The sequence below is a fragment of the Dendrobates tinctorius genome, unplaced genomic scaffold (genome assembly GCF_039654945.1).
Source record: "Dendrobates tinctorius isolate UK_male_01 unplaced genomic scaffold, ASM3965494v1 ptg000200l, whole genome shotgun sequence".
In the NCBI taxonomy this organism is placed as follows: domain Eukaryota; kingdom Metazoa; phylum Chordata; class Amphibia; order Anura; family Dendrobatidae; genus Dendrobates; species Dendrobates tinctorius.
In genome coordinates, this window is record NW_027361867.1 from 1,099,450 (window position 1) to 1,219,290 (window position 119,841).

Here is a 119,841-nt window from a genome sequence, read left to right on the forward strand (position 1 = left end):
ATATCTGACGTGTGTCACTTTATGTTGTGGTAAGTTTGGAATTCTTCACAAAGGATAATAGGAAACAAATGGATCTTACAAATTATTTTCCAGCTTTGCACTATACCCTACATATGATTGTACACTACTGTCTGGGCACATGGCAGTGTTCAGAAGGGAAGGAGCGCCATTTAGCTATTTGAATGCAGGTCTAGCTGGAATATTTTGCAGACACAATGTATTGGGAGCACTGTTCATGGTCACCTGGCAGCTCAAAAGATGTCCACCATGAACATGCTTGGCTCTATCTTCTCTGCTTTCCATATCCCAAGGATTGCCTTGCTCATCGCCCTTTAACACCCTCACATGGAATCTGGACTTACACAGGGACCCCTAGGCTTGGCCCATGGTGTTACCTGCTATTCTGTGGTGTTAGATGGCAAGAAGAATAGTCAGGTAGCTGGGTCAGAACCAGAAGGACAGAATACAGAATCAGAAGACACAAAGAGTAGTCAGTAAACGGGCCACGGTCACAACAGGAAACAAATACACAAGCCACAAGGTGAGCACAGAGGACTGAACCAGAGGAGAACAGCGCTGTATCTGGCAGATTCTGGCCATGTGCTTTGCGCTTTAGTAGGGTGTGGTACTTTCCAATTGGCTTAAGTAGGGAGAAGATTACTCCAGCTGGACAGCAGGAACAGATCCCAGATGAGATTGGACACACCATATGCAGAAGCCCTAATATGACTAAATGACACAAAACCAGAATAGTTGAAATCCCCATAAAGTGATTCCATTTTATAAATTATTTCACTGAGGGTTATAATCTATACACACATGGTCAAAATTGTTGTTACCCCTTCTACAGAATTTTTTTTTTTTTAAATAAAACTCATGAAATAGGCCTGGACAGAAATGATGGAACCCCTGAAAATAATGTGATAAAAGGGACATGTGAAATCGCGGTGTGTCCACTAATTAGCATCACAGGTGTTTACAATCTTGGAATCAGCTGGATCAGGGGTGGTGGGATAGATAGAGTAGATGTGTGTTTTATATATAGTGTTAAAAAAAAAAAAAATAAATAAATAAATAAATAAAAGGAAAAATATATAAATATTGTTAATTTTCTATACTATGTTTGTAATTAGGTTTGTCGTAAGTGTGAATGTGGCGGTGTAAGGGGGAGGCTGTGAGGTAAGGCAGTGGGACCAGAGGGTATTAGGTGTGTCTTGTACAATATTCGGACTGGTGTCATATGTTTATATTGTATATAGTGTATATAGTATTGTATATAGGACGGTGTAAATGTAGTTCAGGGTTATATATAATAGTGTGAATGGAGCTGGGTCGGGGGTTTTACATGATTTTATTTATTTATTATTTTAAGGGGGTGCTGGTGTAATTATTGTAATTTTGTTCCTTTTTCGTTTTTTTTAGTTTTTAATTTCTTGTTTATTTAATTTAATTTTCTTTTCCCGTTTTGTAGGTCGAGAATTTCCCTTATTGTTTCCATTTCTGGTTTATGTCTTTGTGTTTGTGTCTGATTTTGTCATATTGTTTGTGATTGGAGTTTTTGTTCTATGTTTGTTCTGTTGTGTTTTATTTGTAACGTCGTGAAGGATTTTATAATAATAAAAAAGACCTACAATCTTGGAATCAGTGAGTGGCCTGTATAGAGGCTACAGATACTCACTGTGCTGTTTGGTGACATGGTGTGTATCACACTCAACATGGACCAGAGGAAGTGAAGGAAAGAGTTGTCTCAGGAGATGAGAGAGAAAATTATAGACACCTGTTAAAGGTAAAAGTTATAAGACCATCTCCAAGCAGCTCGATGTTCTTTTGAGTACAGTTGCACATATTATTCAGGAATGTAAGCTCCATGGGACTGTAGCCAACCTCCCTGGATGTGGCCGCAGGAGGAAAACTGATGACAAATCCAAGAGACGGATAATACGAATGGTAACAAAAGAGCCCAGAAAACTTCTAAACAGATTATAGGTGAACTTCAAGCTCCAGAAAGATCAGTGTCAGATCGCACCATCCATCGTTGTATGAGCCAAAGTAAACTTTATGGGAGACGACCAAGGAGGACACCATTATTGAAAATAATCATAAAAAAACAGACTGGAATTTGACAAACTATATGTTGACAAGCCACAAAGCTTCTGGGAGAATGTCCCATGGACAGATGAGACAAAAATGGAACTTTTTGGCAAAGCACATCAGCTCTATGTTCTCAGATGGAAAAATGAAGCATATCACGAAAAGAACACTGTCCCTAATGTGAAACATGGAGGAGGTTCTGTTATGTTCCGTGAATACTTTGCTGCATCTGGCACAGGGTGTCTAGAATGTGTGCAGGGAACAATGAAATCTCAAGACTATCAAGGGATTCTAGAGAGAAATGTGCTGCCCAGTATCAGAAAGCTTGGTCTCAGTCGCAGGTCATGGGTCTTGCAACAGGATAACAACACAAAATACACAGCTAAAAACATGCAAGAATGGCCTTGAGGAAATCATTGGACTATTCTGAAGTGGTCTTCTGTGAGCCCAGACCTAAATCCTATTGAGCATCTTTGGAAAGAGATGAAACATGCCGTCTGGAAAAGGCAACCTTCAAACACGAGACAACTGGAGCAGTTGCTCTTGAGGAGTGGGCCAAAATACCTGTCGAGAGGTGCAGAAGTCTCCTTGACAGTTGCAGAAATCATTTGATTGCAGTGATTGCCTCAAAAGGTTGTGCAGCAAAATATTTCAGTTAAGGAACCATCATTTCTGCCCAGGCCTATTTCATGAGTTTTATTTTTTTTAAATTCTGTGGAAGCATGGCCGAAAAGCAAAGCAATGTCTGACTTTCATTTGTTAATTTTCATAGATTTTTTATTTATTACTTTTGTCAGATTCAAGCTATTTCTGTGAACATTGTAGGTTTTTTTGTCATCAAACGACAAGTACCAACAACTTTGACCACATGTGTAGGAGGAGTGAATATTTTGACTCCACAGTCTCTTTCCGGAAATTAACACGCAGTGGATGTTGGAGAGTGAAAATTACACATTTGCCATTTTATTACCCAGCACATAGTGCCCAGATTGTGCTCCAGGAGACACACACCGCAAATTAAGTGGATTCTTCTCACTATAATATTGCTAAATACAGGGATCCTAAATGTTGTTTGCGCACACTGCAAGACTCCGAAGTGAGAGCGGATTTTGCTGGATTGGTTTATGGAAACCTTGTTGCTTTTCAACAGCCTTTGAGCCACTAATAGTGCGGGAACCTCTGTTTTTCCATTGACAGATGATGGACCTGAGTGGGGACTTGGTTTTTTGTAAGATGAGAATTGGTATGATTTTCGCCTGCATAACACTGATTGTTCATTCTGCCTTCCAAATATTGAATAAAAAGAAACTAAACAGTTAAACACCGCACACTACTGGTTCATCCAACAAGGTTTTCTATTAGATGGTGAACTGTCATTGTCTTGATAAATAAAGTTTTTTACATAGCTTGCCATTTTTATGGACAGTTTAAGTAGAAATGTTCAAAAATATAAAATTTGGATATTTTATTAAAAATAATTGTTTTTTATCTTTTTTTTTCTTCAATCAGATAAATTTTTATTAAATGATAACAAGTATGTCATATGACATCAAGCAGATGTTCACATATAATCATAAATTTTTATTAACAAAACTCCCACCCCCTATGCCCCCCCTCCGAGACCCCTTCAGTGTCTTCCTCATTTCTATTCCGATACTCTTTCCCACCTCCATATATACTTGTTTATTATGAACATCATCTATATCATAATACATCCTCCCCACAAATCTAACTCCATTCTACCCATGGCTGCCATATCTTATGAAATACATCGAGTTTATTTCTCTTAGTATAAATACTTTTTTCCAATGAAATTATATGCTCCACTTGCGTAAGAAAGTCTCGTCTAGTCGGAGGCTCTTCTCTGATCCAGAACCGAGCGATCAACTTCCTTGCTATGAACAACAGTCTAGCAATCGCCAGTTTGACCATGGATACTGCTACTAATTCCTCTACATACCCTAATATGCAGACCAAAGGGTCTCTGGGGACTGCACAACTATATATCAATTCAATCCGACTCAATACGACTGTCCAGTACGTAGACAATCTAGGGCAATGCCACAGCATGTGCAGCATGTCTGCCCGTTCCTGCGAACATTGTGGACACTCGGAATCGGACCTCAAACCCATCTTGAATAGTCTATCAGGAGTTCTGTAAGCTCTATGAATTACGTATAACTGAGACATCCTCCCAGGTTCGCTCATAGAAATCTTAGGCACATATTCTAAAATAGATTCCCATCTATCGTCATTTATCTCTCCCAATTCAACCTCCCATTTCACTCTAGACTTGATGGGATGTTTGACTAGAAAAGTGAACAATAAATCTCTATACACTTCTGAGATTGCCCCCCTTGTCACGCTGTTCTCCAAAATGGAGGCCAGCGTGATATCAAACTGGATCTCAATAAGTTTTCTCCGACATTGCGACCGATACGCATGCTGAATTCTTTTATAATGAAACAAATTTGAATGCGGTAACTGGAATTCTGTCTGCAGCTCCATAAATGACTTGTCTTCCCTGACCCATTAGCTGTCCCATCCTTCTGATTCCTGCCTCTCTCCAGGGCCCAAATCCTTCCATTTGCCCGAATTCTGGCAAATTTATATTATCCCATACAGGAAAGTATTTGGTAAGGCCCGTGACACCCCTTATCTGTTTAACTTTTTCCCATACCTTATGAATTAGGAGAACAGTAGGAAACCGAGAGCCTAATTTTAAAAAACTGCCCCCCTTCTAAACTCTCTCCCAGAGGCCATTTTCCAAACAAATATCTCAAACTACTGGGCGATTGTCCCTGTCCCGTCTCCACCCCCCATCCTCCGATATGCTGGCATTGTGCTGATAAAAAATATACCCAGGGGTTGGGAAGCGCCAAACCTCCTTCCTCCTTCGGCCTCTGTAAAGTTTCTTGTTTAAACCGTGGGCTTCCCCCCCCATATTAGTTCACCAAACAGCGATTTAATTTTATGGAACCTACTCTGAGAGATCCAAATTGGAGAATTATGCAGTACATATAACAGCTGTGGCATCACAATCATTTTTAAAAGGTTCACCCTTCCAATTACCGAAAGATGTAATTTATTCCATGCTGATATTTTGGAACGAATTTTTTGCAGCAAAGGGCTTAGATTAAGTTCTTCAAACCTAGTCAAAGGAAGGGCGATTTGTATCCCCAAATATTTAAATTTCGAAACTACCTTCAATTTTGCAGACCTTCCCACCTCCCCCATATCCCCATCTACCTCATCAATGGGCATTATGCACGATTTGTCCCAATTGATTTTGAGCCCGGAAAATTCCCCGAATTCCTCAGTTAATGCCACCGCATTATCCAATTTCTCCCCTGAGTCCTCCAAAAATAGCAAAATATCGTCGGCATACAAAGACACCCTCTCCTCCTTCACTCCATAGACAAATCCTTTTATCTCTTGTGCATCCCTTATTTTAGTGGCCAGAGGTTCCACGGCGAGGGCAAACAGCAACGGAGACAACGGGCATCCCTGCCTCGTACCCCTCTGTAATGAGAAACTATCAGATAATTCATTATTCACTCTAATTTTTGCCGTTGGAGAGGAGTATAGCAACCCCCACCCACGATATAAACTTGGGCCCAAACCCAAGGCCCATCAAAACTGACCATAAGTACTTCCATTCTACACAATCAAAGGCCTTATGGGCATCCAAAGACACTACTACTCTCTTTCCAAATTGTTTTTTATCTTAGCAGATGACAGTATCACGAGATCAGAGGGACAGCTGACATCTTCAATTTTAAAATCAGATGATCTTGAGATCCTACAAGATACAACTGAAGTGAATGCCATTACTCCAGATATATCATCATCCATTCACAGCAAAGTTCTGTCATCTGATCCTATGAAACAGGTCCCATCTTCTGATTCATTACCGACTACTAAGGAAAATCAAAGTCACAAAAGAGGCATTAAAAAACAAACTGCTCCTAAAGGAAAGAAGCCATTTTCATGTTCAGAATGTGGGAAATATTTTACATGGAAATCACATTTTGTTACTCACCAGAGAACTCACACAGGGGAGAAGCCTTTTTCCTGTTCAGAATGTGGGAAATGTTTTGCACGTAAATCACATTTTGTTACTCACCATAAAACTCACACAGGGGAGAAGCCTTTTTCCTGTTCAGAATGTGGGAAATATTTTGCACGTAAATCAAATTTTGTTACTCACCAGAGAACTCACACAGGAGAGAAGCCTTTTTCATGTTCAGAATGTGGGAAATGTTTTAACCAGAGATCACATTTTGTTACTCATCAGAGAACTCACACAGGGGAGAAGCCTTTTTCCTGTTCAGAATGTGGGAAATGTTTTGCACGTAAATCAAATTTTGATACTCACCAGAGAACTCACACAGGGGAGAAGCCTTTTTCATGTTCAGAATGTGGGAAATGTTTTAATCAGAAATCAGAGCTTGTTACTCACCAGAGAACTCACACAGGGGAGAAGCCTTTTTCTTGTTCAGAATGTGGAAAATGTTTTGCACAGAAAACAAGTTTTGTTTCCCACTGGAGAACTCATACAGGGGAGAAGCCTTTTTCCTGTTCAGAATGTGGGAAATGTTTTGCACATAAATCACATTGTGTTAAGCACCAGAGAATTCACACAGGAGTGAAACTTTTTTCCTGCTCAGAATGTGGGAAACGTTTTGCAAGTAAATCACATTTTGTTACTCACCATAGAACTCACACAGGGGAGAAGCCTTTTTCCTGTTCATAATGTGGGAAATGTTTTAACCAGAAATGGAATCTTAATAATAATAATCTTTCTTTTTATATAGCGATAACATATTCCGCAGCCGTTTACAGTTTGCACACATTATCATCGCTGTTCCCAATGAGGCTCACAATGTAAATTCCCTGTCAGTATGTCTTTGCAATGTGGGAGGAAACCCACGTAAACACAAGGAGAACATACAAACTCCTTGCAGATGTTTTCCTTGGTGGGAATTAAACTCAGAACTACAGTGCTGCAAGGCTGCAGTGCTAACCATTGAGCCACCTCACCAGAGAACTCACACAAGAGAGAAGCCTTTTTCCTGTTCAAAAGGTGGGAAATATTTTAACCAGAAAGTGCTTCTTGTTAGACATCAGAGCAGTCACACAGGGGAGAAGCCTTTTTCATTTTTTTTATGTGGGAAATGTTTTACTTGGAAATCAACTGTTAATAAACATCATAGATGTCACATAGGGGAGAAGCCCTTTTTTTGTTCATAATGTTGGCATAGTTTTAACCAAAATTGAATCTTCTTAAATGGGTTGTCTCTTGTCATTCCTCATGTTTGCTGACAAAAGGATAAAACTAAACTTTATCAATTCCAAATATACACTATACCCATAATTCACCCCCTGAAGGTTAGTCAGAAGGTGACTAATAGAAAAAACATATACCCCACATCTCAGTATATAGGGTGAGGTGACATATACACACTCACTCTCCAAGCTTCTCATTTCTACGGGTTTCTTTGTCCTCACCAAAGGTGACTTATCAGGAGACATTTAATATTGATCTATATTCAAGCGAGACTAGACAAAAAAACTTAAATCATGTATCATGTTATCCAAATCAGAAAACTAGCTACATATAGGCAGATCCCAGACATCAAACTATATACTTCGTATAGTTTTTACATTATGAGGGACACAGATCTATCATTCTACAGGAAACAACCTAGGGGTTTTCAGCCTTGGAAGAATAGAGATCTGCTCCATTCACCATCGCTGAACCATGGATATGTTTGGAGATGCCAGGTTGTGATCTTCGGATCAACTGGCCTTTTACCTTGTATGGATTGTCATCTTCCTACACTTGTCGTTACCTCCTCTCTGTGCGTGCCACAGGTAGGGTAGCGACAATGGGAGTGAATCATCGGAAGGATGAGACTCTGTAATGTGCACTCTGTTGGGTATTTTGCTGTGACTGTTCTATGTGTTATCTGACCTATCATGTGCGAGAAAAGATGTGGGCTCAGCGCCGGGGCTCACATCAAAAGGAGGGTGTCCAACATCAGCGTACATTTACACCCGATGTCAGAAAGGGGTTAAAGGGGATTGTTTTTACAGAGACAGAAGTGGTAATTAATCATGTATACGTACAAATAATTACAAAAATACACAGCTTCTAATGTTAAATAGTAAAGAGTTAAGACAAGAAAATATAATTTGTATAAATCATGTGTAGATATAAAAATTCAGTCAAATGTTCAAAAACACAGCAAAGAGGCAGAGATGCTTACCTGCCCAGGCCTCCAAACAAATGCACTATCGGGGAGAGTGGGCCCATATAGTTAAGATGGCGGCAACACAGGTGCAAGAATACCGATGAGACAACTGCTCACAACCTACCAGTGTATGGAGGGGCGGTTGCTTGGTATATTAATGCACAATGAAGACTTGTATGCGGCGCTGCTCATACAATGGGAATGCACAGCATCCAGGCTAACAGCCTATTAGTTACGCCCATACTATTAGATCAGGCGGGCTGCCTAGCGCCATCCAAATGCATCCAATGTGAACAGACACCACAGTTTATAAGACTGAATGGGCCCAACTGCACCCTGAAAAATAAAGTGCAAGAAACACATAAAAAATATGAGAGGTATAGTTAATATTTTGGGTAAAATACGTAAGCAAGTAACCCACGTCATGCGTTGGCCTAAAAAAGTGTCAAAGGACTCACAGAAATTGCTTCTTCTACTTCCACCGCTGCTGCTAATGTTTTGGCGTTGAAGAATTGACGGTCCGGAGGTTGGAAGTCTACAGCTGCGATGTGAATAGTGTGATTCACTGCTGTCTTGGGGAAAAGCTCTCCTAAGGTTGTGTAAAAGCGTGTTTCGATACTCCAGCATTCACTGTTCCCTTTCTAGGGCAGGAATCATCTGGCAAAATTTGTTTTTGTAATGTGAATCTAATAAAGTGGCAACCCAGTAGTCAGCATTATTCCTAATCATAACTATACGGGGATCATGTTGCAGATAGTGCAGCAAGAAGGCACTCATGTCGGGCTCTACCATGAGGTCCAAGCCCATGCTGTGTTGGTGGCTGGGTAACAATGAGGCTCGTTTCCTCCATCCCATCCCGCCAACCACGAATAACAGAGAGGGGAGGATTATCCTCTTCATCTGACAGTTGCTCGCCCATCACCTCTTTCTCCTCCATTTGTTCCTTGGATCTTGCCCCTTCAATAACAGCTTGTCTGTTATCACCAGCCTTCGTCGATCACAGTACTCCACCCTCCCTTGGCACCCACCTGTGTGGCGACAGTCTTGAACTTAAAGACAATATTATCCCTTCTGCATCCTCCACTGCTTCCTCCTCTTCTTCTGGGACCACCATCTCTTCCCACAGGCTATTCATAGTCTTCTCCAGCATATAGATGACCAGAATAGTGATGCTGATGATGGTGGCATCAGTGATAACCATCTCAGTAGCCATTTCAAAACTGTGCGGAAGGGTGCAGAGGTCCTTAATCTGTGTGCACCCTGTAAATGTGACATGCGCCATGTCCATACTGTGTTGGCCCAGGCTATACGACATGACATACTGCATCAGGGCTTGTTGCTGCTGCCACAGTCGCCGCAACATGTGCAGGGTGGAATTCCACCGTGTATCAATGCAAGTCGATGAGGAGAGGGGTGCGAATGGCGGAAATGAGCACACAACTTGCGTGCTTTCTGGAGCAGCTCACCCAGGCCAGGATAGTGGCTGAGAAAACACTGTACCACCAGGTTGAGGACATGAGCCATGCAAGGCACATGTGTGGACTTGCCTTGCCGTAGGGCCGCCACCAGGTTTGCACCGTTATCACCTTCCCAGCATGCAGGGTCAGCGGAGGCAGCAATTGATCAAACAGCCTGGAGAACTGTCCACAGCTCTTCAGCTGTATGACTGCAAACTCCAAGACATCAATTTTAAGACTGCCTGATTGCAGAGAGCCCTGACTGAGCTGTACAGAGGTGGTGGGGGTTTTCTCCACATTTGGAATGCATGTCTCGTTAAGGCAGAGGTTGAGGGCACAGGTGGAGGCCCTAGAGGAGATAGAGGAGGCAGAAGCAGTGGAGGAAGTGTTAAATGTAGAGGTTTGTCCTGCAAGCCTTGGGGATTCCAAGACTTGTGGAGCAGCACCTGTCCCCACAGCCACCAGAGTCACCCAGTGCCCAGTCAGCGAGATGTAACCCCCTTGGCCATGCTTACTCGTCCAAGTGTCTGTGGTGAAATGCATTCTGGCAGGCAGCGATTTTGTCATGGAATGGGTGATGTCTGACAAATGCTGGTGTAGCACAGGCACAGCTTTCTTAGAAAAGTAATAGCAACTGGGTAATTGGTACTGGGGGACTGCAACGGCTATCAGCTTTCAGAAAATGTCTATCAATCAGGCAGAAAGGTAGCATTTCCGTGGCCAACAAATTGGAGATAGTGGAGTTCATCCTCTTTGTTTCCTCCTATGCATGACAAAGCAATCTTTTACGTGACCACAACTGCGGAACCATGGGCTGGCTGCAGTGCTGAGAGAGGGTGAAGTACGTTGAACCGGACAAACTGCTGGACCGTGAGAGAGTTGCAGGTGGAGATGTTACTGTGGATTGAGAAACTTGTGGTGTGATCGTTCTCTCTGATCAGTCAAAAAAAGCAGGCTTGTCCGGTTCCTTTACAGCTGAAGACAGCATCTCGGTCACCTTGACTGGAGCAGGCAAAGTATACAAAGAAAGGTTGCACTCTATCATGCTAAAGCATGTCAATGTGGAATATGTCAATTTTCACATATTCCACATTGACATGTTATAGCATGCTAGAGTGCAACCTTTCTTTGTATATTGTATATGAGGGTAGCTCCTCTTGGTGTGCACCTATTCACATTGGTCTGGATGTGCCAGTCAGTTTTTTTGTCTTTTGTATGTTGGCTTACTGACCGAGCACTCCGCCCTCCACCAGGTGGTGTTTTTAATTACAGCAGGTCACTACTTACCCATAAATGCAGGCATTTCTGACAGAGGTGTCCACAATCACCCAGGAATTCAGACATCAGCCTTAGAGAGGTATTCACACAGGTCAGGGATAGGGATTAGTGAGTAGCTCCTAATACTCAGGTACTCGTAGCGAGTCCAATGTAAGTCTGATGGGCAGAGAATGTGTGTGATGGAGGTGGTCTGTGGGGCTGTATCTGTGTGCAGTGGTCTGTGGGGCTGTATCTGTGTGCAGTGGTCTGTGGGGCTGTATCTGTGTGCAGTGGTCTGTGGGGCTGTATCTGTGTGCGGCGGTCTGTGGGGCTGTATCTGTGTGCAGTGGTCTGTGGGGCTGTATCTGTGTGCAGTGGTCTGTGGGGCTGTATCTGTGTGCAGTGGTCTGTGGGGCTGTATCTGTGTGCAGTGGTCTGTGGGGCTGTATCTGTGTGCAGTGGTCTGTGGGGCTGTATCTGTGTGCAGCGGTCTGTGGGGCTGTATCTGTGTGCGGCGGTCTGTGGGGCTGTATCTGTGTGCAGTGGTCTGTGGGGCTGTATCTGTGTGCAGTGGTCTGTGGGGCTGTATCTGTGTGCAGTGGTCTGTGGGGCTGTATCTGTGTGCGGCGGTCTGTGGGGCTGTATCTGTGTGCAGTGGTCTGTGGGACTGTGTGTATGTGTGCGGGGCTGTCAAACTTTGCAATTAAAAATCTTTTTTTATATGTGCCGTAGGTTTTTTATCACCACAGCACTGAATGACAAGGTGGGATACCGCAGGCTGTTTAATATTTTGTCACTAGCTACATGTGAATTAGAATACAATACTCGTGCATGGAGCACAATAGAAGCCGTGAATGGCTGGTTTTGTCTGTGGACCTCAGTAATGTCCAAAAAAGAAATGCGGGAAGGTAAATGTAACAGCCGCACTGGACAGTAGCTACCTGCAGTATCTGACTGATATACAACCACCTCGCTACCTAGCTACAATGTGGATACAGCAGGCTTTGTCACATTTAGCTACTGATATAATCTTATTTAGAATGCTATAGTTGTGCATGGAGCACTATAGAAGCAGTGCACAACACACTTGTAGGACATGTGCCTGCTGGCTTTGTCTGTGGACCTTAGTAATGGCCCCCAAAAAATAAAATATTCCGTAGTGTAAATTTTACAGCCGCACTGGACACTAGCTACACGATCTGACTGATATACAGAGGCCTAACTAAATAGCTGAAATCTTGCTGTAAACAGTGGCAGCGTCAGGAGCAGCCTCTCTGCGCTGTTACAATGCACAAATGGCGCTAAAACAAGATGTCTGCTATTTATATAGAGAGCGACATGTGATTTCAGCAGCCAATGACACAAGCCGTAGTGTCAGGACGTTGTGTTTCCTGCACCCTGATTGGCTGACTGTTGTGCTTACAAGAACGCCGCGCCTCTGAGCTCTGCAGACCCCTCCCCTCATCAAACATGTGCCAAACGCTCATGATACACAACCATTATCGTTACTAAAGTGCTCAAAATATTTTTTTGGCAACGCAAATATTTTCCTGCACTTTGTACCGAATGTTACCGATTTTTCTTGATTTTTTTTTTTAATTTTTCTTGGGTTTCCGATCACAAATCCGAATGCACCATATTTGTGCCGAATTTCTGTTTGGCAATCATTTTTCAAACAAATTTACTCATCACTAGTTGTTACCCACAGATTTTTAGACCGGCTTCACATCTATGTTGCATAGAGTAAGCCAACTTCTGGCCCCTGTCAGCTGTTATTCCAGCCCAGGATGCTCGGACTACATCCCACACAATTTTTTGGCATTTGCTGGCTTTGCCTCAGAAACAGCATTTTTGATGTCGCCCCACAAGTGTTCTATCGGATTGAGGTCCGGGGATCGGACTGGCCTCTCCATAACCTCAATTTTGTTGGACGTGATCCGAGATTTTGCTTGTTTACTGGTGTGTTTAGGGTCGTTGTCTTGGTGAAACCCTCATTTCAAGGACATATCCTCTTCAGCGTTAGGCAACGTGACCTCTTCAAGTATTGTAATATATACAAACTGGTGCATGATCCCTGGTGAGCGGTAAATAGGCCCGGCACCATAGTAAGAGACACATGCCCATATCATGATGCCGGCACCACCTTGCGTCACTGTCTTCAGAGTGTACCGAGGCTAGAATGCAGAGTTTGGAGATGTCTGATGAACTGTCTGCGGCCCTTGGATCCAAAAAGAACAATTCCACTTTCATCAGCCCATGAAATGTTTCTCCATTTCTCTTTAGGCCAGTTGATGTTTTCTTTCGCAAATTGTGTCCGCTTCCGTACATGTGTTTTATTAACAGTGGAATTTTGAGGGGACTTCTTGGTAAGAGATTAGCTTCACACAGGCGTCTTCTGTCACAGTCCTCAAAGGTAGCGTGAGACTGTCTGTGATCATCCTGGAGCTGATCATTGGCTGAGCCTTTGCCATTCTGGCTATTCTTCCATCCATTTGAATGGTCATCTTCTGTTTTCTTCCATGTCGCTCTATTTTGGCTTTCCATGGTAAAGCATTGGAGATCATTTTAGCTGAACAGCCGATCATTGTCTGCACTTCTTCATAAGTTTTACCATCTCCAATCAACTTTTTAATCAAAGTACTCTGTTCTTCTGAACAATGTCTCGAACGACCCATATTTCTCAGGCTTTCAAGGAGAAATGCATGTACAACATGTCCTGGCCTCACCCTTAGATAAGGGTCATCGGATTCCCACCTGTCTCTTCACAGAATGATTGCCCTCACTGATTGACCTCCACACAGCTATTATTGTGATCACCGCCTTTCAATTATTCTAATACACAGACTCAAAAACCTGCAGATCATGAATGCGGAGTCTGGTGGTTTTCTTAGAATCTACTGCACCAACTGGTAAATTGTGTGACATGTGATAATATAGTTTATGCCAAAAAGAGGGATTAATCGGGTTAGTCATACTGGACTGCTGTTATACTGAACCCTACTGTAGCTAGTGTAACACAAGAGAAGGTCGCCAGCGTCTGAGCAAACTGAACATTGGCAAATCCCCCGGCCCAGATGGCATTCACCCATGGATATTGAGGGAATTGAGCTCAGTAACTGACAGACCTACTGTATCTCATCTTCTTACACTCACTTGTACTTTTCACTTTTTACTTTATTCTTATTTTTTATTCATTTTCGTTTTTTCACATATTTTATTTTTTTCTGCTCATTATTTCTCCCTTTGTCCTGACACCCTTTCACACAGTGTCAGTATTCGTTCATTTACATATTATTTGCTAATATTTCCACAAGTCGTTACCATAATGTATGTGCACATTAATAACTTTTATTCACTGACTCTGGCACTCAGCACTTTGTACAATTTTATTTACATATAATCCTTTTGATTGGCGCCTGGTAACAGCTTTCATTCTGTTCCCTCCCCATTCCTTCAAGTCTGTTTTTTTCTTACAATGCGATTCCATGCCTTTTATGCCAGAACAATGTCCTTATACATGGCTGTTTCCAGCTGAATTCTTAAATATGGCCGCCTATGTGCGCATGCACGCTGTGCTCCTATGCCTTTCTGCACTGTCAGGTCATCTGTTATGTGATTCATGCGTGTCTATGGTGTCACTGGGTTTGATTTACCCGACATGCATGCCGCTATGATGTTGGTGGGTAGAAGCAAATCATAATGACGTGGGCAACAGTAACCATGCTCCACTGTAATTGGCAGATGAGATTAAATAGCTAATGGGACAGGACTCCAATGGCAATTCCTCTTGAGAAAGCTGATACGCTAAACGTGCGTCGGGGGAGCGTGGTAGGTTCATCTTATCCTCCCTTACTATGGGTAAGCATTGCAACAGTATTGAACTGGACATGTCCACATTGGTTATGGCTAGTGATGGGCGAGCACTAAAATGCTCGGGTGCTCATTGCTCGGGTCGAGCAAATTGGAATACTCGGGTACTCGGACAGAACAATGAGCCCAATGTAAGTCTATAGGAGACCCGAGCATTTTTACCGCGATCCCCCGGGGGTCCTTTTAAGGTCTAAAAACATCTGAAAATGATAGAAACACTGCTCAAATGACACGGGAACATCATGGGGAAGACCCCTGGAAGCATTTGTCACTCCTAGGTCACAGTTGTAAACAATGTTGTCAGAGTTTCTTGCCATTTTTACCGGTGCAACAAAAAACATACAAAAACGAATTCAAAGTGGATTTTGCTGGGAAATGTTAAGGTGCATCCTTTCCAGGTTAATGACTTTTATATAAGGCAAAATAATTAACCCCAGACCAAAATCTTCCTCCGCCACTTGGGCTATGTTCAGACGCAGCGTTTTTGATGCGTTTTTCAACTTTAACATTGCTTTCAACCAATACAAATGCATTCACTGGGAAATATCATTGTAACATTTACCAACCCTAGCTGGCCATGGGGGGGTAGTACCGGATGTATTATTAGGAATGTTACTGGCCCGGCCCATCTCCCTACAATGGCATACAGTAGATTCCAACGCCATGGAGACGTCACAGTGGGATGATGTATGAAACCTGCTCTATATGTTATTTCTCACTCTAGGAGGACTGTTGTTTCTGTTGTAGAGTGTTCTCTTTGGTGGTGGCACGGCTCTCCTGGTATATTCCCGGCGAGCTCCCACCACCGATTTGCAAAGTTAACTATGTTTATTTTTTTATTGTTCTCTGTTACCTCCTTTAATACCTGTTCATGCCTGCGGCTTCCTGGGACCGAAAGGGATGGACACACCGTACTACTACACACCGTGCTGACCTCACCCTAGGACCCAGGATAAGTATACCCCACACATCAGATTCTGACACCATTTACACCTCACCACACTTATGATTCTTGCCATGGAACGTGGCGGGCCTTAACACCACCCTTAAATGCAGTTCTAATACATATAAAATGATTCTGACCAGATGTGATTTTTCTTCAGGAGACGCACTATTGCCACAATCTTATCGCCAACTCTCACTCCTCAACCACGACTATAAACTCTTGGTGAGGATCCTGGTGAACTGACTGCAGATGCTGCTACCTGGCCTCCTATGTGAGGCTCAAACAGGATTTAGCCAGGGACAGAGCAGTGTGGCAAATATTCGCATGGCGGTCGCAGCCACGGTCCTGGCTCAAGATGGATTGAGGCCACCTGCAATGCTGATGAGTCTCGATGCCAAAAAGGCCTTTGACAAAGTGTCATGGCCTCTTCTATACAGAGTCCTGGATAGGGAAAATCTCAGCCCGATGTTCTTACAATATAATCTTTAATAAATAATCTTTATTTTTATATAGCGCTAACATATTCCGCAGCACTTTACAGTATGCACACATTTTCATCACTGTCCCCGATGAGGCTCACAATCTAAATTCCCTATCAGTATGTCTTTAGAGTGTGGGAGGAAACCGGAGTACCCGGAGGAAACCCACGCAAACACGGGGAGAACATACAAACTCCTTGCAGATGTTGTCCTTGGTGGGATTCGAACCCAGGACCCCAGCTAACCACTGAGCCACCGTGCTGCCCTATGCCACAATATGTTCACTACCTCCATGCAAACCTTATACTCAGGTGTCAGTCAATGGATACGATGCGCCATCAATTGATCTTTTTTGGGGAGTTAAATAAGGATAAAATTTTGGAAAATTGATGTCATATCTTGGAATATTTTGAAGTACTTGCTCGTTAGACCGTCGGGGCCAGGGGACTTATTATTTTTCATTCCTCTAATTGTTTGCTGTATTTCTGTTTGGAATATTGGTTGATTCAACATGTGTAATTAGTCTTCCGGTATTTTAGTAAGTTTTACGCTCTTTAAGAACTCATTTATTAGTTGGGGGGTGGGTTGTGGTATTGCGGTATTTTCCTGCAGATTACAGAGGGAGGAATAGTATTCTGAGAAGATTTTAGCAATTTAGGGTTATATATTTTTTTGGTCGCCCTGTACGTGGGACAATCTTTGGTCATTTTGGCTGTGATTTTGTTGGCTAAAATTTTGCCCGTTTGTTTCCCTGCCAGTAATATTTGGCTTTACTTTTCCGTAGATTGTGCTCGTATTTGGGTTGGAGCAGTTGGTATAGTTCATACCTTAGTTTCTGTAATGTTTGGAGGATTGTTTGTGGGGCTACGTTTGTGTGCCTCTTCTAGTGCGCTATGTTTTGATTAATTTCCTCTATTTGGCGTAGTGTTGCTTTTTTATTCTGGGACGCTATTTTACCCCGGATGTCGGCCTTGTGGGCGCACCATACTGTAGATACGGACACATCAGGTGTGTTATTAATTGTGAACTATTCTGATAATGCTTCCTGAAATTGGGGCCTAATTTTATGGGATGTGATTCTGTAGTTATTTACTCTCCATGGGGAATATGTCGGATAGTTGTGTCCCTCTGTAATTTGACCGGAGACCGGGGCATGGTCCGACCAGGTTATGTTCCCTATCGTGGCCTTTTGGACGTCCTGTAATAACCATTTATCTGTCACCATTAGGTCAATTCTGGAGTCGCCTCTATGGGAGTGTGAGTAGATGGTGTAATCCCGCTCGGAGGCGTGTAGAACCCACGAGACATCATAGCGTTCTTCAGCTAGGAGGGTCTGAGAGAGTGATTGGGTATTTTCTTTCTTTTGAGGGGGCTCCGATTTATCAATGTTAGGACAGGGGTGATGGTAAAGTCCCCGCAGACTAACAAGGCGCTTTTTTTAACCTTTGCTACTACCGCCAGGGTGTCTTTAAGAAATGAAATCTGCTTGGAGTTAGGGGCGTAAATAGAGACAATTGTGTAGGTCTTGTTATTTATGGTGCAGACTAGGATGACGTATCTGCCCTCGTCGTCCACTACGCTGGTGATTAGCAGGAAGGTGACGGTGTTCTTTATCGCGATTACTACTCCTCTTTTTAGTCAATTGCATGGGAATGAAAGACATTTGGGAAATTTCTATTCTGCAGTCTTGGGGCGTCAGTGCTATATAGGTGGGTGTCCTGAACGCACAATACATCTGCTTTTAGGGATTGGGCCTCTTTCCATAGAAGGGATCTTCTCAATGGACTATTCATTCCTTTACATTAATGCTGGAAATGTGAAGAACCATGTACAGATTACAGATACAATCTATGTGTCACCACTAGACAATTAGGAAAAATGGGGGAATAACAAACATATTTTTTTAATTTTGTGAAGAAACTGTAACAGTTTCAAAAATAGAGTTTGGTTCTAAGTGAACCTCCTGGATATGCTCCTCTATCCAGTATATAGTGGGGGTATTGGGGGCTGATATGCTCCTCTATCCAGTATATAGTGGGGGCATTGGGGGCTGATATGCTCCTCTATCCAGTATATAGTGGGGGCATTGGGGGCTGATATGCTCCTCTATCCAGTATATAGTGGGGGTATTGGGGGCTGATATGTTCCTCTATCCAGTATATAGTGGGGGCATTGGGGGCTGATATGCTCCTCTATCCAGTATATAGTGGGGGTATTGGGGGCTGATATGCTCCTCTATCCAGTATATAGTGGGGGCATTGGGGGCTGATATGCTCCTCTATCCAGTATATAGTGGGGGCATTGGGGGCTGATATGCTCCTCTATCCAGTATATAGTGGGGGTATTGGGGGCTGATATGCTCCTCTATCCAGTATATAGTGGGGGCATTGGGGGCTGATATGCTCCTCTATCCAGTATATAGTGGGGGTATTGGGGGCTGATATGCTCCTCTATCCAGTATATAGTGGGGGCATTGGGGGCTGCTATGCTCCTCTATCCAGTATATAGTGGGGGTATTGGGGGCTGATATGCTCCTCTATCCAGTATATAGTGGGGGCATTGGGGGCTGATATGCTCCTCTATCCAGTATATAGTGGGGGCATTGGGGGCTGATATGCTCCTCTATCCAGTATATAGTGGGGGCATTGGGGGCTGATATGCTCCGCTATCCAGTATATAGAGGGGGTATTGGGGGCTGATATGCTCCTCTATCCAGTATATAGTGGGGGTATTGGGGTCTGCTATGCTCCTCTATCCAGTATATAGTGGGGGCATTGGGGGCTGATATGCTCCTCTATCCAGTATATAGTGGGGGTATTGGGGACTGATATTCTCCTCTATCCAGTATATAGTGGGGGTATTGGGGGCTGATATGCTCCTCTATCCAGTATATAGTGGGGGCATTGGGGGCTGATATGCTCCTCTATCCAGTATATAGTGGGGGCATTGGGGGCTGATATGCTCCTCTATCCAGTATATAGTGGGGGCATTGGGGGCTGATATGCTCCTCTATCCAGTATATAGTGGGGGCATTGGGGGCTGATATGCTCCTCTATCCAGTATATAGTGGGGGTATTGGGGGCTGATATGCTCCTCTATCCAGTATATAGAGGGGGTATTGGGGGCTGATATGCTCCTCTATCCAGTATATAGTGGGGGTATTGGGGGCTGATATGCTCCTCTATCCAGTATATAGTGGGGGTATTGGGGTCTGCTATGCTCCTCTATCCAGTATATAGTGGGGGCATTGGGGGCTGATATGCTCCTCTATCCAGTATATAGTGGGGGCATTGGGGGCTGATATGCTTGCTCCTCTGTCCAGTATATAGTGGGGGCATTGGGGGCTGATATGTTCCTCTATCCGGTATATAGTGGGGGGTATTGGGGGCTGATATGCTCCTCTATCCAGTATATACTGGGGGCATTGGGGGCTGATATGCTCCTCTATCCAGTATATAGTGGGGGCATTGGGGGCTGATATGCTCCTCTATCCAGTATATAGTGGGGGCATTGGGGGCTGATATGCTCCTCTGTCCAGTATATAGTGGGGGGTATTGGGGGCTGATATGCTCCGCTATCCAGTATATAGTGGGGGGTATTGGGGCTGATATTCTCCTCTATCCAGTATATAGAGGGGGCATTGGGGGCTGATATACTCCTCTATCCAGTATATAGTGGGGGTATTGGGGGCTGATATGCTCCGCTATCCAGTATATAGTGGTGGGTATTGGGGGCTGATATTCTCCTCTATCCAGTATATAGTGGGGGGTATTGGGGCTGATATGCTCCTCTATCCAGTATATAGTGGGGGGTATTGGGGGCTGATATGCTCCGCTATCCAGTATATAGTGGGGGGTATTGGGGCTGATATTCTCTATCCAGTATATAGAGGGGGCATTGGGGGCTGATATACTCCTCTATCCAGTATATAGTGGGGGTATTGGGGGCTGATATGCTCCGCTATCCAGTATATAGTGGGGGGTATTGGGGCTGATATTCTCCTCTATCCAGTATATAGTGGGGGCATTGGGGGCTGATATGCTCCTCTATCCAGTATATAGTGGGGGGTATTGGGGGCTGATATGCTCCTCTATCCAGTATATAGTGGGGGGTATTGGGGGCTGATATGCTCCGCTATCCAGTATATAGTGGGGGCATTGGGGGCTGATATGCTCCTCTGTCCAGTATATAGTGGGGGGTATTGGGGGCCGATATGCTCTGCTATCCAGTATATAGTGGGGGCATTGGGGGCTGATATGCTCCTCTGTCCAGTATATAGTGGGGGGGGGGGTGAAGAGAAACAAAAAAACCTCTCCTCTCGTGCCTCCACAGACCATGGTGAAAAATAGTCTTGTATTCTTTTCTCTTGTTCATGTCCACTCCTTCATCAGGATGGGCGGCATCTTCTTCAGCGGGGAGCTGGTATCCTCGTCCACTGTCGCCAGCGACCACTTCTGCAGCAGAGACATGGCCTCTCAGGGGGAAGTCAGGACCTGTGTGACCCCATTCTTGGTGACGATCACCGGGTAGCCCCACTTGTACGTGATCCTGTTGTCCCGTAGGATCTTCGTGGCTGTGGAGAACACCCGCCTTCTGTTCAGGATGACGGCGGATAGGTCGGTGAACACCATGATGCTCTTGAACCTCTGGGAGCTCCGGTCCGCCCGCTGCAGCTTTTATAATGGTTTCTTTAAAATGATAAAAATGAAGCCTGGCAATTACATCCCTGAGCACAGAACGGGGGCATTTTTGGGTTTGGGGAACCTGTACGCTCGGTCTATTATGAGGTCTCGCTCTTCCGCCTCGGAGACTAGTGTGGTAAAGAAATATTAGGAACTTCTTCAACGCGTCTGCAGTAATGCTTTCTGGTATCCATCTGAAGCGCAGATTGTTGCACCTGGAGTGGCCCTCCAAATCCGCCAGCTTTAGTTTTAGGGCGGTGATCTCCTCATCTGCCTCATAATCAGAGTCCAATAAGTGGTTGTGGGCTGTGGTGACTCCTCCAGCTTCTCCTCAATATGGGCTGTTCTGTCCCCTATGTGCCCAATGTCTTTCTGTAGTGCAGTGAGGGCTGAGGTAATGTCACTATGTACAGCCTGCTTTATATCTCCCAGCAGGGACTTCAGTGTGGCCTCAGTGATGGGGTGGAGGGGTGCCCTGTGTCAGGTGCATATGCTTGTGTTTTGTGCTTCTCTGGGCTCCTGGGTGAAGATCTGCCCGATCTCTCCTTTGCCTGCTCCGCTGCACTCATGCCCCTCTCCTGTGAGGTCTGACCCGGTGTCAGGAGATCAGACCCCCCCAGAGCGCTACACACCACCGCTGGCCGCATGGTGAGTGCTGCGGCGGCCATCTTGGATTTTCCCAGGCTCCGGCAAAATGACCGGTATCCTGCCCAGCGCTGCTCCAATGCTCCTCGTGACGCGCCCCATCAGTGCCCGGACCCCGTCTGAGGTCGTGGTGAGTGGAATTGCGGGTTTCCCCCACCGTTAGTTGCTGCTGGGGCCCGGAGCTAGCGTTCCCTGCGCCCGCTCAGCTCCTCATCCAGACACGCCCCCCGTGTCATCATTATATAAGCTATTCATCTATAAGTGCACAGGATCTATTCCCCTTATACACTGATATCCAGTGATAGATCTACAATCCGGTTACATATATCTATGTATGGATTTATCTTACACTCAATAAATACGGTGCACTTATCTCATCCCCACCTTGATAGTGACGCTCTCTTAGGATACATGTTACTCTATGATGGCACTTTTGCACATGGCCACTAGATGGCGCTACAACATTTGACATTTGCCTGAATTTTTATATCTACACATGGTTTACACAAATTATATTTTCTTGTGGTAACTCTATACTATTTACCATTAGAAGCTGTGTATTTTTGTAATTATCTGTATGTATACATGATTGATTACCACTTCTGTCTCTGTAAAAACAATCCCCTTTAACCCCTTTCTGACATTGGGTGTAAATGTACTTCCTCCCTTTGATGTGGGCTCCGGCAGTGAGCCCACATCTTTTCCAGCACATGTCAGCTGTTTTGAACAGCTGCCATTGGCCCCTAACAGCCTCTGACAGTGGCATTTAATGCACACTTCCAGCAAGCACTGGAAATCCCACCCATCGGTGACCTCATCATGTGATCATGGGTGACCGATGGGTTGACATGACAACCAGAGGTCTCCAGCAGACCTCTATGCTTGTCACTGCCGGAATTGATCCACCGGGATAATAGCTGCTGTGACTTCAGATCTTTCAGGGTCGCTACTCCACCTGTGGCCCGCACACAGAGAGGAGGTAACAAGTGTAGGAAGATGACAGTTCATGGAGTCCGTACAAGGTACAAGGCCAGTTGGTCCAAAGATCACAATCTGGCTCCTCCGAATGTATCCATGGTTCAGTGATGGTCAATGGAGCAGATCTGTATTCTTCCAACCAAGGCTGAAAACCCCTAGGTTGTTTCCTATAGAATGATAGATCCGTGTCCCTTGTGATGATGTTGTGTCTTCTGTCCTGTCTCTGGTCCTTTTGGGATGTATGGATGTCTTGGCAGAATCTCTCTGGCTGTTTCTCTCTCAGTCTCTTTATACAGAGGCATGTAACCTATTTTTAGACTTAACAACTGTCCCTCACTGAGTATTTACATAAAGGGTAAGAATGGAGATGAGATTATTATAGCATTACTTGATTATTTAAACTATTTGCATAGTTTTTCCCTCTCTGCTTTAGAAGTCAACAAACTGGCTCCATAATACAATATATAATTAGCATATCAGCAATCATCACTAGTGATCAAGGATAAGCGCACAATAAAAGTCAATATTACCGGCTTACACAAACAAAAGTCTGTTTTCCTGACCAACTAGAAATCAACACTTAAATTTAAAGCCAACATACAGATAACCAGGGCTGTGGAGTCGGAGTCGTGGAGTCGGAGTCGGTGCTCATTTTGGTGGAGTCGGAGTTGGAGTCGGTATAAAATGGAGCGACTCCGACTCCTAAAATATATAATAAATTGGGTACAGTAATTCAATGCAGGATGTGCTGAATATTTTTTCATAGGAGTTTGGGAAAGTTATGAAATGTCCTATAAATGGCTGTTATATTCCTGATCTAAGGCTACATTCACACACAGCGTTTTTCCTGTGTTTTTTGAGGATACGTTTTTCAGCTGCAAAAGCTGATCATCTTTTTAAAAAACTGCATCACCTGAAAGGTTTTTGAGCTCATAGATAATGTTTTCAATAGCAAAAGCAGATTAGAAATCTGCTCTATCTATCCATTTATCCATATCTGTCTATCCATATCGTATCTGTACCAAAAAGAATGAAAACCGGGTAGTACACCAATATATATTCTGTTCTATATAAATATCTTGATTATTGGATCATAAAAATGATTAAATGTCTGAGGTTCACATTGTACTACAATAAATTTTTCACTTAAATATAAGCAATATGTGTGGGAGTCGGAGTCGTGGAGTCGGAGTTGGAGTCGGAGTCAGTGTAAGGGAAATTGAGGAGTCGGAGTCGGAGTCACAGGTTTGGCTTACCGACTCCACAGCCCTGCAGATAACATTCTATTATTCTTCGTTTGCTAAAAAATAGTTGTCTTGTTAATTAAGATACAATGCTGTATGTCTTCACAATGCCAAAAGTAAAAAAAAAAAGTTTTTAAAAATATTTTAAAAAATATAAAAGTTCAAATCACCCCCCTTTCAAAATAAAACAATAAAAAATCAAACATACACATATTTGTTGTAGCCGCATTCAGAATCGCCCGATCTATCACTATAAAAAAGAATTAACCCGATCGGTAAATGGCGTAATGAGGAAAATGTCAAAACGCCAGAATTACTTTTTTTTTGGTCGCCGCAGCGTTGTATTAAAATGCAAAAAAGGAAAGATCAAAAGATCGTATCTGCACCAAAATGATCTCCATTAATAACGTCATCTCGGCACACAAAAAATAAGCCCTCACCCAACCCGAGATCATGAAAAATGGAGACGCGACGGGTATCGAAAAATGGCGCAATTCTTTTATACTTTACCTAATAAAGAGGAGTTATTTTTACTGATACAGTGGGTATGGAAAGTATTCAGACCCCTTTAAATGTTTAAATTGTTTTATTGCAGCCATTTGGTAAATTTAAATTCATACTATCTATTCCTGACACTGGAGTGGCTTATAAACTTCCGAAGTATATTTTTTAAGTTTGGGATCTGCTAATATGTGGCTAGATTTCTGACTGTTTAGAATAACATGATTCATGATTTTAGTTTTTTTTTATCGTTTAGTCTCGCTTGAGTATATGCCAATATTAAATAGTCTCTTAATGAGTCGTCTTTGGTGAGGACGATGAAACTCATAGTAATAAGAGGCTTGGAGAGTGAGTGTGTATACGTCACCTCACCCTATATACTGAACTGTGGGGTATATGTTTTTTCTATTAGTCACTTTCCGACTAACCTTCAGGGGGTGAATTATGGGTATAGATTTACATTTGGAAGTAATAAGGTTTAGTTTTATCCTTCTGTCAGCAAACATGAGGAATGACAAGAGACAAACCATTTAAAAAGATTTAATTTTGGTTAAAACTATTCCAACATTATGAACATAAAAAAGGCTTCTCACCTATGTGACATCTCTGATGTTTATTAACAGTTGATTTCCAAGTAAAATTTGTCCCACATTAAGAAAATGAAAATGGCTTCTCCTCTGTGTGACTGCTCTGATGGCGATCAAGAAGCACTTTCTGGTTAAAATATTTCCCACATTCTGAACATAAAAAAGGCTTCTCCCCTGTGTGAGTTCTCTGGTGCTTAACACAATCTGATTTATGCCTAAAACATTTCCCACATTCTGAACATGAAAAAGGCTTCTCCCCTGTGTGAGTTCTCTGATGGGTAACAAAATTTGATTTCTGCGTAAAACATTTCCCACATTCTAAACATGAAAAAGGCTTCTCTCCTGTGTGGATTCTCTGGTGCTTAACACAATCTGATTTATTGTTAAAACATTTCCCACATTCTGAACAGTAAAAAGGCTTCTCCCCTGTGTGAGTTCTCTGGTGCTTAACCAAATCTGATTTTTGGCTAAAACATTTCCCACATTCTGAACATGAAAAAGGCTTTTCCCCTGTGTGCGTTCTATGGTGAGTAACAAAATTTGATTTACGTACAAAACATTTCCCACATTATGAACATGAAAAAGGTTTCTCCCCTGTGTGAACTCTATGGTGTTCATCAAGACTCACTTTCTGGTTAAAACATTTCCCACATTTTGAACATGAAAAAGGCTTCTCCCCTGTGTGAGTTCTCTGGTGCTTAACACAATCTGATTTATGCCTAAAACAATTCCCACATTCTGAACATGAAAAAGGCTTCTCCCCTGTGTGAGTTCTCTGATGGGTAACAAAATTTGATTTCTGTGTAAAACATTTCCCACATTCTAAACATGAAAAAGGCTTCTCCCCTGTGTGGATTCTCTGGTGCTTAACACAATCTGATTTATTGTTAAAACATTTCCCACATTCTGAACAGTAAAAAGGCTTCTCCCCTGTGTGAGTTCTCTGGTGCTTAACCAAATCTGATTTTTGGCTAAAACATTTCCCACATTCTGAACATGAAAAAGGCTTCTCCCCTTTGTGAGTTCTATGGTGAGTAACAAGCTGTGTTTTACGTGCAAAACATTTCCCACATTTGGAACAGGAAAAAGGCTTCTCTCCTGTGTGAACTCTATGCTGTTCATCAAGACTCACTTTCTGGTTAAAACAATTCCCACATTTTGAACATGAAAAAGGCTTCTCCCCTGTGTGCATTCTATGGTGAGTAACAAGCAGTGATTTATGTGCAAAACATTTCCCACATTCTGAACATGAAAATGGCTTCTTTGCTAAATGAGCAGTTTGTTTGTTAATGCCTCTTTTGTGACTTTGATTTTCCTTAGTAGTCTGTGATGAATCAGAAGATGGGACCTGTTTCATAGGATCAGATGACAGATTTTTGCTGTGAATGGATGATGATATATCAGGAGTAACAGCAATCACTTCAGTTGTATCTTGTAGGACCTCAAGATCATCAGATTTAAAAGTTGAAGATGTCAGCTGTCCCTCTGATCTCCTGGTACAGTCATCTGCTAAGATAAAAATAATTTTTATTAATAAAATATCCTTGAGTTTTATATTTTTGAACACTTCTACTTAAACTGTCCATAAAAATGGCAAGCTATGTAAAAAACTTTAATTATTTCCCAAGACAATGACAGTTCACAGTCTAATAAAAAACCTTGTTGGATGAACCAGTAGTGTGTGGTGTTCAACTGTTGGTTCATTCTGCCTCCCAAATATTGAATATAAAGAAACCAATCAATGTTATGTAGTCGAAAATAATACCAATTCTCATCTCACAAAAGACAAGTCCCCACTCAGGTCCATCATCTGTCAATGGAAAAACAGATAAGTCAGGTTAGAGTTAATGCTATAGTTAGGGTTTATTCTAAAGTTAGGGAAGAATTAGGCTTTTCTCAATTGTCTCCCCAATAATTTGGTCACATCAGAGTTTTCTATTTCCAGGGAAAAAAAATAAAAACGAATAAAATGGCCGGTCAGTATTATGGTGCAGAGGAGGCTTATGCACTTTTATGGTCTGACAGTGAAGAAAGTGCAGTGTCAGATGATGATGTGGATTTCGAGGGCTTTAGTAGCAGCGACAGTGATAGCTCAGAAATGAGCAGTGATTCTGGTCCATCCTCACACACAAGGACCAGTACAACAAGAAGGACAAATAGCGCTTCTGGAGAAATGTCTCCAACTCAGGGAACAATGCCCAGTACTAGTGCTGTCCCTAGTGCTTGTGAATTGGCGCACACCAGTGTCCAAGGGGCTTTGCCTCTTGATGTAGCATTTCCCAGATGGGAGGCTTCGGATTCGGCTACTCCATTCATCCATAATTTTAATGCCATTCCTGGTATAAACGTGGAGGTGGAAAAATTTGGACCAATTAATTTTTTTAATTTGTTTCTGACAGATAGCTTTCTAGAGCATATTGTCCTACAAATTTATATGCGTCCCAATTCATCAGCCAGAATCCACGATCCTATTATGCTAGGTCAAATTTATGGACACCAACTAATGTCCTAAAAATGAAAAAAATTTTAGGACTTACATTCAATATGGAACTTGTTAAAAAAAAATGACCATTCTGTCCTATTGGTCCAACTGCCCTGATCAAGCCACCCCTATGTTTTCTGCCGTTCTTCCTAGGACCCGTTATGAAAGGCTCATGAGATTTTGGCATTTTAATGACAATAGTCAATGCCTGCCCAGAAATGCCCCAGAACATGACAGACTATTCAAAATCAGACACATCATCAAAGACTTGACAGAAAAGTTCTTAAAGCTCTACACCCCAACAGAAAACATTTCCATTGATGAGTCCCTTGTAAAATTCTAAGGAAGACTGCACCTCAAGCAATTTATTCCTTCTAAGAGGGCAAGGTTCGGAATAAAGCTCTATAAAATGTGCGAGAGATAAACCGGATACACATCGGCTTTTCACATTTATGAGGGGAAAGACAGCGAACTAAACCCACCAGGAGGCCCTACTTATCTGGGGACATCGGGAAAAATGGTTTTGAGCCTTTTTTTTACAAAAAGGCTACAATCTGTATGTTGACAACAACTACACCAGCATACCTCTATTTAAAAGTCTGGTTGAACATAACATAGGGGCTTGTGGGACTATTCGCAAAAACCATCAGGGGTTTCCACAATCATTGGTCAAAGAAAATTTCCGAAAGGGGCAGTCAGGGGCTTTACACAATGGAGAGCTGCTTGCCCTTAAGTATAAGGATAAAAAAGATATTTTTATCCTGAGCTCGATCCACACAGATGCCACAAGGGCCACTGCAGACCAACAGGGATCCACTACTCCAAAACCTGTGTCTGTCATTGACTACAACAAATATATGGGGTGTGGACCTTGCAGATCAGGTTCCACAGCCATACCAGGTATCAAGAAAATCATATATCTGGTATAAAAAGTTAGTCATGTATTTGTTTCAGGTGGCCACATGTAATTCTTTTGTGTTATACAAAAAAGCCGGAAATGCAGATACTTTCCTTGATTATCAGGAAAAGGTCACTGAAAATCTTGTTTTTGAAAATGTTGTCCCCGCCAATCCTTTAGAATGTGAAGATGTCAGAAGACTCACTGAGCGACATTTTATTACACTCATTCCAGTAACTGAAACAAGAAAGAACCCCCAGAGAAGATGTCGTGTATGTTCCTAGAGAGGAATGAGGCATGATCCCCGCTATTATTACCCACAATGCCCATCACTGCCAGCCTTATGCCTCCATGACGGCTTTACAATCTTACACACAGAACCACGTTTTTGAACTGTTTTGACATTCAAGCATTTGGATTATTTAGTGACAGACACATTTGAGTAGAGCTGACTTAACAATTTCCGGGGGTAGGTGGGGGGAGGTCTCCAGAGACACAAGCTGGGCACAATATATTGGGCACTACAATGACATTTTTGCAATTTTTGCTCTAAAACTTCCACTACGAGTTTCTGGAAATCATCCATGTAGTGAAAATGGTCACTATATCCATAGATGAATTCCCAGAGGGGTGTCATTTCCAAAATGGGGTCACTTCAGGGGGGATTCTGTTGTTCTGGCACTTAGCGGCTCTCCAAAGTGCCATAAAAGCAGAATCCCCCCGAAGTGACCCCATTTTAGAAATGACACCCCTCTGGGAATTAGAAATGACCCCCCTCTGTGAATTCATCTCTGGGTGTAGTGACCATTTACCTATCTACCTAATTTCCAATGTAAAATCTGGGGTTAAAACAACATTTAGGGATAAAAATGTACCATATTTTTAGGACTATAAGACGCACTTTTTGCCAAAAAATTTAGTGGGGAAATGGGGATGTGTCTTATAGTAGGAATTTACTTACAAATGCTGTGGCGGCTGCGCTCTGTGCTGCGTGTCGGGCTCCACTGGAATTTTGTCAAAGTCCAGAGACCCCTGCAGTTTCATTGCTACGATGCGGTGGTCTCCAGAAAAATGGCCGCTGTGAACGGCGCATGCTCAGATTCAGATCTCGCCCCGAGATCTCGTTGCCGAGATCTAAATCTGAGCATGCACCGCCCCCAGCTGCCATTCTCCCGGAGGCCATCACAGCAATGGAGCTGCAGGGGCCTAAGGCTTTGACAAAATGGCGGCAAAGCCCCCCACGCAGCACAGAGTGCCGCTGCCCCAGCACAGAGTGCTGCCGCCGCCACAGGTGGAGCGCTGCCGACCCAGCGCAGAGCACTTCCACCCAAGCACAGAACGCTGCCACTGCCACTGCCCCAGCACAGAGCACCGCTGCCACACCAGCCTGGAATGGGAGTTTCCGGAGGCCACCGCACCAGCCTGGACCACCGAACAACGTCTGTGACCACTCTTGCACCTGTGCTGATTCCACCCCCCCGGTAAGCTGAATTCGGATGTAAGATGGACCCCCCATTTTGCACATTTTTCTCCCCTATTTTCCTTTGAAAATTTGGGGTGCGTCTTATAGTCCGAAAAATACAGCAATTATTTTTTCTTCACTGCCCAATGGTATAATTTTCTATGGAACAGCAGTGGTGTCAGTATACTCACTGCACCACGAGAAGAATTCATTCAGGGAGGTATTTGGTAAAATGCGGTCACTTTTGGGGGCTTATGCTATTTTGGCACCTCAGGGGCTCTGACAATGTGACATATCACCCACAAACACTTCCAGCAAAATCTGCTCTCCAATACGGCGCTCCTTCCCTTCCAAGCTCTGCCATGCGCCCAAACAGTAGTATTTTCCCACATATGGGGTATCGGCGTGCTCAGGAGAAATTGCTCAACAAATTTTATGGAGCAATTTCTCCTGTTACCCTTATGAAAATGCAAAATATGGAGCTAAAAAGATTTATTTGTGAAAAATCGTATTTTTTTTTATTTGCATGGCGCCATGTTATAAACTTCTGTGAAGCACCTGTGGGTTCAAGGTGCTCAATACACATCTGGATAAGTTCCCTAAGGGGTCTAGTTTCCAAAATGGTGTCACTTGTTGGGGGTTTCCACTGTTTAGGCACATCAGGGGCTCTCGAAACGCGACATGGCAACCACTAATTATTCCAGCATATTTTACATTCAAAAAATCAAATGGCGCTCCTTCCCTTCCGAGCCCTGCCGTGCGCCCAAACAGTAGATTTCCCCCACATATGGGGTATCGGCATGCTCAGGAGAAATTGCACAACAAAACGTATAGCCCATTTTGACCTGTTACCCTGGCGAAAGTAAAAAAAAAAATAGGGCTAAAGGAAAATTTTTGTGAAAGAAAATTAAAGTAAATGTTTATTTTTTCCTTCCACATTCCATTCATTCCAGTGAAGCACCGGAAGGGTTAAGTAACTTCTTGAATGTAGTTTTGAGCACCTTGAGGGGTGCAGTTTTCAGAATGGTGTCACTAAGGGGTATTTTCTGTCATATTGACCCCCCAAACTCACTTCAAATGTGAGGTGGTCCCTAAAAAAATGGTTTTGTAAATTTTGTTGTAAAAATGATAAATCGCTGTTTAACTTTTAACTCTTATAACTTCCTAACAAAAAAATTTGATATAGTTGATATAGATGTTACTGCGCAGGCGCCGCCATCACCGGTGACATTGTGCTGGATGTAATTTCTTTCTAAGCCTCACAATAGCCACAATATTATAGGCATTATCACCAATAATATCAATGCTATTATATGCATTATGTAATAATGGGGGCAGGTCAGTGAGGGGTCAGCGACCTGTCATAAGCCAATATAGATGAATATGTAATCAGAGCACCACATAAAGCCCCGCCCACAGCCCCGCCCCAGAGCACGAGAATCTCATTAACTGAAAACTACAAATACAGATTACACAACAGTAAACCAGAGTTGCCCTCATTTATGGTGGACCATTGGAGCTACTATGAATCCTGAGCAGAAGATTAGAGGAAATAATATTGCTCCCCATTTCAGGAGAGATTGTGCAGGAATCTGAATTCAAAAACAATGTAATGTATGACGAGGATTGAATCCATGACACCAGGGCTGGAGCCAACACATCTCCTGCAGGCGGGAATAAATGTATATTACAGGTAGGTTGATCCTCCAGGTTGTAAGTTCTATAGAAAAGGGCTTTCAATGCCCAAAGTCATTTGAACAGTTTTGGGTGGAGGAGAATGTTGTGGTCTAGAGGCAAAATGGTGATCATGGTAATACGGCCGGACTACACCACCGATAAAGCAGCCACAGCCGGTGACTGAGAGGAATCTGTGACTTCTCTGCATTCAGTGGTCACTACTCACCTGGGTAGTCATATGTGGGAATCTCCTCTTTACACCACTCATCTTCTCTCACATATGTCTCTGTAGTATTAATATGGGTCAGATCTTCACCCTGAAACAAATATTGTAAAAGTCACCGACAGATGGAGAAGTCCCATCTATGATCAGCTCTAATCCTGCCATCTCCTCCGTTCTCATTACACAAGTATAAAACATATAATACTGGTGGATAAAACAAGACTGAGCACAAGACCTTCACAGCCGTCTACACATCATAGGGGAGATCTCCTGACACCTTCTCTCCATCTACCTGATGATCCTGAGAAACATTGGGATCTTCTTGGTTACAGTCCTGTGGAAGAAGAGGACGGGGACATCTCTCTGGTGTTGTCCTCTTACTGGATAGATCTGGAGGAAACACATACAGGGACTGAATTCATTCTCTACATACAGATAATTATAGGCCGTGTGTATTTAGTCCTGTCTATTACCTGGAGATGTGAGGGGCTGGGGAACCTCCATTATGACGTTCTTGTAGAGGTCTCTGTGTCCTTCTAAATACTCCCACTCCTCCATGGAGAAATAGACAGCGACATCCTGACACCTTATAGGAACCTGACACATACAATGATACCGTCATCCCCCGATCCCTTCATAATGTTACTGTATAATGTCCCAGCATTCCCAGCAGTGTCACCTCTCCAGTCAGCAGCTCAATCATCTTGTAGATGAGTTCTAGAATCTTCTGGTCATTGATGTCCTCATGGATCAGAGGGTGAGGTGGAGGCCCTGTGATTGGGCTCAGGGGTCTTCCCCATCCCTCAGACACAGGGTCCTGACAGCGATCACTAGAGGTCTTCTTCACCACTGTGTAATCCTGGTTATGGAGAGACACATTAATAAATCTCACTCCAGACATTTTTAGAGTCCTCACCTCTCCAGTTCTGTCCATCTGTTATTCCCATAGATAAGAATGATGTAATGTGACGTCATCAGAATCTCTCACCTCTCCAGTGAGACGGAAGAGGATCTCTAGGGTGAGGTGTAACATCCTCTCCGCCATCTTGTCTCTGTCCATATCCATCCTTGATGGGTAAATCAGGAAAATTCTCTTCTGTAGAAGATCTTCACTGAGAGGATCCGATATTGTAGAGACCTGAATGAGAAGAAGATGATCTGATGTAACATCATAAGAATCCTGTGTAATAATACAATTACTGGAGATAATAAGGGAAACATATGAGGAGATTTATTATCTTACAGTGTTTAGTTTTCTTCCCTGACATCTACTAATAAAACCTATATATTTAGGCCACAGACAACAAGCAGTTTCCTCCTCGGAGTCGGCAGCTGAACACGTTCCTCATAGACTCATCTTCCATAACGCTAATTCTCGTCTCATTACCGACACTGGAATCGGCATTAGTAATACTGCAGGAGATATTCATTACACGCGACATGAGAAATAACTCCTTCATGATGAGGACGACATCTTCATCTTCTACTGCGGCTCTAGAGACAGATTTGGCCAGAGTCGGTCACTGCCTCCATCCCCACCGGCCGTCTATATGAAGGTTTCCCATCTTCCCCGCACTGGAATCTTCTATCTATATGTAATATATGGGTACTACTTTCCATACAGACCTACGCATTGGAAGCGCCCTGTCTCCCCCTTTTCTTTTTACAACCCCAAGAACACAGTCCCAACCGTGAAGCCTAGTGGGGGAAACATCACACTTTGGGGGGGCTTTTCTGTAAAGGGGACAGGACAACTGCAACGTATTGAAGAAAGGATGGATGGGGTCATGTATCGGGAGATTTTGGCTAACAACCTCCTTCTCTCAGTAACAGCATTGAAGATGGGTGGAGGCTGGGTCTTCGAACAGAACAACGACCCGAAACACAGAGACAGGGAAACTAAGGAAAGAATAACACAGGGACCGAAAGGGTTAATACGACTCACAGGAGGAACCGGCCCAGAAAGCAGAAGGTCCAGGAGCGTCTGCCACATATATGGCTGCCCTGTGCACACAGGACCTGTGATGAGGTCACAGGAGGGGAGGAGTCAGGAGTCACATGATCAGGGGCCTCAGTGTGGGCAGGACTCTGCTGTGCTGGTTGTCATGGTGCTGGATGAGGGGAAGTTTCTGTGTGGAGTCAGGAGGGGTTTACAGGGTGGATGTAGCAGAGCCGTGTGTGTACGAGGTGTACGGAGCGGAGCCGTGTGTACGAGGTGTACAGAGCGGAGCCGTGTGTGTACGCGGTGTACGGAGCGGAGCCGCGTGTGTACGAGGTGTACGGAGCGGAGCCGAGTGTGTACGAGGTGTACGGAGCGGAGCCATGTGTGTACGAGGTGTACGGAGCGAAGCCGCGTGTGCACAAGGTGTACGGAGTGGAGCTGCGTGTGCACAAGGTGTACGGAGTGGAGCTGCGTGTGTACAAGGTGTACGGAGTGGAGCCGCGTCTGTATGAGGTGTACGGAGCGGAGCCGTGTGTGTACGAGGTGTACGGAGCGAAGCCGCGTGTGCACAAGTGTACGGAGTGGAGCTCCGTGTGTACAAGGTGTACGGAGTGGAGCCGCGTCTGTATGAGGTGTACGGAGCGGAGCCGTGTGTGTACGAGGTGTACGGAGTGGAGCCGTGTGTGTACGAGATGTACCGAGCAGAGCTGTGTGTGTACGAGGTGTACGGAGCGGAGCCGCGTGTGTACGAGGTGTACGGAGCGGAGCCGCGTGTGTACGAGGTGTACGGAGCGGAGCCGCGTGTGTACGAGGTGTACGGAGCGGAGCCGTGTGTGTACGAGGTGTACGGAGCGGAGCCGTGTGTGTACGCGGTGTACGGAGCGGAGCCGCGTGTGTACGAGGTGTACGGAGCGGAGCCGAGTGTGTACGAGGTGTACGGAGCGGAGCCGTGTATGTACGAGGTGTACGGAGCGAAGCCGCGTGTGCACAAGGTGTACGGAGCGGAGCTGCGTGTGCACAAGGTGTACGGAGTGGAGCTGCGTGTGTACAAGGTGTACGGAGTGGAGCCGCGTCTGTATGAGGTGTACGGAGCGGAGCCGTGTAAGTACGAGGTGTACGGAGTGGAGCCGTGTGTGTACGAGATGTACCGAGCAGAGCTGTGTGTGTACGAGGTGTACTCCCAGCTTCGGTCGCAGACGTCTCTGTGTATGCTGTATACACCCGTATACCCCAGCTTCGGTCTCAGACCCTTGTGTACACTGTATTAACCCATATACCCCCAGCTCCAGTCGGAGACGCCTCTGTGTATGCTGTATACACCCGTATACCCCAGCTTCGGTCTCAGACCCGTGTGTACACTGTATACACCCATATACCCCCAGCTTCGGTCACAGACCCCTCTGTGTATGCTGTATACACCCGTATAACCCCAGCTTCGGTCGCAGACCACTCTGTGTATGCTGTATACCCACAGCTTCAGTCTCAGACCCCTATTTGTATGCTGTATACACCCGTATACCCCCAGCTTCGGTCACAGACCCCTCTGTGTACGCTGTATACCCCCAGCTTCAGTCGCAGACGTCTCAGTGTACCCTTTATACACCCGTATACCCCCAGCTTCAGTGTCAGACCTCTCAGTGTACGCTGTATACACCTGTATACCCCCAGCTTCAGTTGCAGACCCCTCTGTATGCTGTATACACCTGTATTCACCCAGCTTCGGTCGCAGACCCCTCAGTGTGCTCTTTATACACCCGTATACCCCCAGCTTCGGTCGCAGACGCCTCTGTGTACACTGTATACACCCGTATACCCCCAGCTTCCGTCACAGACCCCGCGTCTCTCACACTGTGTACACCCGTATACCCCCAGCTTCAGTCTCAGACCCCTGTGTGTATGCTGTATACAACTGTATACCCCCAGCTTCTGTCACAGACCCCTCTGCGAACTCTGTATACACCCGTATACCACCAACTTCGGTCGCAGACCACTCTGTACGCATACACCTGTATACCCCCAGCTTCGGTCACAGACCCCTGTGTTCACTGTATACACCTGTAAATCCCCAGCTTGGGTCGCAGACTCCTGTATACACTGTATACACCCGTATACCCCCAGGTTCGGTCGCATACCCCTGTATACGCTGTATACACCTGTATACCCCCAGCTTCGGTCACAGACCCGTGTTCACTGTATACACCTGTAAATCCCCAGCTTGGGTCGCAGACTCCTGTGTACACTGTATACACCCGTATACCCCCAGGTTCGATCGCATACCCCTGTGTACGCTGTATACACCTGTATACCCCCAGCTTTGGTCACAGACCCCCCTGTGTGTGCTGTATACACCCGTATACCCCCAGCTTCAGTCGCAGACCCCTCTGTGTACGCTGTATACACCCGTATACCCCCAGCTTCAGTCGCAGACCCCTCTGTGTACGCTGTATGCACCCGTATACCCCCAGCTTCGGTCATAGACCCCTCCGTGTATGCTGTATACACCCGTATATCCCCAGCTTCGGTCGCAGACACCTCTGTGTACGCTGTATGTACCTGTATACTCCTAGCTTCGGTTGCAGACTCGGTCACAGACCCCTGTGTACGCTGTATACACCTGTATACCCCCAGCTTTGGTCACAGACCCCCTGTGTACGCTGTATACACCCGTATACCCCCAACTTCGGTCGCAGACCCCTGTGTACGCTGTATACACTCGTATACCCCCAGCTTCGGTCGCAGACCCCTGTGTACTCTGTATACACCCGTATACCCCCAGCTTCGGTCGCAGTCCCCTGTGTATGCTGTATACATCCGTATACCCCCAGCTTTGGTCGCAGATCCCTGTGTACTCTGTATACACCCGTATACCCCCAGCTTCAGTCGCAAACCCCTGTGTATGCTGTATACACCCGTATAACCCCAGCTTTGGTCACAGACCCCTCTGTGTATGCTGTATACACCCGTATACCCCCAGCTTCGGTCACAGACCCCTCTGTGTACTCTGTATACACCCGTATACCCCCAGCTTCGGTCGCAGTCCCCTGTGTATGCTGTATACATCCGTATACCCCCAGCTTTGGTCGCAGATCCCTGTGTACTCTGTATACACCCGTATACCCCCAGCTTCAGTCGCAAACCCCTGTGTATGCTGTATACACCCGTATAACCCCAGCTTTGGTCACAGACCCCTCTGTGTATGCTGTATACACCCGTATACCCCCAGCTTCGGTCACAGACCCCTCTGTGTATGCTGTATACACCCGTATACCCCCAGCTTCGGTCACAGACCCCTCTGTGTATGCTGTATACACCCGTATACCCCCAGCTTCGGTCACAGACCCTGCATCTCTCACACTGTAGAACTGACGTCGGACACACACGGTAAAACTGCGGTCGTCGGTCTCTCATCTCTCGCACTTATACTGATAACATAAGATGGAGTCAGACGAACCCTCCTACAAAACGTGAGAACAAAGTCATTACTACAGGACTGTGTGAGAAAGGGATTTATTCTACAAGAAACGCTGGGGCCACAAATGAGAATAACATAATGTTGTTCATCTTCTCTTTCACCATAGATATTGACAGTGAGGGCGACTTCCACTTTGCCACAATGTGGATTTTAGTGGCCATACATAAGTAGTTTAGTAGCTTCTGAAAGCTTTCTGGAAGCCGGGAAGGCCTGGTTCCCAGTAAAAGGGTAGAAGGTTCCAGAACAACCGGTCCACCATACATCTGTGCTATCAGATGCTTCACCTTCTCCCAAAGCCCAGAAACCACAATACAAGACCACCAAATATGTCTCATGTCACCAGATATTCCACAGCCCCTAAAACAGTCTCCCGAGATTTTAGGAAAAATGCTGTGAGTTTTTTCCAGTACATAATAGACTCTGTGCAATAGTTTTAAGGAGGTCTCCACAAGGGAAGTCTGGTGACTACCTCTTGATAGGGTGTCACAGCTACGATACCATTCATCAATTGACTGTTCAAACCCCAGATCCTCCTCCCACTGCAACATATACTTCAATTTTTTATCATCTTGTGGAGAATTTATAGCATAGTAGATCAATGAGATCGTTCCCCTGCCCAAAGGGTCATTTAGACATTTATTTTCAAAACTCCTTGCCCTGAGAGTAGTACCGCTCGGGAGGATCTGCTTTGCAAAGTAGAAAGATCTGGTTCAGTCGCATTACCTCCCTAACTGGAGGGTCAAATTTTTGAACAAATTCCTGTCTATCAAGTAAGATATTAAATGGGGAACACAAATGTTTAAGTATATGAATACCTTTCAGCTTCCACCAAGAAAAAATTTGTGGCTCAAGGCCTGGCGGGAACATGGGGTTTTGTAATATAGCTGTCAGGGGAGAAGGGCTTGATTGTAAGTTATATTTAAACTGGACTTTCCTCCAAAGAAGAAACGAGTGGACTGTAAAAGGAGCCACATTCATTAACCCCCCGTGGAAGTTGGTCTGTGGTCCACATTAGGCCTGATAAAGAGAATGGTCTGGAGAGAAATGATTCCAGAATAACCCATCTCGGACTATTGGGATATGAACACGCACTTATTAATGGAGCAATCTGTGCCGACTTGTAATAAAGTGTAAAATTAGGGAGGGATAAACCCCCTTCTTTTCTATGACGGAACATAAGTTTTTGCACAATTCTGAGTTGTTTTCCGAGCCAAAGAAACTTAGACATCATGGAGTGTAAATGAGTGAACGTTCTGGCTGGTACCATAATTGGGAGGGACCTAAATAGATGTAAGAAGCGAGGCAGTGACACCATTTTTAATGCCTGTGTTCTGCCGGGCCAGGATAACTTTGAGGAAGCCCATCTATCCAGGTCCCTCTGGAAGTTTTGGATCAGTGGAGTGTAATTCCACCTAAACAGAGGTGACCTGTTGGCTGTTAAGTTGATACCCAGATATGTTAGATAATGTTCTTTGTGTATAAACCCAAAATGGGAGGCTATATTAGTTTGCTCTGTCTTAGGAAAATTTACAAATAATGCTTCGGGTTTATCAATGTTAATCTTTAACCCTGAGATCTTCTCAATTTCGTGAAGGAGGGAAGCAAGTGAGGGAGTGTAGTGTGGGGACTTATTAATGTTAGCAGGAGATCATCCGCAAAGAGGCTGACTTTATATTGGTCTCCCATATTCTCAGGGCCCAGGATATTCTGATCTCTCCTTATTGCTTCCGCAATGGGTTCCATTGTAAGTGCAGAAAGATCCGGAGATAGAGGACAGCCCTGCCTGGTACCCTCTGAATATTAATTGGAGGGTGATGTGGTGACGGGAGTTTTACATAACCGATAGGGCTATCATATAACAATTGGAGGAACTTTATAAGTTTAGGGGAGAATCCGACTTCCGATAGAACCGTAAAGAGATATGTCCAGGGCGCCGAATCGAAAGCCCTCTCAATATCTAATGCAAGCAGGAGAAGTCACTTTCGCTGTAGGTTGTATGAATAATATTTAACGCTCTCCTAATATTATCTGGGGCCTGTCACGCTGGTATAAAACCAACCTGATCCCGATGGATGAGGTGAGGGAGGATTTTATTGGTCCTGTTAGTCACAATGGATGTAAAGATTTTGAAGTCAATGTATAAGAGGGATATAGGTCTATAATTTGTTGTGAGATGATCTTTCTTAGGATTAGGGATTATGGTTACATGCGCCATGTAGAACTCAGGGGGCAGCTGTGAGCCATTTAGTAGTGAATTACAGAGGTTTTTATATGTGGTGTCAGCACATCGCTGCATTTTTTATAATATATTGCTGTAAGACCATCCGGCCCCGGGGCCTTTCCTCTTTTTAGTTTTTTGAATGTTGAAACTATTTCCTCCTCAGAGATGTGTAAATGGAGTTGTTGTGCCGCGGACTCAGTCAGGTTAGGTAGATGTAGTGTGTGAAGGAATGACTCCAGTAGTGAGGGGGGTGATTGTGGGGGCGAATACAAACTCTGGGGGTATTCATTATAAGTGCTATACATGACATCGGGGTGGGCTGAGGTCTGACCCTTAGGGTCTTTTATAGAGGAGATTACATGCAGTGACTCTCTCATTCTGAGCTTACGAGCGGCATCTTATTAGGCTTATTGGCATGGTGATAAAACGCGGCTTTACTCCAAGTTAGCGCCTCTCCGTTCTGGTGGTGAGAATGGCGTCTAATTGTCATTTCCTATCTTGTATTTGTGTAGATAAGTATAGGGGTGAAGAGCGCTGATTGGCCAATTCTCACTCCTGCAGTTTCTCCTCCAGTCTGGGCTGTAATTCAGACCTTTCTTCTTCCTGTTGGCCGATAACTTATCACAGAACCGGGAATAGATTTTCTGTGCGCGAGTCACATTGCTCCAAGTGAGGCCTCCTCCGCTGTGTGAGTTTAGGAGAAATTTGTTATATCTTCTCTTATAGCAGTTACATTAGAGATTTGGGCATTTTAGCTCCTGGTGTGGAGTCGATAGCACAATCATATGCCGCCATATAGTAGACGGCCGGTAACTGGTGAGAATTCCCTCCTGTGTGGGGTCTATTTCCCTCCAGAGAAATCACACGTTACATTCCACACATAACACTGTGTAGAGAAGGCGGCGCGGGGTAATTGTGCCAGTAGTGAGGGGCGAAAAATGGCGGGAATGTCACTGACTGAGGAGAAGGCTCCATGGAGCGTCTTCACTCCGGAGATCATGTGACCCCTGACTCCTCCCCTCCTGTGACCTCATCACAGGTCCTGTGCACAGAGCAGCCATATATGTGGAGTGCGGCTCTGCAGGTTAGTGATGGGCAGTCCGGCTCTTCTGGCTCCTTTCCCCACTTTTCTCCCTCCTGTCCCTTCACTATAAAGCCTGGGCCTCATTATACAGCTGTACAGGGGTCTAGTGAAGGCTTTTTAGCCCTTTCCTCAGACTGTAGCTCCTGGGCACAGGCCCTCACTCCTGTCCCTTTACTATAAAGCCTGGGCCTCATTATACAGCTGTACAGGGGTCTAGTGAAGGCTTTTTAGCCCTTTCCTCAGACTGTAGCTCCTGGGAACAGACCCTCAATCCTGTCCCTTCACTATAAAGCCTGAGTCTCATTATACAGCTGTACAGGGGTCTAGTGAAGGCTTTTTAGCCCTTTCCTCAGACTGTAGCTCCTGGGCACAGGCCCTCACTCCTGTCCCTTTACTATAAAACCTGGGCCTCATTATACAGCTGTACAGGGGTCTAGTGAAGGCTTTTTAGCCCTTTCCTCAGACTGTAGCTCCTGGGAACAGGCCCTCACTCCTGTCCCTTCACTATAAAGCCTGGGCCTCATTATACAGCTGTACAGGGGTCTAGTGAAGGCTTTTTAGCCCTTTCCTCAGACTGTAGCTCCTGGGAACAGACCCTCAATCCTGTCCCTTCACTATAAAGCCTGAGTCTCATTATACAGCTGTACAGGGGTCTAGTGAAGGCTTTTTAGCCCTTTCCTCAGACTGTAGCTCCTGGGCACAGGCCCTCACTCCTGTCCCTTTACTATAAAACCTGGGCCTCATTATACAGCTGTACAGGGGTCTAGTGAAGGCTTTTTAGCCCTTTCCTCAGACTGTAGCTCCTGGGCACAGGCCCTCACTCCTGTCCCTTCACTATAAAGCCTGAGTCTCATTATACAGCTGTACAGGGGACTAGTGAAGGCTTTTTAGCCCTTTCCTCAGACTGTAGCTCCTGGGCACAGGTCCTCACTTCTGTCCCTTCACTATAAAGCCTGGGCCTCATTATACAGCTGTACAGGGGTCTAGTGAAGGCTTTTTAGCCCTTTCCTCAGACTGTAGCTCCTGGGCACAGGTCCTCACTCCTGTCCCTTCAATATAAAGCCTGAATCTCATTATACAGCTGTACAGGGGTCTAGTGAAGGCTTTTTAGCTCTTTCCTCAGACTGTAGCTCCTGGGAACAGGCCCTCACTCCTGTCCCTTCACTATAAAGCCTGGGCCTCATTATACAGCTGTACAGGGGTCTAGTGAAGGCTTTTTAGCCCTTTCCTCAGACTGTAGCTCCTGGGCACAGGTCCTCACGCCTGTCCCTTCACTATAAAGCCTGAGTCTCATTATACAGCTGTACAGGGGTCTAGTGAAGGCTTTTTAGCCCTTTCCTCAGACTGTAGCTCCTGGGAACAGGCCCTCACTCCTGTCCCTTCACTATAAAGCCTGGGCCTCATTATACAGCTGTACAGGGGTCTAGTGAAGGCTTTTTAGCCCTTTCCTCAGACTGTAGCTCCTGGGAACAGGCCCTCACTCCTGTCCCTTCACTATAAAGCCTGAGTCTCATTATACAGCTGTACAGGGGACTAGTGAAGGCTTTTTAGCCCTTTCCTCAGACTGTAGCTCCTGGGCACAGGTCATCACTCCTGTCCCTTCACTATAAAGCCTGGGCCTCATTATACAGCTGTACAGGGGTCTAGTGAAGGCTTTTTAGCCCTTTCCTCAGACTGTAGCTCCTGGGCACAGGTCCTCACTCCTGTCCCTTCACTATAAAGCCTGGGCCTCATTATACAGCTGTACAGGGATCTAGTGAAGGCTTTTTAGCCCTTTCCTCAGACTGTAGCTCCTGGGAACAGGCCCTCACTCCTGTCCCTTCACTATAAAGCCTGGGCCTCATTATACAGCTGTACAGGGGTCTAGTGAAGGCTTTTTAGCCCTTTCCTCAGACTGTAGCTCCTGGGCACAGGTCCTCACTCCTGTCCCTTCACTATAAAGCCTGGGCCTCATTATACAGCTGTACAGGGATCTAGTGAAGGCTTTTTAGCCCTTTCATCAGACTGTAGCTCCTGGGCACAGGTCCTCACTCCTGTCCCTTCACTATAAAGCCTGAGCCTCATTATACAGCTGTACAGGGGTCTAGTGAAGGCTTTTTAGCCCTTTCCTCAGACTGTAGCTCCTGGGATCAGGCCCTCACTCCTGTCCCTTCACTATAAAGCCTGGGCCTCATTATACAGCTGTACAGGGGTCTAGTGAAGGCTTTTTAGCCCTTTCCTCAGACTGTAGCTCCTGGGAACAGACCCTCACTCCTGTCCCTTCACTATAAAGCCTGAGTCTCATTATACAGCTGTACAGGGGACTAGTGAAGGCTTTTTAGCCCTTTCCTCAGACTGTAGCTCCTGGGCACAGGTCCTCACTCCTGTCCCTTCACTATAAAGCCTGAGTCTCATTATACAGCTGTACAGGGGTCTAGTGAAGGCTTTTTAGCCCTTTCCTCAGACTGTAGCTCCTGGGAACAGGCCCTCACTCCTGTCCCTTCACTATAAAGCCTGGGCCTCATTATACAGCTGTACAGGGGTCTAGTGAAGGCTTTTTAGCCCTTTCCTCAGACTGTATCTCCTGGGAACAGGCCCTCACTCCTGTCCCTTCACTATAAAGCCTGAGTCTCATTATACAGCTGTACAGGGGACTAGTGAAGGCTTTTTAGCCCTTTCCTCAGACTGTAGCTCCTGGGCACAGGTCCTCACTCCTGTCCCTTCACTATAAAGCCTGGGCCTCATTATACAGCTGTACAGGGATCTAGTGAAGGCTTTTTAGCCCTTTCCTCAGACTGTAGCTCCTGGGCACATGTCCTCACTCCTGTCCCTTCATTATAAAGCCTGGGCCTCATTATACAGCTGTACAGGGGTGTAGTGAAGGCTTTTTAGCCCTTTCCTCAGACTGTATCTCCTGGGAACAGGCCCTCACTCCTGTCCCTTCACTATAAAGCCTGGCCTCATTATACAGCTGTACAGGGGTCTAGTGAAGGCTTTTTAGTCCTTTCCTCAGACTGTAGTTCCGGGGAACAGGCCCTCACTCCTGTCTCTTCACTATAAAGCCTTGGCCTCGTTATACAGCTGTACAGGGGTCTAGTGAAGGCTTTTTAGCCCTTTCCTCAGACTGTCGCTCCTGGGAACAGGCCCTCACTCCTGTCCCTTCACTATAAAGCCTGGGCCTCATTATACAGCTGTACAGGGGTCTAGTGAAGGCTTTTTAGCCCTTTCCTCAGACTGAAGCTCCTGGGATCAGGCCCTCACTCCTGTCCCTTCACTATAAAGCCTGAGCCTCATTATACAGCTGTACAGGGGACTAGTGAAGGCTTTTTAGCCCTTTCCTCAGACTGTAGCTCCTGGGAACAGGCCCTCCTGTCCCTTCACTACAAAGCCTGGGCCTCATTATACAGCTGTACAGGGGTCTAGTGAAGGCTTTTTATCCCTTTCCTCAGACTGTAGCTCCTGGGATCAGGCCCTCACTCCTGTCCCTTCACTGTAAAGCCTGGGCCTCATTATACAGCTGTACAGGGGTCTAGTGAAGGCTTTTTAGCCCTTTCCTCAGACTGTAGCTCCTGGGAACAGGCCCTCACTCCTGTCCCTTCACCAAAAGCCTGAGTCTAATTATACAGCTGTACAGGGGACTAGTGAAGGCTTTTTAGCCCTTTCCTCAGACTGTAGCTCCTGGGCACAGGCCCTCTCTCCTGTCCCTTCACTATAAAGCCTGGGCCTCATTATACAGCTGTACAGGGGTCTAGTGAAGGCTTTTTAGCCCTTTCCTCAGACTGTAGCTCCTGGGCACAGGTCCTCACTCCTGTCCCTTCACTATAAAGCCTGGGCCTCATTATACAGCTGTACAGGGGTCTAGTGAAGGCTTTTTAGCCCTTTCCTCAGACTGTAGCTCCTGGGAACAGGCTCTCACACCTGACCCTTCACTATAAAGCCTGGGCCTCATTATACAGCTGTACAGGGGTCTAATGAAGGCTTTTTAGCCCTTTCCTCAGACTGTAGCTCCTGGGAACAGGCCCTCACTCCTGTCCCTTCACTATAAAGCCTGGCCTCATTATACAGCTGTACAGGGGTCTAGTAAAGGCTTTTTAGTACTTTCCTCAGACTGTAGTTCCGGGGAACAGGCCCTCACTCCTGTCTCTTCACTATAAAGCCTTGGCCTCGTTATACAGCTGTACAGGGGTCTAGTGAAGGCTTTTTAGCCCTTCCCTCAGACTGTAGCTCCTGGGAACAGGCCCTCACTCCTGTCCCTTCACTATAAAGCCTGGGCCTCATTACACAGCTGTACAGGGGTCTAGTGAAGGCTTTTTATCCCTTTCCTCAGTCTGTAGCTCCTGGGAACAGGCCCTCACTCCTGTCACTTCACTTTAAAGCCTGTGCCTCATTATACAGCTGTACAGTGGTCTAGTGAAGGCTTTTTAGCACTTTCCTCAGACTGTAGCTCCTGGGAACAGGCCCTCACTCCTGTCCCTTCACTATAAAGCCTGGGCCTCATTATACAGCTGTACAGGGGTCTTGTGAAGGCTTTTTAGCCCTTTCCTCAGACTGAAGCTCCTGGGATCAGGCCCTCACTCCTGACCCTTCACTATAAAGCCTGGGCCTCATTATACAGCTGTACAGGGGTCTAGTGAAGGCTCTTTACTCTTTTCCTCAGACTGTAGCTCCTGGGAACAGGCCCTCACTCCTGTCCCTTCACTATAAAGCCTGGGCCTCATTATACAGCTGTACAGGGGTCTAGTGAAGGCTTTTTAGCCCTTTCCTCAGACTGAAGCACCTGGGATCAGGCCCTCACTCCTGTCCCTTCACTATAAAGCCTGAGCCTCATTATACAGCTGTACAGGGGACTAGTGAAGGCATTTTAGCCCTTTCCTCAGATTGTAGCTCCTGGGAACAGGCCCTCACTCCTGTCCCTTCACTATAAAGCCTGGGCCTCATTATACAGCTGTACAGGGGTCTAGTGAAGGCTCTTTACTCCTTTCCTCAGACTGTAGCTCCTGGGATCAGGCCCTCACTCCTGTCCCTTCACTAAAAAGCCTGGGCCTCATTATACAGCTGTACAGGGGTCTAGTGAGGGCTTTTTAGCCCTTTCCTCAGACTGAAGCTCCTGGGATCAGGCCCTCACTCCTGTCCCTTCACAATAAAGCCTGGGCCTCATTATACAGCTGTACAGGGCTCTAGTGAAGGCTTTTTAGCCCTTTCCTCAGACTGTAGCTCCTGGGATCAGGCCCTCACTCCTGTCCCTTCACTATAAAGCCTGGGCCTCATTATACAGCTGTACAGGGGTCTAGTGAAGGCTTTTTAGCCCTTTCCTCAGACTGTAGCTCCTGGGCACAGGCCCTCACTCCTGACCCTTCACTATAAAGCCTGGGCCTCATTATACAGCTGTACAGGGGTCTAGTGAAGGCTTTTTAGCCCTTTCCTCAGACTGTAGCTCCTGGGCACAGGCCCTCACTCCTGTCCCTTCTCTATAAAGCCTGGGCCTCATTATACAGCTGTACAGGGGTCTAGTGAAGGCTTTTTAGCCCTTTCCTCAGACTGTAGCTCCTGTGAACAGGCCCTCACTCCTGTCCCTTCACTATAAAGCCTGAGTCTAATTATACAGCTGTACAGGGGACTAGTGAAGGCTTTTTAGCCCTTTCCTCAGACTGTAGCTCCTGGGCACAGGCCCTCACTCCTGTCCCTTCACTATAAAGCCTGGGCCTCATTATACAGCTGTACAGGGGTCTAGTGAAGGCTTTTTAGCCCTTTCCTCAGACTGTAGCTCCTGGGCACAGGTCCTCACTCCTGTCCCTTCACTATAAAGCCTGGGCCTCATTATACAGCTGTACAGGGGTCTAGTGAAGGCTTTTTAGCCCTTTCCTCAGACTGTAGCTCCTGGGAACAGGCTCTCACTCCTGACCCTTCACTATAAAGCCTGGGCCTCATTATACAGCTGTACAGGGGTCTAATGAAGGCTTTTTAGCCCTTTCCTCAGACTGTAGCTCCTGGGAACAGGCCCTCACTCCTGTCCCTTCACTATAAAGCCTGGCCTCATTATACAGCTGTACAGGGGTCTAGTGAAGGCTTTTTAGTACTTTCCTCAGACTGTAGTTCCGGGGAACAGGCCCTCACTCCTGTCTCTTCACTATAAAGCCTTGGCCTCGTTATACAGCTGTACAGGGGTCTAGTGAAGGCTTTTTAGCCCTTTCCTCAGACTGAAGCTCCTGGGATCAGGCCCTCACTCCTGACCCTTCACTATAAAGCCTGGGCCTCATTATACAGCTGTACAGGGGTCTAGTGAAGGCTCTTTACTCCTTTCCTCAGACTGTAGCTCCTGGGATCAGTTCCTCACTCCTGTCCCTTCACTATAAAGCCTGGGCCTCATTATACAGCTGTACAGGGGTCTAGTGAAGGCTTTTTAGCCCTTTCCTCAGACTGTAGCTCCTGGGAACAGGCCCTCACTCATGTCCCTTCACTATAAAGCCTGGGCCTCATTATACAGCTGTACAGGGGTCTAGTGAAGGCTTTTTAGCCCTTTCCTCAGACTGAAGCTCCTGGGATCAGGCCCTCACTCCTGTCCCTTCACTATAAAGCCTGGGCCTCATTATTCAGCTGTACAGGGGACTAGTGAAGGCTTTTTAGCCCTTTCCTCAGATTGTAGCTCCTGGGAACAGGCCCTCACTCCTGTCCCTTCACTATAAAGCCTGGGCCTCATTATACAGCTGTACAGGGGTCTAGTGAAGGCTCTTTACTCCTTTCCTCAGACTGTAGCTCCTGGGATCAGGCCCTCACTCCTGTCCCTTCACTATAAAGCCCGAGCCTCATTATACAGCTGTACAGGGCTCTAGTGAAGGCTTTTTAGCCCTTTCCTCAGACTGTAGCTCCTGGGATCAGGCCCTCACTCCTGTCCCTTCACTATAAAGCCTGGGCCTCATTATACAGCTGTACAGGGGTCTAGTGAAGGCTTTTTAGCCCTTTCCTCAGACTGTAGCTCCTGGGCACAGGCCCTCACTCCTGACCCTTCACTATAAAGCCTGGGCCTCATTATACAGCTGTACAGGGGTCTAGTGAAGGCTTTTTAGCCCTTTCCTCAGACTGTAGCTCCTGGGAACAGGCCCTCATTCCTGTCCCTTCACTATAAAGCCTGGCCTCATTATACAGCTGTACAGGGGTCTAGTGAAGGCTTTTTAGTCCTTTCCTCAGACTGTAGCTCCTGGGAACAGGCCCTCACTCCTGTCCCTTCACTATAAAGCCTGGGCCTCATTATACAGCTGTGCAGGGGTCTAGTGAAGGCTTTTTAGCCCTTTCCTCAGACTGTAGCTCCTGGGAACAGGCCCTCACTCCTGTTCCTTCACTATAAAGCCTGGGCCTCATTATACAGCTGTACAGGGGTCTAGTGAGGGCTTTATAGCCCTTTCCTCAGACTGAAGCTCCTGGGATCAGGCCCTCACTCCTGTCCCTTCACTATAAAGCCTGAGCCTCATTATACAGCTGTACAGGGGTCTAGTGAAGGCTTTTTAGCCCTTTCCTCAGACTGTAGCTCCTGGGATCAGGCCCTCACTCCTGTCCCTTCACTATAAAGCCTGGGCCTCATTATACAGCTGTACAGGGGTCAAGTGAAGGCTTTTTAGCCCTTTCCTCAGACTGTAGCTCCTGGGAACAGGCCCTCACTCCTGACCCTTCACTATAAAGCCTGGGCCTCATTATACAGCTGTACAGGGGTCTAGTGAAGGCTTTTTAGCCCTTTCCTCAGACTGTAGCTCCTGGGAACAGGCCCTCACTCCCGTCCCTTCACTATAAAGCCTGGCCTCATTATACAGCTGTACAGGGGTCTAGTGAAGGCTTTTTAGTCCTTTCTTCAGACTGTAGCTCCTGGGAACAGGCCCTCACTCCTGTCCCTTCACTATAAAGCCTGGCCTCATTATACAGCTGTACAGGGGTCTAGTGAAGGCTTTTTAGTCCTTTCCTCAGACTGTAGCTCCTGGGAACAGGCCCTCACTCCTGTCCCTTCACTATAAAGCCTGGGCCTCATTATACAGCTGTACAGGGGTGTAGTGAAGGCTTTTTAGCCCTTTCCTCAGACTGTAGCTCCTGGGAACAGGCCCTCACTCCTGTCCCTTCACTATAAAGCCTGGGCCTCATTATACAGCTGTACAGGGGTCTAGTGAAGGCTTTTTAGCCCTTTCCTCAGACTGTAGCTCCTGGTCACCATGTGATCTCACCATAACCCTAACAAGCTAATTAAGGTGTGAAACTTTGATCAAAATTATCTCAGTACACAAATCTCCAAGGGTGCCCAAAGTTTTGCATCGCCCCTTTTTCCTTTTTGCAATTATGAAATTTTAAAAAGTCCATATATATATATATATATATATTTTTTTTTTTATTATTATTTTTGCCTAAAATACAAAGGCCATGTGTCATCTTAGAGGTTCGGCCTTTTAGAGATCATTTCATCTTCGTCTTACTGCTGCTCACAATAACGGTCATTTTGACCCGGGGCGCCCACACTTTTACATGCCGCTGTCAATGCTTCGTCCCGCTGGTGCTCAATATTTAATAGGGTCTTACTATTAAACTTAATGAAAAGTTTGGTGAGTTTCTTTGAGCTGTTATTACTAGAGATGAGCGAATATCGTCGGAGAAGTTGTTATTGGCTAATATCACTTACCGAATAGCTGCATCGGGACCCCGGATCCCTGGAGCGCTCCCGATAATCAGCTGCATGTGTCGCCCTCCATGCAGGTGCTGTGACTATCACACAGCGCGACACATGCAGCTGATTATCGGGAGCGCTCCAGCACACTGAGTCCTTGACACACTGAGGGCCCTGATCATGTGACCCCTGACTCCTCCCCTCCTGTGACCTCATCACAGGTCCTGTGCACAGAGCAGCCATATATGTGGCAGACACTCCTGGATCTTCTGCTTTCTCAGCCGCTTCCTCCTGTGAGTCCTATTAACCCTTTCGCTCCCTGTATTCTCCTTTCTGACAGGATAATATCTGAATTTGGATAGTGTGACAGGAATTTAAGCAATGTGGAAGGAAAAAATGACAATTTTACTTTTTTCCTCATGAAAATGTGACTTTTGCCCCAAAATTGTCTGCGTAACAAATCCTTATTTCCCCACTGTAGTCTGTAGACTCCATATACAGATCCCTTAAGTGTGAAAAGAGCTGAATTCCCCACTTAAGTTATTGCATTTTGGAAATTGCCCCCCACTGGGAATTTATCTCCAGGTAAAGGCACAATTGTGTCTCCATGGGGGTTGTGCTCACAGCCCAACATCGTGTGGCCTCCAAAGAAATGCCACCCCACACCATTACTGACCACTGCCAAACCGGTCATGCTGAAGGATGTTGCAGGCAGCAGATCGCTCTCCACGGCGTCTCCAGACTCTGTCATGGCTGTCACATGTGCTCAGTGTGAACCTGCTTCCATCTGTGAAGAGCACAGGGCGCCAGTGATGAATTTGCCAATCCTGGTGTTCTGTGGCAAATGCCAAGTGTCCTGTACGGTGTTGGGCTGTGAGCACAACCCCCATCTGTGAACGTCGGGCCCTCAGACCATCCTCATGGAGTCAGTTTCTAACCGTTTGTGCAGACATGCACATTTGTGGCCTGCTGAAGATCATTTTGCAGGGCTCTGGCAGTGCTCCTCCTGTTCCTCCTTGAACAAAGGTGGAGGTAGCGGTCCTGCTGCTGGGTTGTTGCCCTCATACGGCCCCCTCCACATCTCCTGGTGTACTGGCCTGTATCCTGGTAGCACCTCCAGCCTCTGGACACTACGCTGACAGACACAGTAAACCTTCTTGCCACAGCTCACATTGATGTGCCATCCTGGATGAGCTGCACTACCTGAGCCACTTGTGTGGGTTGTAGAGTCCGTCTCATGCTACCACAACTGTGAAAGCACAACCAACATTCAAAAGTGACCAAAACATCAGCCAGAAGCATTGGTACTGAGATGTGGTCTGTGGTCCCCACCTGCTGAACCACTCCTTTATTGAGGGTGTCTTGATAATTGCCAATAATTTCCATCTGTTGTCTATTCCATTTCCACAACAGCATGTGAAATTGATTGTCAATCAGTGTTGCTTCCTAAGTGGACAGTTTGATTTCACAGAAGTTTGATTTACTTGGAGTTATATTCTGTTGTTTAAGTGTTCCCTTTATTTTTTTGAGCAGTGTATATACACTCACTGGCCACTTTATTAGGTACACCATGCTAGTAAGGGGTTGGACCCCCTTTTGCCTTCAGAACTGCCTCAATTCTTCGTGGCAGAGATTCAACAAGGTGCTGGAAGCATTCCTCAGAGATTTTGGACCATATTGACATGATGGCATCACACAGTTGGCGCAGATTTGTCGGCTGCACATCCCTGATGCGAATCTCCCGTTCCACCACATCCCAAAGATGCTCTATTGGATTGAGATCTGGTGACTGAGGAGGCCATTTGAGTACAGTAAACTCATTGTCATGTTCAAGAAACCAATCTGAGATGATTCGAGCTTTATGACATGGCGCATTATCCTGCTGAAAGTAGCCATCAGATGTTGGGTACATTGTGGTCATAAAGGGATGGACATGGTCAGCAACAATACTCAGGTAGGCTGTGGCGTTGCAACGATGCTCAATTGGTACCAAGGGGCCCAAAGAGTGCCCAGAAAAAATTCCCCACACCATGACACCACCACCACCAGCCTGAACCGTTGATACAAGGCAGGATGGATCCATGCTTTCATGTTGTTTACGCCAAATTCTGACCCTACCATCCGAATGTCGCAGCAGAAATCGAGACTCATCAGACCAGGCAACGTTTTTCCAATCTTCTACTGTCCAATTTCGATGAGCTTGTGCAAATTGTAGCCTCAGTTTCCTGTTCTTAGCTGAGAGGAGTGGTACCCAGTGTGGTCTTCTGCTGCTGTAGCCCATCTGCCTCAAAGTTCGACGCACTGTGCGTTCAGAGATGCTCTTCTGCCTACCTTGGTTGTAACGGGTGGCAATTTGAGTCACTGTTGCCTTTCTATCAGCTCGAACCAGTCTGCCCATTCTCCTCTGACCTCTGGCATCAACATGGCATTTCCGGCCACAGAACTGCCGCTCACTGGATTTTTTTTCTTTTTCGGACCATTCTCTGTAAACCCTAGAGATGGTTGTGCGTGAAAATCCCAGTAGATCAGCAGTTTCTGAAATTCTCAGACCAGCCCTTCTGGCACCAACAATCATGCCATGTTCAAAGGCACTCAAATCACCTTTCTTCCCCATACTGATGCTCGGTTTGAACTGCAGGAGATTGTCTTGACCATGTCTACATGCCTAAATGCACTGAGTTGCCGCCATGTGATTGGCTGATTAGAAATTAAGTCTTAACACACAGTTGGACAGGTGTACCTAATAAAGTGGCCAGTGAGTGTAGATAGAGAGATTTTTTTTCTTTGCGTTGGAGGGTCCAATTCCAGCTATTGCTGTGGGATCTGTGATTTCTATCTACTCCACAGTGTACAGGATAATAGAGTATAATAAAGTAGTTATGGACGTGACGTAACTAACATTGTGCAGTGACTCTGCTTTCCATATAGTGATGGATATTTCTTGTTGCTGAAACTGTGATTTTTTTCCACTTTAAACCTTTTTTAAACCCCTCTGATCAGTGCGATCATACAACATACAAGCCTCTGATGGCTCCGGTGATGCCCTGTACTACTGTAGTGCCGTGTATCATCACTGCCTGTCAGTGTAATACTAACGGCCCCATACACATGAGATCAGAGTTGGCTGAACGGTCATTTGGCAGACGGCGATCTCTCCCGACTCCCCCATACACACAAATATTCCAGCTTTCCTGTGGTCTGTATGAGAGAGTCGCCTCCAGACTCCTCTAGAGGAGGATTATCTACAGGAAGAACAAACGGATTATCCTCTGAAATTCAGGATGCCAGATCCTTCTCTGCCCTGACATCATCTGTCGGGAGGCCCCCAAATACATTATATGGTCGGCCAAACCCCCCGAAATCAGTGCTTTCATGGAGCTTTAGTCTAATGTGTATGGGGGCGTTATAAGGTAACTTATTGGACGCTGCCTCTGGCCCGGCCTAATAGACCTTCATACATTGCAGCCCAGACCCCATTATTAGGCATGTAAGTATCGGAGTAACTAGGCCGCCCCATACTATCGAGTACTTGGAGGCGGGGGTCATTCAGCCAAACTCAGTCACACCTTCTTAGATGCCATGTTTGCTTTTCAGGGTTTTTGTTGAAGCCTCATCTGTGCCGTCCCTGCGGTGTACATCTATGTTCTGGGGCCCAAAAAGATTCATTTCTTTTTAATAAATGTTTAACATGTTAACAATTATAAAATGTGTCTTCTGCTTTTTGCTTATTTTTTTCTTCTTACAAGAATTGTTGGAGACAATTTTTCTTTAGAAACTTTTTAACCCCTTAACCCCCAAGGGTGGTTTGCACATTCATGACCGGGCTAATTTTTACAATTCTGACCACTGTCCCTTTATGAGGTAATAACTCTGGAATGCTTCCATGGATCCCGGTGATTCTGACACTGTTTTCTCGTGACATATTGTACTTCATGTTTGTGGTAAAATTTCATTCATATAACTTGTGTTTATTTGTGAAAAAAATGGAAATTTGGCGAAAATTTTGAAAATTTTGCAATTTTCCAACTTTGAATTTTTATGCCCTTAAATCACAGAAATACGGCACACAAAATACTTAATGAGTAACATTTCCCACATGTTTACTTTACATCAGCACTATTTGGGAATCAAAATTTTTTTTTGTTAGGAAGTTATAAGGGTTAAAAGCTGACCAGCCATTTCTCATTTTTACAACACCATTTTATTTTTACGGGCCACATCACATTTGAAGTCACTTTGATGGGTCTATATGATAGAAAATACCCAAAAGTGACACCATTCTAAAAACTGCACCCCTCAAGGTGCTCAAAACCACATTCAAGATGTTTATTAACCCTTCAGATGCTTCACAGGAATTTATTGAATATTTAAAAAAAATGAACATTTAACTTTTTTTCACAAAAAAACTACTTCAGGTCCAATTTTTTTATTTTACCAATGGTAACAGGAGAAATTGGACTGCAAAAGTTATTGTGCAATTTGTCCTGAGCACACTGATACCTGATATGTGGGGAGGAATCACTGTTTCGGCGCATGGCAGACCTCAGAAAGGAAGGACCGCCGTTTGACTTTTTCAATGCAAAATTGGCTGGAATTCAGATCGGACGCCATGTCACGTTTGGAGAGCCCCTGATGTACCTAAACAGTGGAAACCTCCCACAAGTGACCCCATTTTGGAAACTAGACCCCCCAAGGAACTTATCTAGATATGTGGTGAGCACTTTGAACCCCCAAGGGCTTCACAGATGTTTATAAAGTACAGCCGTACAATTAAAAAATCATTTTTCTCGTTCGCCTTATTGGGGGACACAGAGACCATGGGTGTATGCTGCTGCCACTAGGAGGCTGACACTATGCAAAAAAAGGTTAGCTCCTCCTCCGCAGTGTACACCCCACCGACCGGCAGGAATTTCCTCAGTTTAGCTTAGTGTCAGTAGGAGGTGGACACGGGTCCTTCATTGGACCCATATCTACCTCGATGTGCGTTGTTTCAGGTCTTAGGTGGAATACAGTGTAAACGGTCACAACTGTACTCCCACAAGAGACTATGAGTACGGCGTGTACTGTCACCCCGTATCCTCATAGTTCTCCGGGCGGACCATGGGCTCAGCACAGGACGTGCCAGCGAAGATGGATGGTCCTTGCCCCCTGCCTCCCACCCACTCGCCCACCAGAGCCTGTCGGTTGGACAAGGCGCAAAGACGGAATGGACAGACAGCGTGGGATATGGAAGGTACTTTTATTGGACCGGAAGAAGACACCACCACTCCCAGAGTCTCCACAAGGACGCCAAAGTAGCGCCGCAGGTTATCAGCGGCCGGCGCTTCCCAGTCGCCGCATCCCTTTTGGCCCCAGCTGCGGTGCCGGCTTTCTTCACCCCACCGCCGGTATTTTTGCGTAGGGTGGCGTCTGGGAGCAGGGCTAGGGCGGTATTCTTCTTAGGGGCGGGCGCGGCTGCGCCGCAGTTCTTCCGCGCCGCCCCGTGCTGACAGGCGGCCGCCGTCTCTAATTTAGCCTCCGGCTTCAATTTGGGCCTTCGCTCCCGTCGCTGCCACGCCCCCATCCGCTCTCCTAGGCCGTTGCCTTCCTAAGCCCTCCCACCACCTCTTCAGGCTTGTGCCTGGGAAGGGGGGGCGGGTTTTCCCTCTGGTGGAGGCGACTAGCTCCGCCCTTCTTCTTGCACAGAAACCGCGCTTTTACTTCCTCATGTCGGGCTGTCGCCATCTTTGCAGCCTGACAGCCGGAGACCAAAGCAGAGACCAGCGCTTCCTGTCGGTCCCTGGCCAGTTGCAGAAGCCTAATTCATCTCTTTCGGGGTCACCAGACCGTGAGTACTTCTGCATCTGCAGACTGACACCCTACTCTGCCTTTCTGTCCCCCAACCTTCTGGCAGTTCCGCAGGTTTTCATCTTCTCTTCCTTCACCATGTCTACTTCTAAGCCTGATCGTGGCCGTCCGCCAGTCCCCACGGGCACCCTAGTCCAGTTCTTCGCATGCTCCTCTTGCAATCGCAAACTTCCCTCAGGTCAGCCTACTCCCATCTGCCTGGACTGCAGCAATCCCGTTCAGCATGACCCCGTCCAGGAACCACCTATTGCGCCACGGGAAAGCGAACCACCCATTCCTGGCTGGGCCTCATCTCTTTCACAATCTGTGGCCGACCTCACCAGGGTCTCAGTCCCTAGTGGCCGTTCTTGACAAGTTGCCCCTGGACACTTTTGCAGGGTCCAGCAGGTCACAAGACGCTTCATCTGAGCCAGCTAGCAGAAGCCGCAAAAGGCCCAGGCAGGATCTCCGGCCGGAATCCTCTCCTGGCCCATCATCTGCACCTAGTCCTTCACAGCAGTCGCCCTCCCGTGCCTCCTCACCCGAGTCAGGTGAAGCGTTCTCGGATATGTCTTCTGAAGGGATTGTAGAGCTGGAATCTGGCTAGGACGCGGACATGAAAGTTACAGTACAGAACCTCATCGCGGCAATTAACCACACCTTCAAAATCTCTGACTCCCCTGCGAAATCTTCAGATCAGGAGGTTTCGTTCAGACGGGAGGAAACACCCTCCAGGGTATTTCCTTTTCATTCCGAGTTTGGAAAGATTTTTACAAGAGAAAGGGAAGATCCGACCAGACGCTTTCAAAGAGGAAAGCGTCTCGGCGTACTGTACCCGTTTGCTAAAGAGCTCATGGATAAACTTATTACCCTCACCCACAAAGCCCTCCATGGCTCAGCACCACCCTACATCTCCTCCCTTGTTTCAGTATACCACCCTACCCGCGCCCTCCGTTCTGCTGATGACCTGAGGTTAGTATCCTCAATAGTCAGAACCTCCCACTCCCGTCTCCAAGACTTTACACGTGCCGCGCCAATTCTTTGGAATGCACTTCCCAGGTCAATACGATTAGTCCCCAATCCCCACAATTTTAAGCGTGTCCTGAAAACGCATTTATTCAGACTGGCCTATCGCCTCAACACATTAACCTAACCTATCCCTGTGTGGCAGAGCCAAAAATTTTACCATAACCAGGTTCCCAGCATCATGTTCCCACATGCTTTATGCATCCATTAGCCCTCTGTGTCTGTACTGTTACACACTTAACATTATGGCTGGTCCATACAATCAGGGCAACTGTTACCACCCACCTTTCGTGTCTACCTCTTTCCTCATAGACTGTAAGCTTGCGAGCAGGGCCCTCACTCCTCTTGGTATTTGTTATAATCTACTGTATGTGATTATTGTTATGCTGTAATGTCTATTGTCTGTACAAATCCCCTCTGAAATGTAAAGTGCTGCGGAATATGTCGGCGCTATAAAAATAAAATTTATTATTATTATTATTATAACTGGTCTGCCTCTCCCTCGGTGGACCCGCCCGTGTCCAGACTGTCTAATAGCACGGTTCTCCCGCTTTCAGGTGTGGCGTCTTTAAAGGATTCTAATGATAGAATTATAGAATCCCTGGCGAAGTCTGCCTTCGAAGCGGCTTCGACGGCGGTATGCCCAATCTTTGCTTCATCTTGGGCAGCAAAGGCCATAGCTACTTGGGCAGAGGATCTTCGTCAGGGCATCCTAGAGAAAGCACAACCAGATCGATTGGCCGATCCCGCCAATCAGATTTCCCATGCGGGGGATTATCTGCTTTCTGCTTCTTTGGATGCCGCATCCTGCACAGTTCAGGCGTCAAGCAACGTCGTGGCAATCCGACGTACAATTTGGCTCAAAGCTTGGCAGGCGGACTTGTCATCTAAAAAGTCTCTTACTAATCTGCCTTTTCAGGGAGTACGCCTCTTTGGATCCCAATTGGACCAGATTATTAAGGACGCCACCGGAGGCACGAGTTCCCTCCTCCCTCAGTCCAAGCCTCGCAGACCTCCACTAAGGCGTCAGTTTCGACCCTTTCGGGCTTTCCGCCGTTTCAATACGGCGGAGACATCCTCCAACCAACAAAGGCCGCAGGCACGCCAAGATAGGAAGAAAGTTTCATTCAGACCCACTCCCTCCTGGCGATCCCACTCTTCACAGGGCAGACCATCCAGATCCAGATCTGGACGGTCCACTTCAGCATGACTATCCTCTGACTCCCGAGGGTCCCTTCCAATTGGGAGGTCGACTCTTGTTCTTCAAGGACGTCTGGCTGGCCTCAGTAGAGGACACCTCGGTCAGGGAGGTCGTATCGTCAGGATACAAGATAGAGTTCGTCTCTCTTCCACGGGATCGTGTTTTCAAATCCCGTCCTCCAAAAGATCCAGCCTTGATCCCGGGGTTCTTTACGGCCATCGCCTCTCTCCTCAGTTCCGGGGTGATTGTGCCCGTTCCCGAATCGGAGCGGTTCACAGGGTTTTATTCAAACCTATTCGTGGTGCCGAAAAAAGACGGGACGGTTCGACCCATCTTGGATCTCAAGCGGCTCAACAAGAGAGTCCGTCTTCGCCGCTTCTGGATGGAGTCGGTTCGTTCGGTAATCGCTTCCATGGAGGAGCAGGAATTCATGTGTTCAATAGACATCCAAGATGCCTATCTACATGTTTCCATATTCTCCGGACATCAGAAGTTCCTGCGTTTTGCGGTTCGCCAGGAACATTACCAGTTCGTTGCGCTGCCCTTCGGTCTCGCCACCGCTCCCAGAGTCTTCACGAAGATCATGGCTGCATTGATGGCCTTGTTGAGGATCAGAGGTCTCGTTCTTTTTCCGTACCTCAACGATATTCTGATCAAAGCTCCCTCTTTTCACCAGGCGCGCCTAAGTTTGAAGATCGTCCAAGACACTCTTTCCAATTTCGGGTGGATCGTCAACAGGAAAAAGTCCTGTCTGGTTCCTTCTCAACGCCTTGTGTTTCTGGGCCTACTGTTCGACACTCGTCGGTCAAGGGTCTTTCTCCCACGAGAGAAGATTCTCTCCCTGCAGCAGGATGTACGATCGCTGCAGACCACACGATATCCGTCCCTCCGAACAACCATGAGGGTCCTGGGAAAGATGGTGGCGGCGATAGAGGCAGTTCCCTTTGCCCAATTTCATGCCAGACCTCTCCAACACGCCATTCTGTCAAGGAGGAACAGGTCTGCTCTGTCCCTGGATCACCCTGTTCGTCTTTCATGCCGGATCAAGCGGTCTCTCAACTGGTGGTTGACGTCATCTCTCATCCTCTTGGGGCGGTCTTTTCTTCCCATTCACTGGCAGATTGTAACAACGGATGCCAGCCTCCTCAGATGGGGGGCAGTGTTCCGCAATCACACTGTTCAGGGTCGTTGGTCGACTCAGGAATCAGCCCTGCCGATCAACGTCCCAGAGATACAAGCAATTTATCTGGCTCTCGTCCACTGGGAGAGGCTCCTCAGGGGCCTGCCTATCCGCATTCAGACAGACAATGCCACAGCGGTGGCATATGTCAACCGCCAAGGAGGAACACGGAGTGCCTCAGCCCTGGCAGAAGTGTCCAAGATCCTTCAGTGGGCAGAGATTTCGGTACCGACAATCTCCGCGGTACACATTCCCGGCGTGGACAACTGGGCCGCCGATTTTCTCAGCCGCGAGGGTCTCGCGGCAGGAGAGTGGTCCCTACATCCGGAGGTGTTTCTTCAGCTTTGCCGTCGTTGGGGGACCCCGGATGTAGATCTGCTAGCCTCTCACCTCAACAGGAAAGTCCCACAGTTTGTATCCAGGGCTCGAGATCCTCTCGCAGTGGGCGCCGACGCTCTGGCCATTCCTTGGTCGCAGTTCGAGCTCCCCTACCTGTTCCCTCCCCTGCCCCTATTTCCCAAGCTGTTGAAGAAGATCAAAGCAGAAGGAATTCCAGTCATTCTCATCGCCCCGAATTGGCCCAGAAGGTCTTGGTTCGCGGACATTGTCAACCTTCTCGCGGACGCCCCCTGGAAGCTTCCAGACAGGGCAGATCTGCTGTCTCAAGGCCCGTTTTGCCACCCCAATTCTCGGCCGCTCAATTTAACGGCGTGGCTGTTGAGACCGAGGTTTTGAAACGAGCAGGATTCTCCGGTCGAGTAATTCATACCATGATCCGAGCCAGGAAGCCATCGTCTTCCAAGATTTACTACCGTACTTGGGAGGCCTATTTCACTTGGTGTGAGGCCAATAACATCGCGCCCATGTGCTTTTCGCTCCCTTCCGTTCTGGCGTTTCTTCAGGCAGGGCTGGATGCGGGGCTTGCTCTCAGTTCCTTGAAGGGTCAAGTTTCGGCGCTGTCCATTTTATTTCAGAAGACGTTGGCCTCCCGCCCTCAGGTCAAAACCTTTCTTCAGGGCGTGGCTCACACGGCTCCTCCGTACCAAGCGCCCGTGGATCCATGGGATCTTAATTTGGTTCTTGAGGTTCTGCAAGGTTCTCCTTTTGAACCTCTCAGGGATGTTTCCCTTTCTCTCTTTTCTTGGAAGGTAGCTTTCCGGGTGGCCATCACTTCCATCCGGCGCGTGTCGGAATTAGCGGCTCTTTCTTGCCGCTCTCCTTTCTTGGTACTTCACCAGGACAAGGTAGTTCTACGGCCTCCGCCCTCTTTTCTTCCGAAGGTGGTGTCCTCCTTTCACCTCAATGAGGATATTGTTCTGCCGTCCTTCTGTCCAAGTCCTACTCACCCTCGGGAGCGGTCCCTGAACAAGCTGGATCTGGTCAGGGCGATGAGAATCTATCTGTCTAGGACGACTTCCTTGCGGAAGACAGACTCTCTTTTCATCATTCCAGATGGGGCGCAGAAAGGTCACCCGGCCTCCAAGGCTACTATTGCTCGCTGGATCAGATCGGCAATTTTGGAGGCCTACCGGGTTAAGCATCGAGTGGCCCCTCCGGGGATCAGAGCGCACTCTACCCGGGCAGTTGGTGCTTCCTGGGCAGTACGACACAGAGCCTCCACGCTGCAGCTTTGCAAAGCTGCAACCTGGTCATCGGTTCCCACGTTTGTGAAATTCTACAAGGTCCACACCTACGCTTCGGTGGATGCCAGCCTAGGTAGGAGGATTCTGCAGGCAGCGGTGGTGAGTCCACTGGCCTGATGGAAGTTTGTTTCCCACCCCAGGGACTGCTTTGGGACGTCCCATGGTCTCTGTGTCCCCCAATAAGGCGAACGAGAAAACAGGATTTTTGGGTTGCTTACCGTAAAATCTGTTTCTCGGAGCCTTTATTGGGGGACACAGCACCCTCCCATGTTCTACAACTCCTGTTCTTACTTTGGTTGATTGGTTACAGTTGAGTTGTTTGTTCTGTTCTCAATCTGTTCTGTTACTTCTCCTACTGCTTTCTCACTAACTGAGGAAATTCCCTGCCGGTCGGTGGGGTGTACACTGCGGAGGAGGAGCTAACCTTTTTTTGCATAGTGTCAGCCTCCTAGTGGCAGCAGCATACACCCATGGTCTCTGTGTCCCCCAATGAAGGCTCCAAGAAACAGATTTTACGGTAAGCAACCCAAAAATCCTGTTTTTTTTCGACAAAAATGATCTTTTTACCCCCAATTGTTATTTTCCCAAGAGCAACAGGACCCCAATAGTTATTGTGCAATTCGTCTTGAGTACAATACGTGGGGGTAAACCACTATTTGGGCGCATGGCAGAGCTCGGAAGGGAAGCAGCGCCATTTGACCTTTTTGGCTGGAATTGAGATCGGACGCCATGTCGCGTTTGGAAAGCCCCTGATGTGCCAAAACAGTGGAAACCCCCCATTTCTAACTCTAACCCTAGCCCTAATGGGAAAATGGAAATATTTTTATTTTTTATTTTATTATTTTTCCCTAACTAAGGGGGTGATAACGGGGGGTTTGATTTACTATTTATGGCAGGTTTTTATGTTTGGCGACTGTCGCATGCTAAAAGATGCTTTTTATTGTAAAAATAGTTTTTGCATCACCACATATTGAGAGCTATAATTTTTCCATATTTTGACCCACAGAGTCATGTGAGATCTTATTTTTTGCGAGACGAGTTGACGTTTTTATTGGTACCATTTTCGGGCTTGTGACATTTTTTGATCGCTTTTTATTCCGATTTGTGGGACGCAGAATGAACAAAAACCAGCGTTTCATGAATTTCTTTTGGGGGGTGCGTTTACACTGTTCTGCGTGCGGTAAAATTGATAAAGCAGTTTTATTCTTCGTGTCAGTACGGTTACAGTGATACCTCATTTATGTCTTTTTTTATGTTTTGGCGCTTTTATGCACTGAAAACAATTTTATATAAAAAATAATTATTCTGTGAGCTATAACTTTTTTATTTTTTCGCTGATGATGCTGTATGGTGGCTCGTTTTTTGCGGGACAAGATGACGTTTTCAGCGGTACCATGGTTATTTATATCCGTCTTTTTGATCGCGCGTTATTTCACTTTTTGTTCGGCAGTATGATGATAAAGCATTATTTTTTGCTTCGTTTTTTATTTTTTAAGAGGTTCAATAAAGGGGTTAATTAGTGGGACAGTTTTATAGGGCGGATCGTTACGGATGCAGCGATACCAAATATGTGTACTTTTATTTATTTATTTTTTAAAAAAAATGAATTTATTAGGGAATATATATATATATATTTTTTAAATTTATTTAGCGATTTTTTTTTTTTTTTATAAATTATTTTTACACTTTTTTTTTAAACTTTATTACATTGTCCCAGGGAGGACATAACTGTCATGTGACAGATCGCAGATCTGTCACATCACAGATCGCTGTGAAAGATCAGCGATCTGTCACAGGCAGTGCTGCAGGCTTCCTCATGCTGGCGCTTTGCAGCCATGAGGAAGCCGCCTCCCTGCAGGCCCCCGAAGGTCCCCGCCACCAATTTGGATTCGGGGACCTGCAGGGAAGGAGACCCCCGCAGCAGTGCTGCACATCGCGCTGCTGTGGGGGTCTCAGGGAAGCACGGAGGGAGCCTCCTTGCCGATGCTTCCCTAAACCCCCGGTACACTGCGAACGTGTTTGATCGCAGTGTGCCAGGAGTTAACGTGTCGGGGGCGGTCCGTGACCGCCCCTGACACATAGTGTCGGGTGTCAGCTGTGATAATCAGCTGACACCCGGCCACGATCAGCTGCATTCCCCCCATGAGCGCAGCTGATCGTGCTAGACGTACTATTCCGTCCTTGGGACTTAGGTCCCAGGTCACATGGACGGAATAGTACGTCTAATGTAGGAAAGGTGTTAATATCGGCTTTTTCTGGAGTTTTTCCTGTAATATGGGAAAGCCTAAGGCCAGAAATAAACCCCATAAATCACTGTAAATGGAGACTTTGGGATCAGATCATTTCTGTCCGCGCTGATTGTGGAAACTAAAAATCTTCTCTAAAAGCCTCAAACTTCTGTGTGTGACTCAGAGCTAAGATCTAACGTGATAGAAGATTCCAGTGCGGGGAAGACGGGAAACCTTCATATAGACGGCCGGCGGGGATGGAGGCAGTGACCGACTCTGGCCAAATCTATTTCTAGAGCCGCAGTAGAAGATGAAGATGTCGTCCTCATCATGAAGGAGTTATTTCTCATGTCGCGTGTAATGAATATCTCCTGCAGTATTGCTGATGCCGATTCCAGTGTCGGTAATGAGACGAGAATTAGCGTTATGGAAGATGAGTCTATGAGGAACGTGTTCAGCTGCCGACTCCGAGGAGGAAACTGCTTGTTGTCTGTGGCCTAAATATATAGGTTTTATTAGTAGATGTCAGGGAAGAAAACTAAACCCTGTAAAATAATAAATCTCCTCATATGTTTCCCTTATTATCTCCAGTAATTGTATTATTACACAGGATTCTTATGATGTTACATTGGATCATCTTCTTCTCATTCAGGTCTCTACAATATTGGATCCTCTCAGTGAAGATCTTCTACAAAAGAGAGTTTTCCTGATTTACCCATAAAGGATGGATATGGACAGAGACAAGATGATGGAGAGGATGTTACACCTCACCCTAGAGATGCTCTTCCGTCTCACTGGAGAGGTGAGAGATTCTGATGACGTCACATTACATCATTCTTATCTATGGGAATAACAGATGGACAGAACTGGAGAGGTGAGGACTCTGGAAATGTCTGTAGTGAGATTTATTAATGTGTCTCTCCATAACCAGGATTACACAGTGGTGAGGAAGACCTCTAGTGATCGCTGTCAGGACCCTGTGTCTGAGGGACGGGGACGACCACTGAGCCCAATCACGGGGCCTCCATCTCACCCCCTGACCCATGAGGACATCAATGACCAGAAGATCCTAGAACTCCTCTACAAGATGATTGAGCTGCTGACTGGAGAGGTGACACTGCTGGGAATGCTGGGACATTACACAGTAACACTATGAAGGGATCGGGGGGATGACGGTATCATTGTATGTGTCAGGTTCCTATAAGGTGTCAGGATGTCGCTGTCTATTTCTCCTTGGAGGAGTGGGAGTATTTAGAAGGACACAGAGATCTGTACAAGAATGTCATAATGGAGGTTCGCCAGCCCCTCACATCTCCAGGTAATAGACAGGACTAAATACACATGGCCTATAATTATCTGTATGTAGAGAATGAATTCAGTCCCTGTATGTGTTTCCTCCAGATCTATCCAGTAAGAGGACAACACCAGAGAGATGTCCCCGTCCTCTTTTTCCACAGGACTGTAAGCAAGAAGATCCCAGTGCTCCTCAGGAACATCAGGTAGATGGAGAGAAGGTGTCAGGAGATCTCCCCTATGATGTGTAGACGGCTGTGAAGGTCTTGTGCTCAGTCTTGTTTTATCCACCAGTATTATATGTTTTATACTTGTGTAATGAGAACGGTGGAGATGGCAGGATTAGAGCTGATCATAGATGGGACTTCTCCATCTGTCGGTGACTTTTACAATATTTGTTTCAGGGTGAAGATCTGACCCATATTAATACTACAGAGACCTATGTGAGAGATGATGAGTGGTGTAAAGAGGAAATTCCCACATATGACTACCCAGGTGAGTAGTAACCACTGAATGCAGAGAAGTCACAGATTCCTCTCAGTCACCGGCTGTGGCTGCTTTATCGGTGGTGTAGTCCGGCCGTATTACCATGATCACCATTTTGCCTCTAGACCACAAAATTCTCCGCCATCCAAAACTGTTCAAATGAAATAAACTGGGAAACTGAAACCTGCGTATCTCAGAAAGGAAACCAATTTCTGTCAGTGTCCAAGGATAATTATCTGTCACCACTTGTGCAGGGCCCAACTAGAGGGACGGCCCTTCTGGACTTAATTTTAAGCAACAGGCCAGATAGAATAACAGAAGTACGAGTCGATGGATGTGATGAACAGCGGTAGTTATCCCAACGCTGCCACCAATATGTGACGAACAGCCCACCGTTGGGCAGAGATGCAGGAACTGGTCTTTGATCATCAGGTCCCGTAGCTGCTCAAAGGATTCAAACCGACAATCCGTGGATCCACTGGTCAAAGTGGGTCCTGAGTCCTTGCACTACATCACTGTAGCTATCATGTGGGCCACGTTGGAGGTGTCGGAACTTCTTTCGGTATACCTCAGGTGTCAGCCGATATTTGGCGATCAGCGCCTCCTTTATGGCGCGATAGTCATCATCATGCGCTTGCGGAAGAGAAGCAAATGCCTCCAGAGCTTTGCCTTTTAGCCCTGGGGTCAAGTACCTGGCCCATTGGTCTTCGGGCAGTCGGTACTGTCTGCAGGCTTTCTCAAAGGCTCGCAGAAACGTGTCCAAGTCCCCGTCCTTTTCCATCACGGGAAAATGCTCTGGCTGGGGTTTAGGAGTCTGGACGCTGCTGGGCTCACCGCTTCGGGCTGTGGGGGTATGCCCCCCTTGTCGGAGCATCTCCAGCTCATGGGCTCTCTGAGCCTCAGCTTGGCGCTCAGCTCTCTCCGCCTCTCGCTCGGCTCTCTCAGCCTGGGCCTGGCGCTCGGCTTGGGCCTCCTGCCGATATTGCTGGATCAGCCTCCCCCGTGCCTCACTGTCTTCGGCAGGGAGTGCGTCCAAGGCCTCTTGCAGGTAGGGTTCCAGCGTGCTCTGATTGAATGTGGGGCCAGCGCTCATGAGTGGAGCCTCTGCTGCAGCCCCATTGCCACTTGGGCCAACGTCTGCGCCCGCTGGATTCTGGTCGTTGTCCAGCTGCACTAGACCCGCGATCATTTGATCTTTGGTTCCGCCTGCGGCGTCTATGCCTCAGTACGTGCATAACCCAGTAAGGGTGTCCTTTTTCTGCTGCTGATACCACTCCACTCTCATCTGCGCCATGGTTGCCAAATAAAAGATAGAAAAGAAAAACAAAGAAACGGGAGGGGATACTTGCAAGTACACACTAATGTCTCAGGACTAGTAACCACTGAGTCTGTTCTCCAAAACCTATGATGCAGGATTCCCGCAGGAACCGTGTAGGTTTTTAGTGAGAGGAATGATTGCTCAAACCAAATCACTAATGCTCTAGGATTATCCCACCGCTCTGCCACCAATATGTGATGAACAGCGGTAGTTATCCCACCGCTGCCACCAATATGTGACAAACAGCCCACCGCTGCTCGTCCGATACGGCGACTGACGGGGGTCCCGCTGCCACCAAAACGCGACGGACAGCGGACCCTGTGTCACCACTATGTCACAGTCCCACCACTGACACGGGTGTATCAGCGGACGGAGGGACGAGACACACTGCCGGCACACGGCTATCACAGGCACAGTGGGGGCTTATCTTAGTTATCCCACCACTGGCACCATGTGACCAAAAATATCCAGCAAGCTAATCTCTCTCTACAATTTGCCGCAGGGGAGTATTTTGGGTGTACATCCCACTTCCTCAGTTCCACTTCGGAACTCGCAGCTCTCCGGCGCCCCCCTTACCCTCAGGTCAGTCAGGGAACTGCACCTAGGATAATTGGTTGCCGGACGGGCTGCCTGTTGTGAACCGGCAATTAGGCTTCTGCAGTAAGGGAATTATCAATGCTGTGGCAGCAGCCCCTCATTCAGCAATATAAGACCCTTCTGTACTGCCAGCAAGCCGCAATAGCCATACACAACGTGCTGCCACCAGACACAGTTACTTAATTCACAGTGTTAAATTAAGAGGGTCCGTGGCAAACCCCTTGAATTAGTAGCGATTATCTATCAAAGGCGTATAGTTCGATTCTTAGAGCATGGAGGCAGACTAAATATCAAATCATTTATTTTCCGAAAGAGGACAGTGATTACAGATAAGTTGCTATAAAGTTGAGACATTAATTATGTACAGTTACAAATATAAAATAAAAGATGGATGAACATAGAAAGTACACTCACGGTTGTTCATGGCTCTTTAGGCAAAACCATGCGGCGGAGAAAGAAGGCGGAGCCACACATCTCCACTCATCTGGAGTTCTTGTCAGCACGAGGATTGGAGCCCTCCTCTGCTGGTTTTGCCAAGGGAATGCCTTATAGACTCTGCGATGTGACATCACGGAGAGGTGCATTCTGGGTTAATCCCACCTCTCTCATCCAAGTTATAATTTGGCTACAAAACTTAGATTAGCTATAACTTTATGGGAGAAGCTGGTATGGACTCATCAGTGGTATCATGTTTCCCAGCATAATGAGCCCATCAAGAAAACATCAAACATCTATGCGATATGACCGTCCATTTGGGAGCAAATCATATCTCAGGGTCTGGACATGTTAGAACTGCGGAAGTGACACTGTAGCGGAGCTGGGACCGCTCAGATTACCAAAAGATGATTTTCATATCTCTACTTTGTACGGTTTTCGCAGGGCAGGCTCTTAAAGGTTTACTTCTAACCTTGATTTCAGACAAAGACCCTTTTCCCGAACTTTTTTTTTTTCTTTCAGTTGAGGCTGAGAGAAGCCAAATGGTGTGACAGGAAGTGTCCTGGTTTATAGCACTTGGGGGGAAGGGAAACTACTACAGTGTACCATGTAACTCAGAAGGGGAAGAGAGGGGGCTGCAGCCCCACTGCCAGGCTGGCAGTTTTCAATGTCATAGAATGCCGGATTTTTCTGGAAAGTTCCAACCGAAAACATCATATCTTGTAGACATTGTACATCACAATGGGCACCTAGGGAACAGTGAGCACAAATTAATACAATTCCACTTGTCCTTCAGTAAGGTGCCCTGGAAGGGGGTTACAAAAACGCTGGATTTCAGGAAAGCAAAGTTTGATGAGCTTAGATAGGACCTTCGCCAAATTGATTGGGACAATGTCCTCAAAAATAGGAGCACAGAAAATAAATGGGAAATATTTAAATCAGTTTTACACACCCACTGCGAGCTAGCCATACCGTACAGAAATAAAAGGGCTAGGAACAGGAGAACACCAATGTGGCTAAATAAGGATGTAAAAAGGGCAATAAATAACAAGAACAAGGCATTTAGGAAGCTAAAACAAGAAGGCCATGAAGAAGCATTAAAAAGTTATAGAGAAAAAAATAAAATGTGTAAAAAACAAATACATTTAGCAAAAGTGGAAACTGAGAGACTCATTGCTAAGGAAAGTAAAACAAACCCCAAACTATTCTTTAATTATATAGACAGTAAAATGATTAAAATTGATGGTGTCGGCCCTTTAAAGAACAATGAGGGTGAAATCATAGAGAGCGGTATGGGAAAAGCAAATGTTTTAAATACTTTTTTCTCAACAGTGTTCACACAGGAAAGGATTTGCCAGAGGAAATGCAGAGTGATAATGTAAACTCCCCATTAAGTATTACCTGCCTAACCCAGGAAGAAGTGCAGAACCGCCTTAGTAAGATTAAAATTGTCAAATCACCAGGCCCTGATGGCATTCACCCTCGGGGATTAAGGGAGCTAAGTAATGTGATAGACAGGCCTCTATTCCTTATATTTAAAGACTCTATAGAAACAGGGTCTGTTCCTTTTGATTGGCGGCAAGCAAATGTGGTACCAATATTCAAAAAGGGGTGTAAAAGGGAACCTGAAAACTATAGGCCGGTAAGCTTAACATCTGTTGTGGGTAAAATTTTTGAAGGGTTTCTAAGGGATACCATTATGGAATATCTCAATGTTAATAAATGTTTAACTCCATATCAGCATGGATTTATGAAGGATCGCTCCTGTCAGACTAACCTGATCAGCTTCTATGAGGATGTAAGCTCTCAAATGGACCAAGCAGAATCATTGGATGTCATTTATCTTGACTTCTCTAAAGCATTTGACACTGTCCCACATAAAAGATTGGTAAGTAAGATGAGAAATCTTGGGCTAGGGGAAAATGTGTGTAGATGGGTAGGTTGCTGGCTTAGTGATAGAAAACAAAGAGTGGTTATTAATGGGGCACACTCAGATTGGGCCAGGGTTACTAGTGGGGTACCATAGGGGTCTGTATTGGGCCCCCTACTATTTAATATATTTATTAATGATCTAGTGGATGGCTTACACAGTAAAATATCAGTATTTGCAGATGATGCAAAACTATGTAAGGTAGTTAACACAAAGGAGGACAGTTTGCAACTACAGACAGATTTGAGTAAATTGGAGAATCGGGCTGAAAAATGGCAAATGAGGTTTAACACAGATAAGTGTAAGGTTATGCACATGGGAAGGAGAAACAGATGCTACAATTACTTACTAAATGGGAAACTGCTGGGGAAATCAGACATGGAAAAAATAGGGTCATGGGATGCATTAGAAGAGGTCTGGGGGGGGCGTGGCCTGAGCGGCATGTGAGGAAGACGTGTGCCCGCTGAGCTCCCGCATATACCTGCTTAATTCAGCCGTTCTGTCCCCACAGCACGGCTAGTTTAACCCCTGGAGGCTGCACCGGAGACGGTAGACACCGCGGGGCACCGGAGATCGCTGCTTCACCCCAGGATATGGGGAAAAGAGGTCAGAGAAGGGTGGCAGGAGAGGCCGGAGCGGGGAGCCAAGATGGCGCCGCTGCCGCAGCGCGTGCCTTAGAGGAGGCCGCAGAAGACAGCGCAGCTAGGAACAGGGCAGTGGCGGTCAGGCTGCAGCGCTTTGCCCGCACGGCCGAGGCAGAGCAGGAGTCTCTCCAGGATTCTGATATGGACCAGGAGACTGTGGCAGAGGACATGAGCCCGGGAATGGGGGAGGAGGAGGAGGCTGCCCATGCCAGAGTGCAGGGGGGGAAGGGAGCTGAGCCTAGCTGGAGTGATCTGGTGGAAAGAAATAAACAGCACCTCACAGCCTTGCAACTACAAGTTCCAGACGAGCCCACCAACAAAGATGTAATTCTGGCAGTGGTGCACTGTGGGACTGTGATCTCACATGTCCTGACACAACTGGGCTTTCTGCAGGAGTCCATGCAGACTGTGCGACATGAACTGCACAGTGTTAGAGACAGAACAAGCCAGCTGGAAAAACGTATGGGTGCTGTGGAGAATTCGGCCTCTGACTCAGGACAGCATTGTACAGAGCTCAAGAAGGACATGGCAGCTGTCTGGGCTAAAACTGACAACCTTGAAAATAGATCCAGAAGGAATAATGTTCGTATTGTGGGCATGCCAGAGCGCTGTGAGGGAAAGAATCCTACTGCCTTCATTGAAACATGGCTTAAGGAATAAGTAGGTGAGGACAATCTAACACACCTATATGCAGTGGAAAGAGCACACAGAGTCCCGACTCGGGCCCCCCCCGGTCATCCACCAAGACCTGTGCTGGCTAAAATCCTCCATTATAGAGATAGAGACGTTATCCTTAGATACTCAAGAGAACACCCTGACCTTACAATAGAAGGATCCAGAGTCTCCTTTTACCCGGACTTTTCGCCGGAAGTTCAGAAGATGAGAGCGAAGTTCACAGACATCAAGAAGCGTCTGAGAGCCTGTGGCGTCAAGTACTCCATGTTTTTCCCGGCTAAACTGCGTGTTGAGGCCTGGAATAAAACCCACTTTTTTCTGGACCCCAGGGAAGCCGTGGACTGGTTGGACCTTAACGAGTGACAGTTGAGGAAGGAGGGGAAGGAGCAGGAATGTGGCTGATGGTATCTTGGCTCGCTCAGTTATTATGGAGCCTTGCGGTTGAAGTCTGCGGTCCTGAGGCAATGGACTGCCTAAGAAGTTATATTTTTGTTTATTCTTATATTACTCTGTTATATGCTGTTTTTTAAGAATTTGTGGTCCTTATGGGGCCTTGGTCTGAATACGGATAAGGAAAAATGCAAAGTGCTGTGGGGTTATATCCTGTCAAATGCGGGTAGTGAAAAGGAACTGAAGCGCCTGCTGAATGGGGTGGAAGGGTTCGACAGCACCCTTACTTGTTGCACCCTTGGTTCAGCCCAAGGAATTGTTGGAGGGTGTTCTTTGGGGGGAGGGGGGAGGGATTAGGTTCAAAATGTCCTTTGGCATACTTGTACATTTCAATATTGGCTATGGTACGGCCGGGGGGGAGATGGTAGGCAATATGCTATGGTACGATAATGGCTGACTTTAAGATACTTAGTTGGAATATCAGGGGGTTAAAGTCGCCGGTAAAACGACAGGCCATATTCTCCTTCTTAACGGACCAGAAGCCGGTGGTTGTTTGTTTGCAGGAGACGCATCTCACACAGGAGACGCTGGGAATCCTGGATAAGAGATGGGTACAGGCGGGCTTTCACTCTACTCATTCCCAATACTCTAGGGGGGTTAGTATATTGATTCACTCCAGGACTCAATTTAAGTGTCACCGGGTGGTGGTGGACACAGAGGGGCAATTTGTTCTTCTATCTTGTACAATCTTTTCTACCTCACTGGTGTTGATATCTATATATATATACCTCCGCCATATAGCAGTAGAGTTATCTATGAAGTTCTTGCCATTCTGAGAGATTTTCCGGGGGTTCCGCATATGGTGGTGGGAGATTTTAATAATATTCTGGATTCACACTGGGACAGGGGTAGCCATGAACCTTTGAGGCTGGGAGGTAATCTTACGCCATTTGGGGTGCTTGTGCGGGAGATAGCTTTGACCGACTTGTGGAGATGCCGTAACCCTGGTGTCCGTCAATTCTTGTGCTTCTCCTCTACTCACTCCTCCCTGTCTCGCATCGATCTGGCCCTGGGTGATGATCTTATGCTGGGAAAAACTTTAGAGGTTAAATATCTGGCGCGAACGGTATCTGATCATTCGCCTGTTTCAGTCATGCTTGGGGGGGCGGGAACAGGAGGAGTGATAGACCTCTCTGGCGCCTCAACCCGTTTTGGCTACAGCTAATCGATAAGAATAACGGCTTTATCCCTGAGTTGCAGGAATATCTTAGTTTTAATAGAGGCTCGACTTCTAGTGGGATCGTCTGGGAGGCCTTAAAGGCGTACTTAAGGGGAATGTACATACGAGAGATTTCTAAAATAAAGACCGCCTCCAGGGCAAAATCACAACTTGTATTCAAGGAACTGGAAGATGCGGAAAGGGCCCTTGCAACACAGAGCACACCTGCCACTCAGAAGCGGTTGGGGGAGGCGCAGTCAAAGGTGACCAAACAGACATTAGAGGCGGCGGCGCAAAAACGGCTGTTTCAGTCTACTCAATATTTTGAGAGTGGGGAAAGTGTGGGGCATTTGCTTTCTGTCGTGACATCGGCACAGAGAGGGTCTGCGACTATAGCGGGTCTTCAGGATGTGAATGGGCGACTACTCACTGACGCACCGGGGATTTTAAAAATTCTGGAGACTTTTTATGCTGACTTATATTCCTCACATGCTAGAGCCCCGACAGAGGATGTTGTTGCCTTTTTGGAGGCTGCCAATCTCCCAAGGCTGACTCCTGAGGACAGACACTTTCTAGATAGACCTCTAAGTCTGGACGAGTTGGAGGAGGCTCTGGGAACCATGTCCAATGGTAAGGCACCTGGGGTAGATGGGTTGCCAGCTGAGGTGTACAAACGGTATAGAACGGTGTTGCTCCCTGCTCTATTGACAGTGTTTAATGATAGTTTGGAACGGGGTGTTCTCCCACCGTCTATGCGAGAAGCTGTCATTGCCGTGCTGTTGAAGAAGGATAAGGATCCAACTCTGCCCGCGTCGTATAGGCCCATCTCCCTCTTGACGCTAGACATTAAACTTTTAGGGAAGGTCCTGGCCATTCGACTCTCAAAAGTAGTAGCTGTGTTGATACACCCCGATCAGATGGGGTTTATGCCCAACAAATCGACGGCTATGAATATTAGGAGATTATACCTGAATATGCAGGTGAGGGCTGATAATGCCGGGAAGAGGGTGGTTCTGTCCCTAGACGCCGCTAAGGCATTTGATAGTGTGGAGTGGGACTATTTATGGGCGACGCTTCACTGTATGGGCTTTGGCCCGGGCTTTATTGGCTGGGTCAAGCTCTTGTACTCGGAGCCGAGTGCACGGCTGAGGGCTAATGGTCAGTTGTCTGACCCTTTTTCACTTCATAGAGGAACAAGGCAGGGATGCCCTTTATCCCCGCTGCTGTTTGCTTTCGCGGTGGAGCCATTGGCCTCGAGGATAAGATCGGATGCTGGCATAGAGGGATTCCGGTATGGGAACATGAGGAGAAGGTAGCATTATATGCGGATGACCTGTTGTTATTTTTAGCGGACGCGGACAGATCATTACAAAACACGATGACACTTCTTGGGGCGTTTGGGGAGGTCTCGGGTCTGGTTATTAACTGGGAGAAGTCTGCGCTCCTCCCACTGGACTCATGCTCCTGCAGTGTGGTAGGTGTGCCGGTTGCAACGTCCCTCCAATATTTGGGCATAAGAATATCCAATAAGCTGACAGACTATGAGAGCCTAAATCTTGTTCCGCTGTTGGACAGGATCAAACAGAAGGTTAAGGCCTGGGCAAAGTTACACCTCTCTGTTGTGGGAAGAGTGAATCTGTTGAAGATGGTAGTTATGCCGCAACTATTATATGTCCTTCATAACTCCCCTGTCTGGCTTCCCCAGAACAGGTTTCATAAAATTAATATGATTTTTAGAGAGCTCATCTGGCTGAAACAAGGCGCGAGAATTAAACTTGAACACTTGCAAAAACCTAAAGAAGAGGGGGACTTGCGTTGCCCAACCCATGGCTTTATTTTCTGTCTTCCCAATGCCAGCATGTAGCGGGAGGAATGGAGGGCGAGTTGGTGGATCTGGTGGGAGGTCAGAAGATCCTTCAATTTCTAGTGGGGCGGGGATCACTGGTGTCGAGTCTGGAGTCGGGTAGATTTCGATCCCTTGCACTCAGGTTCCCTACGGTGCTTCTAATGGTTAGGGTATGGGATAAGCTGAGGCAGCTGAGAGGAATACGCGGTCTTACAAAGTACTCCCCCATATGGGACAATCAGCATTTGCCATGCATGAAAACGCTCAGAGGCTTTGCTCACTGGAGGCGGATTGGCATATGGTGGGTGTCGCAGCTGGTGGAGGGAGTGGTCTTTAAAACTTTTGAGCAATTGGGACGGGAATTTCCCCTCCAACGCTCTATGTTTTATCAATATTTGCAGCTGCGTCACGCGTATATGGTGCAGAGCAAAAAAGTTGACCTAACCGTACACTGTGACGTCATTGTCCATAGGCTTGGTATGCAGGGGTCCACCAGGGGACTGATTTCGATGGTGTATGGTGGCTTACTTGGACAGGTCCTGTCAAGGCATCCTATTGGTGCACTGACAAAGTGGGAACAACAGCTGGGTACGATATCAGCGGAACAGTGGGACTCGATTCTACAGATGATTCCCAGATTATCTCTTAATGAGCCTGGCCGCCTGTCTCAGCTATATATCCTCTATAGGACATACAGGTCTCCCGAATGGTTGTTCAGTAGAGGGTTATGGTTGGATTCGAGGTGCCCCAGGTGCACGATGGATAATGCGGACATTTTACATACGATGTGGACATGCTCTTGCCTGCAAATATTCTGGATCGTGGTCCTTAGCCTTATACACTTGGTCACGGGACAGGATATTCCCAGGGACCCCACGGTTTGTGTTTTGGGCTATGTTGATGAGGTGGGAGGGGATCAATACCTTAAAATTGCTGTGGCCAGAATGCTATTTGTGGCCCGAAAGCTGATAGCTTATCACTGGATTTCTGCCAAAATCCCCTCAAGAAAAGAATACATTAATAGGTTGAACCAAATATTATATAGGGAAAAATTTGTGTACCTCAGGAGGGGTGTGCCGCATATTTTTGGGAAAATTTGAGAGGGATGGTTGAAGGTTCCCGGCCTGGCTGCCTCAAATCTCCTAGATTAATGGGTGGGCCCTGGAGGTGGTCTCCTGTCAGTTGCTAATCGTCATCTCTCCTATGATATTGTTGTATGATGGAATTGGGTTTATTCGCTATGCACCAGTATATATGCCATCGGACAAAGGGAGGGGGGTGTTATGGGGGAAGGGAATGTTTGACAACATGTTGTAAGTTGTACATGCCTGTCATTTCTAAAACTTTTAATAAAAACTATCTGATTAAAAAAAAAAAAGAAGAGGTCTGGGGACACGAGATGAAAACGTAATTCTCCCTCTGTACAAATCACTCGTCAGACCACACTTGGAGTATTGTGTGCAATTTTGGATGCCGGTGCTCAAGAAAGACATTACTGAACTTGAAAGGGTTCAAAGGCGGGCTACTAAAATGATAAATGGAGTTGGTTCATTACAATACCCAGAAAGGTTATCAAAATTAGGTCTGTTTGGATCGCCCCCTGTTGTTGGCAGGGCAGGGCCGTAGGGTACTCGGTACCGGGCCCGTTGATCTCAATGGGAGTTGTCACGGCAGCTGTGACCCGGTCCATGGCCCTGGGCGTCCATTGTAAAAGGAAGATTGCAAGTGCGTTCGGATAATGTTTAAAGTTTATGAGTGGATGATTCGTGACGCCACCTGTGGTGCTCAGCAATGGAGATGTTAAGCCGACGCTGCAGACAGATCCTCTGGGACAGATGGTGTGGTGCAGCAATGATGTTGTGGCCCTCCACAGGTAGGGCTGTAGTCCCAGGGCACAGTAGATGAAGAGATAGGGAAGAGACGTAGATGGTGCAGTGTTAAGCACAGAGATGTAGCAGTGCTGAGTGTGTTGGCGCAGGAATAAGCGGAGGACACCAGGGCATGTAGTTCCAAAGCTTTACTCACAGTCTGTTGTGCGTACAGGTGCCCGCATCCGTGCCGTTTCCTCCAGGTCAGGAGCTCAGCCAACTTCCAGGCAAGATGAAGCACTCCGTTCCAACACTCCGCCAACATATGCCTTTCCTGAACGTCTCCCTTCTAGCACCTATTTGAAGTACTCACAGTACTGAGTTACACTGGAGTTCCTCCTTTTAGATGTTCTTTGAACTCAACTTGTACGGCAGACAGCTGTAGCCTGCTTCGGGGACTCCTTGCTACTAAGTCCCAGCTCACTCAAGTTGCTGTTGTGCCCCCAAGTCTTGTGTGGGAATAAAGTGGTGACAACTTCTATTCTTCCGGTGTCTGCTGCAGGACCATTAGTATTCATACAACCTCGGGGACCTTACCCCGGCCTTGCGCTTAGAACTTGAGGAAGGGCTCTGCTCTAACCCTAGTCCTTAGTTCTCTTCTCCTTACGCTCCATACAAAACAATCTTTCTTATGGAGAATTAGGCTTTCTGAATATCTCTTTCCTGTGCCAGCAGACCCAGGTCACTGAGGTCTGCTGCAGCACTTCCTTCAATCCATGCCACTCAGGGGATCTCCTCTCACCAACTGCTCCTGAATCCTATCTTCCCCGCTCTTTGGTGCAGACTAAACTCCACCCACCTCCCAGCACTCTTCGTGTTCCAAGCAGGGAGCCACCAAAGGTGCTTTGCTACACTACTATGTTGTGTGGGATGCAGGTGTTGGAGTGTGGTCAGGTGTCTCCACCTTACCTGGATGGTGGGGTACCACACCTCAGGAGGAGGTGCAGTACCTCTGTGGCGACTGAACCCTCAGGGGCGCCACATATTTACTCTAGAAAAGAGAAGACTTAGGCGAGACCTAATACATATGTACAAGTATATCAGAGGGCAATACAGAGATCTCTCCAATGAACTGTTTGTACCAAGGACTGTGACAAGAGCAAGGGGGCATTCTGTTCGTTTGGAGGAAAGACAATTTCTGCACCAGCACAGAAGAGGGTTCTTCACGGTAAGAGCAGTGAGGCTCTGGAATTCTCTTCCTGAGGAAGTGGTGATGGCCAACTCACTGAATGAATGTAAGAAAGGAATGGAGGCTTTTCTTGTGAGTAACAGTATAGAAGGTTACGAATAACAGAATATTATAGGTAGATGGTTGACCCAGCTTAGGGGAAGGAATTTTTTTCCCTATGGAGAAAATTGGCTTCTACTCTGTGGGGTTTTTGCCTTCCCCAGGATCAACAATGCAGAACAGCTGCACTAAAAATAGGCTGAACTAGATGGACATAAGGTCTTCCTTCAGCCTTCAAAACTATGTTACTAGCTTACTTTGGGCATTGAAAGCCCTTTTCTATTGAACTTACAACGTGGAGGTTCCACTTGGTATTAGAAGATGCTGACCGTTACCTGCCCAGATCTGTAACTATAAAGCCAAATGACAGCGTACGTGGAATGTGCTGAGAATATAGAAAATCACTTGAAGAAAGGTATTATGCTGGGCCTGTAAGAGAAAGCAGAGGGTAATGATGCTGTTGGCTTCCTAGAATCCTGAGATCTTATCGGATGAATCTTCTTCTCCCTCTGTTTCTCCATTGACAGATGATGGACCTGAGTGGGGACATGTTTTTTGTGAGATGAGAATTGGTATTATTTTCGCCTACATAACATTGATTGGTTTCTTTATATTTGATATTTGGGAGGCAGAATGAACAAACAGTTGAACACCGCACACTACTGGTTCATCCAACAAGGTTTTCTATTAGACTGTGAACTGTCATTGTCTTGGTAAATAATTAAAGATTTTTACATAGCTTGCCATTTTTATGGACAGTTTAAGTAGAAATGTTCAAAAATATAAAACTCAAGGCTGGGAAATAATTATAATTTTGCGCTGGTTGCAGATATGCTCTAAGCGTCTTGTCTCTATAATATGATCAAGTAATATTAACAATATAAGCAAGAGGGGTTAAATTACCTTCTTCCCACATTGTAGGGTGTCGATCGTATAGAGGTGCTGCAATACTCAAATTCTTGAGTGGAAAATATCCATAGACGAGATATGGCACACGATCTAGAAAAGCGGTGCCTTGAAAAATGTCTATACAGTTATGGCCAAAAGTATTGACACCCCTGCAATTCTGTCAGATAATACTCAGTTTCTTCCTGAAAATGATTGCAAATGCAAATTCTTTGGTATTATTATCTTCATTTAATTTGTCTTAAATGAAAAAACACAAAAAGAATTGTCCTAAAGCCAAATTGGATATAATTCCACACCAAGCATAAAAAAGAGGGTGGACAAAAGTATTGGCACTGTTCGAAAAATCATGTGATGCTTCTCTAATTTGTGTAATTAACAGCACCTGTAACTTACCTGTGGCACCTAACAGGTGTTGGCAATAACTAAATCACACTTGCAGCCAGTTGACATGGATTAAAGTTGACTCAACCTCTGTCCTGTGTCCTTGTGTGTACCACATTGAGCATGGAGAAAAGAAAGAAGACCAAAGAACTGTCTGAGGACTTGAGAAACCAAATTGTGAGGAAGCATGAGCAATCTCAAAGCTACAAGTCCATCTCCAAAGACCTGAATGTTCCTGTGTCTACCATGAGCAGTGTCATCAAGAAGTTTAAAGCCCATGGCACTGTGGCTAACCTCCCTAGATGTGGACGGAAAAGAAAAATTGACAAGAGATTTCAAAGCAAGATTGTGCGGATGTTGGATAAAGAACCTCAACTAACATCCAAACAAGTTCAAGCTGCCCTGCAGTCCGAGGGTACAACAGTGTCAACCTGTACTATCCGTTGGCGTCTGAATGAAAAGGGACTGTATGGTAGGAGACCCAGGAAGACCCCACTTCTTACCCCGAGACATAAAAAAGCCAGGCTGGAGTTTGCCAAAACTTACCTGAAAAAGCCTAAAACGTTTTGGAATAATGTTCTTTGGTCAGATAAGACAAAAGTAGAGCTTTTTGGGCAAAGGCATCAACATAGAGTTTACAGGAGAAAAAAAGAGGCATTCAAAGAAAAGAACACAGTCCCTACAGTCAAACATGGCGAAGGTTCCCTGATGTTTTGGGGTTGCTATGCTGCCTCTGGCACTGGACTGCTTGACCGTGTGCATGGCATATGAAGTCTGAAGACTACCAACAAATTTTGCAGCATAATGTAGGGCCCAGTGTGAGAAAGCTGGGTCTCACTCAGAGGTCATCGGTCTTCCAGCAGGACAATGACGCAAAACACACTTCAAAAAGCACTAGAAAATGGTTTGAGAAAAAGCACTGGAGACTTCTAAGGTGGCCAGCAATGAGTCCAGACCTGAATCCCATAGAACACCTGTGGAGAGATCTCAAAATGGCAGTTTGGAGAAGGCACCCTTCAAATATCAGGGACCTGGAGCAGTTTGCTAAAGAAGAATGGTCTAAAATTCCAGCAGAGCATTGTAAGAAACTCATTGATGGTTACCGGAAGCGGTTGGTCGCAGAAATTTGGCTGCAGGTTGTGCAACCAAGTATTAGGCTGAGGGTGCCAATACTTTTGTCTGGCCCATTTTTGGAGTTTTGTGTGAAATGATCAATCTTTTGCTTTTTGCTTCATTCTCTTTTGTGTTTTTTTCATTTAAGACAAATTAAATGAAGATAATAATACCAAAGAATTTGTGTTTGCAATAATTTTCAGGAAGAAACTGAGTATTATCTGACAGAATTGCAGGGGTGTCAATACTTTTGGCCATAACTGTATGTATGAGTATGACTGCAGCACTATCCTAGCAATATATCGTAGCAATAGAACCAATATTCCGTTTGTGGATCATCATATTTCTTGATGTTACGCAGGTGCTCATTAATTCTCACGTTCATGGGTCTCTTTCTTCTGCCCACATAAAATTTGTTTCAAGGACATCTAATAGAATACAGGCCCCCTTTGATGAGCATGTAATGAAATCTTTAATTTGGTAACATTCATCCCCTTTCTTTATCTCCGTTTTTTTCTTCAATTCTAAAGTTTTACCGACGGAGATAAAGAAAGGGGATAAATGTTACCAAATTAAAGATTTCTTTACATCAAGAAAAAATATGATGATCACCCTCTCTGAAAACATTTTGCTAAAGTACATGAAGGCTCCAAAAGTGGAATAGATGTAATAGGGATCCAAGTAATTAAACAACACTGGTGAAATGGAGATTTTATTAAAAAAATGTCACAAGCAGAGAGTAGGTGGATCTTCGAGTTAGATACATTAAAACCCAGGGGATTAAATAATTAAATTGAGTTATTTGCATTTGAATAAATCATCACTGCTATATAAACACTCCTCCATGATATTAGGACCACCCCTGATGAAGGAAAGCGGTAATGTTTACCAAACGCGTAGGAAATGATCCTAAACGCACATCGTTGTGGAAGAGTGTGCATCACATGATTGCAAAAGAGTCACGTGACTGAAGACGTCACGCAGGTCCTGCAGGTCCTGTGGCTGAACACACGCGTGCATACGCGCCTTCTACAGCACCACAGGACGCCAATCCCCAGCGTCTGTCACCGGCCGGGACAGCGCTGCAACTATACTGACATTTGGCTCACAGCACCGGCTTTTTTTTCCCTTTAGCCTGTGCATCAGTTTATCTAGGATATTCATGATTTAAGGACTCGAGCGCTGCAGCATCGGTATATGGACAGCATCTAAACTGTGGCATTAAGGTAATTCCATCCTCAACGCTCACAGGTTGCAATGGAATATACCACTCAGTCTTTAGATATTTCATCGGAACAGTGCTGCAATTGTGCCTAATTATATGCTTTTATGATAGTAGTTCCCTCCTTTATCCTGTGATATATTTTATATTTCTATTTAAGGACATGAGCACTGCAGCATCTTCATATGATTAGTGATCCACATTGTGGAAACAAGGTAATTTACCTCTACTGCTCCTAATGACCTAAATCAGTCCCTGCTTATATTGCTACGATATATTGCTAGGATAGTGCTGCAATCATACTCAATCATATATACATTTTTCAAGGCACCGCTTTTCTAGATCGTGTGCCATATCTCGTTTATGGATATTTTCCACTCAAAAATTTGAGTATTGCAGCGCCTCTATACGATCGACACCCTATACTGTGGAAATAAGGTAATTTAACCCCTCTTGCTTACATTGTTTTAATAATATTTGAACATATTATAGAGACAAGTCGCTTAGAGCATATCTGGAACCAGCGCAAAATTATAATTATTTCCCATTATTCCAATTTTGGTCTTGTTGGTATAGACCCTAATTTTTGCTGCGGTTTTCAGTAAGGTAAAAACGCGCCACTAATTAAAATTAGTTTTAAAACTCAAGGATATTTTATTAATAAATAATAATTTTTTTTATCTTAGCAGATGACCGTACCAGGAGATCAGAGGGACAGCTGACATCTTCAATTTTTAAATCTGATGATCTTGAGATCCTACAAGATACAACTGAAGTGATTGCTGTTACTCCAGATATATCATCATCCATTCACAGCAAAGATCTGTCATCTGATCCTATGAAACAGGTCCCATCTTCTGATTCATTACTGACTACTAAGGGAAATCAAAGTCACAAAAGAGGCAATAAAAAACAAACTGCTCCTAAAGCAAAGAAGTCATTCTCATGTTCAGAATGTAGGAAATGTTTTAACAAGAAATCTCATTTTGTTACACACCAGAGAACTCACACAGGGGAGAAGCCTTTTTCCTGTTCAGAATGTGGGAATTGTTTTAAACAGAAATCAGATTTGGTTAATCACCATAGAACTCACACAGGGGAGAAGCCTTTTTCCTGTTCAGAATGTGGGAAATGTTTTACACAGAAATCACATTGTGTTACTCACCAGAGAACTCACACAGGGGAGAAGCCTTTTTCCTGTTCAGAATGTGGGAAATGTTTTAAACGGAAATCGTTTCTTGTTAGGCACCAGAGAACTCACACAGGGGAGAAGCGTTTTTCATGTTCAGAATGTGGGAAATGTTTTAATGAGAAATCACATTTTGTTACTCACCAGAGAACTCACACAGGGGAGAAGCCTTTTTCCTGTTCAGAATGTGGGAAATGTTTTAAACAGAAATCAGATTTGGTTAATCACCATAGAACTCACACAGGGGAGAAGCCTTTTTCCTGTTCAGAATGTGGGAAATGTTTTACACAGAAATCACATTGTGTTACTCACCAGAGAACTCACACAGGGGAGAAGCCTTTTTCATGTTCAGAATGTGGGAAATGTTTTGCACTGAAATCAGATTGTGTTATCCACCAAATAACTCACACAGGGCAGAAGCCTTTTTCCTGTTCAGAATGTGGGAAATGTTTTAACAACAAATCAAATTGTGTTAAGCACCAGAGAATTCACCAGGGGAGAAGCCTTTTTCATGTTCAGAATGTGGGAAATGTTTTAACCAGAAAGGGAGTCTTGTTCCACACCAAATAACTCACACGGGGAGAAGCCTCTTTCATGTTAAATGGAAAATAAATCTTGATCACCATCTGAGATCCCACACAGGGGGAAGCCTTTTTCCTGTTCAGAATGTGGGAATTGTTTTAAACAGAAATCAGATTTGGTTAATCACCATAGAACTCACACAGGGGAGAAGCCTTTTTCCTGTTCAGAATGTGGGAAATGTTTTACACAGAAATCACATTGTGTTACTCACCAGAGAACTCACACAGGGGAGAAGCCTTTTTCCTGTTCAGAATGTGGGAAATGTTTTAAACGGAAATCGTTTCTTGTTAGGCACCAGAGAACTCACACAGGGGAGAAGCCTTTTTCCTGTTCAGAATGTGGGAATTGTTTTAAACAGAAATCAGATTTGGTTAATCACCATAGAACTCACACAGGGGAGAAGCCTTTTTCCTGTTCAGAATGTGGGAAATGTTTTACACAGAAATCACATTGTGTTACTCACCAGAGAACTCACACAGGGGAGAAGCCTTTTTCCTGTTCAGAATGTGGGAAATGTTTTAAACGGAAATCGTTTCTTGTTAGGCACCAGAGAACTCACACAGGGGAGAAGCGTTTTTCATGTTCAGAATGTGGGAAATGTTTTAACGAGAAATCACATTTTGTTACTCACCAGAGAACTCACACAGGGGAGAAGCCTTTTTCCTGTTCAGAATGTGGGAAATGTTTTAAACAGAAATCAGATTTGGTTAATCACCATAGAACTCACACAGGGGAGAAGCCTTTTTCCTGTTCAGAATGTGGGAAATGTTTTACACAGAAATCACATTGTGTTACTCACCAGAGAACTCACACAGGGGAGAAGCCTTTTTCATGTTCAGAATGTGGGAAATGTTTTGCACTGAAATCAGATTGTGTTATCCACCAAATAACTCACACAGGGCAGAAGCCTTTTTCCTGTTCAGAATGTGGGAAATGTTTTAACAACAAATCAAATTGTGTTAAGCACCAGAGAATTCACCAGGGGAGAAGCCTTTTTCATGTTCAGAATGTGGGAAATGTTTTAACCAGAAAGGGAGTCTTGTTCCACACCAAATAACTCACACGGGGAGAAGCCTCTTTCATGTTAAATGGAAAATAAATCTTGATCACCATCTGAGATCCCACACAGGGGGGAAGCCTTTTTCCTGTACATAATATGGGAAATGTTTTAACTAGAAATGGAATCTTACTACTACTAATCTTTCTTTTTATATAGCTCTAACATATTCCGCAGCACTTTACAGTTTGCACACATTATCATCGCTGTCCCCAATGGGGATAACAATGTAAATTCCCTATCAGTATGTCTTTGGAATGTATGAGGAAACCCACGCAAACACGGGGAGAACATACAAACTCCTTGCAGATGTTGTCCTTGGTGGGAGTTGAACCCAGGACTACAGCACTGCAAGGCTGCAGTGCTATCCACTGAGCCACCTCACCAGGGAACTCACACAGGGGAGAAGCCTTTTTCCTGTTCAGAATGTGGGAAATATTTTAACCGGAAAGCGCTTCTTGTTAGACATCAGAGCAGTTACACAGGGGAGAAGTCTTTTTCATTTTCTTAATGTGGGAAATATTTTACTTGGAAATCAGCTGTTAATAAACATCATAGACATCACATAGGGGAGAAGCCTTTTTTATGTTCATAATGTTGGAATAGTTTTAACCAAAATTAAATCTTCTTAAATGGGTTGTCTCTTTTCATTCCTCATGTTTGCTGACAAAAGGATAAAACTAAACTTTATTAATTCCAAATATAAAACTATACCCATAATTCACCCCCTGAAGGTTAGTCAGTAGGTGACTAATAGAAAAAACATATACCCCACATCTCAGTATATAGGGTGAGATGATGTATGCACACTCTCCAAGCCTCTCATTTCTAAGGGTTTCATCGTCCTCACCAAAGGCGACTCATCAGGAGACTATTTAATATTGATCTACACTCACTGGCCACTTTATTAGGTACACCTGTCCAACTGTGTGTTAAGACTTAATTTCTAATCAGCCAATCACATGGCGGCAACTCAGTGCATTTAGGCATGTAGACATGGTCAAGACAATCTCCTGCAGTTCAAACCGAACATCAGTATGGGGAAGAAAGGTGATTTGAGTGCCTTTGAACGTGGCATGATTGTTGGTGCCAGAAGGGCTGGTCTGAGAATTTCAGAAACTGCTGATCTACTGGGATTTTCACGCACAACCATCTCTAGTGTTTACAGAGAATGGTCCGAAAAAGAAAAAAAATCCAGTGAGCGGCAGTTCTGTGGCCGGAAATGCCATGTTGATGCCAGAGGTCAGAGGAGAATGGGCAGACTGGTTCAAGCTGATAGAAAGGCAACAGTGACTCAAATTGCCACCCGTTACAACCAAGGTAGGCAGAAGAGCATCTCTGAACGCACAGTGCGTCGAACTTTGAGGCAGATGGGCTACAGCAGCAGAAGACCACACTGGGTACCACTCCTCTCAGCTAAGAACAGGAAACTGAGGCTACAATTTGCACAAGCTCATCGAAATTGGACAGTAGAAGATTGGAAAAACGTTGCCTGGTCTGATGAGTCTCGATTTCTGCTGCGACATTCGGATGGTAGGGTCAGAATTTGGCGTAAACAACATGAAAGCATGGATCCATCCTGCCTTGTATCAACGGTTCAGGCTGGTGGTGGTGGTGTCATGGTGTGGGGAATTTTTTCTGGGCACTCTTTGGGCCCCTTGGTACCAATTGAGCATCGTTGCAACGCCACAGCCTACCTGAGTATTGTTGCTGACCATGTCCATCCCTTTATGACCACAATGTACCCAACATTTGATGGCTACTTTCAGCAGGATAATGCGCCATGTCATAAAGCTCGAATCATCTCAGATTGGTTTCTTGAACATGACAATGAGTTTACTGTACTCAAATGGCCTCCTCAGTCACCAGATCTCAATCCAATAGAGCATCTTTGGGATGTGGTGGAACGGGAGATTCGCATCAGGGATGTGCAGCCGACAAATCTGCGCCAACTGTGTGATGCCATCATGTCAATATGGTCCAAAATCTCTGAGGAATGCTTCCAGCACCTTGTTGAATCTCTGCCACGAAGAATTGAGGCAGTTCTGAAGGCAAAAGGGGGTCCAACCCCTTACTAGCATGGTGTACCTAATAAAGTGGCCAGTGAGTGTATATTCAAGCGAGACTAGACAAAAAACAAACTAAAATCATGTATCATGTTATCCGAAACAGAAAACTAGTCACATATTGGCAGATCCCAGACTTCAAACTATATACTTCATATAGTTTTTACATCACGAGGGACATGGATCTATTATTCTATAGGAAACAACCTAGGGGTTTTCAGCCTCAGTTGGAGGAATACAGATCTGCTCCATTGACCATCACTGAACCATGGATACGTTTGGAGAAGCCAGGTTGTGATCCTCGAATCAACTGGCCTTTTACCTTGTATGGACTGAATGGATTGTCATCTTCCTACACTTGTCGTTACCTCCTCTCTGTGCGTGCCACAGGTGGGTTAGCGATCCTGTGAGCGAATCAGCGGAAGGGTGAGACTCTGTAATGTGCACTCTGTTGGGTGTTTTGCTGGGACTGTTCTATGTGTTATCTGCCTATTTTGTGGTTCAATAAAGCATTGCCCACACTGTTTTACCCTCACTGTGTGTTGTCTGAGTAGTGTTATGCCCATGTTAAAGGGAGAGCGAGCATTCAGTGGGATGATCCCTCATCCATGTGGTTTCGGCCAGCGGATCGGGGTGCCGGCTGACCACCCCATGTCTTCACAGGCATGCTTCAATAGTCTCAATGGGAGGCTAGAAGCTGCTATAATCCGATCGGCTCTGCTACATACAGGCAATGATCAGATCACCTGCGTGTAGCAGAGTTGCTCACTTGCTATGAGCGCTGACCACTGGACAGCGCTTATAGGATCCAGCAGTGACAACCATAGAGGTCTTCTGGAGACCTCTGGTTGTCATGCAAGCCCATCGGTGACCCGCGATCACGTGACAGGGTCACTGATGTGCGGGATTTCTGGCCCATCATGTGCCAGAAAAGATGTAGGCTCAGCGCCGGGGCCCACATCAAAAGGAGGGAGTCCGACATCCTCATACAGTTACACCCAAGTCAGAAAGGGGTTAAAGGGGATTGTTTTTACAGAGACAGAAGTGGTAATCAATCATGTGTACATACAAATAATTACAAAAATACACAGATTCTAATGTTAAATAGTATAGAGTTAAGACAAGAAAATATAATTTGCGTAAATCAAGTGTAGATGTAAACATTCAGGCAAATGTCAAATGTTCAAAAACACAGCAAAAAGGCAGAGATGCTTACCTGCCCAGACCTCCAAACAAACGCACTATCAGGGTGAGTGGGCCCATATAGTTAGGATGGCGGCAACACAGGTGCAAGAATACAGATGAGACAACCGCTCACAACCTACCAGTGTATGGAGGGGCGGTTGCTTGGTATATTAATGCACAATGAAGACTTGTATGCTCCGCTGTTCACACAATGGGAATGCACAGCATCCAGGCCAACAGCCTATTAGTTACACCCATACTATTAGATCAGGCAGGCTGCCCAGTGCTATCCAAATGCATCCCATGTGAACAGACACCACAGTTTACAAGACCGAATGGGCCCAACTGCACCCTGAAAAATAAAATGCAAAAAACACATATAAAAATATGAGAGGTCTTAGTAAATATTTTGGCCAAAATACGTAAGCAAGTAACTCACGTCATGCGTTGGCCTAAAAAAGTGTCTAAGGACTCAGAGAAATTGCTTCTTCTACTTCCACCACTGCTGCTGCTGCTAATGTTTTGGCGTTGAAGAATTGATGGTCCGGAGGTTGGAAGTCTACAGCTGCGATGCGAACGATGTGCTTCAGTGATGTCTTGGGGAAAAGCTCTCGTAAGGTTGTATAAAAGCGTGTTTCAATACTCCAGCATTCACAGTTCCCTTTCTAGGGCGGGAATCATCTGGCAAAATTTGGTTTTATAACGTGGATCTAATAAAGTGGCAACCCAGTAGTCAGCGTTATTCCTAATCATGACTATACGGGGATCATGTTGCAGATAGTGCAGCAAGAAGGCGCTCATATGTCGGGCTCTACCATGAGGTCCAAGCCCATGCTGTGTTGGTGGCTGGGTAACAATGAGGCTCGTTTCCTCCATCCCATCCCGCCAACCACAAATTACAGAGAGGGGAGTATTATCCTCTTCATCTGACAGTTGCTCGCCCATCACCTCTTTCTCTTCCATTTGTTCCTCAGATCTTGTACTTTAGATAGCAGCTTGTCTATCACCACCCCCCTCGATCACAGTAATCCACCCTCCCTTGACACCCACCTGTGTGGCGACAGTCTTGAACTTAGAGACAATATTATCCCTTCTACATCCCTTCTACATCCTCTGCTTCCTCCTTTCCTCCTCTTCTTCTAGGACCACCATCTCTTCCCGCAGGCTATTCAAAGTCTTCTCCAGCATATAGATGACCGGAAAAGTGATGCTGATGATGGCACCATCAGTGATAACCATCTCAGTAGATATTTCAAAACAGTGCAGAAGGGTGCAGAGGTCCTTAATCTGTGTGCACCCTGTAAATGTGACATGCGTACTGCGTTGGCCCAGGCTATACGACATGACATACTGCGTCAGGGCTTGTTGCTGCTGCCACAGTCACTGCAACATGTGCAGAGTGGAATTCCACCGTGTATCAATGCAAGTCGATGAGGAGAGGGATGCGAATGGCAGAAATGAGCACACAGCTTACGTGCTTTCTGGAGCAGCTCACCCAGGACAAAATAGTGGCTGAGAAAACACTGTACCACCCGGATGAGGACATGAGCCATGAAAGGCACGTGTGTGAGCTTGCCTTGCCGTAGGGCCGCCACCAGGTTTGCACTGTTATCGGACTTGGCCTTCCCTGCATGCAGGTTCAGCGGAGACAGCCATTGATCAAACTGAGCCTGGAGAACTGTCCACAACTCTTCAGCTGTATGACTGCGATCTCCAAGACATATGGAAAGGAATACATGGCTAGAAGGATATAACTTATTTGTTAGAAACACACTTGAGGAGGAGGTGTCGCATTGTATGTTAGAAACGCGTATATCTGCACAGAGATCCAAGCTTCAGAGACTGGGAGTTCTGTGGAAATTGTTTGGGTAAGAATACAAGGACAGAACAATGGAAAGGACACCATTGTAGGCATTTGCTACAGGCCACCTGTGCAAGCTGAAGATATGGATGAACTCTTTATGCATCAAATGGTCAAGTTCTCCAAAAAATATGACATAGTTGTCATGGGAGATTTCAACTATCCAGACATTTGTTGGGAATCTCTCTCAGGCAAAACTAACAGGTCAAGGAAATTCTTATCCTCTCTTGATGACAACTTTATCTTCCAAAAGGTAGGGGAGAAAACAAGGGGAACTGCTACCTTGGATCTAATCCTCATAAACAGGGAGGAAATGGTTGAGGAGGTAAAAGTGGCTGGGACCCTAGGAGGTAGCGACCACGCTATATTAGAATTTTGGATAACTAGAGGAGGAAGACCTGTGAAGTCTCAGATGTCAAGGTTAGATTTCAGAAAGGCAGATTTTAAGGGATTCCGAAAGAGAATTGGAGGAATCCAATGGCTGTGTCACATCGCCGTCAGACACAGGGACTGCTGTTCCTGCCTCGGCCACTGGGAGGCGCCGGACTGTCACGTCGGCATCAGACACAGGGACTGCTGTTCCTGCTTCGGCCACTGGGTGGCACCGGACTGTCACGTCGCCGTCAAACTCGAGGACTGCTGTTCCGGTCTCGGCCACAGGGAGGCGCCGGACTGTCATGTCGCCGTCAGACTCGGGGATGGCTGTTCCTGCCTCGACCACTAGGAGGCGCCGTGGTTCGCCCGTGGGTGGTGGTGACAGAGAAGGGGCTCCTGCGCAGGCATCTGGTGGGCACAGGCTCCGCTCCTGTCAGTCATGAAGGGGTTTGTGCATCACCATCTGGCCTGGTCCTGGGGGCGGTCCAAGTGACGTCATGAGACTGTGAGCCTGTGAGGGATAGCCTGATCCTTCAAATACCTTGGGGCCTGTCTTGCAGACCACCAGATATAGTCTTGGTTTCCCCAGTGTACTAGTGTGTTATTTGCTATTGCTGACTCTGACCTTAGCCTGGATTTTGACTCTGATACTGCCTGCTGATTTTGTACCTCTGCCGCCCGCCTGGTTTAGACCTGGACTCCTGACTACTACTTCGGTTCCATTAATTTATCCCTTTCTGGTGACCGTCCTGCTCTGGTCTGCTGCTCTTATACAGACAGCTACCTCCTGGGCTCTGCTGTAATTCCAGATCCCTGTATAGGGGTAAAGGGTCTCTGGGTTGCTCGGGGTGCTGTCTCAATTGCAGTCCAGACTCGCACCAGACGGTCGTCACATTATATCTGGCCCAAAATCGTTTTTATATATCCAGCGTATATATAAAAGCATTATCTCTGAACTTTTTTTTTCCCTCTCCTGCCTCGCTGGCTGAGCTGATTTTTTGGGTAAAAGCACCTGTTACCTGCTTCTTTCCACAGCCTGGAGGAACACTCCCATTCTCCTACACAAGCATGCTGCAGTCTGGAGACTTCAGGGAAAACGCTTGATGTCAGAAGTCTTCACTCCCGGGACGTCAGCCCCTGGGCAGCTCTGGTCATGCCTGCCCAGGGGCCCAAGTACTGCTGGCAGATGCTGCTAAAGTTTTTTTTACCCATCTCTCTGTCATACCTTAAAAAGTCTCTGTGTTTGGAGGCTTATGTGGATAGTGGTTCTGAGGGAAACTTCATGGATTTCTTGGTGGCAAAGAAGCTTGGTGTACCACTGCTAAGGCTTAATGCCCCTATTAAAACCACTGCGATTAATGGCACATCTATTGTCCAGGGTGGAGTATAGTTTGTTGCTGCAGAAATTGCAATGTCAGTGGAGACACTACATACTGAACATGTGTCATTTTTTGTGATTGATAACTTATCACCGCAGTTATTTTGGGTATGCCATGGTTGCGTACACATAATCCGGTCATAGACTGGCACCTGGGTGATATTGTGCGCTGGAGCCCACAGTGTCAGGACAACTGTATATCGCTATCGGTGAACCAAGTTGAAATCAAACCTCTCTTTGTACCGTATGCATTTAGAGATTATGGGGATGTTTTTTCCATAGTGGAATCAGAGAAATTACCCCCTCACAGAGAGTATGATTGCCCCATAGACTTGATACCAGATTCTCGTCTCCCAAAGGGGAGAATATTTAATCTCTCTGGTCCAGAGCATCAGGCCATGAAAGACTACATAGCAGACAGTTTACATAAGGGGTTTATTAGACCGTCCACCTCACCTGTTGGAGCTGAGTTCTTTTTTGTGGAAAAGAAAGATGGTGGCCTCAGACCTTGCATTGATTACCGTGAGTTAAACGCAATCACTGTAAAAAAACAGTATCCGCTTCCACTCATCCCTGATCTTTTTAATCAGCTGTTGGGAGCCCATTGGTTTACTAAGCTTGACCTCCGTGGAGCATATAATCTTGTCCGTATAAGAAAGGGAGATGAGTGGAAGACCGCATTTAACACACCCCTTGGCCACTTTGAGTACCACAAAATGCCGTTCGGGCTCAGTAACGCACCTGCTGTGTTTCAGAATTTTGTGAACGATATCTTCAGAGACATCTGTGGAGTATATGTAGTCATTTGTTTGGATGACATCCTGATCTACTCTGCTGACCTTATAATGCACGTCCAGCATGTTTGTTCTGTTCTCCAGAGACTTAGAGAACATTCTCTATTCGCCAAACTAGAGAAATGCGTTTTTATGGCTGAGGAGGTACAGTTTCTGGGGTATATTGTCTCAGCTAAAGGGTTCGCATGGATCCTGCCAAGATCCAACTCATTAAGGAATGGGTACAACCCACGTCTCTTAAAGTGCTGCAGTGATTCTTAGTGTTCACCAACTATTATCACAAATTTATTAAAGGTTTTTCGGAGATCACTAAACAACTCACGGATTTGACCCGGAAAGGGGCGGATGTGGTTAATTGGAAGCCTGAGGCACTTCAGGCATTTTCTGTTTTAAAAGAATGTTTTGCTTCTAACCCGCTATTGATTCAGCCTGATCTAGACTGCCCCTTTGTTGTAGAGATTGATGCCTCTGAGGTTGGAGTAGGAGCAGTGCTATCGCAGGACTTGTCTTACCTCTATACTATTTAACATCAGAAGCTGTATTTTTGTAATTATTTGTACATATACATGATTGATTACTAATTCTGTCTCTGTAAAAACAATCCCCTTTCCGACATCGGGCGTAAATGTACTTCCTCCCTTTGATGTGGGCTACGGCGGTAAGCCCACATATTTTCCAGCACGTCAGCTGTTTTGAACAGCTGCCATTTGCCCCTAACAGCCTCTGACAGCGGCAGTTAATGCACACTTCCAGCAAGATTGCCGGAAATCCCGCCCATCGGTGACTCCATCACATGATCATGGGTCACCGATGGGTTGGCATGACAACCAGAGGTCTCTAGCAGACCTCTATGTTTGTCACTGCCGGAATGCTATAAGCACCGCCCGCTAGACAAAACCACATGGACCAGGGATCGTCCAGCCAAACTGCCCCTCTCCTTTTAACATGTTCAAAACACTACTCAGACAACACAGGGTGAGGGTTAAACAGTGTGGTCAATGCTTTATTGAACTACAAACCAGGCAGATAACACATAGAACAGTCCCAGCACAGTACACAAGATGGGGCACAATACAAACTCTCACGCTTCTACTGACCCGCCGGGATAATAGCTGCTGTGACATCAGACCTTCCAGGGTCACTACCCCAGCTGTGGAACACATACAGAGAGGAGGTAATGACAAGTGTTGGAAGATGACAGTCCATACAAGGTCAGTTGATCTGAGGATCACAACCTGGCTTCATCTTCCAGGGTCGACTACTCCACCTGTGGCACACACACAGAGAGGAGGTAATCCCAACCTGACTTCTCCAAACATGTCCATGGCTCAGCGATGGTCAATGGAGCATATCTGTATTCTTCCAACCAAGGCTGAAAACCCCTAGGTTGTTTCCTATAGAATGATAGATCCGTGTCCCTTGTGATGATGTTGTGGCTGCTGTCCTGTCTCTTTTACTTTGGATGTATAGATGTCTTGGCAGAATCTCTCTGGTTGTATCTCTCTCTCAGTCTGTCATGTCCGCCATGTTTGTCATGTCTGCCATGTCTGTTTTGTCTTAAGAACTCCTGGAGCGATGTGCATGTGCATATCTTGTCTGCTGTCCTGCATGTTCACTAGAGCAGTGTGCACACTCACCTCATGTCTGAGCTGCAGGATGCCTGCGTTTCTGCTCTGCCTTCTGTGATCTTCTCGTCTTGTCTAGGATTCCTGATCATGTGTTCCTGCCTGGATCCTGCACTGTCTGGTTCGGCAATCATCTCGTCATGTCTGGAACTCTGATCATGTGACCTGTCTAGGTTTCAGCACTGGATCTGCAGTCGTCTTGTCATGTCTGGAACTCTGATCATGTGACTGTGCTCTGTTATCCGTGGATCTGAACCCGGAAGTGCTCCCCTGGTCCTGACCTGGAAGAGGAGGTGCTATGCCCTATATCAGGCCGCCCCTTCCTATGCTCAGGGCCTGAGTATTGTGTGGTGTCCCTGCATGGCTGCTTGGTCTGTGGGGCGCTCCCTCTATTCTGTGCACTTGCACTCTGCCCTGTCTTGCGTCTCTGCACACGCTCTGTGCTCGTACTCCATCTCTTGTCCCGTGCCTTGTCTTATGTTTGTCTGTTGTGCCATGTTCATCTTTGTCCTGCTTGGACTTGTAGTCCTTCTGTTTCTCTGCCTTGCTTGTTTTCGCTATGCCTTCTTTTGTACCTTGCCTTGCTCTGCCTTGTTCCTCCCTATGGTCTTTGCTTGCTCTGCCTCGCTCTCTCCTATGGTGCTCTGTTGTGCTCCCTGGCACACGCACCCTTCCTCCTCTCTTTTCCATGTCTAGTCCCAAGGTTCTCCCTTGGCCCGGCTCTGGGCTTCGCCTACACTCCGCTGCTAGACTCTTTCCTATTATGCTCTCTTGCACATTTGTAGGCTAGTCCCAAGGTTCTCCCTTGGCCCGGCTCTGGGCTTCGGCTTACGCTCCGCTGCTAGCTCTGTTCTTGCTCTGATCTGCTTCCATTCCTGGTTCTGTACTCTGCCTAAGCCCTGCCTTGTTTCTCGTCTTGTCTTCCCTTGCTCTTTTTCTTCGTATGCTCTTTGCATGCACCTGGCCTTCCTAGCCTCCTGTTTGTGCCTCAGCCGTGCCCGCCCTAGCCGTGCCCGCCTGCTTGTGCCTCAGCCGTGCTTGTCGGTCAGTGACAGCTGTGTCACCTGCCATGCCTCAGCCGGGTTCGCTGGAGTCTTGCCCGTCTGTCAGTGCCGCAGCCCGATCAGCTAGCCAGTGCCCCAGCCGTGCCCTCTGTGCTCCCTTGCACTTCACGCTGTTTCCGCACTGTGCTCTGCGTGCTCTCTAAAGCACGCGCAGGCTCTCGCCTGCCCATGGCATACCTCCCCGTGCTTCTATAATAGTACGCACAGGTTTGGCCATGTACCCTGTCGTGCCCTCTTGCACGCACAGGTCCTAACCTGGTCCTTGAACCCTGTCCCTGGCGTGCCTCTCTGCACGCGCAGGCCTCTGCCTAGCCTGGACCCTGGCGTGCCCCTTTGCATGCTCAGGACTCTGTCTTGTACCTCGTGCCTTGGCGTGTCTCTACACACGCACTCTGTCTCGTACCTTGTGCCTTGGCGTGTCTCTACACACGCACTCTGTCTCGTGCCTTGGCGTGTCTCCACACACGCACCCTGTCTGGTTTTGTGAACCCTGGCGTGTCCCCTACACACGCACCTAGTCTTGAACCCTGGCGTGTCCCCTACACACGCACCTAGCCTTGAACCCTGGCGTGTCCCCTACACACGCATCTAGCCTCAGACCTCGGCGTGTTCCCTAACACGCATCATGCCTGGATATCTGTCGTGCCTCCTTGCCTGAAACCTGGTTTGCCTGCCAGATGCCGGGAACCTGCCGATCGCTGCCAGAGATCATGAGCTGGATGACTGCGGCCTGACGTCCGGAGCTGATGTCCGCAGCCTGATGCCTTGATGATGTCGATCGTTGCCAGCAGTCCGGAGTCCGATGCCATCGTGCCGTTACCTATGCCTAGGCATGCCACCTGGCACGTACCATGCTATGGACCTTGGCGTGCCCACGCACGCACCTTTCCGTGTTTGCTTTCTCACGTTTTTGCACTGTATGTGATCCTGAGTTATCCTAATGAAGATACCTTGCACCTACATCTTGTCTTGTCTTGCTTCCTGCTCATCTTTGTAGTCAGACACTTGCACTTAGTGTCCCCTGAGCCGGCCGTCTGGTTCCAGCAGTCGTGGTGGCTCACCCCCTTGGTCTTGCCCCTGACACTCCCTGTATAGGGGGTGGATTCGCACAAGGTAAGCTCGTCCTTGGTGGGTGGGTGCCATGACCCAGAGGGTCCACTCAAAAAATGGGCTCAGAAGGAGCTGAGTCCGTCACACAGTCTCTTTATACAGAGGCATTTAACCTATTTTTAGACTTAACAAGTGTCTCTCATTCAGTATTTACATAAATGGTAAGAATGGAGATGAGATTATTATAGCATTATTGATTATTTAAACTATTTGCATAGTTTATCCCTTTCTGCTGTAAGCCCCCGTCACACACAGTGAGATCGCTAGTGAGATCGCTGTTGAGTCACAAGTTTTGTGACGCAACAACAATCTCATCAGCGATCTCGCTGTGTGTGACATGTATCAGCGACCGCCCCCCCCCGCCGGGTATCGCTGATCATGCTTGAATGCCCTGGACTTTTTTTGATCGTTGGTCTCCGGCTGGCAAGCATGCATCGCTGTGTGTGGCAGCGGGAGACCATCGATCAGTGAGCTGGAGCTGGTATCCAAGGTAGACAGCGGGTAACTAAGTGACGCGCGCGCTTGTTACCCGCATCGTCACTGGTCCTGATCGCTGGTGAGATCTGCCTGTTTGGTGTTTGGCAGTTCACCAGCGATCATGTAGCGACACAACAGCGATCCTGACAAGGTCATATCATTGTCGGGATTGCTGGTGCGTCACTAAGTGTGACAGGGGCTTTAGAATTCAACAAACTGGCTCAGTAACACAAGGCATAATTAGCATATCAGCAAACATCACCAGTGATCAAGGATAAGCGCACAATAAAAGTCACTATTACCGGCTTACACAAACAAAAGTCTGTGTTATTGACCAACTAGAAATCAAGACTTAAATTTAAAGCCAACATACAGATAACATTCTATTATTCTTCATTTTCTAAAAAATAGTCATCTGGTTAATTAAGATACAATGCTGTATGTTTTCACAATGCCAAAAGTAAAAAAAAAAAAAGTTTTTAAAAATATTAAAAAAAATAAAAGTTCTAATCACCCCCCTTTCACAATAAAACAATAAAAAAACAAACATACACATATTTATTATAGACGCATTCAGAAATGCCCAATCAATATAAAAAATAATTAACCCGATCGCTAAATGGCGTAACGAGAAAAAATGTCAAAACACCAGAATTTACTTTTTTTGGTCGCCGCAACATTGCATTAAAATACAATAACGGATGGCCAAAAGATCGTATCTGTACCAAAATGGTCTCCATTAAAAACGTCAGCTCGGCACACAAAAATAAGCCTTCACCCAACCCAAGATCCTGAAAAATGGAGACGCGACGGGTATCGGAAAATGGCGCAATTCTTTTATACTTTACCTTATAAGGATGAGTTATTTTTACTGATACAGCGGGTATGGAAAGTATTCAGACCCCTTTAAAATTTTTAAATTGTTTCATTGCAGCCATTTGGTAAATTCAAATTCATACTATCTATTCCTGACACTGGAGTGGCTTATAAACTTCAGAAGCATATAGTTTGAGGTCTGGGATCTGCCAATATGTGGCTAGTTTTCTGACTGTTTCTGATAACAATACATGATTTTAGTTTTTTTTTGTTTAGTGTCACTTGAGTATATGCCAATATTAAATAGTCTCTTGATGAGTCGTCTTTGGTGAGAACGATGAAACCCGTAGAAATGAGAGGCTTGGAGAGTGAATGTGTATACGTCACCTCACCCTATATACTGAGACGTGGGGTATATGTTTTTTTCTATAATAATAATAATAATAATAATAATTTTTATTTATATAGCGCCAACATATTCCGCAGCACTTTACAATTAAGCGGGGACATGTACAGACAATAAATTCAATACAAGTTAAGACAATTCAAACAATGACATTAGGAGTGAGGTCCCTGCTCGCAAGCTTACAATCTACAAGGAAATGGGGGGACACAGTAGGTGAGAAATGCTTGTTAATTCAGGTCTGGCAATTATAATAGGGATTTTCATATAAAGCTGCATGATCCGGTCATCAGCCCGTGTGTTTAAGTGCAATAGACAAGTATCAAGTGCAGTTATGTGCATGAAGGGTGTGGAGACAGATGAATAGTAGGGTGCAGATTCAGAATAATATTTGGAAGTAGGGAACAGGGCAAAGTTAGCTTGCTGAGTAGTTGATGTGGTAGGCTTGTTTGAAGAGATGGGTTTTCAAAGCGCGCTTGAATAGGTCAGGGCTAGGTATCAGTCTGATCGTCTGGGGAAGTGCATTCCAGAGAGCTGGAGCAGCACGAGAGAAGTCTTGGAGACGGAGGTGCGAGGTTCGGATTACGGGGGATGTTAGTCTTAGGTCATTTGTAGAACGGAGGGCACGTGTAGGGCGATAGACAGAGATGAGAGAGGAGATATAAGGCGGTGCAGAACAGTGGAGAGCTTTATGGGTGAGAGAGATGAGTTTATACTGGACCCTGTAGCGAATAGGTAGCCAGTGTAATGACTGGCATAAGATGGAGGCATCGGTGAAGCGGCTGGACAGAAATATGACCCTGGCTGCCGCATTCAAGATGGATTGGAGAGGAGAAAGTTTGGTAAGAGGGAGACCGATCAGAAGAGAGTTGCAGTAGTCCAGACGAGAATGAATAAGAGCGACAGTAAGAGTCTTAGCAGTTTCAAAGGTGAGAAAAGGTCGGATTCTGGAGATGTTTTTAAGATGCAGGTGACAAGAGCGACTGAGTGATCGGATGTACGGAGTAAAGGAAAGTTCAGTGTCGAATATGACCCCAAGACAGCGGGCATGCTGCTTGGGAGTTATGGTTGAACCCTCCAGGGTTATTTCGATGTTAGGTAGAGTGAGGTTAGTAGAGGGGAGAAACACAAGAAGTTCAGTTTTAGAGAGATTTAGTTTCAGATAGAGGGAGGACATGATGCTAGAGACAGCAGACAGACAATCCTTGGTATTTTGAATTAGGGTAGGGGTGATGTCAGGGGAAGAAGTGTATAATTGGGTGTCATCAGCATAGAGATGATACTGGAACCCAAATCTGCTGATTGTCTGTCCAATAGGGGCAGTGTATAAAGAGAAGAGGAGGGGGCCTAGGACTGAGCCCTGCGGGACCCCGATAGTAAGGGGACGAGAAGAGGAAGAGGAGCCGGAAAAAGATACAGTGAAGGAGCGGTCAGAGAGGTAGGAGGAGAACCAGGAGAGGGCTGTGTCCTTGAGGCCTATAGAGCGGAGCATAGTGAGGAGGAGCTGGTGATCCACAGTGTCAAATGCGGCAGAGAGATCCAGGAGAATCAGCAGGGAGCAATGACCTTTCGATTTAGCTGTTATTAAATCATTAGAGACTTTAGTGAGGGCAGTTTCAGTAGAGTGTAACGAGCGGAAACCAGATTGTAAGGGGTCAAGAAGAGAGTTATCTGAGAGATAGCGGATTAGACGGGAGTGGACCAGGCGTTCCAGGAGTTTAGAGATGAAGGGAAGGTTAGAGACAGGTCTGTAGTTAGCAGTGCAGTTCTGGTCCAGGGATGGCTTTTTAAGTAAAGGGGTTATGATGGCATGTTTAAATGAGGAGGGAAATATACCTGAAGAAAGAGAGAGGTTAAATATTTTAGTCAGGTGAGTGGTGACCACTGGTGAGAGAGACTGCAGGAGCTGTGAAGGAATAGGGTCACTGTTGCAGGTTGTAGGCCGAGCAGAAGCGAGGAGCTTGGAAACTTCTTCTTCTGAAACAGGCTCAAAGATGTCTAGTGAGCTTGAGGTGCGGCAGGGAAGGGGATCCAGGCACTGAGGAGATTGGGCTGAGATATCCTGATGGATGTGGTTGATTTTTTCTAGGAAATAAGTGGCCAGATCCTCACCGCTGAGGTTGGTGATGGGGGCCTGTACTTTAGGTTTCAGGAGGGAGTTTAAGGTTTCAAAAAGTCGTCTTGGGTTGTTGGATAGTGAGGTGATGAGGGTGGTGAAGTAGGATTGTTTGGCCAGATGAAGGGCAGAGTTATAGGTTTTGAGCATGAACTTATAGTGGATGAAGTCTTCTGCTAAGAGAGATTTTCTCCACTGCCGCTCTGCACACCTCGAGCATCGCTGAAGAGAGCGTGTTTGCGTTGTGTGCCAGGGCTGCCTTTGTCTGTGTCGGGTTTTTCTGCGTATAGAAGGTGCTGCTTCATCTAGGGCATTCTTCAGTGTATTATTGAAGTGTGACAATGCTATGTCTGGACAGGAGAGGGTGGAGATGGGGGCTAAAGATGTGTGGAGATTGTCCCTAAGCTGTTGGGTATTAATGGTACGTGTATTCCGATAAGTGTGGTAAGTGGGGGTGTCCCGGGTGAGGAGACAATTCTTGACAGAGAAGGAAAGAAGGTTGTGGTCCGAGAGCGGGAGAGGTGAATTAGTAAAGTCGTGCAGCGAGCCGGGACGGGAGAAAACCAGGTCCAGAGTATTCCCGTCCTCATGTGTAGGAGAATTAGTAAACTGTGAGAGGCCGAATGAAGAAGTTAGAGAAAGAAGATGAGAGGCAGACTGGGAGAGCGGATCATTGATGGGGATGTTAAAGTCTCCCATGATGAGGGTGGGGATGTCACAGGACAGAAAGTGAGTAAGCCAGGTGGTGAAGTGGTCTAGAAACTGGCGGGAGGAGCCTGGAGGGCGATAAACGACCGCCACTCGTAAGGAGAAGGGCTTAAAGAGTCTGACGGCGTGGACTTCAAAGGAAGGAAATGTAAGTGATGGAACCGGGGGGATGACCTGGAAAGCACATTGTGATGAAAGCAGCAAACCAACACCTCCACCCTGTCTGTTCTCAGGTCTGGGGGTATGTGAAAATTTCAGCCCACCAAACGAGAGAGAGGCAGCAGCGGTGGTGTCTGAATGCTGGATCCAGGTTTCTGTAATAGCCAGAAGGTTAAGGGAATTAGAGAGAAAAAGATCGTGAATGTAAGTCAGTTTGTTACACACAGACCGTGCATTCCAGAGAGCACTTTGGAAAGTGAGAGGAGAAGGCATGCACTGAATGTTAATAAGATTAGCAGGGTTTCTATATGCAGCTGGAGGAGAGTAATGTATGCTGGTGGAGGGAGGCCCAGGGTTGGGGGAGATGTCACCTGCAACTATTAAAAGGAGAAAAAACAGAAAAAGCAGGTGGTGGGATGATTTGTATGAACGTTTTGAGTGCTGCATGGAGGCTTTGGATGGTTTGGTGTGGGTAAGAAATGTCAATAGAGCCTCAGAGTTAAACATGGGAGAGGGGAAAAGGGAGGGGTGGATATGCAGAGAGTGCACAGAATGTGTAAAAGGGCAGGCGAGTTGTTAAAAAGCAGAAGTGAAGACAAATAAGCAGCAGGTTAATATGATCAATGCATATTTAGTACGACTGACCAAGAAGCAAGCATGCATGAAAAACTTATGCACCTTACCTGTCTCCTGCCCAACTGCATTGTCTAACTGCAAAACACTTTATCCTGTTGCACTTAATCTGTTGCACGCGTAAGCCCGCACGCGTGCTATCCCAGCCAGAGCTAAATATATATGAAATGAAATGTCTGCTAGCTTGAGCCACCAAAAGGCCACAATCAGTAATTAACCAATTAGCACAAGGCCAGAGCAGGCATTACTATGCAGGGTAAATAACTAACGCTGGACAAGGCCATCAAACTGAGAAAGGGAGAAAAAAAAAACACCTTTCTACACTTCAAAGCAGAAACCAAATAGATAAAAAATAAAGACCCACCACAGGAGTGATGGAATGAAATACCATAAAAATATATCTGGCACTATATGATGCAGTTCACACTTGTCAGACAGCATACATGGATGATGGAATGAAATACCATAAAAATATATCTGGCACTATATGATGCAGTTCACACTTGTCAGACAGCATACATGGATGATGGAATGAAATACCACAGGAGTGATGGAATGAAATACCATAAAAATATATCTGGCACTATATGATGCAGTTCACACTTGTCAGACAGCATACATGGATGATGGAATGAAATACCATAAAAATATATCTGGCACTATATGATGCAGTTCACACTTGTCAGACAGCATACATGGATGATGGAATGAAATACCACAGGAGTGATGGAATGAAATACCATAAAAATATATCTGGCACTATATGATGCAGTTCACACTTGTCAGACAGCATACATGGATGATGGAATGAAATACCATAAAAATATATCTGGCACTATATGATGCAGTTCACACTTGTCAGACAGCATACATGGATGATGGAATGAAATACCATAAAAATATATCTGGCACTATATGATGCAGTTCACACTTGTCAGACAGCATACATGGATGATGGAATGAAATACCATAAAAATATATCTGGCACTATATGATGCAGTTCACACTTGTCAGACAGCATACATGGATGATGGAATGAAATACCTGTGTGAAGAAGAGAAGAGAGGAACATCAGCTTCAATGCATTGTCTATTAGTCACTTGTTGACTAACCTTCAGGGGGTGAATTATGGGTATAGATTTACATTTGCAATTAATAAGGTTTAGTTTTATCCTTTCGTCAGCAAACATGAGGAATGACAAGAGACAACCCATTTAAGAAGGTTCAATTTTGGTTAAAACTATTCCAACATTATGAACATATAAAAGGCTTCTCCCCTATGTGACATCTCTGATGTTTATTAACAGTTGATTTCCAAGTAAAAAATGTCCCACTTTAAGAAAATGAAAAAGTGTGTGACAGCTCTGATGGAGATCAAGAAGCGCTTTCTGGTTAAAATATTTCCCACATTAACAGGAAAAAGGCTTCTCCCCTGTGTGAGTTCTCTGGTGTTGAACACAATTTGATTTCCTTCTAAAACATTTCCCACATTCTAAACATGAAAAAGGCTTCTCTCCTGTGTGGTTTCTCTGGTGCTTAACACAATCTGATTTATTGTTAAAACATTTCCCACATTCTGAACAGGAAAAAGGTTTCTCCCCTGTGTGGATTCTCTGGTGCTTAACACAATCTGATTTATTGTTAAAACATTTCCCACATTATGAGCAGGAAAAAGATTTCTCCCCTGTGTGGATTCTCTGGTGCTTAACACAAACTGATTTATTGTTAAAACATTTCCCACATTCTGAACATGAAAAAGGCTTCTCTCCTGTGTGGGTTCTTTGGTGGATAACAAACTGTGATTTATGTGTGGTGCCCCTGAGGCTCAGTCGCCACAGAGGTACTGCACGTTCTCCTAAGCTGTGGTGCCCCACCATCCTGGTAAGTTGGGAGCTCCTGACCACGCTCCACACTCACATCCCACACAATAGAGTAGTTCAGCATAACCACATTGCGGCTCTTTGCTTAGAGAGTAGCAGAGCACCTTTGGTGGTTCCCTGCTTGGAACACTAGATGTGCTGGGAGGTGGGTGGAATTTAGACTAGATATAAAAGAACGGAACAGTTCCAGGATTGAGGTTCAGTCGGGGTTCAGTCTGACAGGAGGTTGAGAGGCCACTCGTAGAGGAGTGGGGATCCCTGGAAGAAGGGATGGAGGAAGGAGTGCTGCAGCTGCCTCAGTGACCTGAGCCAGCTGGCACGGGAAAGGAAAGGAAAGAAGAAGGACATTGAACCGGACATTGAACCGAAGCCTGAGCTTCCATAGAAGGGAAAGACAAGTACGGAACGTAGGAGTAAAAGGGAACACAGAAGACGTGGGTTAGAGGAAGGACCCTGCCTAGACGTTCTAAGCGCAAGGCCGGGGCCCGGTCCCCGAGGTTGTATGAATGCTAATGGTTCTGCAGCAGACACCGGTGGAGTAGTGGGCTGTAAATGCACTCCCATCTAAGACTTGGGGGCACAACAGCAACACGGATAGAGAGCCGGGACTCAGGAGTAGAGAGTCCCCAAAGCAGGCTACAGCTGTCTGCCGTACAAGTAGAGTTCTTGGGAACATCTGTCAGGAGGAACTCCAGTGTAACTCAGTACAAGGAGATCTTCACACTTAAAGGCGCTATAGAGGAGACGTTCAGAAAAGGCACATAAGTTGGCAGAGTGTGGAAGGGAGCTTTCCATCTTGCCTGGAGGTTGACTGAGTCCCTGACCCGGAGGACACAGCACAGAAGCGGGCACTACAGACTGTGAGTAAAGCTTTGGAACTACATGCCCTGGTGTCCTCCATTCCTTCCTGCGTCCGTCCGCCTGGCACTGCTACATCCCCTGCGCCAAACACTACACCATCTAAGTGTCTCCACATCTACACTGCCCTGGGACAACAGCCCTGCCTGTGGAGGACTATACCATCACTGCTGCACCACACCATCTGTCTCAGAGGATCTGTCTGCAGCATCGGCTTAACACCTCCCTTGCCGAACACCACAGGTGGCGTCACGAACTATTCATCTAACTACATTCCACCATTCACAACATCTTCCGCCATTGCTTGGGCGCCCAGGTCCACGGTCTGGGTCACCGCTGCTGTGACACGTCCCCCTGATACCGGCCCGGTACCGAGTACCCCACAGCCCTGGGAGGGCGACCCATATGTGCAAAACATTTTCCACATTCTGAACAGGAAAAAGGCTTCTCCCCTGTGTGGATTCTCTGGTGACTAACACATTCTGATTTATTGATAAAACATTTCCCACATTCTGAACAGGAAAAAGGTTTCTCCCATGTGTGAGTTCTCTGGTGCTTAACACAAACTGATTTATTGTTAAAATATTTCCCACATTCTGAACATGAAAAAGGCTTGTCCCCTGTGTGAATTCTCTGGTGGGTAACAAAATTTGATTTCTGTGTAAAACATTTCCCACATTCTAAACATGAAAAAGGCTTCTCTCCTGTGTGAGTTCTATGGTGCCTAACACTATCTGATTTTTTTTAAAAGCATTTCCCACATTCTGAACATGAAAAAGGCTTCTCCCCTGTGAGAGTTCTTTGGTGATAAACAAAATGTGATTTCCATGTAAAATACTTGCCACATTCTGAACATGAGAATGACTTCTTTGCTTTAGGAGCAGTTTGTTTTTTTATTGCCTCTTTTGTGACTTTGATTTTACTTAGTAGTCGGTAATGAATCAGAAGATGGGACCTGATTCATAGGATTAGATGACAGATCTTTGCTGTGAATGGATGATATATCTGGAGTAATGGCAATCACTTCAGTTGTATCTTGTAGGATCTCAAGATCATCAGATTTAAAAATTGAAGATATCAGCTGTCCCTGTGATCTCCTGTTACAGTCATCTGCTAAGATAATAAAAACAATTATTTTTTAATAAAATATCTTTGAGTTTTATATTTTTGAACATTTCTACTTAAACTGTCCATAAAAATGGCAAGCTATGTAAAAAACTAATTATTTACCAAGACAATGACAGTTCACAGTCTAATAGAAAACCTTGTTGGATGAACCAGTAGTGTGCGGTGTTCAACTGTTTGTTCATTCTACCTCCCAAATATTGAATTAAAAGAAACCAATCAATGCTATGTTGTAACATATCAGTATTTCTATAATAAAAAATACAGATTAATTCACATATGCAGAGTCTAACTAGCTAGCAGAAACTCTGGTCAGTGGATGAGAGAGCTATTCTGAGGATTTTGGCTGATACATCTGTTCCCTGCTTGTCAAACCTATAGGTCACTTGTCAGAACTGTCAGTATGTGACTATTTATAATGAATGGTTCTCCATAGGTTTAAGTTTCTTAGGCTAAGGTAATAACTATATGCAAAGTGTTAAAATAACTAAAGTTCTTCTAATATGGAAAAGGCTACGAATATAGCGGCAAATCACCATATGTGGTTATAGGACAGACACTAATGCAAGTCTATGGGTCAAAATAGTATAAAAGCCAGCCTAACTCTTGTTCAGGAGATCTCCCATAAGCTGGAGACTCTCGAACACACGGACCACAGCTGCTCAACTCAAGGCCATATGTAAGAACAGTTGAATGCTTGTTTTTTCCTTCAATATTTATTACGTCATGTACTCACTTTTCCTCATTTTTGTAATCACTTGTTGAATGAACAATTAAACAAGATTTATTTTATCCACAATTCAACATCGCTTTTCCTTTTTATCCTCACCGTGCTCTTACTTGAAAAGCAAGAAAGAGATATTTTTCTTCATTTTGGCGAGCTCAGGCCAGGTTGACCTTTTGTGCTAATTTATGCTGGCATTCCATCATTATTTGTACACGAAAACACACCTGTTGTACAAAGCCTCCTCAGGAATTCCACCATTTCACGTCACAAAGATCAGACTGAATCTACAGACTACGTGTAAGGATCTCCAACCATAAAGAGCTGCATGCGTCCCATCCAGATGGAGGTCTAAGGATTTCAGTAAAGACAAAGGACCATCCAGGATCAACCCAGGAGACAAAGGATCAACCCAGGAGAGGAAAAGACGCTCCATAGGTGAGAAAATGGATTTTATACATAATTATTCTAAGAAAAGTAACATAGAGTTTAAGTATGTTCATAGTCATACAGATGCACAATTATGGTCTAGTTTGTATAATCAATGTGAAGCAGAAAATGTTAAAATTGATAAGAGGTTTTTCTCAGTAAAAAGTTACAAAGAAAGCTTCAAAATGTCATGCACATGGTCCGAGTGTACAATAATTTAGTCTTTAAGAAAACTGAAACATAAAACTTATACTGTCACACAGGAAATTAATCACACTGACACACCAGGTGACACACAGGAGTCTGGCGGAGATTACTTCGATTGTTCAAATTGTTTGATATTGTCAGAACATATTGAACAATTGGAAGATCAGATTGATACTCGGACAGAGTTATTGTCCAAATTGCGACAAGATATAAAAAAGGTTTCTGCTAATACAAGATCAACAGGTAAACAGGAGGACAGTGCTGCTGCCTCATCATTTGTACCAAACACACAAGATCCAGATGTCACAGTAGAGGATTTACAGGCAGATGACATACAACGGAAAAAATTACATGACAGAGCAGCACGCATTAATCTGAAAATACACGATCAGTTAATGAAAATTGTAAAAGACATTCCAAATTACAACGATAAGATGGACGCCTTTTATAATGCGGACATTTTTGAATCAAACACAGAAAAAATCAATCTTAATGATGAACAAAAAAATAAGATATTCAAAGTATGGCTACCTTCACATATGGGAAAAAGATTACCGACTGCACCCAGATTAAATGATGATCATGAAATGACACATAGTACAAAAGAAGACAGACTTAGACAATTGGTATTGTTTACAACCGGAGATGTGGCGCCCGTGAGGCTTCAGTCGCCACAGAGGTACTGCACCTTCTCCTAAGGTGTAGTGCCCCATCATCCAGGTAAGGTGGGAGCTCCTGACCACACTCCACACCTGCATTCCACAACCACACTCCACACCTGCATTCCACACACAGGATAGTTCAGTGGGGCCACCTAACAGCTTCAGGCTGGGGGTTAGCAGAGCACCCCTTGTGGAACCCTGCTTCGTAACACGAGATGTACTGGAAGGCGGGTGGAGTGAGATGATACAAAAGAGTGGGAGGAGTGAGTTAGTGAACAGTTGGTTAGAGGAGAGAAGATGGGTATCTCAGGGACGTGCTGCAGCAGGTCCCAGTGATCTGTGCTGCTGGCACGAGAAAGACCAGAGAAAGAGACTGATAAGATTGATAACCTAACCTTCCATAAGAGAGATAGAACAGATCGGAACGAAGGAGAATAGAAGGACAGTGGGAAGCTGGTTGAAGAAAGACAGAGAACCCTTCCAGTCCAGAGAGCGCAAAGGCCGGGGCCCGGTCCCCGAGGTTGATTGGATCTTTATGTCCGGCAACAGACACAGGAGGAGTAGTGAGCCGCTAACGCCTTGCTCCCATCATAGACTTGGGACACAACAGCAACTGAATAGAGAGCTGGGATGCAGTGAGGAGTCCCCGAAGCAGGCTACAGCTGTATGTCATACAAGTAAAGACTAGGAACACCTAGAGAGAGGCATTCCAGGGTAACTAAGTACTGGAGTGCTTCGCACCTAAAGGCGCATTGGAGGAGTCGTTCAGTGAAGGTACATATTGGCGGAGTGTGGAAGGGAGAATCCTATCCTGCCTGGAGGTTGGCTGGAGCCCTGACCTGGAGAACACAGTATGGAGGCAGGCAGTTGTGTGAACTACAAACAGTGAGTAAAGCTTTGGAACTGCATACTCTGGTGTCCTCCAGTTATTCCAGCACCGCTACACCTGAGTAACAACATCTATACCATTCTGCGCCTCTCCTCATCCATTGCACCTACACTGCCCTGGGACTACAGCTCCACCTGTGGAGAGCTATACCATCTCTGCTGCACCACACCATCAGTCCCAGCGGATCTGCATGCAGCGTTGGCTCAACACCTTACTTGCCAAACACCATGGGTGGCGTCACGAACTATTCTACCATTAACTACATCACCGCCATTGATATTGGGCGCCCAGGGCCACGGACCGGGTCACCGCTGCTGTGACACATTCCCGCCTGACACTGACCCGGTACCGAGTACCCCGCTGCCCTGGGTGTGCGAGGGCGACCCAATTTTGGTGTCACGAACAGGATGACGAGACCCGATGCCATCGGGTTCTGTGTGCCTTGGATTTACAACTTTTGAAAATGTGCAGAAGACCAAATTTAATAGACTGTAAAATGGACATTAGAAATGGCCGCTGGCGCGGAGAAGGGCGTGAAGAGATGGGAGGTCCTAAGAAAAGACCGCGAAGAGTATTGGGCCGTCCCTGCCTGAATTACTATGTGACAGATGCATGGCCCACCCTCAAGGGGTTCGTATACTGGCTTGGTATGGAGGCGCTGGAAGAAGACGCCGCCCCCGGAAGGAGGGGCAGAGGAAGCCAGTGGCGAGCAGAAGGGCGGAGCAAGGAGAAGAACACCAGAACGCCATTTTGGAGAGTGAGGGAAGGAGGCCTGTGGAGCGCTGGCAAGTGCAAACCCCTGGTGCCATGGCTGACGGCTCCAACCCGAACTCCTGAATGAACCGCCAGCAATTAGAAGATGAAATCGCTGAAATGACTACCCGTCTGCAGCTACGAAGAGAAGCGCTGGAGAAGCTGAGAGCGCGCCCCGGTGGGGCCTACACCAGCGGTACCACCCTCTCCATCGGTACCCGTGGCTACCGCACTGGACTGTCCCCGGGCGGCGCTGACCTACACATCTACTTTGACCGTGCAGTTGAGCACCACCGGCCCGGAGAAGTTACCGGAGGAGCCGGGAGTGGAAGCAGAGCTCCCGCCTGGACCTGGCGCGGCTGCACCGGTCCCCAGAGACCCCTGCGGATCCAGAACCCGCAACTGCTCCTTCATCAACTGCACCGGAGCCGAGGCCGCACCGCCGGGAGACCTCAGGTATGTCCGATGTCCCTTCCCCTGAGAAGACCCGGGGTTGCCCCACCGTTGCAACGGCCGGCCAGGTTGTGTTAGACCTGGTCTGGGACCGGGAAGCCAGTCCCCGGGAGGAGATACCGGAACCCCCAACAGTGGCACCGCAGGCCCCAGTAGGCCAAAGCAGGTCCCGGGCGGAGCAGAATGAGGCCTATGGTCGAGCCACCATTAAAAAGCTGGCAGATGAGTACCGGGAGAGGGAGCAGAGGAGATTGGCTGTAATGGGCCCGGATCTGAAGAGAAAAGAGAGGACCCGTGCTGGGCATTACGGTTCCCAGGATGCAGCTGGTTAGGGGCAGGTGCTTGGGGGCAGGTGCTGAATGTGAATAAGTTGAGGGGTTTTGGATTCATCGCGGACCCCAAGCGCATTGGTGATCTGTTCTTTAACCGGCGGGATGTGGAGCCTCATCTGAGGAGAGGGCATCCAGATGGAGACCTGCAGCCTGGGGAATATGTGACCTTTACCCTGCATGAGGGATTCAGGGGATGGTACGCCCTGAATGTACAATGTATCCCTGCAGAGTTCATTGAGAGGTACCTGCCATCAAGACCAATCAATGCTCCATCCACCGGTACCCCACAGACTGCTCAGGTACCTGTTTCCAAGAACAAGGTTTCTATTGCATCACCTCCAGTTCGGCGACCCAAACCAAAGATCTCTGGCTTGACACCGTGGGAAGAGGAGTACCTGCGGATTGCTAATGACTACTTGGTATCTGGTAGCCGTTAAAATAATTTACCAAATCTCTTTACCCAGGAGGGTTTTCTTTGCACCAGTTGTGCCTTGTTTGCTATCATGTTTTTACGGCAGCACTTTTGTTGCCTGCTTTTGATTGGCAGTGTTTTTCTACAAATGGAACTGTGGAGATCATGAACACTGTGTGATCCAAAACTTTCTTGTAGTTTGCACCCCTTTGGGTGCTCTCTCTTGGTTTTACATATAAAGACTCTTTGCGAAGATGATGTTTTTGAATGGACACTTTTCGAAAAACGATGTCTACGTCAAGGGACACTGCAAGAAATCCCGGCTGGGAGCAGTGTTCAGCACTTTGCAAGAATTTTGAATGTTTTATGATAACGTATTTGATAATGTTGTGTGTTATGAAAAGTAAATGTCTTTTATAGAGTTAGAAAGGTTTTGAGATAGACTGTGAGAATTGAATAAAGACTGAAGAATTGAAAGTGACAGGTGACAGGCCAAGCGTAGATGGTCAGTGTCTTGCGTCCAGTAGAGAAAGAGAAAAAGAGAATAATTGATAGCAAATGTAATAAAGAAAATGTGTTGAGTATAGCACTTTGAATTAAGAATTGCACTTAAGTAAATTTTTGATACTAAGATAGGAAGTTAGCCTGTTTGTAACGTTTAAGAAATGTGCCTCCTACATTAGGAAGATTAGATAAGTATTGTTAAACAGCATTTAAAATTTTTTGTGTGTTCCTGTATTGTACCTTTTGTTGTCTTGCAGCCCGCGGACATGCTGTGCTTACCTGGGGGGGTATGTGGCTCCCGTGAGGCTTCAGTCGCCACAGAGGTACTGCACCTTCTCCTAAGGTGTAGTGCCTCACCATCCAGGTAATGTGGGAGCTCCTGACCACACTCCACACCTGCATTCCACACACAGGATAGTTCAGTGGGGCCACCTAACAGCTTCAGGCTGGGGGTTAGCAGAGCACCCCTCGTGGAACCCTGCTTCGTAACACGAGATGTGCTGGGAGGCGGGTGGAGTGAGATGATACAAAAGAGTGGGAAGAGTGAGGGTTAGTGAGCAGTTGGTTAGAGGAGAAGAGAGAAGATGGGTGTCTGAGGGACGTGCTGCAGCAGGTCCCAGTGATCTGGGCTGCTGGGACGAGAAAGACCAGAGAAAGAGACTGATAAGATTGATAACCTAACCTTCCATAAGAGAGATAGAACAGATCGGAACGAAGGAGAATAGAAGGACGGTGGGAAGCTGGTTGAAGAAAGACAGAGAACCCTTCCAGTCCAGAGAGCGCAAAGGCCGGGGCCCGGTCCCCGAGGTGGATTGGAACTTTATGTCCGGCAACAGACACCGGAGGAGTAGTGAGCCGCTAACGCCTTGCTCACATCATAGACTTGGGACACAACAGAGAGCCGGGCCGCAGTGAGGAGTCCCCGAAGCAGGCTACAGCTGTATGTCATACAAGTAAAGACTAGGAACACCTAGAGAGAGGTATTCCAGGGTAACTAAGTACTGAAGTGCTTCGCACCTAAAAGCGCATTGGAGGAGTCGTTCAGTGAAGGTACATATTGGCGGAGTGTGGAAGGGAGAATCCTATCCTGCCTGGAGGTTGGCTGGAGCCCTGACCTGGAGAACACAGTACGGAGGCAGGCAGTTGTGTGAACTACAAACAGTGAGTAAAGCTTTGGAACCGCATACTCTGGTGTCCTCCAGTTATTCCAGCACCGCTACACCTGAGTAACAACATCTATACCATTCTGTGCCTCTCCTCATCCATTGCACCTACACTGCCCTGGGACTACAGCTCCACCTGTGGGGAGCTATACCATCTCTGCTGCACCACACCATCAGTCCCAGCGGATCTGTATGCAGCGTTGGCTCAACACCTTACTTGCCAAACACCACGGGTGGCGTCACGAACTATTCTACCATTAACTACATCACCGCCATTGATATTGGGCGCCCAGGGCCACGGACCGGGTCACCGCTGCTGTGACACATTCCCACCTGACACCGGCCCGGTACCGAGTACACCGCTGCCCTGGGTGTGCGAGGGCGACCCAAAGACATGCCTACAGTTGATATTTTAGGGAATTTACAAACAAATATTTCCGATGATCCATTCTCTTTTTTGGTAAAATTTGAGCAGGCCTATAGAATGGTAATGGACCTTAGACCTCACGAAGAGGTCGGCCAGGTATCTATCACATAGATAGTATGTGAAAATACAGTATATACTGCTCAGGGAACACTTAACCTTCAGAGATAATTTCCAATTTGTCTGCATTACTAATTAACAGCTGTTACAATACCAAACTAGGTCGGTCCCTATAGGAGAAAAATCACAAGAATAAAACTGTATTTTCACATACTATCTATTCCTGACACTGGAGGGGCTTATAAACTTACACAGTATATAGTCTGAGGTCTGGGATCTGCCAATATGTGGCTAGTTTTCTGACTGTTTCGGATAACATGATACATGATTTTAGTTTTTTTTGTCTAGTCTCGCTTGAATATAAGTCAATATTAAATGGTCTCCTGATGAGCCATCATTGGTGAGGATGATGAAACCCGTAGAAATTAGAGGCTTGGAGAGTGAGTGTGTATACGTCACCTCACCCTATATACTGAACTGTGGGGTATATGTTTTTTCTATTAGTCACCTTCTGACTAACCTTCAGAGGGTGAATTATGGGTATAGATTTACATTTGGAAGTAATAAACTTCAGCTTTATCCTTTTGTCAGCAAACATGAGGAATGACAAGAGACAACCCCTTTAAGAAGATCCAATTTTGGTTAAAATGATTCCAACATTCTGAGCAAAAAAAGGCTTCTCCCCTATGTGAAGTCTCTAATGTTTATTAACAGATGATTTCCAAGTAAAATATTTCCCACATTAAGAAAATGAAAAAGGCTTCTCCTCTGTGTGACTGCTCTGATGTCTAACAAGATGCTCTTTCCCTATTTCCCACATTCTGAACAGGAAAAAGGCTTCTTCTCTGTGTGGGTTCTCTGGTGCCTAACCAAATTTGAGTTAAGGTTAAAACATTTCCCACATTCAGAACAGGAAAAAGGTTTCTTCCCTGTGTGAGTTCTCTGATGCCTAACCAAACTTGAGTTAAGATTAAAACATTTCCCACATTCTGAACAGGAAAAAGGCTTCTCCCCTGTGTGAGATCTCTCGTGCCTAACCAAATTTGAGTTAAGATTAAAACATTTCCCACATTCTGAACAAGAAAAAGGTTTCTCCCCTGTGTGAGTTCTCTGGTGCATAACACAATTTGATTTTTTGCTGAAACATTTCCCACATTCTGAACAGGAAAAAGGCTTCTCCCCTGTGTGAGTTCTCTGGTGAGTAACAAAATGTGATTTTTGTTTAAAACATTTCCCACATTCTGAACAGGAAAAAGGCTTCTCCCCTGTGTGAATTCTCTGGTGAGTAACAAAACAGGATTTTTGTTTAAAATATTTCCCACATTCTGAACAGGAAAAAGGCTTCTCCCCGGTGTGAGTTCTCTGGTGAGTAACAAAATATGATTTTTGTTTAAAACATTTCCCACATTCTGAACAGGAAAAAGGCTTCTCCCCTGTGTGAATTCTCCGGTGCCTTATCAAATGTTTGTTAATATTAAAACATTTCCCACATTCTGAACAAGAAAAAGGCTTCTCCCCTGTGTGAATTCTCTGGTGTATAACAAGGTCTGATTTCTGATTAAAACATTTCTCACATTCTGAACAGGAAAAAGGCTTCTCCCCAGTGTGACTCCTCTGGTGCCTAACCAATTTTGAGTTAAGATTAAAACATTTCCCACATTCTGAACATGAAAAACGCTTCTCCCCTGTGTGAATTCTCTGGTGGTTAACAAAATATGATTTCCGTGTAAAATATTTCCCACATTCTGAACTTGAAAATGACTTCTTTGCTTTAGGAGCAGTTTGTTTTTTATTGCCTCTTTTGTGACTTTGATTTTCCTTAGTAGTCGGTAATGAATCAGAAGATGGGACCTGTTTCATAGGATCAGATGACAGATCTTTGCTGTGAATGGATGATGATATATCTGGAGTAATGGCATTCACTTCAGTTGTATCTTGTAGGATCTCAAGATCATCAGATTTAAAAGTTAAAGATGTCATCTGTCCCTCTGATCTCCTGATACAGTCCTCTGCTAAGATAAAAAACAATTATTTTAATAAAATATCCTTGAGTTTTATATTTTTGAATGTTTCTACTTAAACTGTAGATAAAAATGGCAAGCTATGTAAAAATCTTTATTTACCAAGACAATGACAGTTCACAGTCTAATAGAAAACCTTGTTGGATGAACCAGTAGTGTGCGGTGTTCAACTGTCTGTTCATTCTGCCTCCCAAATATTGAATAAAAAGAAACCAATCAATGTTATGTAGGCGAAAATAATACCAATTCTTATCTCACAAAAAACAAGTCCCCACTCAGGGCCATCATCTGTCAATGGAGAAACAGAGGTTCCCGCACTATTAGTGGCTCAAAGGCTGTTGAAAAGCAACAAGGTTTCCATAAACCGATCCAGCAAAATCCGCTCTCACTTCGGAGTCTTGCAGTGTGCGCAAACAACATTTAGGATCCCTGTATTTAGCAATATTATAGTGAGAAGAATCCACTTAATTTTTGGTGTGTGTCTCCTGGAGCACAATCTGGGCACTATGTGCTGGGTAAGAAAATGGCAAATGTGTAATTTTCACTCTCCAACATCCACTGCGTGTTAATTTCCTGAAAGTGGTGGTGGAGTCAAAATATTCACTCCTCCTAAGGATTATAACCCTCAGTGAATTAATTTATAAAATGGAATCACTTTATGAGGATTTCGACTATTCTGGTTTTCTGGCATTTAGTTATATTAGGGATTCTGCATATGGTGTGTCCAATCTCATCTGGGATCTGTTCCTGCTGTCCAGCTGGAGTAATCTGCTCCCTACTTCAGCCAATTGGAAAGTACCACACCCTACTAAAGCGCAAAGCACATGGCCGGAATCTGCCAGATACAGCGCTGTCTCCTCTGGTTCAGTCCTCTGTGCTCAGCTTGCGGCTTGTGTATTTGTTTCCTGTTGTGACCGTGGCCCGTTTACTGACTACTCTTGTGTCTTCTGATTCTGTCCTTCTGGTTCTGACCCAGCTACCTGACTATTCCTCTTGCCATCTAACACCACAGAATAGCAGGTAACACCATGGTCCAAGCCTAGGGGTCCCAGTGTAAGTCCAGATCCATGTAATGGTGTTATAGGGCGATGAGCAAGGCAATCCTTGGGATATGGAAAGCAGAGAAGATAGAGCCAAGCATGGTCATGGTGGACATCTTTTGAGCTGCCAGGTGACCATGAACAGTGCTCCCAATACATTGTGTCTGCAAACTATTCCAGCTAGATCTGCATTCAAATAGCTAAATGGCGCTCCTTCCCTTCTGAACACTGCCATGTGCCCAGACAGTAGTGTACAATCGTATGTAGGGTATAGTGCGAAGCTGGAAAATAATTTGTAAGATCCATTTGTTTCCTATTATCCTCTGAGAATAATTTATCACCACATAAAGTGACACACGTCAGATATTAATAATGGGGTCTGATTAGGACCACAAAACTGGCTGCAGGAAGAGGTTAAATCAGAGGATTTTGGACACTACTGTAATCAAACACTGTGACTATAGACAATAACATCTACTGAAATGATCAAACTCCACAGTCTCCATCAGTAATAAATGAGCAGCTAGTGGTGAAACCTCTCTGGGGTAATTAGAGTATGGGGCTCGGTGACCTCACAATTTAAACTATCGTAAGCTCCAATATTTTCTATCAGATGAGTTTCATGGAGAAATATTACACATTTATAGAGAACTGTGTATAATAGTGCAGAGCTGAGATGTCTTAAAGGGAACCTGTCAGCAGGCTTGTGCTCAGTAACCTACAGACACTGTCAGGTATACTGATTACAATGATACCTGGTGATGAAATCCGTCTTGTGGTTGTTGTATAATCTGTATTTGTAGTTTTCAGTTAATGAGATTCTCGTGCTCTGGGGCGGGGCTGGGGGTGGGGCTGTGGGCGGGGCTTTATGTGGTGCTCTGATTACATATTCATCTGTATTGGCTTATGACAGGTCGCTGACCCCTCACTGACCTGCCCCCCATTATAATAGTGATGAAAACATAGCTAGAATCAAAGGTAGATATAACAATCATATTTCTTGATTAGAGATACTCTCCATTAATCATGAAAAGCAATAATGAACCTTTGGGAGCTTAGATCGCTAGAATAGAGTCAAAAGAAGGTGTGTGTATAAGTAAAGTCATAAATTCCATCTTATCCCTGCTTATCAAAAAAAGTATGACAAAGCCTTTATTTAAATCCACCAAAACAGGGCATATAAATATACATATAAAATGCTCCACACCTTATGTACAAAAACTAATAAAATCAGGCGGACAGCAACACAACCATGGTGCGGCCACACAGGCATGAGGTAATTAAGACAGAGAGCAACACGATGTGATAGTAACCTAAGAGGAGTATTACATGTGCGAAGCTCCCTTAATCACACATGAACATGAAAAGAGGCATTTAGAAAGACAATCAAACCGCAAATGTACATTCAGCAGATAAACACTGGCAAATATAGGAATACGTATGCACACCACATATTGCCAAAGTGATAGAGTATCGTTCCGTATTATATTACCATAGACACATGTATTGTGGAGAGAAAAAAAGTAACAAAATATGAAAGCCAATGCTCACATGAGATTGAACCAAACCCTCTTACCCATGTTCAAAGATGCCTGTGCGCCACGCCAAGGCCCCGACGCACGTTTCGCTCTCGCTTCCTTATTTTTGATAATCTATAGATGACTATTGTGAGGGTTAGAAAAAGATTACAGCCAGCAAAACGTCACCAGTGGTGGCGGTGCCTGCGCAGTAGCACCTACAGTGGGGAAAAAAAGTATTTAGTCAGTCAGCAATAGTGCAAGTTCCACCACTTAAAAAGTTGAGAGGCATCTGTAATTTACATCATAGTTAGACCTCAACTATGGGAGACAAACTGAGAAAAAAAAATCCAGAAAATCACATTGTCTGTTTTTTTTTCCTTTTATTTGCATATTATGGTGAAAAATAAGTATTTGGTCAGAAACAAGCAATCAAGATTTCTGGCTCTCACAGACCTGTAACTTCTTCTTTAAGAGTCTCCTCTTTCCTCCACTCATTACCTGTAGTAATGGCACCTGTTTAAACTTGTTATCAGTATAAAAAGACACCTGTGCACACCCTCAAACAGTCTGACTCCAAACTCCACTATGGTGAAGACCAAAGAGCTGTCAAAGGACACCAGAAACAAAATTGTAGCCCTGCACCAGGCTGGGAAGACTGAATCTGCAATAGCCAACCAGCTTGGAGTGAAGAAATCAACTGTGGGAGCAATAATTAGAAAATGAAAGACATACAAGACCACTGATAATCTCCCTCGATCTGGTGCTCCACGCAAAATCCCACCCCGTGGGGTCAGAATGATCACAAGAACGGTGAGCAAAAATCCCAGAACCACGCGGGGGGACCTAGTGAATGAACTGCAGAGAGCTGGGACCAATGTAACAAGGCCTACCATAAGTAACACACTACGCCACCATGGACTCAGATCCTGCAGTGCCAGACGTGTCCCACTGCTTAAGCCTGTACATGTCCGGGCCCGTCTGAAGTTTGCTAGAGAGCATTTGGATGATCCAGAGGAGTTTTGGGAGAATGTCCTATGGTCTGATGAAACCAAACTGGAACTGTTTGGTAGAAACACAACTTGTCGTGTTTGGAGGAAAAAGAATACTGAGTTGCATCCATCAAACACCATACCTACTGTAAAGCATGGTGGTGGAAACATCATGCTTTGGGGCTGTTTCTCTGCAAAGGGGCCAGGACGACTGATCCGGGTACATGAAAGAATGAATGGGGCCATGTATCGTGAGATTTTGAGTGCAAACCTCCTTCCATCAGCAAGGGCATTGAAGATGAAACGTGGCTGGGTCTTTCAACATGACAATGATCCAAAGCACACCGCCAGGGCAACGAAGGAGTGGCTTCGTAAGAAGCATTTCAAGGTCCTGGAGTGGCCTAGCCAGTCTCCAGATCTCAACCCTATAGAAAACCTTTGGAGGGAGTTGAAAGTCCGTGTTGCCAAGCAAAAAGCCAAAAACATCACTGCTCTAGAGGAGATCTGCATGGAGGAATGGGCCAACATACCAACAACAGTGTGTGGCAACCTTGTGAAGACTTACAGAAAACGTTTGACCTCTGTCATTGCCAACAAAGGATATATCACAAAGTATTGAGATGAAATTTTGTTTCTGACCAAATACTTATTTTCCACAATAATATGCAAATAAAATGAAAAAAAACAGACAATGTGATTTTCTGGATTTTTTTTTCTCAGTTTGTCTCCCATAATTGAGGTCTACCTATGATGTAAATTACAGACGCCTCTCATCTTTTTAAGGCCGGTTTCACACTAGCGCATTTTCAACGCGCGCACGGCCGGGGGTAGCTCCGCCCCCGATCCGGCTCTCTGCCCGGCGTGCCCGCCCCTTCCTTGTAGCGCCGCCTCCTAGCGGACAGCGGCGCCTGCGATCGGCGCACCCTATCTTTAGCATAGGGTGCGCCGATCGTGCGCAGGCCGTGCGCTAGTTGCGCTTTGACCTGCGCTGCGCACTTTTGACGGTGCGCCGTGCGCGCCAAAATCCGAAAAGTTTGATTTTGGCGTGCACGGCGCACCGTCAAAAGTGCGCAGCGCAGGTCAAAGCGCAACTAGCGCACGGCCTGCGCACGATCGGCGCACCCTATGCTAAAGATAGGGTGCGCCGATCGCAGGCGCCGCTGTCCGCTAGGAGGCGGCGCTACAAGGAAGGGGCGGGCACGCCGGGCAGAGAGCCGGATCGGGGGCGGAGCTACCCCCGGCCGTGCGCGCGTTGAAAATGCGCTAGTGTGAAACCGGCCTAAGTGGTGGAACTTGCACTATTGCTGACTGACTAAATACTTTTTTTCCCCACTGTATAATAAGTAAGAGATAGAGGCTACTGGACAGGGGCCACTGGTGACATTTTGCTGGATGTAATTTTTTTTCTAAGCCTCACAATAGCCACAATATTATAGGCATTATCACCAATAATATCAATGCTATTATATGCATTATGTAATAATGGGGGCAGGTCAGTGAGGGGTCAGCGACCTGTCATAAGCCAATACAGAGGAATATGTAATCAGAGCACCACATAAAGCCCCGCCCACAGCCCCGCCCACAGCCCCTCGCCAGAGCATGAGAATCTCGTTCACTGTTAATCTAATATATAAAGCTCAAAGTGTGTGTGTGTGTGTGGTATGTGTGTATGTCCGGGATAGGCATCCGCACCGTCGCAGCTACAGCCACAAAATTTGGCACAGTCACACGTCTGGACCCCGAGAGCGTCCTAGGCTATGTTGTGAGGTGAAATTTTAATCCCGCGCGTTCCAGTTCACCAAACAATTTTGCCCCTATCTACATACTGGGGGAAAAAGTGTGTGCGCGTCAAGCCCCGCCCCTCATTATGATGTCATAATGCCCCTATTTGCATACTGGGAAAGCAGTGTGTGCGTATCAAGCCCCGCCCCTCATTATGATGTCACAATGGTTGCCATGGCAACGCTGATGTCATCATAGGTTGCAAGCCCCGCCGCCACTCATTATGATGTCATAATAGTTGACTATGGGATGGAGGATGTGTGATGGGTATATGGGCACTGGACTATGGGATGGAGGATATGTATGACGGGTATATGGGCAAGGGACTATGGGATGGAGGATGTGTGATGGGTATATGGGCACTGAACTATGGGATGGAGGATATGTATGACGGGTATATGGGCAAGGGACTATGGGATGGAGGATATGTATGATGGGTATATGGGCATGGGACTATGAGATGAAGGATGTGTGATGGGTATATGGGCACGGGACTATGGGATGGAGGATGTGTGATGGGTATATGGGCGCGGGACTATGGGATGGCGGATATGTATGATTGGGAATATGGGTATATGGGCACTGGACTATGGGATGGCAGATATGTATGATGGGTATATGGGCACGGGACTGAGATGGCGGATATGTATGATGGGTATATGGGCACGGGACTATGGGATGGAGGATATGTATGACGGATATATGGCACGGGACTATGAGATGGCGGATATGTATGACAGGTATATGGGCACGGGCATGGGATGGAGGATATGTATGATGGGTATATGGGCATGGGACTATGAGATGAAGGATGTGTGATGGGTATATGGGCACTCGACTAGGGCATGGCGAATATGTATGATGGGTATATGGGCACGGGACTATGGGATGGAGGATATGTATGATGGGTATATGGGCATGGGACTATGGGATGGAGGATATGTATGATGGGTATATGGGCATGGGACTATGGGATGGAGGATGTGTGATGGGTATATGGGCACTCGACTATGGGATGGAGGATATGTATGATGGGTATATGGGCACGGGCCTATGGGATGGCAGATATGTATGATGGGTATATGGGCACTCGACTATGGGATGGCGAATATGTATGATGGGTATATGGGCATGGGACTATGGGATGGAGGATGTGTGATGGGTATATGGGCATTCGACTATGGGATGGAGGATATGTATGATGCGTATACGGGCATGGGACTATGGGATGGAGGATGTGTGATGGGTATATGGGCACTCGGCTATGGGATGGAGGATATGTATGATGGGTATATGGGCATGGAACTATGGGATGGAGGATGTGTGATGGGTATATGGGCATGGGACTATGGGATGGTGGATATGTATGATGGGTATATGGGCACTCGACTATGGGATGGCGAATATGTATGATGGGTATATTGGCATGGGACTATGGGATGGAGGATGTGTGATGGGTATATGGGCACTCGACTATGGGATGAAGGATGTGTATGATGGGTATATGGGCACGGGACTATGCAATGGAGGATGTGTGATGAGTATATGGGCATGGGACTATGGGATGGAGAATATGTATGATGGGTATATGGGCATGGGACTATGGGATGGAGGATATGTATGATGGGTATATGGGCACTCGACTATGGGATGGCGAATATGTATGATGGGTATATTGGCATGGGACTATGGGATGGAGGATGTGTGATGGGTATATGGGCACTCGACTATGGGATGAAGGATGTGTATGATGGGTATATGGGCACGGGACTATGGGATGGAAGATGTGTGATGGGTATATGGGCACTCGACTATGGGATGGAGGATATGTATGATGGGTATATGGGCACGGGACTATGGGATGGAGGATAATTATAATTTGCTATAACTAACCACAGTTAGTTACTGTGCCCGGGCAGCACCAGGGTCTTCAGCTAATTACAAATAAAGATTAAACAACAACCACAAGACAGATTTCATCACCAGGTATCACTGTAATCAGTATAACGGCGCCGACCTGACAGTGTCTGGAGGTTACTGAGCACAATCCTGCTGACAGGTTCACCTTAAATTTAGATCTCAGACATTTGGAAGCGGCAATGGAGAGATTTTTTTCAAGACTATCAGGGAGTTACAGACTCACATAAGTGAGGCCGGCCGATCCCGCCACAATCAAAATATCATACAGAATAGAGAGTCAAGGGTTCAGTGCACACTCATAAGATGTATAATGCAGAATTTCATTTATTACAGTCCAAAAAACTGGTCTTACAAATGAGCGGTAGT

At 45.9% G+C, this 119,841-nt stretch overlaps 2 protein-coding genes and 2 pseudogenes across 2 annotated transcripts; 2 read left to right on the top strand and 2 right to left on the bottom strand.

Annotated features, from left to right (window-relative positions):
- Positions 1 to 5,933: 5,933 nt before the first annotated feature.
- On the top strand, positions 5,934 to 83,194 carry LOC141056851 (uncharacterized). Its single transcript, XM_073553320.1, is given in 5 exon segments — positions 5,934 to 6,689; positions 79,482 to 79,492; positions 80,707 to 81,304; positions 81,615 to 82,478; positions 82,481 to 83,194. Coding segments are annotated over 5 exon segments (2,364 nt in total). The 5' UTR covers positions 5,934 to 5,974; the 3' UTR covers positions 82,657 to 83,194.
- Positions 24,932 to 101,220, bottom strand: LOC141056852 (uncharacterized; annotated as a pseudogene).
- On the top strand, positions 55,515 to 79,172 carry LOC141056797 (uncharacterized). Its single transcript, XM_073553282.1, has 6 exons — positions 55,515 to 55,526; positions 63,108 to 63,287; positions 63,371 to 63,494; positions 63,578 to 63,675; positions 63,874 to 63,964; positions 79,039 to 79,172. Exons 1-6 carry the CDS (start codon positions 55,515 to 55,517, stop codon positions 79,170 to 79,172), a joined length of 639 nt encoding a protein of 212 aa, XP_073409383.1.
- A 63-nt stretch (positions 101,221 to 101,283) lies between the features above and the next one.
- On the bottom strand, positions 101,284 to 112,225 carry LOC141056811 (uncharacterized; annotated as a pseudogene).
- Between the last annotated feature and the right edge of the window lie 7,616 nt (positions 112,226 to 119,841).

What these genes read in the sequence shown, in the direction of transcription:
- LOC141056797 (XM_073553282.1), top strand. An exon ending in CCAGCCCCTCACATCTCCAG is followed by an intron (nt 63,495 to 63,577) that starts GTAATAGACAGG and finishes TGTTTCCTCCAG; the next exon opens with ATCTATCCAGTAAGAGGACA. An exon ending in TCCCACATATGACTACCCAG is followed by an intron (nt 63,965 to 79,038) that starts GTGAGTAGTAAC and finishes TCAATTCTAAAG; the next exon opens with TTTTACCGACGGAGATAAAG.